We start from the raw sequence: 144,179 nt of genomic DNA, 5'->3' as shown, positions 1-144,179 counted from the left end.
ATAAACATACATATTCGCCCTTTTTTGTAAACACTACATGCCTGAATTGGTGGGTGGGGCTAGGCAGTGATGACAAAGCAGGGGTTAATCTTCTTTATGAAAAGCAGGCGTATACTATATGAAATCATACTGGTTGAGAGTGAACTGAAATAGAGTTGCAGTGTCACATCTCTCTGATACAGACTGTCTTTTGGATTATTTTAAAAATATGTACTACCAAAAGGTTACTCCACCCAAAAATGGAAATGTTATCATTAAAGGAACACTTTTTTTAAGAAATAACCTCATTCTCTAACTCCCTCAGAGTTAATAAGTTATGTTTTACCTTTTTTTAATCCATTCAACCTATCTCTAGGTCTGGCAATAGCAGTTTTACCGTAACTTAGCAGTTTGAATATGTGTTCAATATGTTTCCTATGTAAACATGACCCTTCTGTAGTTATATTGTGTACTATGACCAGCAGAAAATTAAAATATTAGGAAATATACTCCCATTCCAGCATAATAAACAAGATCTTTGCTGCCGTACCATGGCCTCAGCAGGTGCAGTGATATCACACAGCGTCCGAAAACAGCCAGACCCTCTTGCTTACACAGGCAGCTTGTCTTGCAAGCTGGGGACTTTTTTTTGCAGTGATATCACTGCGCTGTGGCCATGTTTTGGCAGCAAACGTCTTTGATTATTACACTGGAATGGGATTATAGTTATGAACGGGATATAATAACAATACAGTCAAGTTTTAAATAGGAAAAATATCAAAACTCTGGTAATTTTTGAGATGTATTGTACTGGTCTAATTAGATACAATGATCTATGCTAAGCCGTGCTAAAAGTGCTATCGCTAGACCTGGAGTTTGGTTGAATAGATTCCAAATGGTAAAACTTAACTTATGAACTCTGGGGGAGTTAGAGAATGAACCTATTTCCAAGACAAGTTAAAACCTGTAAAAGCTTTGTTTATCTTCGCAACACAATTTAAGATGATTTGGATTAAACCCAGGAGGCTGGTGATTGCCCCATTGACTTCCACGTAATGAACACTGTCAAGGTTCAGAAAATTATGAAAGACATTCTCGTTGCTTCATTACAGTTGAACCACTTACAGCAGATGGATTATTCTTGACTGTGGTCTCCCAGTTTTCATCTAAAATACTTTAAATTGTGTTGAATGACAAGGGGGTAATGGATTATTGAAGCTTCTTCCTGAAAGTTTGAGTTAAAATAGTTTGCAAATGTGTGATTATAGGCTGAGAGATTCACATTTGAGATATTGTGTGCATTTTCTGCAGTATAATAATTTTATATGAAAGGAAAAGAAGTTTGGAGTGAAATACAGTAACTCACTTTTATTATCTTTGTCAGGTACCTCTTGACCAGACATTCACAGTGGAGGCTTCTGGGAAGGGCAAGGGTATTTTGGAGGTGCTAAGTGTACACATCTACAACTAATTATTGAATTAGAGTATAAAATCTATGTAATTTAGTTAAAAAAAAAATTATTTATTTTATGAATCCCAGGTAGTGACGGTGTACCACCAGCTTCCTGATGTGTATGAGAACAGCACATGTAACGGCTTTCATCTGGACGTCTCCATCGCTGAGACTAGTGGTGCATTCTTAGATCTTTTTTTGTGATGGTTTACTGTGTACAGTAAAGTCTACTGTCTGGGATATACTTTAATAGATCAGCTGGGACAGTCTTATGTCATATTTTAAAACATTACAATAAATAATCACTCTTTTTTTTAGAAAAACCACCATCAGATGTAGAAAAGTCATACAGACTTAATATCAGCGTGAGGTAAGCAGTTATAGGTAGGCTTTTTTTATACAGTAAGTAAATTGGTTCAGTACCCATAATTCACTGCTTTGCATCCCAAAGGGCTCTGGAGGGACGGCAGGTGAGGATGGTGATTCTGGACATCAGTCTGCCCACCGGCTTTGAGCCTGAAAACTCAGATTTAGAATTGGTAAGATCTCATCACATAATGTGGCACTACATTAGAAGAAGCTTATTCTGTAGCTAACTGTGTTGTAGTAGTCTACTTAGAATCTACTTAGAAGTTTCTGAAAGTATTCCTAAGCCCATTTAGTAATGTCAATGACAGAATGAGTGATGCGGTGTCGCCTGAGGCCCAAAGACCACTGGCATTCAACAAAGGCCTTGTCTCTTACACAGAGATTTCTGATGACGTTATGCTCTGTAGATGATGACATTTGCAAAGCCTTTGCACTTTGACATTGAGGAATGTTGTTTTAAAGTATTCCACAGTCTTTCACAGTTTGGAGAACCTCTGCCTATCTTTACTTTTGCAATATGCAGCACAGCGTCTTGTTAGGTTAAGTGATAATATCTGTTGTGCTTTTCCAGCTCTCAAATTCAGTGGATCGCTACATCAACAACTTTCAAGTGGTGGACAACCTGAGTGACAGAGGATCCCTCATAATTCACCTGTTTAGGGTAAGCTAATAGCTGCCCTTATAGTTCATGCTTGTTTAACATGATGTAAATGAAGGCAACATTACATGTTTGTCTTTGTCTGTACATCCCGGAAAGGTATCCAGTACTCAGACAGACACAATCACATTCAGACTGCATCAGAAATTTAAAGTGGGTCTCCTTCAGCCCTCCACTGTCACAGTGTACCAGTACTACAACAAAGGTTAGTATATATGTTATGTTAAGCATAATACTTTGGCATTTTAACTCATATCACATTGTTTCTGATATCAAATTGAAGTGTGTTGTTACTTTTCTGGGCCACTGAACATGCTATTAAAGAGATAGTTGACCCAAAAATTAAATGGCATTCTAGGTGTACGTTAGCAGTTAAATACTACTTTCTTGTAATCTTTCTTTTATTTACTAGTTCATTAGTTTGTATTGCTAATTATTGTGATATTGTGTTCCGGGACTCTGTTGTTTCAGATAAACGCTGTAGCAGGTTCTACTCTCCTCCAGAAGACAAAGAGCAGCTTGATCAAATCTGCAAAGACAACGTGTGTCGCTGCTCTCACGGTCAGTTTAACAGGACTTTGGACAAAATCATACCTTTAAACAGTCTTAAAGCAGTTATGAACCCTCTTTCATAGGTGACTGTTGTGTAATGAAGGAGGACTCCTCATCTTTCAGTACAAAACAGAGGAAGGCCACTGTGTGCAATGGATTGCATCATGGTGAGTGTTTCTTCTGTTACATGAATGTGTTTTTTGGCGAAGGCCATCATAATGTCTCATCATCTCATCTATAAATGTGTCTTCAGTCTACAGGGTCAAGCTGATCAGCGTCAGCCAGAGTCACTACGACCAGTTTGAGATGGAGATTGTGCAGGTTATCAAAGAGGGTACGTCTACTAGAGTCTGGTTTTCTTCTTGTACCCAGCAGTCTGACTCATGGATCTCCATTTGTGTTTGTGTAGGGTCAGAGGAAGGCCTGAACGAGAATGAAAGGAGGACGTTCCTCTCTCATGCGAGCTGTAGGACAGGACTTGGTTTGAGAGAGGGTCAGGACTATCTGATCATTGGGCCCATCAGAGATGTTTGGCACGCAGGGAGCACGTCCAACAAGTGAGTAGCGTTAGGCACAGAAAATATACGTTATGGTTCATTTTTCATAATTCTGTGTTTTCTCTCTTAGATTTGTGTATATGCTGGGTAAGGACACGTGGGTCGAGCGCTGGCCGTCTGAATCTGAATGTGGAGCTGGATCTGCACTGGAAAGGAAATGTGCCGAGTTGGAGAGCTTTGCAAAGGACCTGTCAGAAAGCGGCTGTCAAACTTAATGTGTTTAGTTTATAGTTTATAATGTGTTTAGTTTATAGTTTCAAGTATAGAAGGCAACATTGTCAAAACAATAAAGTCTAAAAGCAATGTATTATTCATGGAAAGTTGTTGAGTTGTGTAAATTAACAGCCAAAATGCATAAAAAATGTTGAAAATGGTATAGTGTAAATACCCTGTAGACCCTAAATAACACACTCAGATTGTCTTCACAGTGACAGTAGTTGACCTAAAAAATGAAACTATAAAAAAATGCCCTAGTGTTGTGCCGATATTGTAACAGAAATGAAACTAAAGCTGTGATGGATAGAATTACAGTGCAGTTCACAGTACAATGTAAACTTCAGAAAAAAATCAGAAAGCAAAAAACAAAACAACAACAAAAAACTAAGTAGTCATGTTAATCTGCATATGGTCCCAACTGTGACAGTTGTGGTGTACTGGTGAATAAACCGTGCTTTCTTCCACCTTCAATACCAAGACTGAGGTGCGACCCCTGAGCCAGACACCGAACCTCAAACTGCTCTCCTCAGCAGGAACGACTGCCCACTGCTCCAGGTGTGTTTTCATGGTGTGTGCACTTGGATGAGTAAAAACGCAGAGCACAAATTCTGAAGACATTAGCTAAGGTTTATAGCGCCCCTTGTGGCAATGCTGAGAATGCAACGACTATTGCTTATAACATAAAAACACCTTGGTATTGGGACACTACGTTTTTTTTTTCACTCAAATTTTCTTGGGAAAATATAAAAATGTAATTTTAATAGCAGTTTGCTGACAGTTTGAATTTGTTTGAATGTCAGATATCTGGCCATTTGTTTTTACTCAAAGTAAACATTACACAAGGGTTTCTCAAAGTTGGGAGATAACTGTGCTGTGGGTTTGTGGGAGGGATATTACGGTTATATCAGTTGTCCTGCTGTTGTCTCTGACATATTGTGAGAGTTTAGTTCAGCAGGACGATGTTCTTTCCACTGCTGTTATGGACGGCTTTATTCTGTCACGTCTCAGATGCCCAGACTTCCACTCAAAGACAGTGCGTTTAATATTTTAATGTTTAATAATTCATAAAAATTAAAATGTTGTTCTCAATATTTATTTATGCGTTTATCTTGTCAAATCAACAGCAAGAGGACAGTTTGGAGTCCTAATATGCCAAAAGTGTACGTATATAAGGTCGGATATAAATAGTTTTTATAATACAGATAGTGCTTGATTTTGGATTCATCTGTATTGAGTTTGTTATCTTTGTTTACAGTGAGCCGGTCATCGATCATTCTCCGTCGTAAGTACACAACTCCTCTGTTCTATACTTAAGTTACTTAACACAACCCTAATCAATATACAGAGAACTGGATTTTCCTCCAGAAGTCCATATTCATTCATTAAATGAGTCAGAAAATGTTAAATGATATACCAGTGAGGTCTGAGTGTGTAAGGCTACATCTTAATCATGCCATATATGTGTGTGTGTGTGTGTGTGTGTGTGTGTTATTATAACAGATTATAACATCATTATTATACAAATTATTTACCTTATTATTTTGAAACTGCACCACAAAAATATTCTTTTTAATAAAAACCCATTGAGTGTTACTGAATATTTATGTTTTTGTGTAGGTTTTCTATTTTAGCTCCAGCAAAGATAATACCAGGAACTAAACAGAACATCCTGCTGGAGGCTCACAAACTCTCTCGGCTATTAAAAGTTAGCATTGTGATCTACGATTATCCAGTCTCCCAAACTGCCTTAATGACGGCCTCTGTTACGCTCAAATCAAACAACAACTACAGCGCCCTCAAAACCATCGAGGTGAACTTATTTGTTCTAGTTCAGTGTGAGGAGTTACAATTGTTGAAAACTCTGCATGCTAAATGCAAATATAATGAAATGTTTTATTTAGATTGATCCGAAAATGCTACAACCAGATGGAAAGAAGAAATATGTGAAGCTGGTTGCTCAGTTTAGCAGATTTCATCGTGCAGAAAGAGTTTTACCAGTGTCTTTCCGCTCTGGATACATCTTCATTCAGACTGATAAACCGGTTTATAACCCTGGAGACACAGGTCTGCTCTTGTCATACTGTTCATTTATTATAAACTATCTTCTGGTTTTGCCTGATCATTGTAATTTTTTAGTGCGTTGCAGGGCTTTTGTGTCTGACACTGAATTCCGTGCTGCTGAGAGGACCATTTCTCTGGAACTTCAGGTGACTGTCACTGGCATTGACATAAACACCACTACAGTATTTGCAAGGGAATATTGGTGACGCTACAGTACTGGAACCAATTCCGACTTTTATGGTTGCTAGCATTCCTATTACTAACACATTTGCTGTTTATTGGTACTTATAACCTACTTTAGACATTCTACTAACTATAAGCAACTTTGCAACTACATGTCAACTACATGTCTACTGACTCTTGGTTTAGGATTAGTAGAATAAGTTGGCATATACTTTTAAAGTTTCTGATGTCAGTATGTTGTGGAGCCAATAAAATAAAGATTAATAAGTATCAAATTTTATTGAGGCAAAAGACAATAGTTTAATAAATCAATAAAGAGTGATTGACATATTTGATTTTATTGGAGCAATGCATTATGGTATTGGTACATGTTTCAGAATCCAGATGGGATTGCAGTACATGGTATTTCTCGAGCCAAATCATTCGATGGGATACTCTCTAACATCTACCCCCTCTCATCAGTGGTCAAGTATGGACACAGAACAGATATATTATATTGTAAAATATTAATAAATTGACAAAAAATTGATTGATTTACCTGATACTTTAATATATATGTCTGCTGAGTAAGTATCTTTTCGATTTTCTAGGGAGGGCAGATGGAAAGTTGTTGCAAAGTTTGATCAGGGAAAAGAGAAAATTTTTAGCAGAAAGTTTGAAGTCAAGAAATATGGTACGTCTTTCACATTACCTTCAGATTCTGCTAGATGTTTCACTGTTGGTCGGTTAACAGCATTTCTCCTTTCACTGAAGTCCTCCCAGCATTCAACGTCACTTTGACTCCAAAGACATCCCACCTCAGACTAGACGCAGAAAAGTTGGAGGTAGAAATAACAGCCAGGTGTGTGATTAATTTGTATCAAACCGGATGACCTCAAAGTGACTGGACATTCAAGTAACCCTTTAAGGGGAGACACTGTAGACAAAAACAGCCAAAAATGTTTTTTTCATACATCTGTTAAATTTGAAATTTGGGTTTTTCATAGTATCAAGTATTTTTTCAGACTAGTAGAAAGAAAACATCCAAAATACATCCAAAAGTGTTTTTTATATCGTTTTATCCATTTGTGATAGATCTCAGTTACATATATATATCCTTAAAATGATTTCCCGTTTAGTCAGTCACTACGACATTACATCCCAATCACCTCTCAGCTTAAGAAGAAAAGGCCATTGAAAATTACTTGTGTAACCCTTCACACACCAAACTTCACATTTTTATTCCTGTCTATTTCCTGAAGGTTTATGCAAAGAGTTTTGTTCGTATATAATTTGCTTATACATTTTTAATGTTTTTAGATTGTTCTAAGTATTTTTTTAACTATGGGGTGACAAAATTCCATCTGTAAAATTGTTTAATTGCAATATATTTAAAAAAATAATAATTAAATGACTTTAGTCATCGTGTTTACATTTTTGTTAGAAATGTATGCAAATTAGAGCAAATTGCTTTGTCAAATTTTGTACTTTCTATTTAATACAGAAATTAGCATATTAGCATGCTTTCTGAAGAATCATGTGACACTGAAAACTGGGGTAATGAAACTGAAGATTCAGCTTTGCATCAAAGGAATAAATTATATTTTAAAATGTGTTATGTAATAAATAGTCATTTTAAATAGCAAAACTACTATTTTGCTGGGGGTTTTTTTTAATACAATATTTTGTTTGTGCTATGTTTGATCAGTTAAATGCAGGTTTTTGAATGCTAGTGTACTGAATTCTACACTTATTACATTATTTTGAGTTCACTGTATGCATATCTTCCAGGTATCTTTATGGTGAACCAGTGAAAGGTGTTGCATACGTGCTGTTTGGTATTGAAATTGATGGTGAAAAGAAGAGACTCACATCTGTAAAGCAATTAAATGATGTAAGTGGTTAAACAAGAACTGGCTTAAGTATCTTTCATCATCTTTATAGTACTTATTCCTCCTTCTCTTATTTTACAGTTAAATGGAGGAAAAGTTAGTTTGACTATGGAAGAGATAAAGAAGGTCTATCCTGACACAAACAGTCTGCTGAAGTCTTCTGTGTACGTCAAAGCATCAGTAATGACCAGCTCAGGTGGGAAAATCATGGAAAACTTCAACCGCTCACAATCCAACACAACTGCATAGCAACACCTTGGCAACCACTTCAAACTCTTTAGCTTTATCATTATTGTGAGGTCTCCTTTCTTCTCCTCAGGTAGCGACCTTGTGGAAGCAGAGAAATCTGGTATTAAAATCGTCATGACACCCTACATGCTTTCCATCAGAGACACACCAAAGTATTTCATACCTGGCCTGCCATTAGCCATGACGGTACTTTTTCTTGTCCTGTCCTTGTTCTTATCCTGTTAGCATCATTTATATGGTTTATAGTATTTATTAATGTTTTAATTTTAGTTCATGTTTTTTAATTTAAGTTTTAGCAATTTCTCTTACGTGCATTTCTCATTTTTACTACTTTAATTACTTTCATTTATTTTAATTTCAGTTAAAAGTGTATTAATTTTACAACTACAGTACTTCTTTTTCATTTCATTTCAAATTTAGTTGAAATTGAAGTAATTCACAAAAAAGTCATCACCAGTTACTTTTATTTTTTAGATATTTTATATATACACAGACACACATGGACGCACACGCACACACACACACACACACACACACACATTTTGTATTGATATTATACTTTTCTTAAAAAAAATTCCATGTCATAATTTTTCAGCTTTTTCAGCAAAAGTATTACTTACTATTATTGCACAATTGTTGTTAGAATTCATTGGTGATTTCAAATATGGAATTTAATTGTAACATTAGCGAACAATTTAGGAGATTTAGTTCCTAATACAAAGAAATAGGCGGTGCACTTGGATGCCCCAGAGAGGCATTTCAAAGATGGCCGCCAAGTGACACGATTTGTCTTAAAGAGACTTTGGTATGTAATGTCAGGATTATTCTTTTAGCGAATGTGTTTTGTTTTTCAGGTTACCGTGAGTGACCACGATGGATCTCCAGCCCATAATACTCCTGTTAAAATCAGCTTTCTTGAAAACCCAATCACTGTACACAGAGGCACCATCAAAGTCTCCGTCAACATGCCTAAGATGTACAGCAGAAACATACTTAAAGTAAGTCATTCACAGAAACAATACAAAATTGTGTTATACCTGTCACCCGAATGTACTGTATTCTTATATAGGTGGAAACAGCAGATCCTTCACTGAAAGGAGAACAGCAGGCTGTTCAAGAGATGAGTGTGAGCCCATATGCCAATTTTAATTATTACGGGAACTACCTGCACATCTCGGTGGGCAGCAGTCGAGTGGTGGTGGGCGGCACACTTAACATCCAAGCTCACATCAAATGTAGGTCTCCAGAGCATAGAAAACTTGTGGAGCAACTGACATATGCAGTGAGTTTGTCACCGGCGATGTTTTTGGCAACCCTGGCTTTTAAAAATATTACATTTCTGCAACGTCATAATTACATACCTTGCTGCGCATATTGCATTCAAATTAAAATGAGAAATATGTTAATATGCGATTCATTTCTTTATAACTTCCTTATGTGGATTCGAGCTGCTTTGTTGAACTGTAGTTTCATAAGTTTGTGCACTTCCACGCTCAAGTGCAACGGCGTATGGCATGAGCTAATGAGCAAACCTACTGAAGCAGAAGACTTCATATAAAGCTGTATATGGGACGAAAACATTCTAAAGTATCCGTTTCCAAATCATGCAGGATGTTAAAATTGTTTTGAAGTCATAACATTTGGCTTCATTAATCAAAAGTCTGTACCTTTTAATCATACTTTGTGTGAAAAGAAATAAAAGTTGTCAGGTTTTTATTGCCTCTAGTGTTCATTTTAACTTTAAACTGCAGTGATTCGTAAATATAGGTGTTGCAGAAATGTTTATAGAGGCATGAAATTTCATTCTGGGTTGCAGTTTGGGATAAAAATGACTGAAATCTCTGTATTAAATACACTGATGATTGTTTCTGTAGGTGATAAGTAAAGGAAATATAATCCACGCTGCTAGGATGAATGTTAAAGACCTGGTCATCATAAACATTCCTCTGCTGGTTACCTCAGAAATGCTACCTGCGTTTCGCTTTGTGGCCTACTATATTTTGCCATGGCAACCCAGGTTGGAAGTGGTGGCGGACTCTGTATTTGTGGATGTGGAGGACCGGTGCGTTGGTTCGGTGAGTTCATGGGATGTCCTTGACCAATTATTTACAGGACAGATGCACATTCTAGCTCTTCATGGTACAAAATTATTATTCAAATTATTCAGATTCTCCCACCATGCATTGAGGTGAAATCTATATTTCTGATTTGTATTAGCTCAGCGTAGGACCATTGGAAGGAGAAAAAGTTAATTCATACTCACCAGGCAGCAGCATTACATTTGAAGTGAAAGGAGACCCGGGGGCAAAGGTCAGCCTGGTTGCTGTGGATAATGCCATCTTCCTGTTAAGTAAAAGCCGTCTGACGCAGAAGAAGGTGAGTGATGATATAGTCTTCTCTCCAGAACCTTCTCCAGATCCTCATGGATCCTCTTCTCTCTTTGATTCAGGTGTGGGAGGTGGTGGGTCAAGGTGATATGGGCTGCACCGCAGGAGGAGGAAGGAATAATATGGGTGTTTTCAGTGATGCAGGACTGATGTTTCATTCCAGCACAGGAGGATACACAGATTACAGAAAAGGTCCTTCACATGCATACACAGCATTAACTTTTTTATTTCATTAGTTTCATTATTATTTCATTCATTGTCTCATAATTTTGTTTTTACCCCTCGGAATTTTCATCTCACAATTCAGACTTTTACTCTCAGCATTTATTTCATAGAATTCATTAATGTGAGTACAGTCAGAATTATGAGGAAACAATTGCAGGTTCCATGTCACATTTTTATTTATTTATCCTGAGACAGAAACAAGCTTCCATACATTAAACTACTGCTGAAAAAATTGGGGTCTGTAAAGTTCGGAAAAAGTTTTTGATTTCATTGATCAAACATTAATATTGTGATTGCAATTTAAAATAAATGTGTTGTAGTTGATACATAGACTGGTTAAGGTTATGTTAATGAATAGCTTTAGGATACAGTTGCTATTTAGCAGATATTTAACAAAATTAGTCATTCTATTTTGAAATGCTCCATTTTACCAATCTAATCAACTCCCTAATGAACAAATGTTGATTTTTAAACTTAGTTTTATTGTAATTATCTTAAAAATCTAAAAAACATTTTATATAGGCTGTGCAGTGGAAAGACTATGGATGCTAAATGTTCTACATGCAACCATCAATGTTAATATCCTCAGGAATGTATTTTCTTTGGGTTGTTTGGAATAGATTGTTCCAGTATATCTAGAAGACGACGTTCTGCTGCCAAACTGCAACTTAGAGATCAACTTGGTAAGTCTCTCATTTCATCAAAAATTGCGAAAGGTAAGCTAATGTGCTAAGTCATTCTAAGTATGTTCTTTTCTCTCAGAGAAGGTATATTCTGATGAGCTCCTGCAGAGATGTTGTGTGGACGGCATGAGGGAGATTCCCATGCCATATTCCTGCTACCGCCGCTCGCTCTACATCACTGAGGACTGGAGCTGTGTGTTGGCTTTCCTTCGCTGTTGTGCAGAGTACAGAGGAGAGGAGCTTGGTGTCGTGACCAGACCTCCGACAACAACCGCTCCACCAACCACCACCCCTGTACCCCCTACGGCAAAGCTAACTTCTAACGAACGTTACATTTACCGCTATCCTTCAAAAACTCTTGACAATGAACCTTCAACTCATTTTGAGCACGTCCACACACCTGAGATTGTAGCACGTGAAAATGGTCACGCTGACAAGATGGAAGAAGAAGAAGAGGTGGAGGAGTTTGATGAAGATGATTTAGCTGACTTAGAGGACATTTACGTGCGCAGCAAGTTCTTTGAGTCATGGCTGTGGACTGACATTACATTACCCAGTGTCACCAAGACTGATGGGTAGGAGTTTGACCTTTGACTCAGTATAGACGTCTCACTTTTATCACGTTCGTTCATGGAAGCATCTCTCCATGCTTTTATTCCAGATTGGCTGTATTACCAGTAAACACTGTTCTTCCTGACAGCATCACTCAGTGGGGGTTTCTAGCCATCAGTGCTTCACCTCAGACAGGTAAACAAAAAGTTATTTGTAACAGAATCATAACCCTTTTATAGTTCAGCCAAACAATAAAGCACAATTGTTTCCATACAACAGTTAAGAATAGAATACTATACAAAAAAACTAAACAATAACAATTGTTTTTACCAACGATTCAGATAAAAAGTGCACAGTAACTGATAGGCATAATAAATTTTAAATGATTTTACTTCTGACACAATGAGAAATAATTAATAACAATACAAATTATGAATTGTAAATATTTTATTAAGTTTGCTTTTACTGCCACATATCAAACATTCATCTGCATATGAATTAATATAATTCAATGTATTTATCTTTTAAAGCTGTTTAATGAATTCAATATTTGTAATAATAGTTACTTTAAAAAGTGCTTATTACAAGTATTAGAAACAGTGTAGTCAAAAATAATTATATAAATATACAGATAATTTAAGTAAATTTAATTAGCTGTCTAAAACCTGAGAATTATATATATAAATATATATATATATATATATATATATATATATATATATATATATATATATATATATATATATATATATATATATAAATCAAGTATCTATAAACTTTTCTTTTCAGGTTTCTGTGTAGCCGAACCATATACTGTCCGGGCATGGAAGCCTTTCTTCATAGATCTGCGGCTGCCTCACTCGGTGTCCAGAAATGAACATGTGGAAATCAAAGCTGTGCTAAACAACTATAGCAACTCAAAACTGGAGGTCAGTTTCACACCATTTCAAAACACTCAAAAAATGAAAATGAGCGTTGTGTCGCTTTGATGCTTATGAGGAAATGACTGTTTACTCAGTTACTGAAGCCCTATTTGTTTATGTTTGTGTTCCCTATAATTCCCTATCAAACGATCTACCTGTTACATTGCTTTTAATGGTTCATATGTAAGGGGTTTTCAAGTACTTTTTCTCTTCGAAGTGTTACAAGCTGTTAGCGCATAGATAAGATCCTTAAAGTTGCAAAGACTAAAGTCTGAAAACCAAGTTGTGACTCATCCACACACCCCTAAAACGGCTTGTTTAAACACTCCTCCACATCTCTCCATCACTGTATGGGTTTATTTTCATAACACCCAAATGTGTATGCAAAGAAAGAAGGCGCTATTATTCTCTCTGAAGTGTTGTTGTCGGCGCCATGTTCTGGAGACACTGTGTTTCGTTGTGAAAGTAAAACTTTGAGCTTCACTTACAAATATAAATTAGGTACAATTCATGGTGACTGCATAAATGTAACAACATTATCAGGATACAAAAATCTAGTAACTATAACTAGTTTATAGCATAACTATACTATAACTATAAACTATAACTTGCATCAAAAATAAAGTTAGTACGATATACAAATTCCAATTACATTTTGTAAAAAGTGGGAATACTATCTGGATTACAGTTGTTTCGTTTAAAATTAAATAAAATGAACCTTTCTACAATTACTCTTCTCAAACCTGATGAGCCTGCTGCTGCGGAAAATTAATTATGATGCATCATGCTAGGAAAAACTGGAAATTTCAGTTATTTTGTTTTCAAAGAGAGTAAAGTAAGTGGCATACCTGTAAGCTGCTTGTTTAAGGTAGTTTACTAAAGCAACTTGAACATTTGCAGGTATGAGTAGCATTCGTACCACAACTGTTTTTTTTTTAAATTTTTTTATGTATATATAGAATAGAATCATAAAATAGAGCTCTGAGAAGACTTATATAGTGATGATTTATATGGTGTGTTAGAGTGCAATTGGTTTGTGCAGCTACACAAACATGAACAAATCAGTAAACAGGAGTTTCCCCATTAGGTTCAAAGCAACACACATTGCTTCAGTTATTCATGTCTTGACTTAAACACTGTGTGTGCAGGTCATGGTGATTCTGGAGAAGACAGAGGACATGTGTAGCGTGGCATTTACTGGACAACACAGACAGCAGGTTTCGGTTCCGGCCAGCTCATCCAAGCTGATTTCATACACCATCATCCCTCTTAAAACAGGAGAGCTTCCTCTACAGGTCACAGCCGCCGCGGACTCCTTCATGGGGCGGGACGCAGTGAGGAAGAATCTACGTGTGGTGGTAAGTGAGCTCCTAAAACCTGCTCTGTTTTAAAGTAAGTAAAAAATATTACATTACACATGTTGGTGAAGTTGGTGCAATAACTATGTGGTAATGATATATGATGATGAAACTTGTGGTTTAGGTTGAAGGCATCCAGACAATTAAAGTAAGGAGCTTTGTGCTGAACCCCTCAGAGAAAGGAGACAGCGGTAAGACTGGGTGGAAATTTAACATTTAACAAACATTTATTGTGATTAATGTAATGGCAATTTAGGATACAGTTAATTTAACAAACTTGCCATTTTTAATATAATTAACTTTATGATTTTTTAAAATGTAAATGGGTCTTTGGGCACTAAAATTATATATAACATATACAACCCAAATTCCAGAAATGTTGGGTCAATATTTAAATTTCATCCCAAATGACCAGTGGATGGGTGCATGTTACTGAAAAGCGAATAAACATTTTCTTTCATCTCAGCTGGTAAACAGCAGATAGAAGTGGAGAAAATGCAGTTGGAAGCTGTTGTGCCAAAATCTCTGCCGGAGACATTTGTCAATGTCAGAGGTTTGACATTTTTTTAAGCCTTATTCATAACATCATAGTATTTGAGTATTATCCCTGAATCTCACAGTTTGCTTTTTAAATTTCATGTCTCAGGTGATTTGCTGGCAGACAGCATTGATAACTCTATTAAGGAGGACTCTCTGGCAGCGTTGATCCGGATGCCCGGTGGATGTGTGGAGCAGAACCTGGCCAGAATCACGCTGCCCCTCATTGCCACCCATTACCTGGACAGCAGTGGAAACTGGGACGCTGTGGGAGTAGATCGCAGACAAGAGGCCATCAAATACATCCAGACAGGTGCACTGAAACTCAGAGAGGGATAAGAATAACCATTACTTCACTTTACGTTACACAGTAAATTATCAATTAACATTGTTCATGTTCAGGGTATGAAAATCAACTTAATTACCGGAAAAAGGATGACTCGTATCCTCCCTACGCCAAAGAGGGGACCAGCACATGGTATTAATGTCGTCACATCATTGATTACAGCTTCACATTGAACATGTCCCTGTAGAGTTTTTATGATCTGTTCGTCTCAGGATCACTGCATACGTGGTGAAGGTTTTCTCCATGGCAAAATCCTTCATTAGCATCAATGACAAGCATCTGTGTGGCCCTCTGGTGTACCTCCTCAAGAATAAACAGCGTCCTGATGGATCCTTTCAGGAGGACAATCCTGTCTACGACACCAGTATGACGGTAAGAGATCATAGCCATGATCGCATTAATTGGTGTAGTTTCATAACAATCAGTGAAAGGATACAGTACGTTGTATGTATGCTGTGTTATGATACAGGGAGGCCTGCGTGGCTCTGAATCAAGAGTGTCTCTGACCGCATTTGTGCTCATTGCTTTGGCGGAGGCACAAAATTCTGTTTCCTGCCAAGAGCCAGGCCTCAACGTACAGGTAACTTCATTATTGAACTGCTAAAAACCTGTGAATTAAACACTAGCTAGATTAAATAATCTGGACAACAGCAAAATTAAATAGTATAAAATAGCTCAATTGAATAATTTGGACAAATCCTAAATGTAATAATTAGGGAAAAAGCTAAATAAAATAAGCAGAATTCCTCATTTAAATAATTAGTACAATAGCTAAATTGACTCCTTAGGATAATATCATCTAAATTAAATAGAGGGAAGCAGGAAAATAGTTAAATTAAGTGAATGCAAATGTATTTTCAAAGTATAAAATAAACAATATATTAGCATAAAGATAAAATAAAATGGTACAAAAATGAAAATACGATGATGTTTTTTTTTTTTTAAACTTATGTAAATATAAGCAAAAGTCAGATGTACAACATGGATTCATGTCGTACTTCTGGGCCCCCCGGAAAAGTAAAAATGAATAACATACATATTTTTACATGTTCAGTGGTGCTAATTGTAAATTGTTACTTTTATTGAAGGACAAGTCCCGAAAAGCAGCGGTGTATCTAAGAAAGCACTTCCCTCGACTCATGAGACCATACACAGCAGCTCTAGCATGCTACGCTTTAGCAGTATCAAACTATGGCTGCAGGAAGAGCACGTTACTAAATTTAGCATCACCTGGTACTTAGCCTTCGGAAGCAAAAAATACCTTGCTTTGTACTGTCCTGTCTTTCTCATGTTTCTATATTTACAATCAACAGATCGTACCCACTGGCCTAACTCTAGTAATTATTTCTTCACGCTGGAAGCTACTGGCTATGCGTTGTTAGCTCTGATCAAAGGTGGCCACATGGAAGAGGCAGCCGTCCCCTTTCGATGGCTGAACGAGAAGCGTGGCATTGGAGGAGGATACGGCTCTACTCAGGTAAAAACCACAAGAAACCTTCACTAATTGACTCATATCTGTATTTGAGGTAGATTAATGACAGTTTTTCTCCCATCAGTCCACTATGGTGGTGCTACAGGCTCTGTCTGAATACCTGGTGAAGAGGCCTCCCCCTGAAGATCTCAATCTGTTGGTGGAGCTCAGTGTTCCTGGTCGCAGTGACATACGCTGGACATTCAATCCAAAAATGGCACATGTGGCCCGAACTTCACGGGTGCAATCTCCAGTCTTTCAAAACTCTCTTTTGTAGACAAATGTAGTTATTATACTGTCATTATTATAACAATATAGTACAAAAATGTAATGCATGAATTTGAATTACTTTAACTCTTGCATAATACTGGAAATTCATTCTTACAGTAAATATACAGAGCTCTGGAATTATTTTGTTCAGTTATTGCATGTCTCAACCAATCAGAATAGGCCTCCATGACTGACCAGTGCTACATGAAAACATACTGGTTGAGAATGAACTGCAGTAGACTCGATATCTTTCTGGTTCTCTTTGACTTTTGGATTATTGCAGAAAATAAGCTCTGTGACCAAAGAAAAAGTTTCAAATGAACACCGCTTTTATGATTTGTCAAGTCTAACTCTAAGCCTGACTCCGCAGTCATGACTTCAACATCATTAAGCTTAAACTACTTTTCAGGCTTTACCAAAAGGGGACATTGGATGCCCAGATTGTTAGCTTATAGATGCTATTGATTAAAAGAAAAGAAGTTTCAAGTGAAATAACTCACTTTCATTATCTCTTCCAGGTACCTCTTGACCAGAAATTCACAGTGGAGGCTTCTGGGAAGGGCAAGGGAGTTTTAGAGGTGTTACATTCCAAAATCTACACCAAAGTATTGAATTAGAGCATACAATTTACAGTTACATTTAAAGTTACAAAACTTTCTCTATCATATTTTATGAATCCCAGGTAGTGACCGTGTACCACCAGCTTCCTGACGTGTATGAGAACAGCACATGTAACGGCTTTCATCTGGACGTCTCCATCACTGAGACTAGTGGTGCGTTCTCGACTATGTTTTATAATTCCTTACTGTGTGTAAAAACAATTTGACTATGGTAAAAATCTTACTCTATACAGTAAATTACAGTAAATATATTGAGCCATTTACATGTAATTTATCAGCATCACTCTTTGATCCATTTTAGAAAAAACACCATCGGATGTAGAAAAGTCATACAGACTCAATATCAATGTGAGGTAAGCAGTTTTAGGTTGTTTTATTTTTTAATTTTTGAAAGCTTAATAAACTGTTCCTGTACCCATAATTCACTGCTTTGCACCACAAAGGGCTCTGGAGGGACGGCAGGTGAGGATGGTGATCCTGGACATCAGTCTGCCCACCGGCTTTGAGCCTGAAAACTCAGATTTAGAATTGGTAAGACCAAACTCACGACAAACTTAGATATTATATTAGCGGTAGAATAATTCTATACAGTAGATAACTGTGTTGTAGCTTACCTTCACAGCATTTTAAGGCATACAGGTGCTCTCCAAACATCTAATTTTAGGTTTAGTTTTGGTCAGATTAAGCATCTTTGCATGTATCTGCCATGAAGAATTCCCATAAGGCATCACAACAAGCAACTTCCAAAGGCTGATTATAATGTTGATCATAAATTTTGGAACGCGTGTTTCATGTTTCATTACCTGTGGACTTTTCTACCCAAATTTTTTTAAGGCATTCTATTTTTATGTTGAGTATTGCGCTTTTATCTTAGCAACATGAAAACTTCTAGTTCTGTTGAAATCATCTGACTCAAGTCTGTTTGTGTAGTACACAGAATTGCTGACTATTCAAATTCAAGTTCTTCAAATCTGTCACCTTAACAGTTAGGATGCTGACTGTGTAGGCATCTACCTAAAGTACATAACTAATATGCATCTTGTTAGGTTATACAAGGGATAATGTCTGTTGTGACTTTCCAGCTCACAAATTCAGTGGATCGCTACATCAACAACTTTCAAGTGGTGGACAATCTGAGCGACAGAGGATCCCTCATAATTCACCTTTTTAGGGTAACCTAAAAACCTCCATTTTAGTTTTTTTTAAGGATGTAAAAGAAGGAAGCATTGAATATTTGTTTTTGTCTTTATGTCCCGGACAGGTTTCCAGTACTCAGAATGACGTGATATCATTCAGACTGCATCAGAAATTTAAAGTGGGTCTGCTTCAGCCCTCCACTGTCACAGTGTACCAGTACTACAACAAAGGTTAGTACATTTTTAATTAGCTACGTTTGCTAAAGTGCAGCTAACCTTTGGCATTCAACTCATCTCACAGTGTTTCTGCTATAGACATAAATAGTGCAAATAATGTAAGAATGCAGTTACTTTTTAACTAAACATGCTATTAAGTGAATAGAAATGAACAAGCAAACATTCAGTACAGCATTAAAAATCATTAATGTTATTTACTCTACTTAAAGGAAGGGTCAACAGGGTGCATGGAGGTATGCAAATGCATACATTGACAAGCAAGTAGGATAACATGGGGCCGAGGACATGATTGGACAAACATTTTTTTTATTCTAGCTCAGACACGAGAGAAGTTGTGCGAGCGCAGGGACCTGATGCTACGGCACCTCAGCCAGTTGGGTCTTCAGGTCACGCTTGATGATCACGCCAGCTTGTCATTGCACTTTCAGCCCATGGTCAGACTTTGCATTTGTATGGGCCAGGGTGCCCTTAGAACAAATGTGGCATGTGGTAGTAACCACAACAGGTTGGTGGGCAGGCAGCCTCGGGGCTTTGGACAGGGCCCTGTCTGCTTTGGCAAATCAACTACCTGAAGCAACACAGGTTGCATCAAAGCACTGTACAGTATAAGGTAGAAGAATACAATGACAGGGATGTATAATGATGAGAGTGACCAATTTGTTATTAAATGCAGAGATGGTCTCTGTAATCAATTCAACGATAATCACTAGAAGTGAAGTGTCCCCAACAAAGCAAACCAGATGCGACAGCGGCAAGGAAACAAAACCCCATCCATACAGAATGTAGAAAGAAAAACCTTGGGAGAAACCAGACTCAGTTGGGGTCAGTTCTCCTTTGACCGTACACCCAGCACTTAACTTCCAGTTCAATTTTAAACGCAGCTGTGTCAGATAGTGTAAATAACTTAGTGTGTGTGTGTAAGTGTGTGTGCATCAGGATCTGGTGATCTGTCCACGGGACTCATCTAGGTGTTCTGGTCTCTGATGAACATAAATCACTGTTTGCTGTTCATATTCTGTGCATTGTGCAAGGCATATTCCAGGGGAGCTCAATTGTGCAGCCGACGCGCTCACACAACAACTTACAGCTGATTTGGAGTTGATACGGTGAGGCTCAGGTCAACCTGTTTGCTTCTTGCGAATCGTCCCATTGCCAGCTGTTTTACTCCCTAACCGAGGCTTCCCTTGTCATGGACGTGCTGCACACAGCTGACCTTGGGCCCTACACAAACTCAATCTCTTCGCGACATCCCCTCCCTGGCGCATTCCTCTTAGGGAAGATCTTCTTTCTCAGGGACTTGGCACCATGTGGCATCCGCATCTGGACCTGTGGAACCTCCATGTTTGTCTCGGGACATGGCACTGTGGTGAACACTATTATTCAGCCTAGAGCTCCCTCTACAAGGCAAGCCTATGAAGTGGGAAGAACTGGTTGGTGTCAGGCTTGCTGCGCCATTCCCCTTCACCCAGGGATGCGAGCACTGGTTTTTCCCCTTCAGTAAGCTGTTCGGATGGCGAACCCTGGTGGTGCTTCCTCCAACTCCAGCAGTCAGACTAGACAGAGCAGTCTGAAAGCAGGTCCAGTATCAGCACCGCTTGCTCGAATCCCATCATCCCTTGTACTGGGCTAGGTGCTCCATATAGCTGATTGTCCACAGAGATCCTATTCTACACAGCAAAGTTCCCTCTTGTGAACCTGTGTCTTCCCTTGACAGAGTACTCTGTCTGTCTCTGCTGCCATACACATACAGACGTTTCATTGCCACCTCCCACTGATCACACCACATCAATTTAGTAACAGTGCCACCTTTTAGTCAAAAGTGATAAAACAATTTTGACAAAAACAATCCAAAAATGCTAATAGTGTATAAACAACTTTAATTTTAATTATATACAAATTTACATTTTTCAGTCATTTTAATTAGTGACTTCGTTTTTCATTCATTTTAACTAAAATAATAAATATGTTCATAATTTTTCATTAATGAAGTGGATCTGATGTTGCCAGCCATGCTATTATGGCTTATCTTGCCTTCCTATTGCTTGCTTCCTTTATTGTTGCTTGTGGTTCTATTTGTTTAATTTGCTAGTTGGTTAGTTCCAAGTGCTAATATTAGTTTGTTATTGTGTTTCCTGACTCTGTTGTTTCAGATAAACGCTGTAGCAGGTTCTACTCTCCTCCAGAAGACAAAGAGCAACTTGACCAAATCTGCAAAGACAACGTGTGTCGCTGCTCTCATGGTCAGTTTAACAGGACTAATTTTGTGTTTTCAATCAACATCTTACATTTAACCAGTTTAAACCACCTTCTTTCATAGGTGACTGTTGTGTAATGAAAGAAGACTCATCGTCTTTCAGTAAAGACCAGAGGAAGGAAACTGTGTGCAATAGATTACATCATGGTGATTGTTTCTTTGGTCAAATGAATGAATGTTTTTGGCAGAATGTCACATCATGATGTCATCTATAAATGAATGAAAGATAATTACTTTCTTTAGTCTACAGGGTCAAGCTGATCAGCGTCAGCCAGAGTCACTACGACCAGTTTGAGATGGAGATTGTGCAGGTTATCAAAGAGGGTACGTCTACTAGAGTCTGGTTTTCTTTTTGTACCCAGCAGTCTGACTCATGGATCTCCATTTGAGTAGGGTCAGAGGAAGGCCTGAACGAGAATGAAAGGAGGTTGTTCCTCTCTCATGCGAGCTGTAGGACAGGACTTGGTTTAAGAGAGGGTCAGGACTATCTGATCATTGGGCACATCACTGATGTTTGGCACGCAGGGAGCACGTCCAACAAGTGAGTAGCGTTAAATGTACATATAATGGTTTAGTTTTCATAATTTAGTGTTGTTTTCTCTCTTAGATTTGTGTATATGCTGGGTAAGGACACGTGGGTCGAGCGCTGGCCGTCTGAGTCTGAATGTGGAGCTGGATCTGCACTGGAAAGGAAATGTGCCGAGTTGGAGAGTTTTGCAAAGGACTTGACAGAAAGCGGCTGTCAAACTTGAGACAGATGTTGTTTACATACAGTACTAATGGCAAAACTGTGGATTTAAGTCTTCACATACATTACTAATAAAAACACAACTACCTAAAGTATATTAATTGACAGTAATTTAATTCTACTTTTTACAGTATGTTTGTAAAAACAAACTAATTTCTTGAGGGCATATTATACTGTATATCAAAAAGTGTTACAAAACTAAAAGAAATTTGGTTGCAAAAGTAAACCAATGGAATGACTATGAATTATTGGATACTATATAAATACAGCAATACAACATCATCATAAATTAATGGAAATAAGCCAGGAGCAAGAAAAATTATGTGGGACCCAGACCACAGTCAGGAAGGTGGCCCACAATGGAGAAAAAGCTAGTGGTAAGGGAGCCCAAAAGCCAGCTGTAAAGCCAGGACAATGCAGATGGCTCAGGTGAGCGAGGCAGAGGGATCTGGAGACTGACAGACATGAAATAAATTCACTTGACAGATGTAAAGCTGATGATGAGCTAAGGGATGGTAGAGGACTCAAGAAGACAAGTGGGAGAGGGAGGCTGGGTAGGATTTTCATGACAGAATGGGTTTTATGGGAAGGTGTATGGGAAGGTTTATGATGCCGTGTATGATGCCAATGTATGTTACAGTAGGTGCGCTGTTGAGAGGGGAATTACCTCTGTGATAGTAACTGCATAAGCAAACAGTTCAGGGTGAACAAACAGATCAGGCATGACCTCCATGGCTGTGACGGGAAGAGAAAGTCAAACAGTTCGATATAGGTTGTGACGGGACAGGCAGATAATTCAAAGCAGAGGTTCTGGTGGGAGGAGTGCAGGTACGTCTGCATATAATTCCACTCAGCTCACCCTCAGCGGTGGTACAGTGGCTTTCCTCCATGCCCTCGCTCTCCACTGTAATCCTTCATGGTGGGCTTTGTTGCAGGTTCATGCACCTGGTCAGACTTTGCTAGAAGCTCTGGCTTCAGGGTGATCCTCAGCTCTGTCACTCCAATTGGTCATGGCTGGTCTATCGCAGTGGGCTTTGTTGTGTTTGGCTGGACTCTGGGTCTGGAGAGTGGTTGGTGGTGTCGTCCACTGGTCCGACATTGGTGGATAAACATGAAACCACCACCCACTCTACATAATCCGAAAAGCTCCCCTGAGGGCCCTCCACTCTCACAGTCAGCTGTGGTAAAACACCCAAGCTTTCAACTAATAAGGTAGAAGGCAATCTTTAATAAATCTTCAGGGCAAACGAGGGCACAAGATGCATCAGCAAACGAGGACACTAACGACACACACATGAACAGAATGATGAAATCAAATCAATAACTATGACAACGAACAGAGGTAAAGATGCAAACTGTCCAAACTAAGAGAACCAAAAAAAAAGACTAAATGAGGGAACTGTGGTTTAAGATATTAAAATGAGGAAGTGAATCTGAAAATGTGTTCCTGATTAAAATAATAAAATTAACAATAAAAATTAGGGATAAAATTAATAAAATTAGTGCAAGTGCCAACCAGAGGATACTATTTAACAAGGACAAGCTGACACATTCAAGTGAGATTATCCATTCCAGTACATTAAATCAGACCTCACATTTCAAATACAGTTCTAAGTATAGTTTAAAGTATAGTTGAAATTGATACATTTTTGAATATGTGCTTATGGGTTCCTTCTATATTCACATGTGCAACCCATATGATATTTTGTTTGTAAAACAAGGGTGTGTAAAAGCTTGGCAGCTTTTTTCAACGTTTGTTGAGAATAGTTTAAGTTGGAGATCTTTCTAATGCTGAAAGCCTGAATTTGTTAACATTTTGTTAGATTTGTGGCCATTTGTTTTTGCTCAGAATAAAGCAAACATTACACAAGAAGTTTGGAGATATCTGTGCTGTGGGTTTGTGGGAGGGATATTACGGTTATATCAGTTGTCCTGCTGTTGTCTCTGACTTATTGTGAGAGTTTAGTTCAGCAGGACGATGTTCTTTCCACTGCTGTTATGGACGGCTTTACTCTGTCACGTCTCAGATGCCCAGACTTCCTCTCAAAGACTGTACGTTGTGAAATATTTTATTAATTTTATTTTCATAATGTACACACATTTTTACTTTTCATCTTGTTTTATATCTGTATGTATGAAAATGTTTACAGAAATAGTGGGATATAAAATTGTCATTAAATATTTCTGTTGTGTTTAAAATCAAGTTGTGGTTTAAATAGGGTTATCTGTATCTGAGTGTGTTATCTGTGTTTACAGGGATCCGGTCATAGACCAATCTCCAGCGTAAGTAACTGTCTTCTGTCCTATGACCTTAAAGCTAACAAACAGATTCTTGATCAATTTACAGCAAACATGTTCATTTGTAATGAATTATTACTATAACTGTTGTTATTATTATTGTGTATGTGTATTCTGGTGCAGGTTTTATGTTTTAGCTCCTGCAAAGATGAGGCCTGGAACTAAACAGAACATCCTGCTGGAGGCTCACAAACTGTCCGAGGCGTTAGAAGTCACCATCACGGTCTATGATTATCCACTGTCTGACACTGTCTTAATGAGGGACTCGGTTACCCTCAATTCAGAAAATAACTACAGTGCCCTCAAAACCATTGAGGTAAAGTTTGCTATGAATGTATTTGTTCTAATTCATAGTATATTTTGTTGGCTAAATTTTATTGAACATTGCATGCTGAACATAAAATGTTGCCTTTTAATTTAGATTGATCCAACTCTGCTACAACCAGATGGAAAGAAGAAATATGTGAAGCTGGTTGCTCAGTTTAGCAGATTTCATCATGCAGAAAGAGTATTACCAGTGTCTTTCCGCTCTGGATACATCTTCATTCAGACTGATAAACCGGTTTATAAACCTGGAGACACAGGTCTGCTCTTGTTGTACTGTGTTGAACATTTATTGTGAACTATCTTCTGGTTTTGCCTGATCATTGTAATTTTTTAGTGCGTTGCAGGGCTTTTGTGTCTGACACTGAATTCCGTGCTGCTGAGAGGAATATTTCTCTGGAAATTCAGGTAACTGTCACTGGCATTACAATAATTGCAAGGAAATATAATTTTTTTTCTGGAACAATACATTACGATACAATTTACATATGTTTCAGAATCCAGATGGGATTGCAGTACATGGTATTTCTAGAGCCAAATCAATCGATGGGATACTCTCTAACATTTACCCCCTCTCATCTGTGGTCAAGTATGCACACAGAACAGATATTATATATTATAAAGTAATGATTGATCTGACCAAAAAAGTTTTGGATTTACATGATACTTTAGATATGGCTGCTGACTAATTATCTTCTTTCTAGGGAGGGCAGATGGAAAGTAGTTGCAAAGTTTAATCAGGGAAAAGAGAACATTTTCAGCAGAGAGTTTGAAGTCAAGAAATATGGTACGTCTTTCACATTACCTTCAGATTCTGCTAGATGTTTCACTGTTGGTCGGTTAACAGCATTTCTCTTTTTTCTCAAGTCCTCCCAGCATTCAACGTCACTTTGACTCCAAAGACATCCCACCTCAGACTAGACGCAGAAAAGTTGGAGGTAGAAATAACAGCCAGGTGTGTGATTAATTTGTATCAAACTGTTATTAAGGGCCTCAGTGTATTTGGATGAAATATTTATCATATTTATTTTAGATTTTTGCTTATATTCAATCATTTGTAATTGTTACATTTGTAATTTGTAATTGTTTATTCATGTGTATCATTTTGAAAATATGTACTATGTTAAAATTGTGCACTGGCACTTTAAGGATCGTGATTGTGAAGTCACGTGAGTATGCTTTCTTTGGAATACACACATTTTTCTTTACCGCATCTATGATATTAAATATGTAGGTTTATTTGTTTCTTTCTTTAATCTTATTTGTTTGATTTATTTCATAGTCAAGATTAAAGACATATATTTGACCAGACAAATCAATATTTTGCATGTTCTTTCTTTCTTTTCAATTACATAATACTTTTATTCTGCAAAGATAAGGTAAAATAATCCAGTTAAAACATGTCACAAGATTTCTATTTAAAAAATGCTGTTCTATTGTAGCATTTTTCAGCTTTGCAAGACATGAATAACATGAATTTAAAATGTGTTAAAATATTAGTTATTTTAAATTACAAAAAAAAAAACTTTTCACAATAAAGTATTGCTGTTTTTACTGTATATGTGATCAATTAAATGCAGTTTTATGAAAGCTAGTGTAGAATTTTTGCACCTATTTTACAATATTTTGGGGTTACTGTATGCATATCTTCCAGGTATCTTTATGGTGAACCAGTGAAAGGTGTTGCATATGTGCTGTTTGGTATTGAAATTGATGGTGAAAAGAAGAGACTCACGTCTATGAAGCAAATAAATGATGTAAGATTTTTTTTTTTTACTTTAAGTACTTCAAAATAGCTTAATAGTACAAGACTCTTGTTGCTCCATGTATTATTCTGCAGCTGAACGGAGGAAAAGTTAGTTTGACAATGGAAGAGATAAAGAAGGTCTATCCTGACACAAACAGTCTGCTGAAGTCTTCTGTGTACGTCAAAGCATCAGTAATGACCAGCTCAGGTGGGAAAAGCATGGAAAAACTTAAATCCACTCACAATCATAACCACTCCACAACCAGTATCAGTATTCTATTTTTATTCTATGTCTCCTTTCTTCTCCTCAGGTAGCGACCTTGTGGAAGCAGAGAAATCTGGTATTAAAATCGTCATGTCACCCTACATGCTTTCCATCAGAGACACACCAAAGTATTTCATACCTGGCCTGCCATTAGCCATGACGGTAATTTTAATTTCTGTTGACAGTTACTGTTTGAAGATCCTTCACCTTTCAGGAAGTTAACCTTTCATGTTGTTTTAAACCTTTTTGTCGTAATTTTCACAATAAAAATTCCATAGCTGCTTTTTCATAAAATGAAAGTGAGTGGTGATCACAGGCTGTCAATCACTGAAACAGGACTCTCCAATCTCGGTCCTGGAGGTTCAGTGCTTTGCAGGTTGCCTCAACACACCTTCCATGGAAGTTTCCAGTATTCTAGTAAGATCTTGATTGGCTGGTTCAGGTTTATTTAATTAGAGTCTGAGCTAAATTCTGCAGGACACAGGTCCTCCAGAACAGAGTTTGGAAACCCATTCCCTAAAAGTACGGTGTCCTTTTAATTCATATTAAAATTTATTTAATTCATTTATTGTAATACTATTTATTAATTTAATTTAGGGCCAGAAAAACTGCCATCATCTCAAAGTGGTTGATGTGCAAGCACTGGTTTGACCTCATATAGTGCTGAGTTGAAGGCACCTGTCATGACCACCTTAATTCTGGAGGTCATTTCCAATTGGATGCCTGATTGAAACAGGTGAGAGGTTTTCCAAGGGGTCATTGGGTAACTTTGAAATGAAAACATAACAGTCACCAAACAAAGGTATAGAACATGGCCTTTGAGCCAGTATTGGAAAAGCTACGTGTGAAGCAGGCCCAGAGGAATTACAGAGGATGTGGAAAGTCCCAAGATTGAATGATGTTTCCAGACACAGAATTGTCAGGGAGTTTTGTGGTGTAATCTGTGTCCACATCTGGGCTGAATCGCTAATTGTCTCTAAGGCAGATTACTTACTGGATTTTTAATAGATTAATTTTGGCTGAGCGGCAGCAAACTTTGTGGAATGATTCCTTCTGATCTGACTAACATAAGCCGATTGTCAAGGCATTTTATAATGCAGATTCCGATCTGTCTTAGAAGAGAAAGAGTCAATGCACTTTATAAAGGTGTGCAAGGTCAAAGACAGTCTAAACAGTAAAACTGTATATTGATAACCCCTTCGTATGTGAATCTCAAGATGGTTGGTGATAAGCATCTTCCAGATCCACAAATACAAACCAGTCCCCTGAGCAAATTTGCACAAGGATCTGCTTTAAAGGCAGCATCTTGAAAGGCAATTTCATAAGTATATGGTCCAGTTGCCTGAAATCAAGAATGTGCCTGAGCCGCCCTTCCTTCTTGGGAAGAGGAAGTAGCGACTAGAAAAGCTTGGCTTGCTGGTCATTAGAAAAAACATTTCTATTTTGCAAACAGATTTCGCACTTCGGACCTGAGAATGTGAGCATTGCTTTCAAAAAGTATGCATAATAGCTATGAAGCGAGGTGGCCTGCGAGGGAATTGAAATGAGCAACCGCATGGACCTTCAGAGCTGAGATGTGCAGTAACCACCTCTTCGAGAGTGGAAGTCTTGCAATAACCTCTTTCTACAGAGTCATCAATAGTAGTGAGGGCAGCGGAAGTAGAGGGATGAACATCTGCGTTTTTGTGTGTGACGTCATACTACATAATATCCAAATGTGGTAACTGCGTACTAGGCGTTATTTTTTCCCCCCCAAATTGTGAGAAAGTTACAAATATGCTTGATGCTTCCTTGAGTCAGTAAGAAAATTGGTATTTGATGCAACTTCTGGTCTTTTAATGGTAGTTATGTCCAGACGGATGCACTTTGTTATATTTTGACACTTTAATATCTGTATCTATCTGTCTATCTATCTTTGTGTTTTCTTCCTTTTTTTGTAAATGCAATGTAAATGTCTGGGTAAACTGTGCAACTACTAATCTAACCTAATGCCATGATTGCATTGTTGATATTAGTGAATTTGCTTTGCTTTGTAGGTTACCTTGAGTGACCACGATGGATCTCCAGTCCATGATATTCCTGTTAAAATCAGTTTTTTTCAAAACCCAATCACTGTACACAAAGGCACCATCAAAGTCTCCATCAACATGCCTGAGATAAACAGCTCAGATGCTGATTCACAGATATTGAAGGTAAGTCACACACATACAAAAACAATAGAAAATTGTCTTATACCTGTCTGCTGAATATTGTATTTTTATATTTGAATATACTGTAATCTTATATAGGTTGAGACAGTAGATTCTTTACTGAAACCAGAACAGCAGGCAGTTCAAGAGATACGTGTGGAGCCATATGCCTCATTTAATGACGACAGGAACTACCTGCACATCTCAATGGGCAGCAGTTCAGTGGTGGTGGGCAGCACACTCAACATCAAAGCTCACATCAAATCTATTCAAGGAGAACGAAGAAAACTTGTGGAGCAACTAATGTATGCTGTGAGTTTGTGACTGGGAAGATTTTGTGAGATTATGAGAATCACTGAAATCTCTGTATTAAATACACTGATGATTGTTTCTGTAGGTGATAAGTAAAGGAAATATAATCCACGCTGCTAGGATGAATGTTAAAGACCTGGTCATCATAAACATTCCTCTGCTGGTTACCACAGAAATGCTACCTGCGTTTCGCTTTGTGGCCTACTATATTTTGCCATGGCAACCCAGGGCAGAAGTGGTGGCGGACTCTGTATTTGTGGATGTGGAGGACCGGTGTGTTGGTTCGGTGAGTTCATGTGATGTCCTTGACCAATTATTTACAGGACAGTGTGACGAGTCAGCTGTCCTTTATTTACCGCCCTTCACCAGGCTCCTGACGGGAGTGGGTGTGTGTGAGAGGAGGGAACAGTTTTGGTGGCGTGTGACAAGGCACACCTGAAGTGGATCGAACCTCATCACCGATGCCGTTAAATGCCGAGTGCGTCTCTCCTCGAGAGACCGGTCTCTTCCCCCGTGCATGCACACTGGTGTCCTTGTGGGTCCAGGAAGGGTGCGTGAGGGACTCGCCACACCTCCAGAGATTCAAGCTGTCGGACTCTGTAGTATTGGCGATGACTGCACACGTATACCGCTGACAGGCCAGGATGCCGGGCTGTTTATCCCTTCTGACTGCTGTTCGGAAGAAGCGAAGGAGAAGCCGCGGGAAGAAGCCACCACCCCTCGCACCCCGGACCAGAGAGTGGAGCGCGTGCGGCCGCCGGACTCCGCCCCTTACCCTGCAGCACGACGAGGACACCAGTTCCCCCGTTTATTTTGGACACTCTTTTCCCTGGACACTTTATTATTTTGTATTTTTGTTAATAAAAAGCCACTCCGAGGCCTGATGCCACACCCACTGTGTCTGTCGTTAGCTCTTCCTGCCACAACAGATGCACATTAAGCTCTTCATGGTACATTTGGAGTCAAAACTGAATTGTTTTTTAAATGATCTCTTCTCCTAGCATGAGTCTAATCCTGTCTTTATTATATCAGCCAATTTGAATTTTGTTAAAAACACATGAACATTTATTGTCAGCACTGATAGCCTTGTGGGCAGCACACCGATGTACATTGCGCTATGGGCTCGAGGAACTTTCTCTAACCCAACCCCACACTCTCCCTCTTGGCTTCCTGTCAATTTTCATCTTCCCTATAGCAATGAAGGCAAAAAAGGCAAATTAATAAATAATAAAAATAATCATGGTACACTAAAGACTAAGGCAATGCATTTGATCCAGTTTTGCATTTACATGAATAAGTAAATGAAATATTTCACAGTGTTACTTTTACTGTATTTTTTTTTATCAGATCAATACAGCCTTGGTAAATGTATAAAACCTATTTTAAAAAGCTTAAAAACTGCACTCACCGTGAAATAATTTCGAATCAAGGATAGTGTTCCTTTGTTGATCACGCTCCCTTTTCTTTACCCAGTTTTCCTCTATGCTTTGCACTGTCCTGTCCAAAAAAGGCAATACCAGTGCTAATCTTTGCAAATAAACATTCCACTGTTATGTCCAAACAACATGTGAAAGTGAATTGTGCATAACAGGTCCCATTTAAGTAAAATAAGTATAATACAATTTTTGTGCATTTCTGATTTGTATTAGCTCAGCATAGGATCAGCGGAAGGAGAAAATGTTAATTCATACTCACCAGGCAGCAGCATTAAACTTAAAGTGAAAGGAGACCCGGGGGCAAAGGTCAGCCTGGTTGCTGTGGATAATGCCATCTTCCTGTTAAGTAAAAGCCGTCTGACGCAGAAGAAGGTGAGTGATGATATAGTCTTCTCTCCAGAACCTTCTCCAGATCCTCATGGATCCTCTTCTCTCTTTGATTCAGGTGTGGGAGGTGGTGGGTCAAGGTGATATGGGCTGCACCGCAGGAGGAGGAAGGAATAATATGGGTGTTTTCAGTGACGCAGGACTGATGTTTCATTCCAGCACAGGAGGATACACAGATTACAGAAAAGGTCATTCATACGAGTACACAGCATTAACATTTATTTAATGTATTTTTTCTATTTTTCATTACTATGAAAGCTTCATCAAGGTATCTCTGGCTAAAACTAGAGACGTTAATGTTTATTAGTCCATATTAATGTACCAACCTAAAGAGCTAACCTAAAGACTTTCTGTCTAGTGTAGTACCATGTGATACATGAACTGATTCGTTTACGTTTTCATCCTCGATCGGGATGACCGACCATATGAGACTTCTACGCTTCTTGGATTTCTACTACCATTTATTTGAAGTATACCTAGACAGTACACCTGCAATTTTAATGGCACTTTGATAAATTAATGTCTTTATAATACAATCATACTGATTCCAAACTATTGAACAGTAGTTTGTATAACACACTAATCACTAATCCAAAGTTTCAGAATTAGGTGAAGCTAGTGAAGATAGCAGCACAAAATGGCATGACATTTTAGATTTCTTTAAAATTTCCTTGTGTGAAACCTTTTCAACTATAAGAATACAAGAACAATTCAATGGATGTTGAAGGTTCTAAATGAAACCATCAATACCATTAGAGAACCTTTAGTTTTAAGAGTGTGTTTTCTTTGGTTTGATTGGAATAGATTGCTCCAGTAGATCTAGAAGAAGACGTTCTGCTGCCAAACTGCAGCTTAGAGCGCAACTGGGTGAGTCAGGGTTCTTATTACATCATAAATCATAAAAATAATGTGCTAAGTCATTCCAAACATGTTTTCCTTCTAGAGAAGGTATATTCTGATGAGCTCCTGCAGAGATGTTGTGTGGACGGCATGAGGGAGATTCCCATGCCATATTCCTGCTACCGCCGCTCGCTCTACATCACTGAGGACTGGAGCTGTGTGTTGGCTTTCCTTCGCTGTTGTGCAGAGTACAGAGGAGAGGAGCTCGGTGTCGTGACCAGACCTCCAACAACAACCGCTCCACCAACCACCACCCCTCCGCTCACCATCAGCACAGATGTGTATTATTATGATTTTTATGAAGTGCCAATGTTTACCAGTTTTTCATATGCATATTCTGTGGATTCACAACATGAAGCCAGTCAAATTGAAGAAGAAGAAGAGGTGGAGGAGTTTGACGAAGATGATTTAGCTGACTTAGAGGACATTTACGTGCGCAGCAAGTTCTTTGAGTCATGGCTGTGGACTGACATTACATTACCCAGTGTCACCAAGACTGATGGGTAGGAGTTTGACCTTTGACTCAGTATAGACGTCTCACTTTTATCACGTTCGTTCATGGAAGCATCTCTCCATGCTTTTATTCCAGATTGGCTATATTACCAGTAAACACTGTTCTTCCTGACAGCATCACTCAGTGGAGGTTTCTAGCCATCAGTGCTTCACCTCAGACAGGTAAACAGCTCCGTCCACTTGTACATTATAAGACTTCAACATCCATAGCGACTAAAAGTATGGGTGTTGAGGACAATACTACAGCATGAATAATCTCAATGAAATCTCAGAGAAATTCAATGTATCTCTAATGAAAGAACGCACTAAAATAATCTATAACTGCAGAAATAGAAGTACCAGGAGGAACATCTTTATAGGCCTTATGAATTTTGGGCAGAGTATATAAGAAAAGTGTTATTGGATTTTCAACCCACAAAAAATTAATCTTGCGGTGTGCCTACTTTGATCTTTTTGTCATATTTAACAATATTAACAAAACATTGACAAGAAGGAAACGAAAGCATTCAACTGTATAATTTTAGTAGCTTTTAAAAACTTATAAAAACAAGGAATTGTCAAAATTACTGTCCCTAAGAAAGCGATAATTCCTGGTTTGTGACCGTCTTCCAGGTTTCTGTGTAGCCGAACCTTATGACATCCGTGCGTCAAAGAAATTCTTCATAGATCTGCGGCTGCCTCACTCGGTGTCCAGAAATGAACATGTGGAAATCAAAGCTGTGGTCCATAACTATATGAAGTCAGAACTAGAGGTCAGTTTCACAGCATCACAAAACAATCACGTGCAGTCTTTAGTTTATTTGTGTCCCGATTCGGACACTGTGTCTTTTTGCAGGTCATGGTGATTCTGGAGAAGACAGAGGACATGTGTAGCGTGGCATTTACTGGACAACACAGACAGCAGGTTTTGGTTCCGGCCAGCTCATCCAAGCTGATTTCATACACCATCATCCCTCTTAAAACAGGAGAGCTTCCTCTACAGGTCACAGCCGCCGCGGACTCCTTCATGGGGCGGGACGCAGTGAGGAAGAATCTACGTGTGGTGGTAAGTGAGCTCTTAAAACCTGCTCTGTATCACACATAATATTAGTAATATATAATATTTTTTGGTACATGTTGTGTGTTTTTTGAAATCTTGGTTCAATAACAGTCTAGTATATATTGATATATTTTGTGGTTTAGGTCGAAGGCATCCAGACAATTAAAGTTAGGAGCTTTGTGCTGAACCCCTCAGAGAAAGGAAACAGCGGTAAGACTGCTTTAAACTCATTATTTCCGGCAATTTAAAAAGGAAAAAAAAAGAGATTTAAGATATCAGGATTTACACAATGTCATAAGATGATGATATTTGGTTAAGCCTGGGCCAGTTCAACGTCAAACGTCAATGTTAATTTGATATCCAATAATCCAATGTAGATATTTGTTGTTTAAGTTTAAAATCCAACATTAAGTCAATTAGTGTCAAAAATGTACGTCAACTCGATTTTCATTCTCAACCAAAATGCAAAGTCTGTCTGACATCATGTCTAACGTCAACCTAACATTATATGGACAACCGGTGCCTGCTGGGTATTATTCATTACTCATGGGTAAGGCTAGGTTAAAGTGTGGAGATATGGTCAAACTTAAATTTTTGGATTAAAATGTTGTTCCAATGTTGTTATATATATACTGTGTATATATATATATATATATATATATATATATATATATATATATATATATATGTGTGTGTGTGTGTGTGTGTTTATATATTTGTTGTTGTCTTCATCTCAGCTGGTAAACAGCTGATAGAAGTGGAGAAGATGCAATTGGACGGTGTTGTGCCCAATTCTCTGCCGGAGACATCTGTCAATGTCAGAGGTTTGACATTTTTTTAAGCCTTATTCATAACGTCATAGTAACTGAGTATTATCCTCAATTACATTATGGATATTCAATTTTTGTGATCAAATGTCAAGAATTTCACAGTTTGTTTTTTAAATTTCATGTCTCAGGTGATTTGCTGGCAGACAGCATTGATAACTCTATTAAGGAGGACTCTCTGGCAGCGTTGATCCGGATGCCCGGTGGATGTGTGGAGCAGAACCTGGCCAGAATCACGCTGCCCCTCATTGCCACCCATTACCTGGACAGCAGTGGAAACTGGGACGCTGTGGGAGTAGATCGCAGACAAGAGGCCATCAAATACATCCAGACAGGTGCACTGAAACTCAGAGAGGGATAAGAATAACCATTACTTCACTTTACGTTACACAGTAAATGATCATTGTTCACATTGTTCATGTTCAGGGTATGAAAATCAGCTTAATTACCGGAAAAAGGATGACTCGTATCCTCCCTACGCTAAAGAGGGGACCAGCACATGGTATTACATCATTGATTACAGCTTCATGTTGAACATGTCCCTGTAGAGCTCATCTGTTTTTATGTTCTGTTCGTCTCAGGATCACTGCATACGTGGTGAAGGTTTTCTCCATGGCAAAATCATTTATAAGCATCAATGACAAGCATCTGTGTGGCCCTCTGGTGTACCTCCTCAAGAATAAACAGCGTCCTGATGGATCCTTTCAGGAGGACAATCCTGTCTACGACACCAGTATGACGGTAAGAGATCATAGCTGTCATTGCAGTAACTGGAGTTCTATAATTACAACTCTTGGAAGATTTTAGCATGCTTATAATTGACAATCAGCTTGTGCCAAGACGTTTATACCTCTGAGTATCACCAGTTACGTTAACAACTTGTCAGCCTACACCATCTAGAGTTTCATGACTGAATTATATATTAACTTCACAACAAACAATAAAATAGTACAATACTAACACATGTTGTATGTATACTGTGTTATGATACAGGGAGGCCTTCAAGGCTCTGAATCCAGAGTGTCTCTGACCTCATTCGTGCTCATTGCTTTGGCAGAGGCACAAAATGCTCTTACTTGCCAAGAGCCAAGCCTCGACATAAAGGTAACTTCAGTCTTTACTCTTTGAAATTGCTAAAAACATCTGGGAATTCAGTTATGAAAAGATAGATTTGTCTCATTTGCATTACCTCTTGGCAACTGCTAGTTGGCAAAACTAGTTCTTAAGTTTATGCAATTGGCCACTGAATAAACAAGCTAAATTAAATAATGAGAAAAAAATACATTAAATAATAAGCTAAAAAGATAAATTGAATAATTAGAATTAATTCAAATAATACAGTTTGAATTTGAGGTATTGTTTTCTTCTGGCCAAGAACTCCCTTGCACTTCCATGTAGCCTAGCATGGATGAGAGCAAGGAGAGCAGCAATAACTCCTCTAGGGTAACAGAACAGAATCAAACATAAATGTATAGCTAAGATCATTAATGAAATGAGCCTAATTCAGATCATGCAAGCTTGACTAACATGACTTGCTAGAACTAATGCTATGCTTAATAATTAGGACAATAAAAAAAAATAATACTGAGAAATTGAATGATTAAAATAGTAACTAAATTAAATAATTGTAAGTTTTATTGTAGTAAATTTATTATATTTAGTATAAGTAAATTTATTATTAGATATTTATATTATTAATATTATTATTATATAAAATGTAAATTAAGTTACAATTTTACTTTCTCAGTAAAGAAAATACCACAAGGTTAAAGACAATTAAACCTTTTTTAAGGTAAACATGTAGCAGCTTTTACAAAAAAGCACATTATTCAATGTACCAACAAAGGCATATACACAAATTATTATTATTATTATTAATAATAATCAATAAGGCTCGCACTTCCCCACTGAAGTATGTTTCCCAGTATCCTCAAAAAAATCTAATATTAAGTTGTATATTAACAAATTCATTTTGTACTACCAGGCTCAGTGGACTATTGTTCTTACATGTTCAGTGGGACTGATTTGATCTTCTCCCTTTAATTGTTGCAGGACCAAGTCAGAAAAGCAGCCTTGTACATAAGAGAGCATTACCCCCGGGTGAAGAGACCATACACAGCAGCTATAGCATGCTACGCTTTAGCGGTATCCAACTATGGCTGCATGAAGAGCATGTTACTAAATTTAGCATCACCTGGTACTTAGCCTTCGGAAGCAAAAAATACCTTGCTTTGTACTGTCCTGTCTTTCTCATGTTTCTATATTTACAATCAACAGATCGAACCCACTGGCCTGACTCTATTAATTATTTCTTCACGCTGGAAGCTACTGGCTATGCGTTGTTAGCTCTGATCAAAGGTGGCCACATGGAAGAGGCAGCCGTCCCCTTTCGATGGCTGAACGAGAAGCGTGGCATTGGAGGAGGATACGGCTCTACTCAGGTAAAAACCATAAGAAACTTTCACTAATTGTCTCATATCTGTATTTGAGGTAGATTAATGACAGTTTTTCTCCCATCAGTCCACTATGGTGGTGCTACAGGCTCTGTCTGAATACCTGGTGAAGAGGCCTCCCCCTGAAGATCTCAATCTGTTGGTGGAGCTCAGTGTTCCTGGTCGCAGTGACATACGCTGGACATTCAATCCAAAAATGGCACATGTGGCCCGATCTTCACGGGTGCGATCTCCAGTCTTTCAGTTTCCTTTTGTAGACAAATATGGAGTTATTATCAGTGTTGGGGGTAGCGCGATATAAGTAATGTGAGTTATATAATCAGATTACTTTTCCAAGTCAATAGTACAACACAAATTCCAGATGAGATGTTTTTTACATTTGAATAAAATGAGCCATTATCTTCACAAAAGGACATAAAGAATATAATAACATAATAAATGTTTAAACAGAAAAATTCAGATTCAGCTGGAAGAGCATCTAGCAACTAATTAAATTAATCAACATCAGGTCTATAACATGACTAGCTAATAAAGGGATGTCTTAGAGAGGCAGAGCAAAGATGGGCAGAAAAAAACGTGGAATACTTTAAAGACAATGTGGAAAAGTTTTGTGTGGTCAGACGGTTCCAAATTTGACATTCTTGTTAGAAATCATGGACACAGTGTCCTCCAGGCTAAAGAGGAGGGAGACTTTCCTGCATGTTATCAGTGTTCAGTTCAAAAGCCAGCATCTCTGATGGTATGGGGGCGCATGAGTGCATACGGTATGGGCAGCTTGCATGTTTTGAAAGGCTTTATGAATACTAAAAGGTATGTAAAGGTTTTAGGGCAACATATGCTTCCCTCCAGGTGATATTTTAGGGAAGGCCTTGTGTATTTCAGGAGGACAATGCAAAACCACATACTGCAGCTATTACAACTACATGGCTTCATAGTAGAAGAGTCTGGGTGTTGAATTGGCCTGACTGCAGGCCAGATCTTTCACCAATAGAGAACATTTGGTGCATTATTAAACAAAAAATACAAGATTAACTATTTAGCAGATGGAAACCTACATCAGGCAAGAATGGGACCAAATTCCTGCACCAAAATGCATAACCTGAATGCCCAGACATTTTCAAACTGTTTTGAAAAAAAGAGATGCTACACCATGGTAAACTATACCATGTCAATTTCCTTCAGTGAGAGTCTAATTTATTTCACTTTTAACTTTGTTCTTAATATAAAAAAGTTACATTTTTGGCAAACAAGAAAGCCCAGTCCAGATTTGCAAAGTGACATAAAAGTAACGTATTTTGGGGAGCAGTAGTGGATATTGAAATGCATTACTTTTAAAAGAACTTTCCCTAATACTGGTTATTATACTGTCACATTTTGGAAGAACATTACTGTATCTTGAAAGACAATCATGTGATGCATGAGTATGAATTTCTTTCACTCCTGCTTAAAACTGGAGACATTCAAAATCAATGTTTGAGAAAATACATAACCAGCCAGTGTTCAAAACTGTCGCCTTTAGCCCGATTCTCAACAGTTAACTTATAATAATTTGTTCTAATTTTTGTGATATGGGTAGGTTTTTATGAGAAATTCGAGTAATTACGTCATGCCTGTAAACATAAAGAAGTTGTCCCGATGTGATATGAGCTAATCGATTGTTAGATTTAATCACCATTATAGCGTGATTTATTGTAATGCTTTTTTCCTTAGTAGGTCAGAACAAAGTGTGGCAGACTTGTTACTTACTTGTTCAGATGATAATATCTGGTAAAAAAATTCTTATTTAGGTCATATATTTCAAGACATGGGGTATAATCTGTGATTCCTAAGTACAGGATTCACGTCGGTGCGGTGACTGACAGCTACACATTCACTTCTTTCTTTTTTCCAACATAGATGGCGAAAAATAGGTCGAGAGTGAACCGAAAAAGAGAGCGCCAGTGATTCTTTGTAGACCAGAAGTCCCAATTTCTGGTTACCACTGATGTATCACAGTGATGCATCACAGAAATACACTTTTTGCAGTATGATAATTCACTAGATAAAGAAACGGAGGTTTGGATCGAAATACAGTAACTCAGTTTCATTTCTTCCAGGTGCCTCTTGATCAGAAATTCACAGTGGAGGCTTCTGGGAAGGGCAAGGGCATTTTGGAGGTGCTAAATGGCTATCTACATTAAATTACTGAATCATAACATAAAATCAAAACGTAATTTAGTTTGAACTTTTTTTTATGAATCCCAGGTAGTGACGGTGTACCACCAGCTTCCTGATGTGTATGAGAACAGCACATGTAACGGCTTTCAGCTGGACGTCTCCATCGCCGAGACTAGTGGTGCGTTGTCAACTTTTTGATTCCTTAATATGTGTAAACATTTTCTACATTTTAATGGTTAAAGACTGTAAAAATGCTATGGTCTGAGACACTTTACAGGCACATTCACATGTCATTTTACAATACAATACTTTTCAATGTACAGTACTTGGAAAGTAAAACAAAACAAATTAAGCTTTTAATAAAAGATCACTCTTTGAACCATTTTAGAAAAAAAAACATCGGATGTAGAAAAGTCATACAGACTTAATATCAACGTGAGGTAAGCAGTTATAGGTAGACAGCATTTTTTATACAGTAAGTAAATTGGTTCAGTACCCATAATTCACTGCTTTGCACCCCAAAGGGCTCTGGAGGGACGGCAGGTGAGGATGGTGATTCTGGACATCAGTCTGCCCACCGGCTTTGAGCCTGAAAACTCAGATTTAGAATTGGTAAGATCTCATCACATAATGTGGCACTACATTAGAAGAAGCTTATTCTGTATTCTGCTTAGACAGCACCACAGCTGTGCTAAAGTGTGTCGAGGAACATGAATAGTCTAATGTTTTTCAAATTCAATATCATGGAGAATTCTCATAATGCACTGCAAGAAGCTACATCCAAGATGGTTAAAAAAAAGTTGATTATAAATATAAACACATGTAATACCATTTCATTTAATACCAGTTGACTTTTTCTACCCAACAATTTAGTTTGCTTTGTATTTTATGACAATGATGTGCTTTTTGCTTTATAACATATTGACATTAAGCTCTGTTGGAATGAATTATACTGCAGTGCACATATCACTAATTAAAAACAGCACTTGAAATATGTCACCTTGACAGTTAGGATGCTAACTGTGTAGGCAACTACCTATGTAGACAGCATGTAGCAGGACATTTTGTTTGGTTGTAGACGTGATAATGTCTGTTGTGACTTTCCAGCTCTCAAATTCGGTGGATCGCTACATCAACAACTTTCAAGTGGTGGACAACCTGAGCGACAGAGGATCCCTCATAATTCACCTTTTTAGGGTAAGCTAACATATAGTTTATCATGACGTAAATGAAGGCATCATGGAATATTTGTCTTTGTCTGTACGTCCCGGAAAGGTATCCAGTACTCAGACAGACACGATATCATTCAGACTGCATCAGAAATTTAAAGTGGGTCTCCTTCAGCCCTCCACTGTCACAGTGTACCAGTACTACAACAAAGGTTAGTATATATTTAATTAGCTATGTTTGATAAAGTGCACAGCTAATCTAAACCTTTAAGCATAATACTTTGGTGTTTAACTCACATTGTTTCTGCTATCAAAATGAAGTGCGCTTTTACTTTTCTGAGAAACTGAACATGCTATTAAGGGTTAGATCATTCAAAAATTTATTTTAATGGTTTTAATCTCCAATCTGTTTTCAATACAGTGTGATCCAATAACTGCACTCAGAGACCTGACTCTTTAGGTTATATGATCAGTTATTTTTGAATAATCGGAATTTCTTTTTTTGACTGAAACAAATCGAAATGAGTATTTCGACCATTTGAGCAGTGTGCAGATCCTCGTTTATATCAGACTGTGGTGACAGCAGAGCGTACAATCGCTCACATAATGTATCATAGGACCTACATCTATTTTCACAGGAAACATCTTGTTGTAACTGAAAAAGAAAATGTTGTTTTAATGACATAACATCTCGTTTTTACGAGAAAAGATCTTACATGTGTCACCGTATTAACATGCTTTATGTCATGGGTTTTCAGTCTCCTTTGTAAAATACGAAAGAATGAAATTAACAAAATAAATTCAAAATAAATTCTGGTTGTCTTTGTTTGTTTACTAATTTGTATTGCTAATTATTGTGATATTGTGTTCTGGGACTCTGTTGTTTCAGATAAACGCTGTAGCAGGTTCTACTCTCCTCCAGAAGACAAAGAGCAGCTTGATCAAATCTGCAAAGACAACGTGTGTCGCTGCTCTCACGGTCAGTTTAACAGGACTTTGGACAAAATCATACCTTTAAACAGTCTTAAAGCAGTTATGAACCCTCTTTCATAGGTGACTGTTGTGTAATGAAGGAGGACTCCTCATCTTTCAGTACAAAACAGAGGAAGGCCACTGTGTGCAATGGATTACATCATGGTGAGCGTTTCTTCTGTTAAATGAATGTGTTTTTTGGCGAAGGCCATCATAATGTCACATCATCTCATCTATAAATGTGTCTTTTCTTCAGTCTACAGGGTCAAGCTGATCAGCGTCAGCCAGAGTCACTACGACCAGTTTGAGATGGAGATTGTGCAGGTTATCAAAGAGGGTACGTCTACTAGAGTCTTGTTTTCTTCTTGTACCCAGCAGTCTGGCTCATGGATCTCCATTTGTGTTTGTGTAGGGTCAGAGGAAGGCCTGAACGAGAATGAAAGGAGGACGTTCCTCTCTCATGCGAGCTGTAGGACAGGACTTGGTTTGAGAGAGGGTCAGGACTATCTGATCATTGGGCCCATCAGAGATGTTTGGCACGCAGGGAGCACGTCCAACAAGTGAGTAGCGTTAGGCACAAAAATACACGTTATGGTTCATTTTTCATAATTTAGTGTTGTTTTCTCTCTTAGATTTGTGTATATGCTGGGTAAAGACACATGGGTCGAGCGCTGGCCGTCTGAGTCTGAATGTGGAGCTGGATCTGCACTGGAAAGGAAATGTGCCGAGTTGGAGAGCTTTGCAAAGGACCTGACAGAAAGCGGCTGTAAGACAGATGTTGGTTTTTGAACATACACTACTAATGGAAAAATGGATATTAACACTTAATAACTGACAGTGATTTAATGCTTTGTAGTAGCAGAATTTTTGTAAAAACTAACTGTTATCAAAAATAAGTGATAAAAGTAAGTCTTACGAAACTGTGCTGTTATGTTGTACATTTAAAAAAAAAATCATTTAAAATTGTTTATTAATATAGTGTGAAGTAATATGTCATTTAAAATGCAGAAGTGAGGACAGAAAATATTTCAATATAGATTGGTTTACAAAAATAAACTGGGGTAATGAATTAATACGACATGATCATTAATTGATAAAAGCAAAACATGTACAAATTGACCACAATTTAGCTAGGTTTAAACGATTCAAATAAAAACGGTACAACCGTGACAACGATTTAATGCAGCCAGAGGGCGCAATCTGACAAGAGAGAGACCCTCCTTTCCAGTATCTTGTGCAGCGAGTCAGATTTCAATCTACAATCAAAAATATAGTTTAAAGTAAATTACATTTTAAAACTCATTTTTTATGTATTAAAATTGTTGCTGAAATGTCAGGTGTGTACTAATCACGATCTATCATCTATTTGTCTATTCTCTCTCTCTCTCTCTCTCTCTCTCTCTCTCTCTCTCTCTCTCTATATATATATATATATATATATATATATATATATATATATATATTCATAAATGCAAGAGATTGTGTTTGTTAAACAAGTGTGTGAAAGACCCTGACAGTTTAATGTCTAGTCATAACACAGAGGAAGCATAAAAACAACACCGTCCCTGCCAGCTTGTACCGAAGGGCACTGCCACAGAGGCCTCCTGTTTAGATTGTCTGCTCTGTTTTATGATATTTACAGTAACAGTATGTCCTCATTCACTGGCTCGAACTGCTGTAGTGCCATTAAAAAGCAGCAGCCATTACAAACCAGGCACGAGGCCAAAGACACGATCACTGCCAACATTACACACACATTCTCTTTCCTCCTCGCGCTCCTTCATCTCCACTCACCTGCCAGACTTTAAAGTGTCAACAGGTGTGCAGTTCAAAGATAACCTGTGCGGTTAAGCCAAAACTGGTTTATCTTCGATAGACCAGAGTTATGCATGACTTGTTCCGATAATGAAAAGCAATGATTTATGCAAAAATATCAGTGATGTCGAGGAGAGAGTGTTTCCCAGTGCATATATGACTGGCTTTTGTCGGGGCCTAAAAAAATAAAGCCTTGTTCCCACACACACACATATATGTATATATATATTAAATATATATATATAAGTGTTCAAAACTGCCCATTAGAATAGCTCAATTCTTCTTCAGAGTGATTGAGACAGACTTTATTTTCATTCTGTTATAACAGGCTGTTACTGTAAGTCATTCCATCTCTCACTCACAAGCACAGACTTGTGCTCTCAACATAAATACACTCACACTCTCATTACTGCACTTTGGCTCTTCTGGATTCTCTGATTCTAAAATATCTTAAACGTTCATGCTTGATATACACCAAAATATTATATATTTATACATTTTACTATACATATAGATATATATAATCTTTTATATTGTATGTATTCTAAAATTAAGCCTTCATTCTTCATATTTCTTTATACCACGCTGCGTATTATGAACTAATATTTAACATTTTACACTTTTTTTGCATATTGTATGTTTTATAAATTGCTATATGCAAAATGCTTAAAGCAAAACATAAAATATATTGCACCTGTGTCTCGAAACAATTCTAATACTCGAACGTATTTCTTCTACTGTGATTTCAAAGCGTAGAGGGATGTCCACAAACATTTCTTAGTGACGGCGCAAGTGTATTGAATCTCGAGATGAACGAATTCTGAACATTCATCGCAATGGACTGCTAAGACATGCTATTAATGCATTTAACGTTACATATTCTAAGTCGGGGGAAAAACGGTGTTAATGGCCAAATCAGGAAAAGGTGTTTTAACATCACAAACGTATGGAATCTTTCATAAATGATCAATACATCGCCCACACGTACCGTGATAAAGATCATTTTGACGTATACAGCGCACCTGTCTTTAGAAAGCAGTGTTTGTACCGCCGTCACAACTTTTCTCTTTTCTTTTTCACACATACGCACTTTATTTTCAAACGCTCTCATAAAAGCCTGGGCTAGGCCGCGAGACCTTTTTGATCTATTATTGTGGGTAGATCTGACCAGGCTTCAAATGAAGCGGCTCAAAAAGCCCACCTGCGCAGGTGGTGCGGTCATGTGCGTGTGTTTGTCTGTGTATTTTAGCTCGCCGTCATCAGCTGACCTCCGGTACCCTTTCTTTGGGCCCCACGTGCTGCATTTTTGAAATGCTACTTATAAGATGAATCACTCCCTAATGAGGGGTTTTCTCCGCGCTGATGATGTCACCTACACACACACACACCGCTAACGCTAAAGTGAGAACAATACTTCGCTTCCCGCCAACAGAGCTTCATCTTAACGTTGGGGGAAGACTGGAAGCATTGTGTGATCAGACAAAAATGACCTCATTATTCCAGCGAGTAACACTGCGCTTTCACGCCTTTCTCTTTCCTCTCTGCAAGACAGGCTACTGCGGATGAGCGAAACAACTCAGACAATAGTCTCCGCGAAGCCCCCTGCGCTCGTGACCGCGTTGCTAATTGCACTAATCTCGCATGCAAAAAAAAAAAAAACACACACCCAAAACAACCCAAAAACAAATCGTGAATTGCTTCGTGTGATCTAAAAACACCTTTTAGTGGCACAATGCATTGCACCGGTGCATGTAGCCTATAGTATACGCCAGAGAATAATGGCATTCATCCTAATGAGAGCAGAACACAGGTGTGGCTTCGAAACAGATGCTGATTATGCGAGACGGAGGAGGAAAATTATTTTCTGTCAGTATTTAGAGATTATTATTATTATGTTTAATGCGTGTAACGTATGTGCAAAGCAAAAGTAGATTTAAGGCAAATTCTTATCATGCACATGCACATAAAATTAGGCTCTATTATTAAAATATTCGTAATTTTTTTTTTATTACTGCAAAACTGAGCATGTAGGAAACACTGACGCTGCGCAATAAGCATCAAACATAAGCATATTACAATTATTATTATTATTATTATGCGGCACTGAAGACTAAAGTAATGATGCTGAAAATTCAGCTTTGACTACAGAAATGCATTATCTTTTTAAAACATATCCCAGTAGAAAAGTAATGTACATTATTCAATTGAATTGTAATATTTTACGTCGGCACCAATGTGGGTGAGTCTCAAGTTCGAGAACATTTGAGAACATTTTCCGATCTGTCTTTAATAATAATCCAATGGAAGACTGGAGATCTAACACAAAATGACATTTACAACAGCAGACGGTGGAGACAAAGAAACACGGGGCTTATAAACAGCGGGAAGAAGACAATTAATATAACACAGCTGGAAACGTATAAACAAATCAGGGACCTAAAGGAAACAGGAAAAATCAAATAATGGAGGGATCAGCAGAAACGAGATGAGGATGACTTGATCAACCTCCTGGAATATATATATATATATATATATATATATATATATGAGGATAAACTTGATCAATACCATATATATATATATATATATATATATATATATATATATATATATATATATATATATATATATATATATACATACTTAGTATGCATACTTGCATGCAAAGTACATGATGTAGGTTTAAAACTACTTAACAACTCCGTTTTTGGATGAACAAACCTCTAAATATAGATTAGAAGAATGAACAAGTGTGTGTTTCCTCCGAGTGTTTTGCAGGTGCTTGTCACATGACTGCCGCTGATCTCACACACCAGCTGCTTACTGACCCATCCATCAACACAGAGTCCTGTTTACCCAAATACCTTCATCACTGTCACTCAGAGGAAGAGGGAAGAGGAAGGAGAGAGGAAGATGTGGGCCACTCAGCAGTGCTCGGCACATCTGCTCAATGATAAACAGAACAATGCCACAACGACCACTAATCTTACACACGAGATCAAGGACACGGGAAAAAATACAACGGCAGACAGAGAGCTAGGGGAAGCAATGAAAGAAAGAGCCTTTGTTTTAGCATATGAAGAAGAAAAGCACAGGAGATAAGGAATCAAAAATGGAAAACAGGAAGGCACTTATCTATTTCCACGTGCTTCAGCTTTATCTATAAAACTTCTCATAGATTAGCCTGATGTGTAATCTCTGCCTGTCCTCTTCCCAAAATGACCATACATTGAACTTATAACGCCTAGTTTTAATATGCACCGTTGCACAAAAAAATTCAGTAAAATTTACAGTGAAAAACTGGCAGCTGTGGTTGCCGGGAATTCCACCGTAAAAAATGCGGTAGCAACTTTTTTGCTTTTACAGTTTTAAGTTCAATTTACAGTTAAAACCCATAATTTAATTCACTTGTTTAATGTTAATATACCAAGCAATTAAGGTACAAAATACACTGATAGACACCAAATGCAGGTGGTAATGAGAAAGGCATTAGAAACCCTCCGCCTTCCCCAGCTCCACCTGTACAGATCTGCTATGTGGTGATTTCAAGCATGTTAAATATGGGGGTTATACTTCATATATTGTGTGGCGGCAGTGTTTCCTACATGCTCAGAGCAGCATGTTTGTGGTTGTATCGACAGTCTTGGTACTTGCTTTGCCACAGCAGCTGCAGCAAGAATTAAAGAATAGAATTAAAGAATAGTGCATACGTTGTAAGCTCAGCTCATCCGAACACCTTGAAGCCTGTGCTCAAATGGAGTACGCTATTAAAGTCTTTAAGCATACTTTGGGTTTTAGGGAGTTTGTTCAAATCCCTAGCTCTAAATATGCACTGTTACCAAGTACCACTAATGATTTAACATACTTAGGTCAATAACCGTGCATGTGCATAAATAGAGACTTGGCCTTGCACAATGCAGATAAAGTTGTACCGTGCTGTTTTCAAGAGTAAGAGCATTCCACACTGCAATACACACATGTAAGCATGTTCCTGCTTGAGTGTGTCAGATCATAGATACCAAAACAAAGCTTTCGCTTTTTTTTATTTTCTGATTGCAGTAGGTCTTGCTTGCATCGTCGTTCTTGACCTTTAGTCTGCTGCACTCGCACGTAAACTGCGTTCTCATCCTGCAGATGTTGTTTGACGTATGACAGTAGTGTCTATGAGTAAACTTGTCATATTTAAGCATATTCGTGCATTATCTAGGATAAGCCTTTGGTTGGCTACCACCCAAATGCTCCTGCAACAACGCACAATAGGTTTTGGTTAGCAGCCAAACAAGGCTTACTCTGAGTTTAGGCTTTGATGTCCTCTCTGACCTACCTACTAATGCAGACCAGGGTTGGGGAAGCTCCTTTTGAAACTTGAGCTTGTTTAGCTGCAAGCTAGTTCAAGATTGCGTTGCACAAGAACTCAAAATTAATTGGTCATTTTTATTTTACTGTATTTTTCTGGGGAATTTATTTACTTCTGAAATTTTAGTTACCCATGACTTTAAGTCAGGTTTCTTAAAGCTACTTGGGTGCAATTTCAGTTTGTTTTATTGTAATATTATAGCTTGCATTAGCCTTGTCAGTTTTCATTGTAATTTTTGTGTTTTTAGCAATTTCATGTGCTTTTTGTAATTTAATCTTCTAGCTCTATTTTTAAACTAAAGGTTTACTTTAAACTTTTTTTTTTCTCTTGAGAAAGGTTTTAAGACGTCTCAAGGTCTTTATGTAACCAATTTTTTCCATTTCCATAATTTGATATTCAACAGAATATTCAAGGAGAATAGATGTCAGACTAAATTTTATCCACTGAGAACATATTAAATTAAAAGGTCAGAGTTACATGCAAGAATAGTAACTGAATGTGAGTTTTTCAAAAGGAGTAGCCTTGTTGGAATTAAACCAGGACCATCTATTTTATTTCATCTTGATTTCAGTGCGTCTTTCTTAGCTGTAAGGCTGTTAGCGTAATGCACTGTGACATAAAGCATAACAGCGATGGAGAGTTCTGTCATGCTACACCGCTACATCTCGGAAAAAAGTAGCTTGTTACAGGAAAATGGACGCTATTTTGAGAAGAGCTGAGCTAATGTCATACTACTGAAAAGTTGAGCTAGCAGCACTGCTACATACAGCTAGTTACTCCCTGAGGGAGAAGCAAGGATGCTAGTTAATATTTCGTAAAGACATTTTTGATACGACGAAGAACACACCTTCCAGGTACAGCAAACACGCTCAACCGCACCTTACTTTCCTTCTTTTCTTCTTCCATCTTAGGGTCTCCTTATTAAATGGCTTACAGGGATGAGATGAGACATGCACAAACACAAACACACACAGTCTACGTACGATAAGAAAATACGCAAAGCCAGTAATTGGAGGATGGTGAGAGAAGTGTAGTCTGTGTCTCTTTGTGTAAACTGTCTGGACTGCTCCTGGGAATTTCCCTTATTTTTTTTTTCTCCTCGCTGAAGCATTGCAACACAGTTATTCTTGTGAGGGCTCGAGGGTTTGTCTCTGGTGGCAGAGGTCTTGGTCTGTTAATTCCTCCGGACACACTGAAGCTCTGCAGGAGCCAGAGACACTGGGAATGATGAACAGTGCAGGAATTGAGAGAGACGGCAGAAGAAAGACAGAGCAGAGTGGGGTTTTTTTATGCCCCATCAATAATACTTTTATATATATATATTTGTCCACTCATAAGTGCTGCAGAGCAAACCAAAAGAACTGATGCTGTCATTCCACTGCCAAGCTCCATTACAAATGAACATATTTTGGTCCCACTGTTTTGGCACCAATGCCGCATGACATTTCAAGACACGTTATTTTTCACTTGCTCAACTTTCACTCACTTTCATAAGAGCCAATACTTTGGAACACCAAATTCTTCATTGTTAGTCATGCCTCCGCATTTTCAAAGTTGGCACAACATGCTCAGATATAAGATGCTTTCATGCTTAAAGGGTTAGTTCACACCAAAATGAAAATTCAGTTATTCAGTGGCTCAATACGGTTAAATGATGTTATGTTATAATAATGTTTTCTTTGCACAACAACAAAAAAAATAAATCTAATCTAATTTAAGTTAATCTCGTCATTATACATCCCTATCATTGTATTCTTCTACTTTATACTGTTCAGTGCTTTGATACAACCTGTGTTGTTAAAAGCGCTATATAAATAAAAACGTTTGATTGATTGACCTTGTGAAATAGTTAAATGTTCCAATGAAATCATTTTGATAAATTATCGTGGCCACTAATTAAAAATGTATTTCTATGGTTTATTCATTTGTACCCTTGTTTTAAATATGAAAATTAATTAGTAGAACATTTCTAAAATGAGGGAACAATTTATTCCCCAAAATTGTGGGAATAAATTCAAATTTTGCAACAGTTTAACTAAAATATGGCCATAATAATAATAATAATAATAATAATAATAATAAGTGGGGCTCTAGAAACCTGTATATTTTTCAATATATTTTTCAATCAATCAATCAATCATTTTTATTTATATAGCGCTTTTAACAACACAGGTTGCAATATTTTTATAACATTTATTTTCATAACAATTTTCTACCTATTTTTAAGTAAAAATGTCAAGTGGTGTAACTATGAAATTCCAAAATATAAACCTTTTAATTCAAAATATAATGCATGCAATATCATGTTCTCTATAAAGTATGGGTAGTATGAATTAAATTCATATGTACTACATTTGCCTTTTGCCATATTGTTCATATCACATGACCTACCAGCGCCAGTCACGTCAATTCATTGCCATTGGTAAATCTTCTCCTGTGGCTTCATGGGATAGCAAAGTGTCCATTGAATGCACCTGTACTTTCCAGGTACTTTCTGCCTACTGTTTTTTTGATGCTATGAATTCAGACAAACTATTATTTGAGCATACTATTTTTCAGCATACTATATAGTAGGGAGGTACATAATGAAATTTCTTCAATTAAATTCTCTCTTTGGATTCAACGGAAGAAACAAATTCAGGTTTCAGATGACATCGGATTAAATAAACGACAGAATTTCCGAGCTATTCCTTAAAAGTCCCTCAAGTCAAGAGCTTGACCGGCTAGCGAGCGTGCAGTGTTTGTACACTACAGAAGTTCAACTTATTATTCTCATGCTCGGATGGATGGGAAGGAGAGCAAAGGTTTTTGATTTTGGCAGGAATCCCAGCTTGGCATGGACCGCCGGTGCTCGAGGTATGTGTGGGTATCCGTGTGTCCAAGTGTGTCCGTCTTACAGAAGAGGTACGAGTATGCATCTCTGCGCTCCACAGAGGTTTCCCACACACACATTACTGGTAGATGTGGTTGAGCCGTGACTCATTCTCTTTGGCAAGGCGGCTTCTCGGGGGACTTCAACTCCCATAGTCCCTTCATTCTCTGCCTATTTTTACCACAGCCATAACAAATGTCCCCTAATTTGCTTTTCCACTTTCCTCCATATCAAACTGTCACTTGATAGCCATACACATCAAAATGTCTTCTGCATCAGCCCTTTCAGCTCGGCTCATCTGACCTCATACCCCTTCCCCCCTCCGTCTTCATTGAGATGTCAGTCATGAACTATATAGACGCTGGATTTCCAGATTCTTCACCTGCTGAAGCTTTGGTGTGTGTGCGTGGGTCCTCGCACATTCCTCTCCATCTTACGGCTAAAGCCAGGGTCAGGAATGCAACTCATGCTTGTCACACACACACACAAGCTCATATGAAATAAAACAAGAACATGCACAAAAGCAGAAAGCATCGGTATAAAACTAAATTCTAGTCTTTGGTGTGAGCGGAACGGACGGAAAGCTTCCAGAGAATTCTGTTACGTATTTTTACCTCACCAAATCGCTCCAAACCCAATTTGGAAAGTTGCGTATGTGTGCCGTGTCTATTTTATCAGCTATTGTTTCAACTCTAGGACATAGTGCTCACCTCCCGCAGGCTGCCGTCTTTGCCTTCTTCTTTTTTCTTGTAGCCTATTCAGCGTTGCTTTCTTTCCAATCGCTTCTCCTCAACAGTTGTCAGTCTGTGACGCTTCCTGTCTCAGTGGGGGTAATTAAGGATTCACCCATCTAAAACTGAGGGGAACACTGGCTTCAGCAGACCCTGAAAACCACTCACCCCTATTTCTCCTGTTAGACATTAGTCTGACGGAACATGGCTAATGTAAACACTGTCTGAATCTGAACGAAATGTGTTAACTATTAACTTTATAATCGCTGTGAGGAAAACACCTTGCTAGCCTTACAAAAATTAACCACGGTTTTACTGTAGTAAAAGTGCAGCAGCTAACTGTTTTTGTTTTGTTTTGTATTGATTTTCACAACCACATTTTTCCCGCGAATACAACTTCAACCGCTAGTTTAGCAAAAAAAAACACGGTTCATTTGTGGCTTGTGGTACATTTTTGTTTTTTGCTTTCAAAATGCATTCGTTGTTTAAATGCACGCGGACGTTTATCTTTTCAAGCGCGAGCATTTTGTCAGAACCGTCACGTCCTCGCTCGTCAAAGCTTGAGCAAACGTAGAGCGAAGTGGAAATAATTCACCGTCTCTTTAGCGAGGCGAATCATATCCAGTTCCTAGCGGTAGCTCGTTCCCGAACAAATTCATAAACAAACGCGGTGTCTTTATCAAGTCGCTCGAGTGACCGGCGTCGCTTGTCATCGCCTACTCGCGCAAACCGCAGAAAGAGTCACTGAATGAATCTTTAAAAAAAAAAAGATTCGAGTCACTGAGGTGAATCAAAATCCACACAAACACACACACACACGCACGCACACAGTTTTCACGTTCACTGACGCGGTGACTTGAAAGGCTCGCGGTTAGCTGAGATTAGCTCGTCCTGAGGGGGCGCGCGCCTCGTTGAGTTTAAGATGAGGAGATGAGAGAAGCTGCGGTTCATTCACTGTCAGGTCCTTTCCACGCCGCGAGACCTGCATAGGTTCGAACCAAGCCACTTTTTATGCGAAGACAGATCGGACGGTGCATATAAAAACGGACTATTTCGGATGAACGTGGACTCTTTGCCCCACGACTTTGAGCCTTGCAGGAGAGCATTTGGATTTTAGGTATTTTTATATAAAATTCTGAAAGGATGAAGGATCGCTTCATTCATGTTTTCTTTTTCCGTGAAAAGATCTCGCGCGCTGATTCGCGCGTTTGCCTTAAATTAGCGGATTAAAAAGCGACAAGAACTTATTAAAAGGATTTGCTTTCATAGAGTCGATTTTAGGGCTCGGTTTGTGAACTTGTCGGACTTGTGAAGAGTTTACCCCTTGAGAGATTTGTCTGTGGAAAGGCATGTTCCCTGGCTCCACGCCGGTTGGAGCATCTTTGCGGCTCCGGTCGGGAAGGTTTCGCCTGTGCTGGGACACATTTGGACCACAAGGGAGATGAGAGCCGCGCTGATCCACTTTCTCTTCTGCTGCTTCTCTCTGCTTTCAGCAGCCGCTGAGGTAAGATCAACATTCATAAACATGCACTGGGGATAGAAGAAGAACACGATGGGTTTTTCCTTAAGAGAGAGCTTCCTTTATAAAAAGACTACGCAGTTCTTATCATTTAAATGGCTATAAAAAACAGTAGTAGACTATTGCATGTGAGAAACAAGAATGTTCGAGATCAAATATAAACCCATAGCTTTTTAAAAATACATTTTATGAAAAAATACATTTTATGAAACATTTTCAAAGATCTTAGAAATGTATTTGCACTCATGTTGGTTACATACTGTACGTTTGAATTTGTTTTGCACATAAATGTGTCAAGTGGTGCAACTATCAAGTTCGCTGAACTTTCAACACACCTGTGCTAATCATTCACAATGCTTTTATTGAATCGTTAGTGCATGCAGTTATAAATATTCATATAAATATTTTTTGAGTTATAAATATGACGAACTAAAAGGGACTAACATCCATAAAGCATGTTATTTTTTAACAAAAATGTTTTAAACCTAATGCTTGACTCAGTCCTGAGGATCTAAATGGGACTTTTCTGGTGTTTTTTCCTTTGCGTGTTGGTGATTTTTATACAAAGTGGGGAAGTTTCGTTGATTTTTAAAAGATTTAATATTATGACAAGCTAAAACAAACTTATTTTTGCGTAGCATATTTCTGAATAATGTTTTGTTTTTACAGGAAGCGCCAATTCCGCAAGAGCTAATTGAGAGACTTTCTAACAGTGAGATCCGCAGCATAAGCGACCTCCAGAGGATCCTGGAGATTGACTTCTTAGGTAAAATCTTATCTCATTGAAACATTCACTCAACTGTTTTTATTTTTTAAGCTAACGTGCTAACAAGCTGCTGAATAAACACTACAGCTACCACAAGGCACTGATTTGTTCACAAGTGAAACGTGTCAAGTCACCAGAGCGTTGAGGCACACTGTTAGGAGGACAAGACTCTGGGAAATCTCCTTTCAGAGGAGACTCGCTCAATCTTTCACTGCATTCAAAGTTCGTGGACCTAGGCATTTAATCGAGTTTAAAGTGAACGCCTCAGCACCTGTTGCCTAGAGACCGCAGTGCCATTCCTGCACTCGTGGCGCCGCATGCATCGCTGGGGTATTTGAACTTGGTAAATGATGTCATGTTTTGGCGGCACCAAATCAATTTCTTTGAAGCCCAGTTCACCCCAAGAACAATACCAATAAAGATATTAGTGTCCACAACAGCGGACGGGATTGTCTGTTTATTCTAAGCCATGCTTATCTGCCACTTTAAATTCTTGATCTCGTTACAGCAGGATGGATTCTGATTGGGTGTCAATGTTTGTATCATTCTGCAGCATCAAAGTGATTCTGAAGTGATTCCAATGATATTGTTTCTTTGTGCATTTACCGTTATAGTCGTGGTGTGGACTCTTTACCGTTATCCTTATAGTTATCTTTCCTGGTTTGACTGGGCCTTTTGACCCTGAAAATGGTAATATGCTAATTATATTACAACATTTTTTTAATTTCAGCACAGGTTTTTGATGATGTGTGTTTGTTTTGTGCGTAAAGGAAAAAATCTTTTCAGAAGTTTTATAGAATGTTTGTCACGGAAGCGATGACATCATTGCAATATATGCATACCGCATTGCTATTGGTCCGTTTCTTGATATCAATTGCATTCTCGATTGTAATTCGTCGTCCCCAGCTGCCTTTACGCTGGAAAGATGCGCAACTACGTATTTTCAAAATCGACTAGTCGTTTGCGCAATAAAATATGTTGTTCTGCGCACCCCCTATGAATCAATATTTAGGCAGCCCAATCTGATTTGTCTGGTTTCGGTTTCAGTTCTTCAAACTTTTGACGGTAAAAAAAAAAACGGCCAGAATTTACAGAGCCGAGAGAAAGGGTTAAAGTCTCCTGGACGCTTCAAATATAATCTTCCAGCGCATCTAATGAGGAAATGCTGCAGCCATAATGATATGAGTCTTAAATTCGATTTGGCCCATAAGCGCTGTAATTGAAATGCAAACAGCTGCGTCTGTGTGGCTGGTGCCTGAGGGAGGTCAAGAGACTCTCTCCATTATACTGTTGTCATGCCGCCTTTATGAGTTGAGTGCGGCTGAATGCCAGCGCTGCTGTAATGTATTATTCATGTCGAATTCCTCAGTTTGTGTGCGTCTCTGCGTGCGAGTGTGTGTTCGGGAGAGAAAAGAGGCTGAAGCTCAAGTGGTGTTTGCGTTTGTGAGGTCTGTTGCTCCGCTAACGACTGTGTGAAAAGCCGAGCCGGTCGGTCGGCCACGGTGCTCAATCCTGAATTAAAACCACCCTCCTCCTCCATTGGGCTGGTTTCCGGGGGCAACAACAGGGGCATCTCTGTCCCCCGTCGTCCCGCTGCATGGCTGAATGGCTCTGCGGAACAGCATGATTAAATGCTGCACGCTTTGCTCAGACTAACAGTCTTGCGGAGAGTTCTTCGACGCAGTCCTTTCCGAACATCTCATTGTTGAGTACGGGTTTTCTCTGTGTCCTCCGGCGGCGCTTATATTTGCTTTGTGATCTGCTCGTAAAGGAGGAAGTTTTTCATATGAAGCACGCTGGCAGACACCTTTAATCTTTATTTATAGTGGTAATCAGACCGGGTTTTCTAGATTTTTTCAATTAGGCTAGCAGAGGCAGCATTCACAGAGAAGTTCAAGGGCGCTCTTTCTCGACAATAGCGAGGGAAGGATTTTAGCTTGCTCTACAAGCCAAAATTTGTCGCACTGTTGACTTCTGTGCTTAATTTTTGCAGAGAATGAGGTGCTGGAGGACGTTAAACGAGGCTACCATAAGGAGCATCTGTATGATAGCAGACACCTCAAGAACTCTCACTCCAGACGCAAGAGAAGCATTGGTAAAAAGCACATACAAGTATTTACGTACATGTTGCAAAGCTCCCGTGATCGTTCTGTGTGTTTAAGGGTTCGTTGTGTGTTTTAGAGGAGGCAGTGCCCGCCGTCTGTAAGACGCGCACGGTGATCTACGAGATCCCACGCAGTCAGGTCGATCCCACGGCCGCTAACTTCCTGATCTGGCCTCCGTGCGTGGAGGTGAGGCGATGCTCGGGCTGCTGCAACACCAGCAACATGCGCTGCCACCCGTCCAAAAAACACCACAGGACCGTGAAGGTGAGAACACGCACATCTTCAGCTGTAAAGTAGTAATTGTTTATGTAAAAGCTTTTTTCTGGATATGCAGTATTTGTAAATAATATTTGTAATACTGACACCATGAAATTATAATTATTGTAAATAATCGTACTTTTTACAATACAAATATATTACCGTAAAAAATAAATATTATTAAAATATTATTATTATTATTTTGTAAGTTATTTACTAACATTTTAATGTTTAAAAAATATTTACATATAGATCATTATAAAATATTACATAACATATATAATATAATAAGCATGTGTGTGTTTGTGTATAACATTTTGAATACAACTATTTATGTAATTGTTCAATTAATTCACACTTTATTTTTCTTTTACGATTTTATAAATACATATAACATATTTGTTTACTTTTTCTATATATTTTTTATCTTTTATATTTTAATGATAAAATATATAGATTTATTTAAATCAATATAATGCATAAAATATTTTAAATAGTAGAACACACACATATAACTCACATGAGTTACTCGTGAGTCAACTTCTCCTGTTTCTCCTAGACAGCAGTGAGGTTGAATATGGAGGATGCAGCTTAGCTCTCATGCTTCTTAGATGTTTCTCCTGCAAAACCACCCCAGTAATGTGTCTCTTCGAGAGTCTAAGAAGAAATCGCAAGTTTCTGTACACAGTTTTCCAAGATACTAAACTCTGCAGCTGTACATACAATATCTCAATATGAACTCAGATGTTTCTTATCTAATTCTTCCCAAACCAAGTTATCAGTCAAACCATTGCCATTCATTTTAAAGTTCCTTTCCTGCACGTCAAAAACGGTCTCATTTGTGCCTTTTGGTAGGCGAAACATCTGAAAGTCGATACTTGAATGAAACGTAACTATGACTTACTACCTTCTTTCTCCTTCGCCGAGCACATTTACTGTATAAATCCTCATTCGCACCAGGCCGTGACCGTGTTTGCCACTTGTCAAGCTCATTTTCAGCATGTTAAGCTTTTCACATTTCTCAAATTCAAATGTAACAAGAGCGAGGCGTAGGACGTGCCAAAGGGAGGACAATGTCAATGAGAATTTCAGGGCCGCTGAGCACACAGAAAGCGTTTCAGGCCAGACTTCTGCGGCTAGTTAACGAATAGCCCTAACCTTGAGTTAACCGCTGCAAATATCTGTCTGTAACACCGCGGCTGCGGGGTGTGTTCTGTTGCGTTTATCTCGCCAGCTATGTGTGTGAGTGTTCAGACCTGAATAAAGTATTGTATAAATGGGCCTGCAGGGCAGCTGAGTTGGCAGGGAGGGAAGGAGTCTGTCAGTATGATGTGAGGGGTGTGTGTGTGTGTGTGTGTGTGTGTGTTTAGAAAGAGGTTTGAGACGGCTCATCTGCATTACAGGAAACCGACGAGTCACATTTAGCTCTCGCCTTATCTCACCTCTGGAACAGCAGAGGAAAAATACACTGTTGATAGGGTTATGAGTGTGTGTGTGTGCAGCTCAGGATGTTCCCACACTCACTCACTCTCTCTCTCTCTCTCTCCGTCAGGTGGCCAAGGTGGAGTACGTACGCAGGAGGCCGAAGCTCCGGGAGGTGCAGGTGCAGCTGGAGGATCATCTCGAGTGCGTCTGCACGTCCAAACATCACTCAGAGTCCCGCATACACACGGGTACACTTTGAATCATTTGCTTTCCCACACCTTGTTTTATTTTTCCCCTCTCCACCCTTTTTTTCCTGCCCCGTTGTTTCCCTCCGCTCTCCTCCTCTCAAAGGCCAACCCGGTTCGAGGGCTAAAAAAAGAAAAGGAAATGGAAAATGAGATAAACTGTCCAAAAGCGGCAAGCGAGATTTACAGGCTCTATATTTAGACTTATGGTCGCTGAGATGAAAGCCAAGTGGACTTAATAGGTCAAAGGTCAGGAGAAGGGACGTAATGGTATGATAATATCTGACGAATCTTGATACAAAAGAAAAAAATTTGCCTAATGCTGAATGCATTCTTACACTTATATATTTATGTAAATTATTCAAGATAATTGCAAGTAAACACTATGAAAGTGTGAAGTACAAAGAAACTAATTACATATATAAATACATACAGCTGAGGTCAAAAGTTTACACCCCCCTTTTAGAATGTGCAAAATGTTAGTTTAACAAAAAAAAAAACATGCATGTTATTATTTATTTTGTACTGAACTGTATAACTGTATTTTACATGAAAGATGTCTTCATGTAGTCTTGATTTTATAAAAAAGAAGTTACATCCCCATGATTCTTAATACTGTGTTCATACCTGAATGATTGCCTGCTGGAAAAATAACAGAACCATACGCAAAACACAATAGAAAATGTAACGGTTGTTATGAGAATTGTATTGGTTTTAATGGAAAGTATAATGTGTCTAACTGCTGTGTGATGGATTCTGTTGGTGGGATATTATATCATATTGGAAAAATGCCCAAAACACGCTACAAAAAGGAATTTTGTAATAGGTTTACTGGAAAAAGTTCATAATGGTATTTTAATGGACACCATTGGAATTTCTGTGATGGTTTCTCTTGGGCTTCTATTGTTTTTTTTAGCTGGGCCACATCTGTGGGGTTTTTTTGGTTATTGATAGATGTTCATTCAGTCCCTTGTTTTTCCCTGTCTTTCCTTGTATTTTCAAATGCTTACCGATGATCGAGAAGAAAAAACATTTTGCCTAAATATCACATCTTTTGTTTAACGCTGCCCTTTAGAAGCTAAAGAAGAGACTACATGTTTACCAAAAGACAAAATTAAAAAGTTAAATTGACCCTGATTTTCAAATTCAAAACATCTTAATGCATGTATTTTCCTTCTCTAGCGTTAGTGAGCATTTGTACTTTCTGTAATAGTTGCATATGAGAACATGGATCGGATACACAGACTTGAAAAGGGTTCAAATACACAAAAATGCTTCTAATAATTTGTGGGACCTGAAGGATTTTTTCTGAAGAACAGAAGGAAGTTTGACTGTTTAGGACAAACAAGGGCCTCATGAACAACTGTCACTAAAAAAAAAAAAAAAAACAGCTGTGGATCATTCAATTAACAACACAGTATTAAGAATCATGGGGGTGTAAACTTTTGAACGAGGTAAGTTTTATAAATTGAACTATTATATTTTCTTGTGGATTATATGTAAACATCTAAACACTATTATTCAGGTCAGTACTCAGTAAACAATTAACCTGCATTGTTTATGATTCCTCTTATTTTGGTAAAATAATTAACATTTCACAGATTCTGAAAGGGGGGTGTAAACTTTTGTGTAAACTTATATATATATAATATATGTATATATATATATATATATATATGATATTTTAACAATTTTCCAATTTTCCAGTTGCACACATTAAATCTCAAATACAAAGAACCAATATACAAGCAAAAGTATAGTATCTATTTTTTTGCCCATTTCCGTCCACTGCCCATTTTCCCCATAGACTTTCATTGTATGCCGCTTTTTTTTTTGGTCAGTTCAGCAGGTGTGCTGTCAAAGCCTAACAAGGTCTTTTCTTCACAGCAGATATAAGGTGAGCGTGGCACTGGATAAAAGAAAGCAGAGGAGGGCCATCACGTCCAATCAGATAACTCAGACTGCACGACAGCCATTGAGTGATATCATCTGAAAAGACGAGGCGGATGTGAACTGTTCAACCCTGAGCGAATCAGGACTGCCTTTTTTGGATCGCTTTGGACTTTTGATGCACCTTTAGGAGAGTGAGACTCTGGTTTTGGATTAAAACCCAGGGGGAACTAAGCACAATAGAGACTTCAATGAAAGAGACTCGCGGAAAATGAACTTCTGATTCTACCTTTTAAAGGAGCATTTATCACGACTTCATTTGTGTATCAAAATTTATTTTCTGCAGCAAATATCTGTATCATCTTATTTTTGTAACTGCCAGTTTTCTATCAACACTGATCCTCTCTTGTGTATGCCGTAGAATGAACGAGTACAACAAAACAAAATCTGCAGTAACTGATACTAATAAATCAAAAACATTTTGTTGTGTTTGTTTGACAAACAGCTGTGCCAAAGATCAGTATGATTATGTACACTGTGTTCTAACCAGGAACGTTGTGATATATCTTCTCTCTTCCTATCTGAATTTTCCGTCAACCGACTGCAAACACAAGCGATGAGAGACAAAACATTTTTTTTGTATTTTTTCAGGTGAACCTATTAAGGAGACCTATGCAACCACAATAGCTATTAGCTAATTTTGGAGCAAACTGTAGATTTTGATGATAATTAAACCAAATGATAGCGATCGCACATGGATGTAATTGTAAGTGTTGTATAAGCCTGTTCACCAAGAATACTATAATAATATATAAGTATATAAGAATACTTTAACTATAAAAATTAATATAAAGGTAATGATATTGGCATCAACACCAGCAGTTGATATCGTCTGTTTATTCTCAATGACAACACTTACGAAAATTAACAATGGGTCATTTCGTTACAGTAAATAGTAAGCATGTTTTGTGGTGGACTGATTACCATCAGGGGGGCCGTGGTCACAATTTTTACTGCGGGGTAACCACCGGAACGCGATTTTTATGGCCATGGTCCGCAATCGCTTACAACCCATTCCCAGCATTATTAAAATTCGAGGTACATGGAGCTGCGAAAAAGCTGACAGGAAGAAAGAACTATGACGATTGGCTGTTGTAATTGCGTCACGCTCCATTTTTGCATTTGCTTTGTTGGACAGTTTGCTTGTTCTGATTACCTCAGGTCACTTTTGTTTAGGACACGGTAAGTATGAACTTCTCTGGAAGATTTTAAGGCATCGAATAATTATTTCATACTCATGCGGCACTCTAATATTATGATAACCGCAATAGAGGCAGCATTGTCAGGTTTTGGCACATCTAAAACAAACCTTACTCACAAACACGCAACTTCAAACCGCGGCGATCTCTCTAGACTAAACTGTGCCCTATACGGTCCATGTCTGGCTGCTTCGGGAACTTTGAAGGGGTTCCTTAAATTGGCTTGCCCAGCATGGTTTCAAAATGAGAGCTAATTATAGTTGCCAGTTACTAGCATTCACACAAAAAAACGCAGTGGTTAGCTGGTGGACAAGGTTAGATGAACATCATGATGGTTTGTGGTCTCATTACGTAAGATGTCTTTCCCTCAAATGCAGTTAGATGTTGGTTTTAGGACTTAAACATGCTTTCTTTACTTTAAACCACCAGTCTGGGTGTGTTTGAAGGCACGATGATGTGAGTCATTCATGTAACTTTATTGTGATCTTGACATCTAAATAAGTGTGTGATGAGCATGTTATTTGGAGTACAGCATGTGAGAAGTGTACTTTATTACAATGCTAAACTGTTGCTTAAAATGCATATTTTATTACTGAACATTTAAAAACTGCCAAATAGCAAGCGCTGTGCAATTGAATTGTTGCATATTAGTGTATTATGCTATAAGGAACTCCATTTGTAGTGTTGTATAATTTTATGACGATTTTTTGCATCATTAGCAACATGCTAACATTAGTCTCTATTGGAATTTATTTTGAGTCCAGTTCTCCATGCATTTCTTTTAGGGAGCACAAGTCAAAAAATTGAGGCAGTTTTGAAACCAAAGCTATAGTCTCAGCTCATTTGGCCTCCAAAATACAGAAAGTGAGATAGAAAAGGAAAACAGAGATTGTGTTGAAGTACAGAAGCTTAATTCAGCGGTTAAAACTCTGTCATGTGTGATCAGGTTTATTGCAGTTAATAGTGTAAATTACAGAATGGCCTTTTCCAGACTGTCTGATGGATTCAAGTTTCTGACCTCAGACGGAAGCAAACAAAGAAAAGGATACAGGGAATTTGTTTCTCAGACTCCCATTTCAACCTATTTTTCTTTCTTTCATTCTCATTTTCCCCTCTCTCTTCTGAAATCCTTCTTGTGAGTACAATAAACAACCACTTCACTTGTTTTATCCTTACCTCAGCAACTGACATCTTTTGATATCTTAGGGAAAGTTTCTCCTCAGGGTAGAACTGAATATAGTCGCTATAACACAACATGATTGTTCTTAAAGAAAATGGCTTTTGTTTCACAAAGTGTTGATCTGATATGAAAGATGCAACGCTGTGAATCTGAGCCTCCAGGCAGGTATGTCCATTTCCTGCTTTAAGCTATCCCACCTGGCGGCTTCCTGACTGAAGGGCTACAAGTAATCTCCCATCTTTTGTCACAACATACCTGAAATTGGTTCAACAGTGTACTCTAGGGTTACTGCAGTCATACTAAAGCAAGAAGGAATGCCATGCTTTAGTATGATTTTTATTATGTTTAATGTGGAAAAGGGTGTCTAAAATCCCTTTAGCTATGGTAAAATCACTGAGAAATGTTTTGCCATGATGCGAGGTGTTTGTGAGGGTGACCTACATGGTTCAAATAGTCTATATGGTGATCTAAAAGTAGTCAAATGGTGCTTGATAGTGATTGGTATATAATGTACTCTTTAAATTGGGTTTTGATGCATCCGCCAAGTCTTTTTTCCACCCATTCTGTCGTCCACCATGCAATAATTTTAAGATCACTTAGAAACATAGCAGCACACATTTCTATTACGTGCCAAAGTTGTGTTTTTTCAGGGGTTTTTTTCAAATAGTCACAGGTGTGTATCCTTTTTAACTATACAACATATTTGTATGACTCTTAAATGTCAATGTCAATGTATAAGGAATAGTGTATATATTTATACAGAATTGTTGACCCATGAAGGAATTGCAAGTTTAAGCTCAGGTTGGAGGACATAGTCAGTAGTGGATGGTCTTGAGATCATGTTGGAAGATTCAATCAAAAGAGCACGCATATGAATGTAAAAGAAACTGTACTTATGTGTTAGAGATCAGCTAGTCAGTAGTAGATGTGTACAAATGTATACAAAATCGACAAGTAAAATCCTCATGAATCTGAGATCAGGTTGGAAGTTATTGAAGTTATTGTCAATAGTGGATGTGCACAAAATGTATATGAACTCAACAAATTGTAAAGTCTTTATGAATTTGAGATCAGGTTGGAAGATGCTGTTTATAAAGCATGCGTCCCAAACCAACATTGTTTATTTTGAGATCGGGTCGAAAGATGCGTCCAATAGTGGTTGTGTATGAAGCTGACAAACTGTGAAGTCCTTACGGATTTGATATCAGTTTGGAAGATGCGGTCAATAGTGTATGTAAACTGACAGCACTCCTGCGTCTAGTTTTCGACGTCTCAGGTCTGCATTTGAAGGATTAGTCCAGCTGTGACATTCTACTTTGAGGAACAGGGTAGGTTAATACTCTCGAGGGGGAGGGATGAGGATTTGATCCGAGATGAGAGAGAATGTGTGTGTGGTGATAGGGGAGCTACTGAGGCTCAATCAGAGCAACAATGAGGAGGAGAAGTAGAGACATGCCGGTCCGGAACAAAAGGATGGATGGAGTGCAGAGCTAGAGGGAAAGGAGGGAGGTCTTGGGGAGGGTGGGGGATCTGAGTTAAACTGGCTGATCACTATCAGCTAAATGGTCTCTCTTCAACGGCATTCATCCATCCGTCAGTCTGTCCTTCACACACACACACAATATGTCTCATCTATGAGCCCCCCATGGTACTCCCACTTTGTCTCTTTTAGACTCTGAAACAAAAGAAGGGAGGGAGAAAGAACCGAAGAGAAGGAGAGAGCGATAAAAGGAACTGATAAGAGGATGTGCTGTGGACACTAAGTGCTTTTTGATGAACTCTCTACTTGTGCTCGTCAGTCACTCAAACAGCAGGGAGTCTGTGTTTGTGAGCGTCAGTGTGAAAGAGAGAGAAATTTAAGTACCAAATTCTTTTGAACCGTTCTTAAAAATCTATGAGCTGTACAAACGTATATAAAGTCTGTCTGTGCCTTCCTCACATATCTGTATGTCTGGATGAATTTGTCCGTCTATCCGTACAATATCTCTATAATACTTCAATGAAAAATGATCTGTCTATCTATGTATCTATCATCTATCTATGTGTCTCTCTGGGAAAGTTACTTTTAATAGTAATCCATAACATTACTTAGTTACTTCTTTATAGACAGTAATGCATCATGTTACTTTGTGTTGCTTTCTTTTTCCTTTTTGGGTGTGCGTTTTTAATGTAAAATGAAGAGGACACAGGAGAAGAAAGTCCAACACTATTCTGTAAATTAAAAAAGAAACAAAAATGCAAAGTTTGTCATTATTGTTTATAAGAAAGATTGCATTGACTCATCGAAGGTCAACAGCACTGGTTGATAAAATCAGATTAAATACGTTGAGGATTATTTTGTATTTAATGTATAATCATTGCATGTTTGCATTATATTCTGACTATGATTTTCACAGTTTTTTAATTTTGAGTAATACTGAACACGTCTTTGTGCAAGAAAAGTAAATGCATGTAGTTAATCTAGAACTACAGTAACATGATGTTTAAAAGCGCACACAATGCTTGTGCACTAACTTTTCTCAAACAACATGGCAACTCTCTTGTATGTTTTACTGTCTTGTAAATTAAAAAAGCAATGCATTACTGTATTTGTTACTTGAAAAAGTAATGACTTACCCCCAACACTAATCTGTCTGTCTACGTGACTGTCTATCTATCTTTAGTATAGTTTTCAGAAACTTACTTGAAAAGTTTTCTTTATCAGTAAACAAAACGGTCAAACAGTAAAAACCACTTTGGCGTTAAAAGTTAATCTTCAGTTTTCAGATGTGGGTGGAAATGTTTAATAGTGAGTAAAAACAGATCTGAAGGGGAGGAGGGATTCCGGAAGGACTGTTGGAAGGAGTTGGAGTGAACAACTATTTATATGCCGTTATCGTTGTTATGGGTGGAATTATATGGGCATCTGCCTCACAAACATTAATTAGGAGACTGTCTGTGCAAACTTTCCAGAAGATACCACTGCCAGAGTCACTGTGCATGCAGTGATCCAGTCTCTTTTTTTTTCACAGATTGTCCTCTAACCTATTTATTCTCCTCTCACCCACACACCAGCCATTTGCAGGATTACGGTCTAGTTCCGTTCATCCCGTGGCAGAGATGACGATTCTGTTTCTCCTCACGTTCTGGTTTAATCCATCGGCAGTTTTTCATTATACGCAAATCCATTAAAAGCCTGGCGAGGGTTCTCGAGCGAGTCACATTTAACACACCGGGCATCACAGTCAAGGGATTGGATATCCCAGAATTACAGGATATACTGCAACAGTGAGTTGTATATGTAGACAAAAGGATTACCACGGAAAACTCCACAGAGGGATTTGATGCTAAAACCATTTTTTTTTATTATTGTCTAAGCACATGAGCGAGAGAGATGTGAAGCGCAATAGTGGACAGAGATATCCTGACCTGGGATATCTAATCCAGATTAACAGATATGGCTATTTATAGCTCAGTTACATCAGTAAAGTCTTAAATAAATGAATAAATAAATCAACCCGTTCTCACTTCAAACTCATTACAGTTTTGATGTTTGGTCACTTTTTTTGACACACAGGGTACCCTTTAGCGTAATTTTTTTTCGATGTGCAGATCCCCCATTATATTATACACTAAAATAAGTTTAACTCATTCTTGTTGCCCAGAAGTGTCTAAATGGATAATGGAAAAGTGTTGGATGGGGTGGAAGGTGGAGGGAGTTTAGTGGATGGGGTTGAGTTTTTTGGAGAAAGGGCAGCAGGGGTACTCAAGGCCACTGGAGCAAAAGTAAGTCTTTTTATTGGAGCAGTGAATTATAGGGATGGAACAGGTTTAGTCTCACCAAAAGGACAAAAGGAAGCTTATGAGCTGACAAGTTGAATCACTAAATCACCAATATGGTCACACACGCACACCCTTTAAAATGGCTTTGGTAACACTTCTGCAAACATAAATTTAGCGATTTGGTCTGTTTTCGAAATCAGCATCTCTTTAAGATCGTCCGGTTAAGTATGTGGAGGAAATGTAGAGCTGTTTGCAGACACACGCTTTGTTCCGTCGTCTTTTATCCTCCTTGCTGTGACCTGCACTCCGGCTAAATCTCCTGCTTTCTCTTCACGCTCGACTCTCCGGCTGGTTTAAGTGCTGGCTCAAGATGAAGGGGAGGGGAGGTGAAGTAGAGGAATAAAGGCAAGAGTGAAGAATGAAGAGAAGCAGTTGCTGCATGCCATTCAGAGGATGTCTGGCTCTTCAGAATAACAACACCTCAAAGCGAAAAGAGAGAGAGGAAAGACACGGAGGAGGAACGAAAGAACAAGGGAGACACTTCACAGAACAAGGAGGAGATGTTTAGAAAACAAGGAGGAGGAATTTAGCAGAAAGGGAGAGAATGAAGAACAGGGGAGGTGTAAAAACAACACTACAGAGAAGGGGAAACCCGAGGCGTTTGGTGATTTATAGACCAATGGACCATGACAAGACGAAGAGAAAGAGAGAGCTGGAGACGAGAAGGGGAAACCCAGTCAATCCATCCTCACATTTAGCCCCTAACTCTCTAGATATTGCATTTTTGTTTGCATTTTAAATAAAAGTTTCACTGTCAAATGTATTTTGTCTGACGTAGTGATAGATGTACAAGTAGACATGCAGAACACTGATAATAAATCTAATAAATTAACATTGTTTCATTCTATATTAGTTTGTCCCTTAGCAAACCACTGACGCTTCATTCATAAATGTATATTAGCCAAATTTTAAGGCAACACTGCATGCGTTCTTTTGTGGAGAAGGCAGTCTCATAATGCATTGGTGCCAAAACAGTGGCAGCCCGGTCTCATGAAAATGTGTGCAAAAAAAGTACAGCAAATAAAAACAATAAATTTTGGTTTTGATACAGAAGAGTTTTTGGCTGCATGTGATGCAAAAATTGTCGGCGTGTATATATGAGGTCAGGAAAGTTAGTGGAAAAGTTTTTAGGTTAGGAAAATGTAAAAAACTTGAATTTCATTTAATACTAAAATGTAAAAAATTGTTTTTTTTACCCAACATTTGTGTGCTCTGTATGTTTTAATTAGTGCTGTCAAATGATATATATATATACAGCCTGGACAGAATTTATATTATACACGCTGTATGCATACCCTAGTGTACACGTAAAAAAACTAAGTATGCTTTGGGCTTAAGTAGGCATGCAGTGAGTTTTGGAACAGAGCCATAGCACACAATAAAATAAATCAAAGTAAATAACTGGCGGGCCTGTATAGCAATCAGGGATTCGTAGCATGTCAAAATTCGTTATATTTATTTGTTTAATCTGTTAATGTACCATTTTTCATGGAGGAGGTTCGAAATGTTTGAAAAACCGTTTCAACTTGGAACCTCAATGTTACTTATTTTGTCCTTTCGAAATACCCCGAGGACTACAGTACACGAAGATTAACTAAATTTAAAGCAAACGCTACAGCAGCATCAGGGCTGCCAGTGTATTGTCATTCTGTCTGCACCTTCGGTATCACCTTATAAACAATGGAGTTTGAGAAGGGATTGGGGCTTTAAACTGTTTCCCTCCAGCAGATGATTGAGGAGCCCTTGGGTTTACATTCACCCTTGTCTTACATACATCACACGGAGAGAATAGAGCTCAAGACGCCCGGCCCAGACTGATAAAGAGAGAGCCGAGGAGCGAAGGGAGGACAACGAACCAGAGGATGAGTTAAAGGAACATAAAGAAAGATTTAGCTGCTGTTTATTCAGCACCCTCCATGTAGGGGCTCTCTCTCTGTGACATCCGACCTTTGACCTCTGACCGGGGCTTTGTTAAGCAGTCAGGTGCCAACTTGCCCCAAGGCAAGCTGGGATTCCATCACCCCCCTTCTCTAGTCTCCCTGCTTTTCACTCACACTTCACACAAATGCTCCGTGCTCTTAGAAGGAAAACAAATAAGATTTAGCATTATTGCGCAGTTGATGAAAGAGCAGATCCTCTCTAGAGCCCATCTACTGTGTGACTCAGCAGCTCAGACAGCTAATTCAGCCCTAAATGCCTTCAGGGATTCCCACAGGAAAACCAACTCACTTTTGTGCCACAAGTGCAGCTTTGAAGAGCTTTGAGCACGTGTCTGCCCTCTGTATTGACTTAGGAGATACTTTTTTGGCGTTTTAAGAATATTGCGCATTAACTTAATGCTTCAATGTTGAGTGTTTACTTTGAACTTTAAAACAAACACTGCAATGTTGTATTTATAGACTATCTATCTATCTATGGGGAAGTTACTTTTAATACCTATCCATTACGGTATTGTATTAAGTAACTAATTACATTACTTAGTTGCTTTTTTTATGGCCAGTAATGCATGTATGTTACTTTTGTGTAGCTTTATGTCATTTGGTTTGCTTTACCTCTCTATTTATGTATCTACCTATCTAGCCAAATTGAAGTAAAATTAAATTGTGACACAATGACAATACCATCACAATACAATTTGTTTTGTGAATGTAGACATATATTGGAATTCTGAACTAAAATAGATATAGAACATATTATTTTTTCCCCCAAAGTATCTGAAAAAAGTTCTGGATGCTTTCGTTTGGACTTATTTCTTTTTAATGTTTTGTTGGTATAACTAGAGCCACGTTAAACCAAATGTTCTCCCAAGCATTATTTTTTTTTGTAGACTTGAAATACCTGGCAACCAGAAAAACGCTGCTGCTCATTGGAGGCAATTGAATGTACTGTAGCCTTCGGTGGACTTCGGTGGACACGTGGTCATGAAGTCCTCATCTTTATGTAAAACCAATGTTCGAGTCATTGAATTTTCCATAAACCCAATCATCGATGTGCAGTAAAAAACGAGCACTGAGCATTAAGTGCGAAAGTTTTTTATGTGAGCAAAGCTGCAATGTTCAGGCCATTGTTCAATGCAACCCCTCACCTCGGGGTCTCTCGGCTCAGAGTAGGCTCCTCAAGCTTAACGTGCAAGATCAAACGGCGTGGAAACAGAGAAAAGTGTCTTTCAACTTGCAGAACAGCCAAGATTACGGCAAGAACATCAGAGAAGCAGAGCAATAAAGAGAGGGAAAGCCTGCGGGTCAGAGAAAGAGACAGCAGAAGAGAGACTAAACCAAGTAGTTCGTCGGCAGAATAGTGGGCAATGCAAGCGTATCTAACCCTTATCCCCAGATAAAACAGACATTATACACTATATTATATATGTATAAAAACGTAGCATGATTTATAACTGCGCTGTCTCTAGTTCAAAGCTGCTTGGAGAAAGCCCTGCTTGTCCGTGCGTGCTGAGGCAGGATCCTAACAGGGATTTTGAGTTTGACAAGCCCACCTCTGTCACTTTTTTCTTCTCGTTTTTTCCCCTTTCATCAAAGAGCGAATGCCTCACTGGCAAGCGGGTGACTGTTTTAATGCGATCATGATGTCCTCAGATTTGAGATGCATTTCACATCAAAGAGGGTGAGGGAAGAAGTTAGGAAAACGATATGGAGGGGAAAAACAGAGGATAAGGATAAGAGATGGGAAAGGAAGAGACAGGTGAATTTATTATGTTTTTCGGGTTTTGCAAGGTTGTATTAAACTCGTGAGCTCTTATCGGTAGTTGCTGCTCACATGCATAGAGTTGCAATTACAAAACATTTCCGTAGCTTATGTCGCTTAAAATCGGCAATGAAAACGAATGACTTCTAGGCCGGGCCAGTGTCACGACAATAAGTAGTGGCTAATTCGTATGGCTAAACCTCTCGTACAAATGCATACGATTTTGAGTTGCCAATTGGTATGAATTTGTACGAATGACTTACACCTAACCCCGGTTTTAGACAAATCGTACAAAATGGTACAAATTCTTACAATTTAGCCACAAATTTGCCAACTCGTACTATATGCATGAATTGGTCGTGAGGCTGTGACTGAGTTAGTAAAACAGTAGCGCTCAACATGATGCCGTGCCAGCTGTAATCTCTTGCCAGATGTGTGCCTGCGAGCCAAAGCTACCCTGTCAACATCCCACCTCTTCGTCCTCTCATCTTCCTCTCACTGCAGCTGTCTTCTTCTTCTTCACCCTCCGTCTGCACCCTCTTCACCCGCCACCTTGCCGGCCTTCATTCACGTTCTGTCTTTTTTTCCTTTGATATAATGCATCTGTTCTGTCCAGCCAAGTATCGGCTGATGTTTGGAGTTTTTAAGGACAAATCAGCTTTTTAGGACTTTTTCGCATTACCTGAATAGCGGTGCAAGTACACGTTTTCGCCAATTAAACTTCTGAAAATATTATGATGACGTCATTGGAAATTATCCAAATGTGTTCATTAGTTTGGAAGTATAGTTTACAAAAATCTGAAAATAGCAATGTCATTGCACACCAATTCTGAAATTGTTGTCTGAAAATTTTGCATTTTGCATGTTAAATAAAGACAACTTCATGTTGTATCAATTATGTTTATACATTGTCTTCGTCCATCATAAAGAAAAAGTCAGATCAGGTTACAGTTTCTACGCATTTTGATAAAAAAGATGACATGACGAATACGAAAAAGCAAACACTCAAACTAAAAATGCATACAGAAATTTTTGCGTACAAGGACCTTTCGAGTATATATAATTCAAAATATTCAGAATTAAATAAAATTTGTTTTGTGTTATGATATTATATTTAGAACCATTTTGGCTAAAGAAATTTAAAATTAAAGACTAAAAATAAAAAAACAAATGTTACAATTGAAAGTAAGCTTGCGATGTGGTTTGCGATAGATTTAGTTTTGTCAGTGGTATTAAATAAATCTTTAAATAAAACATTTTTAGATTAACTGAGGGCCCATATACGTCAATGATGTACTAAAAATTGTTTTTAGAAGTAGCTGCAGAAATTAATATCCAGTCTGCAGATTTTATGCAGTAAGTTTTATCGTTGTTGACCGATTAACAGAAAATTGTGTTGTGTGTTGATACCCATAAAAATATTAACATAAATATTGTGATTCCATTCGAAATAACTGAAAACAATGACAAAGACAGAGAAAAAGAAGAATAATTAACTGTAAATGGAAGAAGCTGCACTCAATACCCTTTGTGACGTCTGCTGTGGTCTGATTGGTTCATCCTTCAGGAGCCTTTGAGGTATTAGGAGACAAATTTCTAATTCATTGCCTTTGGGCAAAGAGGAGCTTCACGAGGATGAACAAGCTTAAGATATGCCTTAGGTGCCTAAATCCTTTTTTTGGAAGGGCACATAGCCAAAATTTCTGTAGGCTACAAGGATTGTGCAACAGTGGAATGTTTTGAGATGGTGACGGCGGGATTGGACTTGGCCTTTGAGCTCAGGGACTGATTTCTTTCCTGGGGCTACAAGTGAAGCGAGGGATCTGGTGGTTCGGGATAAAGGTTACCAAGTTAAAACACATCTGTATCAGCACAGTGAGACGTGCTGACCTATAGCTGGGGGCTTTAGTGTAAGGAAGTCACTGACCTCAACATCTGAGGCACTAAAAACATTGGGGAGGACGTAGAAGAGGTGCTGGAGGCTCGATCTCACAGGCCCCTGGCTTAACCTGAGACTATGAAGAATGTGGTAGGAATATGGTTGATAAATGCGAAGATGCCTCCAGGACGAGGAGGCTTAACCAGTGATCTAAACAGGGTGGGCCATGCATGCTTTGTTGGCCCGGGTGTTGAAAATAGCTTTTCCCAAACTAATGTATCATTAGATAACAGCACTTAGCCTAAACCGGCTTGCTGTCATCAGACAATCGACCTAAGAGCTCAAAGAGCAGATGGACGCAGAATGTTACCACACACACTAATGCGGGGTTTCCGAAAGCATTCTGTTTTCAAAGCAGGATCTTAATTGGTCTATGACTACATGTTAAGCCAAAAAAAAAACGTAAATTAAAATGTAAATTAAATGTTAAATGTTATGCATATATATCATTAGCCTGGATCCAGTAATAAAATTGGTACTAAGTTTTTCCTTATTTTAGTTTTTCATCTTTTAGCTTACTTAAACATAAAATGGGGGCATTACGAAGATGGCCTCTGATTGAATTGCTTCGAATGGACTTTGTTTAAACCGTCAGCTTCTGTTTATGAATCATTTTTGTGAGACCACAATGGCCACCCTATTTGTTTTCATCTGCAGCCAGCAAACTAATAAAAAGATGTTGTTTTACCCAGTAGTTTTAACTCCTTGCATTCGGTCCATTCCTTTGTGGCGCTGTAGATACAAAGCAGCTCCAACGCATGAGCTCCTAATACAGACTCTCTCATTCAAACCGCTCCTCTCTCACACACATACGCTCTCATTCACATAAAATCCCATGCTGCTTTCATAAACACACCCAGCCGCACTCCTTGATCTCCATCTTCTGATATGTTTCAGTCATCAGTGCGTGATTGTGCCCAGGAGATCACAGCCATCTATTTTCTGTCTCCTACAGTTGAAGAATGATGTCATGGCTTCAGGTATTCTTCGAGAACAGAAGAGCGGCTGTGGAAAACGGGGCCAGCTCAGGTTTTCCGTGCGAGGCCTCTGTCAAGCGGGAGTCCCCCTGCTTTCTCTCTGCGCGTGGGTGGTCCGGTCTGGGTCTCCTCAGGATATCGTCTGGTTTCAGACTATCCCGCTCCTCCGACGTTAAGTGGCGAGGAGGGGAGCGTGATTAAGTCCAGTTTGGGTTTTATCGTGTAACGCTAAAACAGTCCTCTCTGGAAAAACGCTTGGTCGAAACCGCAGAAAGCCGCATTGAAAAAACATACACGTCCCGTTTTAAAGCTTTGAACAATCAGCAGCGGGAGAGAAGCCTGCTTCTCAGCGGGGAATGGCAAGAATTCTCATGACTCAGAAAGAGAAAGGAAGCGAAAAACAGAGCGAAAACAAGAGGAACTGAACAAAAGGCCACGATGGGATGAGAGATAGCGGAAAGGTCGGGGTGAAGCGCTTCGCATGGCCGAGATCACATGCTATCATCTGTCATATTTCAAAGGGAACCGTCGCCCCCGTCCCCGTCCAGCTGCTCTGGGATCAGTTACAGTTGGAGCTTCAACCGTCTACATCCATTACTCCAAATGCAGATTAGCCGGGCCGTACAGGTGCATGCAGACACATGCCTGGACGTCCACAGGGTGCGACGGATTCAAACGGTGTTGGGTGTGTTGGTTCGTCCGCGAGTTGATGAGATGGTCTGTGTTATATCATGGCTCCAGGGCAGGGCTGGTACTGGTGTCTCCTCCATCTCCCGCTCTGTGTTTAGGCTGATGTTTATGGCAGCCCACTGACTGACCCCGCGGCTCCAAGCACAGCCCCTCGCATACTGACCTAGCCTCACCCCCTGGTAATCCAGCACACCTGAGCTATGCAGGCTCTCCAAAGGCCTGCAGGCCGCTAAAGCAATCACCAAATGGTCCTTATTAAAACTCTGTGGTTTGTACTAAGAGTAAACAGTAAAAGCAAAGCCTTTTATTATATTATATATGAAAATGGATATTCATTCACTCAGGTTAAATTGTTGATAAGTTATTAGATCTAATTTAATCGAGCGTTTGATGACAGAAAAGGTCAAAATGAGCATGAACAATTAATATTTGTAAAATTTATAGGTGGTATTTAATCTAATATTTATTAGCCAATACCTATGGAATCATGACTTGCTGGGGGAATAAATAAATATGCATTGATTAAAATAAAAAAAAAAATAATAAAAAAAATAAAAAAAATATATATATATATATATATATATATATATATACAAATTCAGAATTTGTTCCGCAATATACTGCATACACTCAAATAAAAAAATAAAAAAAGATACATCTTATAAAAAGCAAACAAAAAAACACGTGATGGATTGTGAAAATTATTGTGTAAATATATCCCTAAATTCAATACGGCATCTAAGTATATTCAAGTGTCCAAATACTTTTTAGGGCCAGTGTACACTACTTTAATCCGCATTAACAAGCCTTACGTGTACTTCTCATGGTGTATGATGGATTGATGGCAGAACAAACCAAATTTTGTCTAGATTCTGGAATTTTTTTTAATACCCCACACCCCCGTAGTCAGTCGGTGGGAATGGTGGAAATCCAGTCATTTGTTGCCTTGATCAGAGGTTAGCAGTTCCTGTGGTAAGCCTGCCATTAAGCAGGAGAGAGATATATATCAGTCTAGGGAAGTGTGTGTATTGAGAGCAGCGCTACACAGGGCTCTGGCCCAGGAGGAACCACTCTATTGCCCTCCACCCACTTCACGTTGCACACACACACACACGCACGCACACACACACATTCAAAGTAATCAGAGCTCACGACTGTACTTTATGTTCCTCAGTCAGCCACACAAAGGAACCCTTCTCCCCTTTGCTGCCCCGCCAGAAGAGAGCCGCCAACCACAGTCTGAACGTCCACTTCAATACCTGTTTCCATCTCAGTGAAAGTGAACTATCAAATACTCAAGCAGAAACTGCATTGAAGTGAAAAGCTTCGACCATTAAGTTGGAACACTTCATTGGAAACCTGCATTAAGCATTTGATAAACAACATTTTGACTGTTGATGAGCTGCCATGTGACCTATGTATCAGCCATTATAATAATAAAACATTTCATATATATTTATATATATATATATATATATATATATATATATATATATATATATATATATATATATATATATACCATTTCATATATGTAAAAAGCTATTTATATATATATATACAGTACAGACCAAAAGTTTGGACACACCTTCTCATTCAAAGAGTTTTCTTTATTTTCATGACTATGAAAATTGTAGATTCACGCTGAAGGCATCAAAACTATAAATTAACAAATGTGGAATTGTATACATAACAAAAAAGTGTAAAACAACTGAAAATATATCTCATATTCACCTTTTGCTTTGATTACTGCTTTGCACACTCTTGGCATTCTCTTGATGAGCTTCAAGAGGTAGTCACCTGAAATGGTTTTTACTTCACAGTTGTGTCCTGTCAGGTTTAATAAGTGGGATTTCTTGCCTTATAAATGGGGTTGGGACCATCAATTTGTTGTGCAGAAGTGGATACACAGCTGATAGTCCCACTGAATACACTGTTAGCTGTTTTTTTCTTGCCATAATACAAATTCTAAGTAAAGAAAAACAAGTGGCCATCATTACTTTAAGAAATGAAGGTCAGTCAGTCCGAAAAATTGGGAAAACTTTGAAAGTGTCCCCAAGTGCAGTCACAAAAACCATCAAGCGCTACAAAGAAACTGGCTCACATGCGGACCGTCCCAGAAAAGGAAGACCAAGAGTCAGCTCTGCTGTGGAGGATAAGTTCATCCAAGTCACCAGCCTCAGAAATCGCAGGTTAACAGCAGCTCAGATTAGAGACCAGGTCAATGCCACACAGAGTTCTAGCAGTAGACACATCTCTAGAACAACTGTTAAGAGGAGACTGTGAATCAGGCCTTCATGGTAGAATATCTGCTAGGAAACCACTGCTAAGGACAGGCAACTAGCAGAAGAGACTTGTTTGGGCTAAAGAACACAAGGAATGGACGTTAGACCAGTGGAAATCTAATGTCCAAATTTGAGATCTTTGGTTCCAACCTCTGTGTCTTTGTGCGACGCAGAAAAGGTGAACGGATGGACTCTACATGCCTGGTTCCCACCGTGAAGCATGGAGGAGGAGGTGTGATGGTGTGGGGGTGCTTTGCTGGTGACACTGTTGGGGATTTATTCAAAATTGAAGGCATACTGAACCAGCATGGCTACCACAGCATCTTGCAGCAGCATGCTGTTCCATCCGGTTTGCGTTTAGTTGGACCATCATTTAATTTTTAACAGGACAATGACCCCAAAAACACCTCCAGGTTGTGTAAGGGCTATTTGACCAAGAAGGAGAGTGATGGCCTCCACAGTCACCGGACCTGAACCCAATCGAGATGGTTTGGGGTGAGCTGGACCGCAGAGTGAAGGCAAAAGGGCCAACAAGTGCTAAGCACCTCTGGGAACTCCTTCAAGACTGTTGGAAGACCATTTCAGGCGACTACCTCTTGAAGCTCATCAAGAGAATGCCAAGAGTGTGCAAAGCAGTAATCAAAGCAAAAGGTGGCTACTTTGAAGAACCTAGAATTTAGACATATTTTCAGTTGTTTCACTCTTTTTTGTTATGTATACAATTCCACATGTGTTAATTCATAGTTTTGATGCCTTCAGTGTGAATCTACAATTTTCATAGTCATGAAAATAAAGAAAACTCTTTGAATGAGAAGGTGTGTCCAAACTTTTGGTCTGTACTGTATATATACACCAATTTATTTCTTGATGAGTATATTTTAATTTAGGAAAAAAATACTTTTTATCAAACAATTCTAACAAATTCTATCTACTATCTGAAATTACTTTTCCTACAATCCTGAGAAAAATGTCTGTATCGCAAGATATAAAATCTTGCAATATGGAATTATGCAATTTTGTGAAAGTAAAGTAAGCATTTGTCAGGTGAAAATTTATTTTTCGAAGCAAAAAAAAATGAATAAAAAGATATAAACTCACAACAAATAACTGTGTGACAAAGCGTCTACTATTTATTTTTATTATTTTTTTTTACATTTAATTAATTGATTTATTTGTTTAAATTAAACCACACAAATAGGCTTCCTGATATCACAATGAAAAACACTATTGTAATAATGACATTATTAATAAGAAAAACGCATTTAGTTAGGCGAATTCTTTTATTTCTAGACAGAAAATAAACAGTGAAATAGTTTTATTGAAATTTATGGTTTTCATAATACATGAAAACCATTTTATTAAATTATTTTTCTTTTTAAATACTTATCTTAATACTTAAACTCTCTCTCTCTCTCTCTCTCTCTCTCTCTATAATGGTGTTCACTGTATATTATTGTATACACACACACACACACACACACACACACACACATATATATATATATATATATATATATATATATATATATATATATATATATATATATACTGTCAATCAACTGATCAAGACCTAATTTAAGAGATCATGAATGAAATATAATGTTTTATAAAGCATATGGATTCTTAAAGGTTTATAACTTGTAGTTCTCTGTACATGGACTTGGAGTTCACCCTTGTTTGACCTGTCTATGTAATCTTACAGCTCCTGCCTAAGGCACACACATATATACAAGCAGCGGCAGTGTGTAAGTGTCTTCAGACCATTTTAACTGCACTAGAATGTCTATGTGTAGATTGACCTACATACTACAACCTACAGGTTTATACATTACCCATTCAATTTAGCAGGGTTGCCTATTGACTTAGGAGTTTAAGGGTTCTTGCTTTAAGGCAGGTCAGTTTGTGTGTGCCATACATTATTTACTTTTGTGCTTCACTTCTCTTTGACTTTGTAAAGACCCTGCGACGAGTGATAGACTCTGAGTATCCAAGGAGCAGCGAAGAACAAACACAGCCCCGGACTGACATTCCTCCATTCACAGCCTCTTTCTGGGCTTCCTCTGGGCAAAGCTACTGTGTATCGGAGTGTCAGTTGAGTATGCAGGAGCCAGTGTCTGTTCTTAGGAGTCTCTGTACGTTGGCGTTGCTGTGATGGTGCTGCTGTTTTGGAGACCGGATTGACGTGCATTTATACAAATCCAGATTCCACTTACTCCTCATCCTCAAAGTCCAGAGACTGTCTTCCCAGTCAAAACAACAAATCGTGGGTTTGACGCCGCTCTGGTTCAAGGTCACTTGGAAGGTGACTTTGTATTAACTAATAGTTTTGATCGCCAGTCGTGGGTTTAAGTAAAAGCTGCTAGGGGGTTGAGGAAAAAACGTGGTGGACATCAACCAGGCTGTTTTGGTATTTACTCACAGTCCTGTTCTCTCCTCACGGAAGTCCAGTCTTTAATTATGAAAGAAAGGCCTCCACCTAGTGGAGTGAATGGTTGGTGACAATAGAGTGCTTGTTGCGTCACTGAAACTAGTATTTTATATTTATGTATTCGTTTTTTTTTTTTTTAACAAAACCGATGTGTTGTTGTTCATAAAGATATAATAGTGCAGCATATATTGGCTGTACGTTTTTACTAAAAGTCGTCATATTCATTCTGTCAGAAAGTGTTTGCTCGCGTCTTTTGGCGCCAATTTTCATTTTATTTTGTGCAGTAGATAGCGTTCTCAGCGTTAATTTAAAAAAATAGCATCACTATGTATAGCAGACAGATTGAAACAGAGAATATATATACACACATTATATATATTTTAAATCGCTTCAATTAATATATCAGACAGTTAAAAAGACAGTAAAATAAATGCATTCAAGCCCTACACATTTTATTTATCATGTAGTCACAGCTGAAGCGTTGCTAGCAGTGCTTATTAGCCTTGAATATGATAACAATAAAACATAGCCTTTTGTGTTGATATTAACAAACAGAAATGTAATACATTACAAAACAGATTTCTTTTTACAATTTATTCACTTTCCCCATCGAAACATTTATAGTCTACCAAACAGCACAGGTTAGACATGTCATCCTCAGACTGAGAATTGGCAAAGAATTTAACTTTGCTTTTAATCCATGATTTTAAAGGATCAACATTAGTTTAATGCCGAGATGTCTCAGCAGTTAATCTGTAGAAGCAGACTGGAGATGGTGTGGAGCGCACTTCTTTCTTCTACTCCTTTCACTCTTCTCCTCCTCTTTGACCTTTAAAGTAGAATAAAGATACAAAATTGTTTACCTGGATTAAAAAAAAAGAAATATTCAAGCCTAAATATTCTTAATTTGACATCAAAAGCTGCTTGTGATTGTCAAAAAGACGCTGAGGTAAAATTACAATGTTCACCTATTCTCCAAACTAAGCGCAGTGTTTAATTTCTGCACTATAAATATTGAATGTGCAAAACTAGGTCTTGAAATTCCTGTTTATACACACCAACTCTACACTAAAACATCACAAGACCGCTGTCTTCTGTGATCTTCAGGTGAACATCTTCTTCAGTTTGGAGAAAAATCCTCCTTCCTCTTTCTCTGGCTCTTCCTCTCTGCTCTGCTCTGATTCTGAGGTCCGTCCGGCCTGAGAACTACCTGAATGAAAACACATTAACAGAACAGCTGAATGAAATGAAGTCCGGGGGTAAGTGATACCTTCTTTTTAATGTTGTCTTTCTTCGTAGATTTACGTTTGGCTGGTCTGGTTACTCCAGTGACAGTTCCTTCCACATCCACCTCGTCCTCTGCATAACTTAAGAGCAGCATTCTCTGCCTGTTTGTCAGTTTCCTGTAGATGATCCATGAGATTTGTTGGTCAAACACAACTGGATGAGCATATATGAGTGTGTGTGAGAGAGAGAAATGACTCTTACTTAGGAATTTTGATTTTGATATATACATAATGATCTCCATAACCGAAGCTATTCACGCGTGGGATGCCTTTACTTGACAGTATGATCTTGTGGTCTGTCTGAATGCCTGGAGGAATCTGCAAGAAACATATTTTCATTTAGTCACATTGTACTTTGCCAAGGATTAACGATTAAATGAACGATTAAAGTCCTTTTATTTTCTAACCGCAATGTCGATGGTGCTGTAAAGGCCCTGTGCTCTGGCTGTTCCTCCTAGTATCGCCTGTGCTACCGAAATCATCACATCAGAGTGGATATCAGCGCCGTCACGACGAAACACAGGACTCCTCTGGACCTGCAACATGGGAAGTGACACACACACACGCAGTTTAATAGGAATCATTTATGAAGAAAACACTGAATAAATGTGGAAAAAAGTATTAAAATGAATAGTGTGTTAATTCAAATCAAATCAAAATGAAATGCTAATAAAAAAAAAGTTAGTAATAAAAAAAGGCAGTGTGAAATTAGAAATGGACAATTTAATAAATAGAAATCAATTAAAATAATAACATGCCAGAGTTCTTAAAAGCTGTAGTAAAGCAATTAGAGAGAAAAAAATATATATATAAAATTAAAAAAAAAAAAAAAAAAAGTTGGTTATTAAAATTCTAATATAAAAAGGCAGTTAAAAATGACAAAATAATTAGCAAAAAAATTTTTATTTGTAAACTATTTTTATTTGATACAAAAAAACAGTAGAATAAGAAAAACTGGTGCATTAAAATAGTGTAAAATCAAAGATAAAAAGCAGTGTATAATTAGAAAATAATTATTTAAAAATTTAATAATAGGAATAAGTTATTAGAAATAAATATAAATGTTACTGTAAGGCACTGTAAAATTAAAAATGACTAATAAATTAATATTATGATAGCACTGATTAAAACAACTAAAAGGGATAGTAAAGATTCATTAGAAAATTAATTAGACCAAATATGCCAATATTTGTGATAAATGACCATACTATGGCCTCAAAACTGTGTACTTAAAAAAATATATATAAATAATAAATAAATAGTGTACTTGTTAATATTGTTTTGTAATATAGTAATAGATTTTGGGCTCTGCTGTAAAAAGTAATAAATCAAAAATGTTTAATATATAAAGAATCAAAGGAAAAAAGGAAACAAAGAGAACACTGAATAAATATGGAGAAAATAAACTCTTATTATTAAAACGAGTAGTGTGTTATTAACATCAAACCAAAACATGAAATCTAAATTAAATCATACTAATAATAAAAAGGATAGTAAAGAAGAAAAAATCCACAACAAATGTTTAAAATCCACACATTTATAGGTATGCTTGCTCAAAATGGAAAAACATAGTATTTGGACACTTTTTTTCCTAAGTGGTTCTCAGGGCTTCTATCTGCAAAGCAACACTCACCCTGAATGTGATGTAAATGTATTTCTTCCCGACTGGCACCTTAATTGTCTGTCTGTCGTCTATTCCTGTAACACAATGACGGCAGACAGTCAGTACCTCACACGTTCACCTCAGCTCAGCCACGAATACAGCCACACACCTGCAGGAACGGGGACCATGACGCTCTGTTTCTGTTTGGTCTGTCCAGACCCTCTGCACATGACGCAAGGAGTGATGATGATAGAGCCCCGCCCACCGCACCGCCTACACGCGGAGCGCATCACAAACGGGCCGGTGTTTATAGACTCCTGCATAAAAGAGGAAATCATGCAAAAAGTGCAAAGACAATAAACGCAGATTCCAATACCATTGTTACGCTGTCCTCACCATCCCAGTTCCATTACAGTAGTGACAGTGTGAGACTTTGGTTCCCGGCTCGTGACCTTTTCCGTCGCAGCGCGGACAGGTATCGTCTATGTTGACCGTTATCTCTTTATTCACGCCTTTAGCAGCCTGCATGAACGTCAGCTCCATCACAAACTACACGGAGAGAGAAAGAGAGAGAGCTTGGATTGCGGGAGTTAAAAGGAACGCTCCACTTTTTTTTGGAAAGGCTCATCCCACAACTCCCTCCGCATCTGGCGATAGCACTTTTAGCATAGCTTAGCATAGATCATTGAATCCAATTAGACCAGTAGCATCGCGTTCAAAAATAACCAGAGGTTCTATATATTTTTCCTATTTAAAACCTGACTCTTCTGTTGTTATACTGTGAACGAAGATCAGCGGTTTTCTAGGAAAAATATCGAAACCTGACGGCAATTTTTAAATGTAATGATACTGGTCTAATTTGATTCAATGATCTATGCTAATGATCCACAGCTTAGCATAAAGTCAAGTTTTAAATAGGATAAATATATAAAAACTCTGGTCATTTTTGAACGCGATGCTACTGGTCTAATTGGATTCAATGATCTATGCTAAGCTATGCTAAAAGTGCTATCGGTAGACGCGGAGACTGGCTGAATAGACTTATTAACTTATTAACTCTGGGGGAGTTGGAGAATGAGCCTTTCCAAAAAAAAGTGGAGCGTTCCTTTAATGAACAACACACGCAAATGTGGGATGGCTGTCGATTTGCGTCTCACTTCAGGTGCCTGTTCGAACATGGAGTTGAGGTCGCCGAAGCCACGCCCCCCAGCGAACTCTCCAAAGATCTTCCTGAACAGCTCTTCTGGGTCCACGTTGGCCCCGCCCCTCCAGTACTGCTCCGCCCCGCTCGCACCCGGCCCGGCAGAACCGTACGTGTCGTACTGCTTCCTCTTCAGCTCGTCACTGAGGGTCTGGTACAGAACAACATGCCAAAAACACACCTTATTGCAAACATGTTTTTTAAAATACATTTTTTCCTTCAAATAAACAAATAACTAAAATACATTACCATTAAAATGATTGGGTGCTGTGCATAGTTTAAGAAATTAATACTTTGGTAAAACACTTTCTATGAAGCCTGTTTTTATAATACGTTATAAGGGCATTATAATAAATGCATAATGCATTACATATACATAATAAGAATACATAATAACTTCATAATGTTATATCATCTCATGAATATACAGTTTTAATGTGTTTAATGTGATTATTCATAAGATGTTCTAACACATTATAAGATTTTTTTTTATAATAATGTATTATGCATTCATTATAATGCCTTTAAGAATACCCTTGTAATGTTTTATAAATACAGGCTTCATAAAAAAACTTTCACCAATTTTTTTTACATAATACATGTGTGTGTATTGTGTATATTTATTCTGTATATATAAATACATATATCTTGCCTATATACATTTAAAAAAAAAATACATTTATACATTAAATATGAATTTATATATGATATAATTTCTATGAACACAAATATATACACTTATTTTTAAAATGTCTTTATCTACACAATAAATAAACATTACACACACATTATGTAAACAAAAATGTGCCTTTTTTTTGTAATTGACAAAATTAATTTAAAGTATTTTTAAAGACATATAATGCTGCAAAAGCTTTGTTGTAAATTAATTCTGTTCTTTTAAACTTTGGTACACGGTTCCCAAAATTAGTTTTTAATAATAATAATAATATCATAAATGCAGCAAATCAGCATATTTGAATGATTTCTGAAATGTCATGTGACAATGATGCTGAAAATTCAGCTGAAAATAGTAGAAAAGAATTTAAAATAATTTACAAAGTTATGAATTTTACTGTATTTTAAACAAATAAATGCAACACTGATTTTATATTTAAACATTTTTAGATAGATATATTTATAGATAATTAATGCATTATGTTTTGAATAAAGCCAGTTTCTCAAATTTGTAATTTTTTTTAAAAAACTAACAGTATTTAAATACATTTTACAATTTAATAATTACAATTTAATATCTTATTTTCTATGTTTTTACGTTATAATGATAATATTCCACAGGAATGTACTTAATAATTCACATAACATTTTTACCACAATAGAGAAAAAAAAAGGTCTTGAAAATAAGCTTAATAAAAAAGGTTTAAATTTAACCGAAGAGAAATGTAATTTAAGACATTCAGAGGTAAAATGAATGTTAATGTTCCGTACCTCGTAGGCTTCTGCCAGCTTGGCAAACTTTTCTTTTGCTTCAGGGTCATCTGGGTTGGTGTCTGGATGATATTTCTTTGCCAACTGTAAGAGAAAATATTTCCAGCGTTATACTCCTAGTGCATCATCTTTTAAAAAATATGAAATTTATGTCAAAAAATGTTACCAAACCTGGTAGTAGGCTTTCTTAATGTCTTTCTGAGAGGCAGTCCGGGGAACCCCCAAAACATCATAGAAGTCCTTCTGAAGGCACCCAGAAGTAGTGTGGAACAAACGAGAGCCAAAAACACCCTGGCTTCCCAACACTATATTTGAAAAATACAAAACACGACAAACATTTATTTCTTAAAATAACGGTATTGGTTGTTGCACAATAGTAGCCAAGTTTTTTGGGGGGGTTTACAGTTGGTGACAGGTGTATTAGTAATTCATTTTTCACTTTCATCTAACTTTTTTGTTTGTTTAAATTGCAAATTATTACTTAAAAGTGTTAATTATTACTAATTATTACTTATTAAAAGTGAGCATTGCCATAAAGTTTGCCAAAGGAACATTGACATAACCCACATAACCTTTTAACATAAAAAAAATTGATGTTTCAAGCGTTCAGATAATGTTCAGAAATTATTTTTTTTATAACCTAAACAACATCAGCAAAACACTTTGAACATTTTTTTTTGTTAGCTGGAACGCTAGTATGCAGTTCGGGATTCGTTCAGGAATGGAACGAGTCTTCGAATCGAATCATTCACTCATTCAAACACCGATTCATCTAATGACGGTTGTACTTTTCAAATCCTGCAATGACTTTTTTTGAAAATATTTTTTTTGGCGATGAAAAACAGACATATCACACTGCTGTAGACCTCGACATAAACCTTTTATTTAGCTAATATCACGTTTAGTCTTAGTAAATTCATGTGTGCCTGCCTACACACCAAGTTACTCACATTTACGGTGGTGATAACATCTATATTTTTTTACCATGGTAAAAAATGTACTACTAAGTTATTGGCAATAATGTAAGTTAGTTGCATCATCCCTTTCAACCTTTCTGATACCACTGACATACATCGCCAAAACATGTCTACAGCAGTGTGATATGTTAGACCTTATGTACTAACGCAAAACAATAAGCTTGCTCTATTTGCAGAGTTCACAGTAACTGCTTTGATCACATAACCAGCTCACCCGGCACCCTGTTCAATGTCACAGCTCCTATGTGCCTCCAGCAGCTTAAACGACCCTCCTTCACGTAACCGCGAACCCAGCATATCCTCAGAGCTGTGGCACCTCCGTGTCTGGAGGTCTTTATGAGGGCACAGGTGCTGCGGAGTCCAGGTAAACCGCTTGACAGCCAGCGTGCAGTGCAGCGAGCACTGGAGGCTGCCATGTTTTACGTCGCTCTGTGGAGACCGGGTCACTGCGCACGCGCAGGTTTTTGTTTACATCTGCTTTGCGGCTTTTCACCGCTAGATAGCGCGAGATGAACGCGGCTTGGGACGACGAAAGTCGACATTTTTTGTGCGCTTCAACATTAAATGCAAACTGTGTCACGTTTTAATAGGCTACACGCAATTATAAAGCCTCTAAAATATTAACGTGATTAAAAATTCGACGTTTGATTAATAGGTGTCAAATCTGTAACAAGTTAAAGGCAGTTTAGTAGCTATAATTATAAAAACCTAACTGATATGTTACTTATGTTTTAAGTAATATTTCAAGAAGACCATTGAATGAACTGCAAACAACCTAGGTTTACTTGATTAGCAAACCTTTTATTTTCAAATCACACAAATTAAGCATTGAAATATTAGTATACTAATTCTAAAAAATATTATTGAAAGATAGAATGATAATTGACATTTATATGCATTTTATGTAAGTAGTCTGCTATACTAAGAGTTGACTGATTTAATAAGCATCTTGACAAAAAAAAACACATATTTTTGCTTAGTTCGGGCCTCTGAATAAAACTGAGTATGGGGTTCATATGCTATAAATATACTGTACATATACATATGAATATACATAAATATATAAGCTTGATGTCTAGTCTAAATATGATACTCACAAAATCTATTATTACAAACTAATAAACTATTCCATTGAAATATGACTATTGTTTCGTATCAGGCTTTACAGGGTTAAAATAAATAAACACAAATACTACAGCGCATGCAAAATCCTTTTTATAGCCACAAGTAGGATCTATATAAAGATTTACAGTGTATGTCATCGTGTGCAGTTTAAGCTCATCATGTAATATAACCTGGGAATCATTTAGACTGATTTTCCCCGAGCAGAGATAGTCACAACCAGAACCAAGACCAGACCCCTTGAGGGCCTAACCAAGACCTCTCAAGATGGGTATGATCCTCACAGTAATGACTTTATTGGTCTTTAAGTGTTTCCACATTTCGTTCCCACCGGACTGCTGCCTTGAAGGGTACAGTCAGGAGTTAAACTAGCGTTTTAACAGCCCTGAGGTTTCTTGAGGAGGGAAAATGATATTTTGAACAACATATACTGTACTCATAAAACTGCACAGTTTCCACAAGTCGTATAAGTGTGGCCTAACCCGGTGATGCGGGCCCGTGGCGACTGGGGTTTGGTTGGCGGCACTGAGACCCCCCGGTGATGATGTCATAATGACTGCGGCTGATGTCATGATGAGGCTGGTTGCTGGTTGGACGCAGAGGCTTGTGTGTGTGGTGAGAGTTTAACCGCTGTCTCTCATGCCACCTCCGCCGGCAGGAATACGCCTGTTTCTGTGTGAGAAAACCCATGTTTTATTTGAAACAGGGAATAAAGCATCTCTCTTTGCCTTTGGGAACCCCGAAAGAGATGGTTTTTTTGAAGTATGGAAACTCCACCGAGATAACTGTGTATGTTAAATGCATGTGCACCACGTCTTCGAGTGGGCGGTGGATCAGATCCAGCCATATCCGTCTCATCCTCCTCTTTTGACGTACAGTAAAAGTTAACAATCCCCACTCACCCTCGCTATTACAAACACGGCTAACATCTGTGTTGAATTAAGAAAATCCCAGTGCTGCACGGCTCTCAACCGCTTTCAGTTGTTCCCCTTTGCTCTTTCACACACGTACACACTCGTTCCTTCACTTACTGTCGCACACATGCGTGAGATGGACATGGCAATGAATTGCTAACGTTGCTAAAGTAATAGCGCGCTCTTGTGAAAAGGAAGCGCTTACTTTCATGACTGTGTTTCTTAAACTTAAGCATACTAAGTGTACTTAAAAGTTTAAAGCAAATCATTATTTTAAGAATGTTTTGCTGTACTTTAATGAAACACACTTGTTTTGATGTGTCACATGTAAAGCCCTTCATTATAATTTTAACTGTAGGGTGTTACTCAATGTGACATTTTAAGTTAATTAACCTTAAATTAGTGCTGTCGAACGATTAGTTGCGATTAATCACATCCAAAATAAAGGTTTTTGTTTAAAATAATATATATGTGTATTCTGTGTGTATTTATCATGTATAAAAAAGACACACACATACAGTATATATTTTACATATATTTATATCAATTTAAATTATGCTATATATAATTATTTTAAATGTATATTTAACTGTTATTTTAACATACCATATTTTTCGTGAATACATACATGTATGTGTGGGCATTTATATATACATAATATACACAGTGCACATATATATATATGTAAAACCTTTGCTTTGGATGCAATTAATCATGATTAATCGTTTGAAAGCACTACTTTAAATGTACTAAAACTTCATGAATATAAATGTGAAAATACAAACAAATGCAACTATATCGCTTACAAGCTTACAAAAAAAATTACATTAAAATATATTAGATTAATGCTTGTCAGCACATTCAACAGTACACATAAACCATATTTTCAGGACAATAGTAATTATGAAATTGGGGTGAAATGGGTCAAAAGGCAATGTAAAGTAAAACAATTAGTATTTACATAGTAAGTAACAATTCCTTCTCCTTAAAAAGAGTTTACACGTTTAATTTACAAAATAATTAATGTATGTAACACAAATAGTGTGAAATATGTCAAATAATATTTGTACAAATATCTGACTCGTGCTAGGGGACGACCGTGAATAACAGTGAATGTCGTGAATGTGCCCAGCCTCATCTAAACCTGCCCTTCAGCTAAAACATGTGATTTATTAGTGGAGGGGGACAGATTGACAGTTGGCTGTGATCAGAAGCTGGTGTGGTAAAGCTGTCACAGAGGAACTTTACTGCGGTAATTGCATTTCTCTAACTAGCGTGCCAGGCAAAAGCGGGTATGTGGGAACCGAGAGGAGCTCATGACCTTTCATTAAAATGAGCCCTAAAACTCATTAAAGACCGAGGCATGGTGTTCTTTCACAAGATTATATGCTTGTTCCTTAAACATTGGGCTTTATTACATGTGCTTAAAGCTGAATCACTGTTTGCCGTGTGTGTGTATGTGTGAATGAATGCATTTCTGATATTCACTTGTATCCACTGTGTATATATAGTGTGGGGGAGGTTGTTTACGCTTGACCCATGGTAGTTAGGTAGCATCTGGTGTTGCCATAGCCCCATTATTCTGGCTAAGAACCGCCCATTTCGACTGAAAGAGACCTTTGAACTGACATTCAAGCGACCAACCACAGTTTGTTTGCTTCTTGTGTGCCATAGGCTAAAGGATTGTGGATTTAAAAAGTGCACTAAAACCAAGCAGGCAGATCAAAAGCCCCGCTTTTAGACCGCTCTTGACGTTTTCGATTGCAAAATACAGTAAATTGTGAGTGAACAGTGCCTTGAGTGTCCTGAGAAGGAAAGAGTCAGAAAAAAAAATGGGAGGCGGTGTGGTCATGAAGAAATGCAGGGAGATGCGATCCCAGGGAAGTCACAAATGATAGACAACACAGCAGGCAAACCTTAATCATAGAGTAGAACACCAACCTCTCAGCATCCATAAAATGGGAATTTCGCAGGGCCAAATAAGATACAGTCTTGCGGCATGAGTGTGCGCGTGTGAATCTGTTTCCCATTACTCCCATTTCCCCTCATTCCCAGTTCCAATACTCTTATTGACTCTGATCACTGCCACATGCAGGTCGAGGGGCAGTAAGAGTAAGGATCAAGGTTCGGAGGTCAGAGGGATGTTGCTCGTTTTTGAGAATTAACCGTAATTCAGCATTAGATTACAGAGCTATTACGTAGATTATGTCCTTTCCAACCCGGCCCACACATCGCCTCTGCTTTAAAAACAGGGATTGAGTTACTGAGCATGTGTTTATGTTCTACAGGAACACATAAACCTGTGCACCAACTTGATTAAGGTTTACTTTATAATAACTTGATTTGTGTTGGTGACTATCCTGAAGCCTGTGGGTTCAGTATGGCAGGGTTAAGACAATTGAGTCTGAAATTTTCGTATGCACTTATTCATCAACCTAAAAATTGGTCACGCACAAAAACCTTGCACACTGAGTATGATGCGTATTAATTAATCATTTACAAAATATTCTTAAAAACAGTACCAAATGAAGACTTCAAGCATTGAGGTGGATTTTGTAAAATAACATAAAAAAGTATTGCGAGATTGAAGAGAGATTCCTAATCTCTCAAGTGTCCCTTATTTGTCACATCAAATTTCATTCATGAGTCAGGTGTGTTAGGATAAGGTAGGCATCCAAAATGTGCAGAGTTAGGGTTTCTTCTGGTCTGATAGGACAACATCTCCAAACAAAAGGATGAAGGGGTCACATTATGACTCAGGCATCAATAGTTGAGCTTCTTTGCATTCCTTGTCTCAGTTATCTACCTTACCATCTTAACTTTGGCAAGCATTCCTGGGTCAACTTCCTTGGAATATTCCACATATATATATAAAACTCCATATATATATATAAAACTCAGCATTCATTTGAAATAGACATATTTGTGCTTAAAAACTACTTCTGCTTAAAAACCAAGTTTATTCCTACTACTTTGGAGATGCGCCTTGATACAGAGTTTATGTTTTGAAATAAATCCCAAATCCTTGGTCATCTGAAAAGACCCAACTATGAAACAATGAAATTATAAGGATTTTAAAATGGCTAATGTTATGGTCATGGGCAAGAAAGGTCTGTTGTCAATAATGTATGGAAATATGAAGCTCAGACACAGCTCACACAAAAGTCACTTTCAAACCAAGCAGCTTTCTGCTGGTAAATGTAATTAATCCAGCTTGGACCTTTTGCGAAATCTGCCTGGGGAAATTTTGGCCATGAAAGTTTGCCAAACAATGGTAAATGTAACTGTGCAATTTAGTTCCTCTGATTCCAGGGGAACTTTAAATCTATGACTGGGTTAAGGATTGTGTTACAGGAATGTTGTGTCTGGACCAATAGATGTTGATCCAGGAAGTAGGCAAGATTGTCCTGGCCTGCCCTTTCTGTGGCATGTAATGCTAGGATTGTTCTGCCCTTCCTACTGAGAAATGAATAATGCTGATCTGATGCTGGTTTACTGTAACTTATAGATTAGCTTATCCCTGCCATGCACAGGTTATTGAAGCTGGTTAACCAACTAAATTAATTAATTGTGTTAATTCATTTTCCTTTCATCCACAATTTACAAGTTACTGTTGCTATTGCCATTGCACTCTCACACTACACATCGCATTCTCAGGAGTGAAAAGTACTTCGCAAAGCAAAGAGGAAACCGACAATGTGTCGACAGATAAGACAGTGCAGGTTACTTTTGGTCTCATCTTTCGTGTAGTGAGCAACCAGTGCTGTTGTCCTGTGGATGCTGCACACTGGTGGTGGTTGAGGAGAGTCACTCACATGATTGAAAAAGTCAGAATGAGTTTTTTTCTCACGTGTTTGGTTGTGAAACATAGTTTGTGGACAAGCCAAGTTGTCTGCGATTCTTCCTATGGAGAAGTTATGTAATGTATGAACCCCTGTTGTCGATCCATCATGTATTGTGCACAAGACCAACTAGATGGTACGCCAGACAGTCATGAAGTGTGAGAAGAGCAGTGTTCCAACGACTTTGGAAATCATACAGTGTGAACCCAGCATAAACCAAAAGCCAATGCATACTAAAAACCAGCCATACTAATGTTTAGGGGAAACAGTTTGACTGTATTTATTATTGGTGTTTTATTTAGGCGATGAGTTCTGATTTACATCCATCATTTAATGGGTCTCAAGGTGGATCTTTGGTTTTGTTTTGATGTACTGTAACCTAGTGAATTGTAATTCCTCTGAAAAGGAACAAGAAGGGATGATAGATTCTGCAGGGTGGAGTGTCTTGGACCTAGTTCATTATCAATATTCAGCCCAGATTTTTTCCCCATGTGTTTGGAAGCAAAGCTACAACAGATGGATAGACTGTTCAAACAGTCTGTATTGGGAATAGATTCATTAGATCTTTATCAAGTGAGGGTTTTGGTGCAGGCCCAGTGGTTTCTTGATTATAGCAGTTTTAATCAGAGGTACATTCTTTAAGCTATGTGCACAGCAATTACAGGGGTTGAACAAAAGCCAGAAAAGGAAACTGTTGGTTCTATAAAGATTCGACTTTAATAAGACACGTTTAGGAGTTAAACATATAAAATTGTCGGATGATCGGACTCATAGAGTAGATTTTGGAAAGCGTTTCATTACACGTTTTGACTCATTACTCAATTTGTGTCTTGCTTGTCTACAATAACTGTCATCTACAATTCCGGAACTAAAAGATTATAAACTTGTTCTAGAGGGACTATAAATAAAACACAATAAAACTGGTCAGAGATTTCCAGTTCTTTCCTTTGTGACTCCATTTAGGTTCAGTTACCCGCAGTGTGTTCTTCTTATAGGTCAGGCAAGGGCCTTTTATACTACAATGGGCATTTGACAAACAGTTCCTTCCTTCTCTTTAAACATATAATTAGACGAAAATGCCACAAGACAGAATCAAAGCCAGGGCCATAATTAGTCCAAGTGTAAAAGTAGTTTTGCCTCGTCTTGACTGGTTAGTTTCTGGTTCGATGTGACAGGTTTCTAAATCACGGAAAGCTCGTGTGAACCCTGTCTCTTTCTCATCTCTCACTGCTGCCCTCTCGTCTAGAGCCTCTGAAACATAAACAGTATATTTGGTGACGTTGTGTGGGGTTTGTCAGATTTATGGGCATTACACTTTGAGGAGAGGAGGGAAAACTTGCAGCGGTACACCCTGGAACATCTTAAGGAAATTTAGGAGGAACTTCAGTTGCTACTTCAATGAAACACAAGTGAGAAGTTCAAAAAATATTTTACAAACAAGAACGTTATCCCCTCTGATTTTCTTTATCACTGAGTGAGAATATCATTGATGATGGCACATTCAAAGCAAGATTTTATAGTAATTCTTTGTTTTGTGAGCAAGCAACAGAAGGCAAGAAAACACTTTTCGGAGATGTTCTTCTCAGCCAAGCTGGCCTTGACCTTCGACTCCATAATGCAGGGGAACCCGTGCAGTGTTGCGTTCCCAATGCAGCTTCTTGGTGGCTGGGTAATCTCAGAGGTCAGGCTCCCTGTGGGAACAAGGCTGCTGGGTTTCTCTTTAGACCAGAGATGACTTGTAAAACATGGCCACAGGAGAGAGATAGGCCACTTTGACCTGACATGAAACTGTAGATTCTCAGACCAAGACTGATTTATAATTTAGTGCTTCCTAAGAACTCTCTTCTTTAAACCTACCCAGTTTTTACGCATGATTTCAGGAGCATTGTATAGTTAAATTATCCATCCATTTGTCCACAATGCTTTCCCAAGACAATGTTTTAATTAAAAACAAACCATAAAAGTGAAGATTTAAGAGATTATGAACACTTGAGGTCCACAGAGTGTGATGTTAACGTGTTGCTAAGATAACATTGATAAAAGACAATTTCAGGTAATTTTCTATTCCTATTTTTTATTTATACATTATACTATGTATCATTTATTAACAAGACGCCTTTTGACGCCACCATCTTGATTATTTTGTTTTGACTCATTAGGCTTGTTACAGTCAACTATGGAAATGTAACATTAGGTTAAAGATTAGTTACTCTATTAAAAATTTTGACAATTTCAAAAGTAACTATTACTTAATTACACATTTTCTCTGTAATTGTAATGGATCACAGTTAAATTAAATGAAAAAAGCTGTTATATGTAACTAGTTACTCCCCAAAACCGGTTGCAGTGACTTTTGGATTGCATTTTCTGCAGAAATATAGATCTAGCAATGTCTTAGATATTGGCCAGAAGAAAGCATCTTTAATTTATCCTTCTTAACTTCTATAACAGACTCCTTGTCAGGAGATTGAATGCTAGAACGCTGCCCGCTGAGTTATGGAAGTTATTATATGTTCTCTAAAGAACGTTGTTGCTATTAAAATCATATTAATATATCTTTGCGCATGTGCGTTCTTCATCTAAGCCCTGTAAACAACCAGCCGAGAGGCCTAACAGACCTTCAATGCAGCTGTCAAAATTCACAACTCCCACAATGCAAACATCACGGTCCAAACCTCTCACCATTACTGACCATTATTCCCCTGAGCTGATCTTTTGAAATCCATCACAGAAAAAAAACGGAAATCCAAAGGTCTGTTGGTAATTGCTACGATTGATGATGATTCGTTTTTTACGACAACATAATTTAAACAGCATTCCTTTTTTTAAGTTACTGTTAATTACCAGGGCTCTACAGCCAAGCCGTATAAACCTGTCCTGCGCAGTTCAGTCAAATAACTCTCATAAATCTTTTATTTAAAAGCCTTGGAAAGTAAATTTGGACCTTTGTCCCAATAAAACATCTTGAATCTGCACTTCTACTTATGGCCCATTACTCCACCTTGGCTCTGATCATCTATGCTGGAGTAAATGGCCTCGTCCACACAGATGGAAATAATGAGCTCAGAGCACCACAATTTAGCTATGAGAAAAATGAGGCTAGACTCTGTGTGTGTGTGTGTGTGTGTGTGCGTGTCTATTTATGTGTGTCCTTATGAAAAATAAGCGATCAAGTTGCTTTAGTGTGTGTGTTCAAGAATGATCCTATGCAGATCTTGGTGAGCCTTTCAAAAGTTCAGTTTCATGTTGGCATTTGAGGTAGACTGGGAAACTAAACATGGTTTTCTGTTCAAAAACCTCCCATTTGCTAAGCACCGGCTATGCAGTTTCGAATGTCACCAAATGGTGGTAAAAGGCTATTTCTGTTTATTTTAAGAGATGGGAATTTCGGCAATTCTTTTGTTATTAGCACTAATTGTGTGGTAGCTGTTTTTAGCATTACACATTTTTCACTTGAATGAATTTCAGTAACAAAGATGCACATTTATGCACAATTTCATGAATTTGCCATGAACTTCACATCTTTGCCTTACATTGTTAAAGAGCTGGGACTCTACATTACATTTACAGTTGGTCATTTTTATGACAGCGAAAGGTGTGAGATCATAGAAGAAATTGTTGAAGGAAAGAAGGACAAAGGGAGCAAATAAATGCCTGGAGTCACAGGGGTTCATTGTTCAGTTCTGTTGAAACAGCTGTGCTGAAGAGTTTCAATTGAAGAGTCCAGTTGTACGGTGACTTAAGAGTTTTAGCCACCTTATTGGAAAGGATTATACGTACACACGCTCATATAATCGCATACACGAGCATGTACATACTCAAGGCAAGATCCAGAAATACGCAGTTCGCCTGGAATGCTGAGGTGAACGTGTTCTGTTGTTTTGGGAGACTATCCAGGTACTGGCTTATTTTGGACTTTGAAATGAAGTGTGCAAGGATGTGCCGCCAACATGGCGATTATAGTTTCGAAAAAGAAAAAAGAGAAACAAGCACATAGAAAAACATGCTTTTGAGGAGAGGTGAGGGAGTGCGACCTCTTTGAGTTGACGAACATTTTAATACGAGACCTAAGCGGCGCCATTGAGTATCTGGGTTTTGGATCTAGCTCAGATTTATCTACATTAAATAAAATCTTTCACCATAATTCAGAAACACAGTATACAGTGGTACAACACACTTCGCATGAAATAAATCACGTTTTAATGTTACTATAAATGAAGACAAATTACATTTATGAAAGACCTTAGATGTAAGGAAGGCTGAGGTTACATTTTATTCCACTGAATATTTCTCAGAGTAGGTGTTTTTAAAAGTTAGCCACATTGGCTGCAAATAAGCTGTTACAAACTATTTTGTGTACAGTTTTGACAATAACAAATTTTACCTACCTGGTCTCAAGGCGCAAACGTACCATGGTGCACTTTTTTTAGCGAGAAATGCGCACCAAAGAGTACATATCACTGCAGTTTCCAGAGTTTTGAGTAATAAATCGCTATCGGGTAGGTTTAGGGTTGGATTTGGTGTGGAACATATTTTCAGCATGATAGAGCATTGACTTTTATTGTCAGTCCACGGATATTTCAATTCTCGAACCACTGCAATACATACCTATAAAAACATTATAAAAATGAACCTGTGTTTTAGCGTCACTCAGCGGACATATCTCTTTGAAACGTGCAGTAAGGTACGTAAAACAGAGGTACATGCTTTTGAGTTTCAATGTTTGAGTTTCTTTCTTTCAAAGCCATAATGTGCATAATTCTGTCATTGATGTTTTGAACCTGGGCAAACCCAGGTTAGCTTTTCTCAGAGCGAAATTAGGACTCAAGACTGAAGCATCACAGACAATGTCAGCAAATTTACAGAAGACTTTGTTTGTGAACACACAGTTGTTCTTCCTCTTCCCAAAGCTGTAAAAAGACAGTATGGGTCTGGCCTTAGATATTCACATATGTCATCAATGCTTTTATGGTGTTTGGTTTAAACATTTCTTTATTTGCTATTACTTTATACCTTTGTGCATTCTGAGTTTTATTGGCTGAGTTTTGGCCAGTGTAATTTATAATGTGTTTACTGACTGTAATGTTTTGAGAGTCAAACATCGTTATCTCATTGGTGTGTCTCTGTGTGTGTATGTTAACAGATTTACTGTATGTTTGTTTTAAAGAAAAAGAACAGCACTTCCTTTTAAAATACTCTTCAATAAAAGAGTATCATAAAGTCTTTTACTATTTGGAAGCTATTATTACTATATTTAACTATTTCAAAGCGCTATTTCCAAAGCAGCTATCAGTAATTTGTATCATATGTATCCATATGATTATGCCATCCAGGTCTTGAGTTAAGAACTCACCGGAGCCAATAATCATACAAAGTCATGGCGTGTTTCTTGCAAACAGTAGAATATAACTTCAGAATACTTGCAATTTAGTGTACGGAGTACTTTTAAAATACTTTTTTATCATTTTTGACCTGATGAAAATTTTAATACGAGATGCCATGAGTATCTGGCTTTTGGATCCAGTTCAGATTTATCTACATTAAATCACATCTCTCACATACAACACACTTTGCATGAACTAAACCATGTTTTAATGTTACATTAAATTAAGATAAATTACATTAATGAAAGGTCTTAGATGTAAGGAAGGCTGAGGTTACATTATATTCCACTGAATACTTTTCAGAGAAGGTTAGTATTTAAAAGTTAGCCACATTGGCTGCAAATAAGCTGTTACAAACTATATTTGCTTGTTTTTTTATCACCTTCCAAATTAAGATAATACATCTGACATATACACAATATATAAGCGTTTTCCCATTAAATACTTATTGTTAAAGGACTATTTTACACATACATGTGTATTTTGTTGAGTTAGGTGCGCAGTTTTGCCAGTAACTACTTTTACCTACCTGGTCTCATGGCATAAGCATACCTTGGTGCACTTTTTAGCGAGACACGGAAAAATTACCATCAAGTGCATATCGCTGCAGTTTCCAAAAGAAATGAACACTAGAGGCAATAAAACTCAGACTCTTTTTATTCCTTTTCTCACAGGTTTACAGAGTTTTGATTAATAAAGTGTAATTTTAGCACAAAAATATGGTGGGATATTTGAAAACTGATGCATTTGAATGTTAGGGTCACACATATCCAGCTTCATATCTAATGGTTTTCATAGACAGTAGGTTTGTCTGGTAGCTCATGGAGTACAGAGATGTACTTGAGAGTCAAGGAGCTCCGGTTAAAATCAAAAGAGTTAAAATCTGCATAAAAGGAAGTTGAAATGACACGGTTGTGTCAATAAATGCAAAACAGTTTTGCATTTGCTAACGCTTTTGTGTAGGTTTAGGGTTGGATTTGGTGTAGTGCATATTTCCAACATGATAGAGCATTGACTTTTAGTGACAGTCCACAGATACATTAATTCTGAACCACTGCAATACATACCTATAACAACATGATAAAAGTGTTCCAGTGTTCACGTATTAAACCTGTGTTTAAGCGTCACTCAGTGGACATTTCTCTTTGAAACTGCCGTGAAACATTCAGTAAGGTATGTAAAAACAGAGACAGGAGTGAGTTGACTTTTATACAAGTAATTGCACCCTTGAAGAAAGTAGGGGTATGACACTTTCTTTATGTTTGAGTTTCTTTCTTTGAGAGTCATAATGTACATAATTCTGTCATTGGTGTCAGAGGTTTTGAACCTGGGCAAACCCAAGTTAGCTTTTCCCAGATTGAAATTAAGACTTGTAAAGACAAGTAAAATGCAGCATCAGACAATGTCAGTAAATTTACAGAAGACTTTGTTTGTGAACACAAAGTTGTTCCTCCTTTTCCCAAAGCTGTAAAAAGGCAGTATAGCGCAGGCCTTAGATATTCACATATGTCATCAATGCTTTTATGATGTTTGGTTTAAACATTTCTTTATTTGCTATCACTTTATACCTTTGTGCGTTCTGAGTTTTATTGGCTGAGTTTTTGCCAGTGTAATTTATAATGTGTTTACTGACTGTAATGTGTTGAGAGTCAAACATCGTTATCTCATTGGTGTGTCTCTGTGTGCGTGTATGTTAACAGATTTACTGTATGTTTGTTTTAAAGAAATTTGATAGCTATTATTACTATATTTAACTATTTCAAAGCGCTTCTTTTATTTTATTTTTTTTAAATGTTTAACTGATTAGTATTATTAATATCACTATTATTATTACTAGCATTATCAGAGTGTTAATTAACTGAATACCTTTTAACACTAAACTTTGACAACAAAATTCTCTTTTTGTGGGTTTGTATAGTCTATAGTGAGCATATTATGTATTCTTGTAAATAAAATATAATCAGTGCTTTAAGTGATAAAATGCATTGCGAAATGTATTTGTTGCATTCTCAGAGCTGCCACTAGGGGCATTGTTGCATGCGTTAGCGTTTTTCTATTTCAGTTTCAACTGAACAATTTCAGGTATTTTCAGATATCTTAAAGGTTGATATGTTATGATATGATATGTACTGACAGCTGTCAGTAATTTTTATCTTATTTATCCATTTGATTATGCAATCCAGGTCTTGAGTTAAGGACTCACTGGAGACAATAATCATATAAAGTTGTGGTGTGTTTCTCACAAACAGTAAAATACAACTTTACAATACTTGGAATTTAGCATATGGAGTACTTTTAAGATACTTTTCGATCATTTTTGAAGCTTGAAAGCTCTTTTACTGCTGTTTTAGTCTAAAGAGAAAAGAAAGTTTCATAGGTTTGAGATGCTGGTAACAGAATTAACTACCTCTTTAAGAACATAAAAACAGCACTTATTTCCTGTTGGCATTTTAGGAAAACCAAAATGAATGATTTCACAACACGCTTTCACTCATACCATAAAAGTGGACAAGAAGAGCTGACAGCAAGTGAGGCTGCTTCATTACAGTACAGCATGATTTCAGTCTGACATTAACTGCTTGGATATGTTTACAAGGACAGTTTGCTGACAGTCATCTTGTCAACACTGCAATATAGTGGCATAATGAGAGCAAACAAGATTCCTGCCATTATAATCAATCTACACCACAAGCGCATGATCTAGTTTTGTCATGGTGTGTTGCGCCACTCGCTCGCAGTGTTAGGTGACCAGAAGAAAAAGAGCTTGCAGCTATTCTAGGAGAGCGTCACCCAATCATATCAGAATCTAAGCCATCGTGACCTTAACCTTTCTAAAAACGGTAGTGTTTCCAGTATAATCTGCTCTGTTTCTTCTCAGCCTTATCATATTTTTCATCAACAGTGTGTTTATGGAATTTACACAAGTGATAGGGACAGGAAATAAAAGGTTCATGCGAGAGCGCAGTGCCAGCTGCTGAAAATCTACACTGGTGAGAACGCTTTACTGATGGTTCTCTGGGTAGCAAGAACACTCCCGTGTCTCCTCTTCTTGCCAGTTACATTTGTATTGCAAGACTCCCGTCTCCCACAGATCTCCTCCAATATGCCATTGAAGACTCCAACAGTAACAAACAATGACCTGCTTCTCAACTCCTCTCGGTGTAGCATCAGTCATCTTTCATTCGGACAGCATGATTTTCCAGTCTTTGTTTATTGAGATTTGGAAGTGGGACCCTGAAGCGATAGCAGGAGTCCAAAAGTTCATTCCAATCCAGAAATCTCATGGACCTTCTCTTTAAGGTGCCGTAATGTTGAGTAAAGGCTGTAATGCACTACGCGACTGAACAGATTTTAAAACAATACCCAGCAAAACTGAATGGTTACATGAAAAACTGGGCATTATACCATAAAAAGCTGACGATCACACACTAGCAGACACTGAAGTCACTCTGAACATAACAAACGTGCTCAAATACTCCGAAGATTAATAATGCAACATTATGTAAATATCAACTCCAGCTGCTTAAAAGATCAGCAGACTAGCTGGAATCCCGATTTTGCCAAATTTTGGCAAAGGTTGTGTAGTGTATTCAAGCGTTAAAGTTATAGTATACCCCAAAATTACAATTACACTGTGATTTACTTACCCTCGAGGCAAAAGGTGTTTATGACTTTCTACTTTTAGACAAATACAATCAGAGTTATGTATAAAAAATATATATAGATCATAGGGTAATTTTCATTTGTAGGTGAACTGTCCCTTTAAGTCAAGTTTCCTCATAGTCGACATAGGATAGGTGCTATAATTTGATTTTAAACAAGTAGATCCATTTTTTTGGCCATCTTAATAACATCCCAGTTTCACTATCCCAAAAGTACAAGCTTGTTGACATGAATTTTTAGGCTTGTTAGTACTGGTTTTGCCTAGTGGACCCCAGAAATGCTGGTGAAGAAGAAAATCTTGTTGGTAAAGTAAGTTAGGGCCACCAGCTTAGTTAGTGCACTACATGTGCACTGCGTATGCTAGTCTGCGTAACAACTCTGTAGTCTGGACTGCGTTCATAAACAAGAACAAAATAGTTGGATAGGTAGGGCCGTTTGGAACTTATCCAATTGTATATAATTTCTCTCCATCCTCATTTTCTTCTTCGTTTGACAAACTTACTCGTCCTACTCGGTTGGGCCGTGGGAAGGTTCCCCCAACCCCCAATTCCTCCCCCACCCCAAAACAGAACAAACTCAAAACAAACAGAGAAAGTCTTTGGATGAAAGTTTCTCGATGGAGCTATATTTAACTGCATATGGTCAAGGGAGACATCACCCCAACTTCCTCTCTCTCTTTCCCTCCCTTCATCTCTCACTTCTCTCTTCTCCCTCCATCTCTCACTTTCTTTTTCCCCCACCAGAGAATCCAGCACACTGTTACTACATTTAAAAAATTTAATTCTTTCATCTGCTCAAGTGAGTTTGTTCAGCTCCAAAAAGGACAGAATGGGTAAAAAGTTAATGCGCAATATTTAGAAAAGTCTTCTAATGCCAGATATTTGTTTGAGGAAAAGACCAGAGTAATCAAAATCTTATCAATGTTAGACTATTGATCTCAAATACTACAAAAGATAAAAAAACTTTATTAGTTTCATACTAATAAAGTTTCTTTCATCTTTTGTAGTATTTGTGATCAATAGTCTAGAATAGCGGAGAAAGTACAGTAACAAAATTTGGAAGTGTATGGCTGTTAAAATGGGTTCCAAACAGGAAGTGAGGTTGTTTCTTTGCAACACTTTGAGCTGTTGAAATGAATCTTGGTACTTATCATTACCACTATGAACCGAGAGTACCTGAGTGATTTGAGACATTGCCACCCATTGGTAATGAAATCTTTTAGAAAACTTTTAGTTTATGGTAAAATAATAAATACACAGGCTAGGCTGGATTTTGAATTTGGATGAAAAATGCTGTTTTTGTGACAAAACTTGGTATGTTTCATCAAAACCATGTCCTGAGGGTGTCTGAGAAAATTCAAGACAGCACCGCCTTGTGGTCAAGTGACTTTTTTGCTTGTATAGTAAAAGAACCAGTAGAGTTTGAGCAGAGAGCAATAGTTTTTTGATTGATTAACATAAGTTAGGGAAAATATACAGTCTTAATCACAATTAACAAATCAGAACGACATATTCCAAACAATGAAAATAATTACGAGGTGAATTTAGTATTAGTGTACTGAGGACAAGAATAAATGAAATAGCTACAGAAAGGTGGCCGGGTGAAACTAAGATCTGTTTCCAATTATGAGAAGTAGAGAGAGACAGGAAACAGAAGAATTAAACGAATGAATCAACTACAGATTCTTCTGTATGTTCTCTATATCTTCAATTTCATCCCTCTGTGGCCTTTGTGAAAGAAGTTGGAGGGATGCAGAGGAGGAAAGGACGATATGTGCTGAAGACAAAAAGGGGGGAAAAGACAATGTGGGTGGGTGGAATGTAGGCAGGCAGATATTCAAAAGTTCCTCATGCTTTATGGAAGAGGAATGAATCCCTTATGGAGGAAAGGAGGGAGAAGAGAAGGAACGGGTGGAGTGGACAAAGGAAAGTACCTGGCAGGACCGTGTGGAGGTTGTCAACTCAGATCCATGTGGATTTAAATCATACTGTCGAGGTTTATGTTTTGCAGTGTGTCGATTTGGTAGACTGCCAGAAGAAAGCGGGAGTGAGTGGGTGAGTAAGGGCCCAGATTGAGGGAAAATGTGTGTGTGGTTGGGATGGAAGAAAGGGAAATTCAGAAGTGCTTACAGTGCCCAAACTGCATATATTACTCCACAGAAAACCACACGCCTCTCTGCAACCTTCCATACACATGTATCACATGCATACCATTTGAAATTTAAGATAAATTCTTTCTCAGCCATGATTCTTCATCTTCACTGGTATCCCATCAGTGCCCGTTGCTCATCTGCGATAATATTGACTGTGAGTTTTGGCTTTCTGAGCCCAGCTTGTGTCGTGTTTTCTGGGATATGGATTTTTTCCACACACTTGCATACACAAACGCGGTGACTCATATGTATTCAAACCACAAAAAACGGCAGTGTCACCCAAAAATCCATCAACTTTAAACATGGGGGATTTCTCCTCATGCACGAATAGAAATTGAATGGTGGAACTCTCAATACTTAACTCAATTCTCTTACAAGTGGCCTTTTTCAAATCAAAAATTTTAATGCTATCATGTCAAAAGTATGTAGTATGTTTTTTAATGAACTCTCTGTTATGCTGAATAAATCTGCATTTATTTGATCAAATATACATTAAAAATCGTGAAATATCATTAAAATTTAAATAAGGTTTTTTATTTGATTATATTTTTTAAATGTTATTTATTCTTTTGAGGCAACGCTGAATTTTTAGCCTCATTGCTCTAGTCTTTAGTATTACATGATCCTTCCACTTTAGCTTCTTTACTTTGACATTAGGGTCATCCTGTAATACCAGCTGAATCCAGTTGTGAGAAAAAAAGTAAAAAAAAAAAAGCTTCAGCAGGCATGCGTAATGTTCTCATGGTTCTTCTATCACATCTTCACTCAGCAGCCCAGACTTTCCCAGATCTGTGTATGTACATGGGGAGCTGTAAAGTCAGAATTATTCATATACTGTGAGAGAAGACCACAGCTTTTCTCATTTTGAGGTGTACACATATGTCAAAAGAAGTGCATTTCTCATCTCCTTTTTGCGAATTGGCCCAGTTTGCAGTTTTGAAACCCCATCCACCCCACATAGATACTCAAAGGAGCAGCGATACAGCAGGGCTTGAAGCAATCTCTCTTGGCTGGGTGGAAAAATCGAAAACAAATGAATGAAAGAAAGATAGAGTCAGTTTTAGCCTGATTTTCTCATTTGTGGTGGAGTTATTTCTTAGGCTTAATGAGGCACAGTGGATTGCAGCTTTGAATGCGTAACAGAGTGTGTGGGCCCGAGCCAGATCTTCAACACAAAGCAGCTTACACACTTCGTATACAGCCGTCTGAGTTTCACAATCATGTCAGGGAATTGGCCCGCCGGATACTTCCCTCAGCATAAGCACCTTGGCAAATGGGATCTGAACAAAAACACCAGTAATAGTGATTGTGAAACATCTAGAAAGTCCTTGTGGGCTCAGAAACGATGAAGGACTCTGACACCAGAGATGTTAGGTTTCAAAGGGAAAGTTCATCCAAAAATGTAAGTTCGGTCATTGTTTATTCACCCACATGTCGCCGCAAAACTGTACGACTTTATTTCTGATGCTGAGATGGTTCGTAAAATGTCCAAGCTGACCACAAGAGATGTGATTATGGAGGTCGCAAGGGAAAAAAGTTAGTTTGCAGTGCTACGATTTAGCTGGACTCCAACTTCTTGTTGTTCTCTGAATCTCTGGAAGTTTTTGTTTACCCACCCCGTTTTTCTTACCGCACATGCCTAAAACGATTTTCCTCAAATGCTGGTGGTGCAGTTTCTCCGAGATTGTGGCTTTGTAGACGTAAAAGTGAAGCAGATGGTTGTCAGATATTCCGCTGATGAGCTTGTTTGCCATTGTGGTCGTGTGGTGGGTCACCGCCATATATACTCAAAACTAAGCTTGACCTTAGTTAAACTAAATTGTACTCTAGGAGGTGAAGACTTAGGGACTGTCCACTTGAAAATGAACATGCAGTCTTTCGCCCCAATGTTGATTCAAATCTGTGGGACTTTATTTTTGTTCTGTGGAACGCAAAAGAACATATTTTGAAGAATGCAAGTGCGGTTATGTTTTTAGGGAAATTTTGTGATAAAAATGGTCCATTGTCTATTGTCAGTAATATATGAAGCACAGCTCATTCAGAAGTCACTTTCTAACCAAAACAGCTTTCTGTTGGTCAATGGTGCAAATTTGCATGACCTATTGCGAAATCTGCGTGGGGAAATCTTTCGCCCTCGCACAAAACTACCCTTGCTATTGAAATTAGTGGATTTTGCCTGCAAAATATTCCACAAGCAACAGTAAATGTGACCATACTACTTGTAAAACATGTAGACCATTCACGTATAACCCAATATTTTCTAAATACACTTTTAAACTTTTTCTCAGTTCATGAGAGTCGGCCCGGATTGGCGCACATGTGTCGGCTTCTCTGATGCCAGTCGTGGTTCTGTGGCGCCTCTCGCAATTGATCACCACCATTACAGATGCTTGCAGATGGATATCACACTGACTGAGAAGATTCTCTTGCTTGATTTATTCGGAGCCATGAATTCACAGATGGCAGTGTGTTTTCGGTTTCTGCACGGCAATGCATGTCTGAAAGCTTCTTCTTATGTCATCTGCTTTCTTTAAGTTATAAAATGTGTGGACTGTTTGACATGATTCCATGTGCAGTATTTCAGGTGCACACACACTAGCACGGTGGGGACTTTCCACTGAACAAATTGTTTGATTTGATTTAGGCTTTGTACATTTATTAAGCCATTTTCCTTGTGGGGACTTCCAGGGATAATTTTCTTGTACTAATTGTTGGCTAACAAACTCATTAAAAAACAATTTACATAAAAGTACTTCTGAAACAAAAGCCTAGTTTCACAGACATGGCTTAGACAGAAGAATTGGACATTTAAGTGTTCTTTATAAACATCACTTTGAAAAAGAAAAAAAAAAATGTGAGTGTACACTGAGCACTGACATATTTTAAGATCAAGTTTATTTCAGTTGGAACAACTCAGACTTACATTTAGTCTGGGACTATGTTTAAGGCTTGTCTGTAAAATCACTAAAACTAAATGAGAAATAAAAATAAATTAAAAAGTAAATTGAAATTTAAAAAAGAGGAGCTAATTAAAATGACAAAATCATTATTATAATAATAATTAATAATAGTTATTATAATAATTATACAAACTGTCTTCTTTTATCCAACACGTTTCCTTTTTTCATTTTATATTGGATAGTTTAAATTAATTAAAGGTTGCTTTTGCAGAATGAAGCACAACAATCTTGGTTGTTTATAATGGAAGTTTAAAATTATACCTATGTACTATATATGGAATTATGTGAGCGAGGATAACTCAGAAGTGCATTAAAACTAAAAAGACGGTTTTTAAATCTATTCCATTTAGTTTTATCATGCTTTTTTATTTTATCTATTGATAATTAAATAATTCATTCATTTGCTTTAAAAATTTGACGTAGAAACAAAGCTAAAAAGCGAAAATAATTAAATCTGCCAAATTGAAAAATTGAAAAACGAAAATAATCAATCAGTCATAATTGTATCATTGTATTTATATAATTATATAATTTATATAATTATACATTATATAAGCATTGCATTGTAGTACTAGATATGAAATAGCACTTTACCTATGTACCAGTTGGTTAATCAAACTAAAATGAATATATTTTGATCAATTGATTCATGAGATTCATTTTAATTTCTCATTATTCATGCCGTTCTGATTAAGGTGTTCAGTTTTATGCACATTCCTAGTCATCACCACATAAAATTTCAAAACAACAGCTAAGAAGTGATGCAACAAAGCGAGATAGATCTCATTATAATCGACCAGGTCTCTGTTGGCCATGAACTGGGCGCCATAACAGTTTTCATTTTTTTACAATCTTTGTGGCGTGATGTGGATATCATTCAGCTGGAGTGTTTAGGCTGACTTACCATCTACAAGGACGCTTTTTGGAAGCCAAACAAACCCACGCGAGATGTTCGGTTCAGTTCCATCTGTCTGTTTGAATGGCAAACTGGTGCTGCATGTCATCTGGATGATGAATGAGTTTTCATTCTTTCTCCGTCTGTCCCGTTCTCGCTTTTTTCTACTAATGAAGTGTTAATCTTACAAGCCAGTCTTTAAAGATCTGAGGGTGTTGCATTACGTTCTCATAAATCCTGTCATTCTTTCACTTCATCCCTCGCTTCAGTCCTCTGGTGGAGGGGGCTGAGGGACGAGTTGTCCTTTTCCCTCAAGGCTCTGAAGATTGTCTTTACTCTAAAGCTTTACTCATTCGGCAGATGCGTTCTGGAGCTACCAAAGACGTTGATGTCAAAGACCGCAATCATCATCTGCTCGTTAGGCTAAAACAACAACACATTTGATAATTCTTCTGGAGTAAAAAAACAAATGTGTGTTTAAGTACACTGTTCCAGTCTTAAAATTGATCTGTACATGTGCGGACATGAACAATGTTTTCAGATTTTTGGAAAAGCCAATGATAGTTGCTGAATTTGAATTGACCGACACGGTCTCATGACCAATTTGAGCATATTTTACGAGTTGGCTAATTCGTACAACCTCACTTTCGGATAGGTTTAGGGGCGGGTTATGTGTAGGTCACTCGCACAAATTCATACGAATTGGCAACTTGTGAATATATGTATGATGTGGCAAAAATCGTGTGAATTCATGTGAATTCGTGCGAATTTGCCACCTTGTAAAATGTGTACGAATAGGCATGGTATCGGGCTGAAATGACAGATTTCGTGGAAAATCACGTAGCGTATGACGTTCACAGACTATGTTTTTAGCTTTAAACTTTGATTCCATCCAGACGTTTTGAGCCATTTTTATTCTTCATACATTCCCTAGCAGCAAGGTACATGTTTTGGTGATCAGAATGAGTTTAAAGTCCTGTAATGCGTTATCCAAGACGTTTAGTGTACAATGGCTAATTTTTGCTATGTGGCCATTTACAAAGTCAGTCAACATTTTAAAAGTAATGTTGTGTATTCAAGCCTTAAGCTTTTGCTTCAGAAAATTAATAAAGGAATACTGCTGTTTCTGCAAAAAGCATATGCGCATACAAAGTATATAAACTTTGTAAAAAAGACGTAGACTAAAAGAGTGCTTGTTATGGAAATACTATACTTTTGTTTTGTGCAGACTTTCTATGTACCGCATGTTTATTGCAATGCAGTGTTTAAGATGTTGCAGTTTAAAAGTGATAAATGCAATTAGTTAAACCCATGCAAGTAGTACATCTTTATATTTAATTTCATAATCACCTCAAAATGAAACGCACTTTAATGTAATTTCCATCAAAAAGGGTTATGACTCACGTATTTAAATATATATGTAATTACGCAGCTTTAATGAAGTTGCAGTTTAGAGCGTTTAAAACGTAATGATATTTAACAAGGTGAAATTATTATCAAGTAAGTTTAGTCTGTTAGTCAACACGTGAAAGTGTACTTATTTAAAGCATGATGAAAGAAAATAGTACAAAGTGAGAGATTTTAAAACATAATGAAAGTGTAGTCTATGGAAGTTATGTAAGTATTAATTTACAGATACTCTAAAAAAATTGTTTATATGAACTAAACTTTTGTTATATTCGAATATATGAAAAGCTAAAATATAAAAGATAAAATGCTGACTTAATCTGGTTATGACTTAATCAGAATATGACCAAATTCTGATTGATATCGGAATATTGTTGTGTATGTAAACACAGTGATCGTGAAATAATGGGAAAAACATTATGTTTCATATCTGGCCTTGATTTAGCTCTTCATATCATAAACGTTTATCATTAATGGCCGGAACTTTTTTTTATCTCAGCTATCTAAATCTTTCCAGCTTTCTGCACATTTAGCAAGTTTGTTTTTTGAGATAAAATTAAACCCTCATTGTTGATTCGACCCTATTAGCATACAGGTTTGGCTAAATATGTAGCCCCGCTGTGCTCTGCTTTCTTTCTCTTAACACTGACCAACAGGTGCAAATATTTAAGCCATTTTTTTATAACTTCTTGACTTTAGTTCGCTTATTTTCAACAAAGATTCCCAGTGGAGACATCGAGGTGTTTATGCAAAGAATTATAAGATGAGTGAAACACGAAGAAGAACATACTGTATTTCTCAGCAGAGACGTTTTATTAAAATCTGTTCTCGCAAAAAAATTCACGAGAGCCGAAACCAGCCCCTGTCAGAGAAAAAATAGACACTTCCTGATTAATCTGTCCTAATAGAAAGACCAATTCATACGTAGTTTAAACAAATAACGTTCCTCTCCAAGTGCTGATCACATCGCGTGATGGAGCGTGACATTTTCCATGAGCCACGGCTCTCAAATTCAGAACAGATTGCAGAAGTATCATTTAATCAGAAAAGGGAAGGAAAATGCGATTATTTTTTTCAGCATGTGGAAAGGTACAGATCATAGTACAGATCAGTGTGCTAACAAATGCCTTTTTTTTCGACGGATGGTTTGAAAGATGAATTGTGCTTTCTGCTCATTTGTTAAATAATTTGTATAAAAATTTGTCAATTTTAAATTTGTATAAAAACATCTGCAGATGTAAAATGTAAATGAAGATGAAAATGTTCTCATCGTTTATTCTCCCTCGTGCTGTTCTGAACTTGTCCTTACACTGAATGTCTGTGGGTGACAATGGATAAAGCGTATCATAATATATTATAATTTTGATTACAATAATACAATGCAAGGCATAATTGATGTATGTATATTAAAACATTGCACATATCGAAATCATACAATGGAACTGAATGTGGTCCAGTATTGTTGACTCTTATTTAATGGACAAAAAAGCAGTTTATAAATATCTTCATCTATCTTCAACAGATTATAATAGTCCGACAGGTTTGGAATGAGATGAAGGCGAACAAATAACGACATGATTTTCACTTTTGGGTGACCTATATTTTTAAAACTTTTTTTCTAAGGTTCCATGAAGAGACTTCAACATCCATGGAATCTTTCCGTTCTTCGTAGAGAAAAAAAAGGTTCTTCATTTGATTAAATAGTTCACTAAAGGTTCCTTGAGCGACCAAAAATTGTTTATTTTGTTTGATCACTACAAAACCTTTGCAACCTTAGCTTTTGGAGCGTACCTCTTTAACACAGGCATGAGTCTGTGTTTTGCAGCGGCGCTGTTACACACTTCACCAGAACATTCTCCACCGTAGATGAAGCATGTCTCCAGTCCCAGCAGCCGTTTTGAATTTCATCGTTCTAATTATTCACCCTCCGCCATAGCGAGCAGTCACTGCGATGTGTAGCGCGGCTCTGGCGTGTGTGAAGTGTAGGTGGGCCGCAGGCATCAACGCCTGTCATTCACAACGCTTGTTTGGTTTAGGGTCAAAGGTTATGAGGCGTCTGTTCATCTGACCTCCAAGTGTGTGTGTGTGTGTGTATGTCTCATTCAGGTGTAATCGATCCTTATTTCATACAGAGTGCAATCAAACGCTGATGTCTGGAGTTCCTCACTAACAGTCTCTGGCACTGTGTTGGACAACATACGTACTGCCGGCCTTCCCATTCTCTTTCCTTTTCTCTCCTTTGCCCATCCGTCTCGCTCATTTGAGGGCCGCGGTGAGATTTGGTTATGAAAGACAGATGGGAAGGTCTGCAGGAGAGAAAGTTTGCGTTTGGCACGCGGGGGTTTTATGTTATCGGAGCAGAAGTAATGACATTAAATGTTGCATACACCGCAAAATAAAAAAAATCATTAATACTTTCCTTTTTGTTTTTTCATTTTCGTTTTTATTTGAATTTTTTTTTGTTTTCTAGTAACAACTATCTGAGATGCAAATTCAGCTTGCAAAGTCTTGTTTTCTGAAAAGTTCAATAAAATCACGTTTACATTTAAACAACTGCGTGCCAATTAAATATGAAAACTTTAGCTTCCATTAGAATTGATTGCGCGTTAGCATTATTGTTTTGGAGTTAAAATTTTATACTTTGCATAAGTAGTAAAACAATAAAACCACAAATGGGGCGAAAATGCTTTAGTTTCCCAATGAGATGATGAACTAATTGTAGAACTAATTTCAACTTCATTTTTAAGTGCGAGATTAAACTTTATTCGCATTAAGGCAATTTGAGTTGAAATGACTTGCACAACCAATTTTAGGCAGCAACGGAATTTTTACAGTGAAATAAAAATCGATACAAAATGTAGACTTTAAAACGAAAAAGACAAATATTGATATAATACAAAAAAAATCAAATCTAAAAACTATAGTAGCCTGTTAATGACACTACACTGACAGGCACATCTTTTGCTTTCGAGTCCCGTGACTGATTTGATCCCTGGATTTAGTTAGCCTCTAATAAAACACTCCATCTGCAGCACAACCGTGACATGATTTATAGATCTCACAGGACGAGTGCGTGAGCGGGAGAAAGAGGGCAAGAGGACGGCTGAGTCAGGCTACATCCAGGCAAAACACCCTGTTGCTCAGAGCCACCCACTCTGGAAAAAAGACTGTGGCTGCTGCCCTCATCCTTCACTGTCAGAGTGTCCGATGAAACATCACCGAATCTGCCAGCATCGAATGACTCGAGTTGCGATATTGTAACTGGGTTTTATAAGTCGTACCGCTTTGGAGTTTGCGTTGCAGCTTATCCCGGCCAAGAACTGCCCCCTTATACAGGGCAAAAATGGTTTCAACTGCATTTGGTTTTAAAGCGATCTGTTACCGTTTGGCCATTACATATATATTTTACATAAAATCAATTGCGTGACGTTTGGAGATATATAATCCTAATGCAATTCAGAGAAAGTATGCAGTGACTACATGGTGCCTGGAAACTTAATATGTTAATTTTGTTACACCTAAAGAGCCTCAGGTTACTTTATTCAGTTCACTGACAGAGGCTGTGGAAACATGAACATGGACACCGATCCAGGATCTCGATCACATTTATGTTTGCTCAAGTTATTTGATCCCGAAGCTTGGCTAGTCTTAGTCTACTTCCTTCTTCACAAGCATCGCCCGTCCAGCTTTACCTATCTGTGAGGTTCAGCAAACATCTGTTTTAGGCTCAGTGATTGATTCCCATCTGTCTCTTGGGTGGATGTTGCGATACGAGGACGCGCTGCACTGATTGTATCTGGAGTCTGGGTTCACGGAGGAGAAACTCAACTTTGATAGATAAAGAGCTTTTGTGTAAAGTCATTCAGTTCTTGAGTTCTGCAGCGGCTGCTGAAGACGTACGGATGGTTTTCATTACGAGCCGTGTAGCGCGAGGCGCTCGTGAAGAGGTTGCAAGTTTGGCAGCTTCCTCCTCGCGTACTTGAGCTTTTCTCCAGAGGGAAAACTAATTTTTTAGGAAAGGTTGAGGCCTGCGCGATATGCCAAGCATCTTTCCCTCTCTGCTTATTTCTCACGGACATTTCAATAACAGTTCGAGCCTATGGCATGTATTTTTTCCTTGTAAATTTTACAGGAACTTACAGTTAACCATTTAACAGATTTTTACTGTAGCATTTTCACAGTTTTTTTTTTTTTTTTTTTTCAATTAAAATCACTGTAGATACGTGCTTCTACAATTCTTAAACACCAAAAATTAATCTAAAATGCAAATCATTGCAGTTTCCAGTTAAATGTACACTAGAGGCAATAAAAGATCAACAACACTTGATCACATAAATTAGGATCACAGGGGCATATTGCCAATTATGAAATAATTTCTTGCACAATGCTATGTTATGACCTCAAAATGTTTTTACCATAGTGCATCACTTGTGAACTAATTTGGAAAATTTTGATGTTCATGTCCCATAATTATCTCCATATGTACGTCTTTTACAATTTAGGCTGATTCTGGTAATGTTCTGATAATAACTTTCATGGTTTTCATTTATCGTTTGCCTTTGTCATAATAGGGTATAGTTCATTTAATGTTGGGGGTATATAATTGTTTAATGTGATGAAGCATTAACTTCATTCTTAAAATAATTTTTTTTTTTTGCTAAAAATGATTTTCGTGATGAAAAACCTACCTTGGGTTATTTTAAATTTTACTATAAGGTTAACAACAGAGCCCAAACTTAAACATGGGATATCTAGACGCGATAACTGTACCGTTTTCTAAAAACCTGAAAATTCATATGCCATCTTAAGTTTATATTTTAGCTTATTCTACTTATTTATTCATTTTTGCAAACTGATATTGTAATATAGTAGCATAGTAATTAACTGTATATAGATATGGATTTTTAGATGTAAATTTTATTTTCTCTATAATACGTCTTGCTTCACCAAGACACTTCTCTTCAGTGAATATCCAGTTAAGCACACTCATTTTTCTCAGCGTCTGAGGGAAAGTGTCTTTGTGTTTGTCAGAAAGCGCTGTGGACAGATGGGTAACTGGGAGGATATCTGGCCTGTCCTGTGATAAAAAGAGATACGGGCACTTCCGAGAACGAGTGTTTACATTGTTTTTGTGTTATGCACCTTGAAGTTGTGCTTCCTAGCACCTGCAAGGGACAAGAGGACGGGGCATGTGGGAATTTGACTGACCTTGAGTTCAAATTTGGCTCATTTCAGATTTTAAATTGCTCTGCTAACTCTTTTTCTGGTCTTATCATAATGAACAATCAAATTTCTGCAATATGTTTTTAAACTTGCACGCTTTACATTAATATATCGCAGTATATACAGTGGTCAACATATGAAGTCAAGAACGCATTCTGGTTTTAGGTTTTATAACAACTTTGAAGAACTTCGCATGTATTTAGGTTATATTTATTATTATATTATTTTTATTTATTAAAATGCATGTATTTATTTTTTGAAATGTATTACACGGCATAATTAAAAAAATAAAAGTATAAATTATAAATAACTTAATGCTAATAAATAAAAATGTAAAAACAAAAATAATTTCAAAAGAATGTACGAAAAAAACAACAACATAGAATTGCACTACTATAAAATACCATACTAAAATACCCCAAAACTCCCTACTGTATATTGTGTATTTTAAATATTTTAACATTTTAATAGATTTTAAAATGTTTATTTATTATTGAGCTACTCCTACATCATCTCGTGAATGTGCATACTACAATTAGCAGAAGTTAGACATTTTATAAAAGTTTATAATATGGATATTTTTCACACAAAAACAGTGAGCAGAGCTGTGGAGCAATTTTAATATGGATTGACTTCTCTTATTAGGATCATGTTGGACTATTAAATATCAGTAGCCATTCACTGCCACTATTAAGCTTGGATATGTTTTAATATTACTCCAATTGCATTCGTCTTAAAAAAGAAATTCATATACACCTAGGGTCAGTAAATCGTGGGGAAACTTACATTTTCGGGTTGCCTGTTCTTACTATTACATATACTAATGAAAAGAAAATTCACAAAAAACTGACACAAAACATCACTAAGAGCTTCGGAATCTATTATTTTTGCAAATCTGAGAAACTCACGTGGCATGCATCTGCCTGTCAGAGAGTATCTGTCATTGGCATACCGACCGCGACAGTAACACCCCTTCCACCCCTTCTCACACGGCCCCAGGCACGTCTTAACCTGCTTTATATTGCTCTTGACTAGCGCCCATAAAAGGGGGTTTATTTTGTGGGTGGCCATTTTGTAGCTAAATTGAACCTCGTATAAAGAAGCCCAGAGGCCTGGAGCAGCTTCCATAGAGATGGAAAGTCTTGCGGTAGAAGCAACAAGTTTTCTTGTGCCTAGAAACCACGGCATTCCCCGGCATGTGTGCATGAGAATGTCCGGGACGAGCCTCAGCAGCGCACCTTATTCCGAGAGGTTAAAGGTCAGACGTGGGCAGCAAAGGCAGGGGTATGAAGCCCGAGGTCGTCTTCGGCCATCCTGGTCAGGGAAAAATGAGGTATAGTGCATTATAATAAATGCCATTTATAATGAATACCGTTGCATTTTTAAATAAAGATTGCCAACATTCTTCAAAATATCGTTTTTGTGTTCAGCACATGTAAGAAACTTATACATGTTTGGAACAACATTGAGGTGAGTAAATGATGAGAGATTTGTCATTTTTAGGCAAATCATACTTTGAATCATACGATATATATATATATATATATATATATATATATATATATATATATATATATATATATATATATATATATATATATATATATATATATATATATATATATATATATATATATATATATATACATATATATATATATATTAACTAAAAACAAGAGTAAAAACTCCAAGCCATTTTGCTTCTCAAACTTAATTATTTAAGCATTTGTACATATTTATGTTCCATCACAGGTATTTCCGGCAAAAGATTGAAACCTTTTTGAAACCAAAAAAAGCTTTTTTTTGCACTGCATAGCTCTGTCTTTACTGTAATCATCTTTTTTTGTGTTGCAATCTTGGCCTTTTTGTAGCCGTCATCAATTATAGGAGTGCCGCTGGACTAAGCGCTCTTAGTCTTTCTTATCTAAATCCATAATCATAAAAGCTGCACATAGCCCTGCTAGTTAAAACAACTCTAAATCAACCTTTAGAAGTCTGACAGCTTTTTTTTGGTGAAGGAATCAAACTCCTGAATGGACTTTTCAGAGGTCAGATCCATGTAAACAGACGATTACGTCACGTCTCTTCCTGGTACCCTTGGACGCATGCAACCAGGCTTACTTCGTCATACAGACATGGGTGGTAAGCGATTCCTTGAAATCTGATCATTTCTGACCATTTCTACCATAGCAGCTGTTGCAATCTGCCAATCAACCCAAAAAACATGCCTGAGGCATAATTTCAGCAAAAACAATGTAGAGGAACTATGTATATATATCACTTTCAGAACAAATTTTCCAGCTGATGAACGTTAACCCTTTCAGGCATTAGTTTAAAATATTCCAGCTGAGCCCCCAGCGTGAGTTTTTTTAGGCGACCATTTTTTTAGAATATATAGCCTTATTTTTTCCATGGCGACATGCACCGCACCTTTTTATTTATTTATTTTTATTTTTTTATTACTAATATTCACAGACATACTCTCTGTATTATGAATACTTTAGATTCCTTAATGTATTATTTTGCCTTCCCGAGCATCAGTAAAGGTTACATACAGTCCCCGCTGGAAAGGGTTTAGAAATGCAGAAGATACTGGAGAACCAAAGAATTAGAATTTAGGAGCTGGGGGAAAGTTGGATTGCTCAGGACCAACGAAGGCCTTGCATCATCCAGGAAACAACAGAGATTTTAAGATTCAAGGGTGTGTAAACTTTTGAACTGGGCCATTTTATGACTTCTGTTATTATTTTGTCTTGTGAATTGTATATATATATATATATATATATATATATATATATATATATATATATATATATATATATAACTGTTATGTGAAAGAGCTCATGGAGATCAGTAAATGACACAAATCTTTTAACTGTAGTTAACAGTAATAACCCCGATTCCTGAATGCATTTTACTGAAAATCACACTATTCACAGAAATTTACAGTTCATTGTTATAGGATTGGTTATTTTTTTGTCTTTAGCCATTTATCAAGGTAGGACACTGTAGGCGAGACAAAAAACAACAAGAACAAGAAGAAGCTGAGACTCAAGCTCAGGTCACCTAAAGCCCATGAGGGTATTGCTCCATCAGCCTTTAGCTCAGTCAAGCTTTGCTAAATCTGTTCCTCATATACTGTTGTTGTGTCTTTGATAGCCAACAGCAATTTAGCATTTAAGTTCATTTTATCTTATCTTTCTTTAAAGTTAATGGTCCACGCAAACTGATTCATTGTCTTTTTATTCACCGTTTTCGACAGCCTCGCTCTCTCTCCCACCTCCAACCTTAAATATACTCTGAGTTGATGCTGTATATCTGCCAGCGCTGACCTGTATATGAGTGCAGGAGGGGGCCGCCGAACGAGGGGCCCGTTTGAGCCATTATCAGACCCAACCATCAGTCTCAACTCAAATTTCATCCATCCCCCACCTCCCAATACACTCCACGGACCTCCTCGTTTCTACCTTCCTCCACGTTGTGACCCCCTGCAACCCTGACCCTGTATTATCAGCGCCAGCTTTTTCAAATAAATAAAATTCCTCCGTCTTTTCCCCGTTTACCCTACCGAGCGCTGTATAATAGGAACCACATTAGATGTGCTCTTTAGTGATTTAAGGCTCATTTTAAATAGCGTCCACTGGGACAGTTTCACAGTGTGCTGCGACATACATCCACACAAGTGGGCCGCGAATGAACTGCACGTTCTGCTCCAGAAACATTATTGTCTTTGTCTTCATTTCATACTTTTGGTCTTGGATTCGACTTCGACTCTGGTGTTTAAACTCTTGCTAAAGTTCTCAATCTTCCTGAAATACTGTCATTCTGCCATAACATACAATACTGTGTTTCTGGAAGGAGAGTTTTGGTGCCTGCGTGTTCAATTTCCTCATTTTTAGGTTTGAGCGAAACAAGACGTTGGAGGCCATTAGCCATGTTTTGCTTTTCTTTCCCGGTCATTATGACAAAACAAACCCTGACAGGATGATTAGGACCTCATTGTGAAGGAGTGTAGTGAAGCGGTGAAGAGGCGAAGAGGTTTTTTGCCATCAAAAACCTGTATATAATCACACTTTCTACATCCATCTGCCAAATAAACAAAAAGAAAAGAGTAGTGATGTCAAACGATTGATCACAAACAAAATACACGTTTTTGTTTACATATGTATGTACATTGTGTTTATTTATTAAGTATATATAAATACACACACATACTTGTATGTATTTGGAAAATATTTACATTAAATATTTTATATAAAATATATTTAATATATAAACTTTTTCTTATGTACAAGCATATTTATATATACATAATATACAGTAATAATATTTAAATAACATATATTGCAACAACTTTTATTTTGGATGCGATTAACTGTGATTAATTAAATTGATGTTTGACCGCACTAGAAAATATATATTAAATATCATCGTCTTAATAAATTTTTACGGTATTTATAAGTTTTGTTTATGTTTGTTTTTAAATACTTTAATTGTATTTAAATGTAATTATGTTGTTGATGATTCATTTATTTAAATATATTGTTGGTTGTTATTCATGCTTGTTTGCTTTATACTTCACGTTTGCTCAATTTAACTTTCAAATGTATTAGCATATGTGGAAGTTTAACAACGTAAATGCTGTAAAATATTGTTCATTGTTACCTGATAGCTAATTCCAATTTACATGTTAACAAATGGAATCTTACTGTAAATATTGCAAGTTCATTTAATACAATTCTAATATACACACAAACAAAAATATTTGTAATATGTGTAAATAGAGACTAGTGAAGGGACATATATTAGTAAATAACGAATGTTGTATCTGAATTTTTATGAATTCCTGAAAAGTTCTACATCCTAAATCTAAATCTAGGACTTAACCTCAAAATCCAGAAAAGTTCAACTAAATGCAAACTTTGTTGGCATGCAGTTTGAGTTGCAGAGCACAGGCATAACACTTTGGTAGGGAATAACGGTCACAAAAGAGTGGTTTTTCCATTTTATTTTCTCAACAGATGTCACATTTTTTCTTCCAAGGAGTACACATTTTTACATCCAAAAAAAGAGAGAAGACTTGGCTTTGTGCACGACAAAAGAGAGAAACAACAAGCATCCCAAAGTAAGCATGGGACTTGAAAGCGGTTTTGAAAGTGTTTCAAATATTTGAAGCCCCTCATGCTGTGTAAAGCTGTTCCTCTTTCCAGTTCAAACGTTTAGATGTGCGAGAGACGCTGACATCTTCAGCGAACGTACTGCATGCGGTCACAGATATGTGGTGCAGGGCTAAAAAAGAGGCTGCTGAGAGTGGGGAGAATTTGACAATTGACCTTTCCTCACTTTAGATTAGATTACTGGCTCCATTTCTCTTAACACAACTTTGCTGCGCTGATAATGCTCATAAACATGCGATTCCACATTGACACTTTTGGCTTAAACGCATTCGCACTTTCACAGAGAAAATGTTTCAGTCTCGTTGTGCATGGGTCTTGTTATATTCTTTTCTGAAGTAAACTCTTACTTTTTAGGGAAGCCTAAAGAAAACAAATTAGATTATATTATTTTTGCATCATTCATTACCTTAAATATGCTATTAGCGCCCGATACCATCACTGTACCATAGTATTTTGTTAGTGTTCATAGTCTGGTTGAAACAAATGAGCACAGCCATCTGCATTCAGCTTGGCAACGAATACAAAAAGAAAACTGGCTTTAAAGACTTCCCCTGGTTTGTCTGTGTTTGGGGCCCGTGAAGCATGAGTACAAGACATTTTTAGAAAGCTGACACGTAAAAAAACAGCTTTGTTAAAAGCGTTTGTTATCCATATCCTTATATAGTACTAATGTGTTTGTTAATGTGTGGAATTTGAGGTCAAAAATGGCCGCGGGTGTTTATAGTCTAGCAAAGTGTTTCTTTGTCAGACGCAGGATGAAGACTTCGCTCTTTTAAAGTGAGTTTGTTTGTTATTTAGAAGTAAAAGCATTTTAACTTGTTGCACTCAAGTGAGAGGAGAAAGAATGTTTGCTACAGTCTCATGTTTACAAGTCAAAACAAATACGACAGCTAAAAAACCAAAAAGGAAAAGTTCACGCAAATATTAAAATTTTGATTTAATTTACACGCCCTAAAATCTTCCCAAACTCATGTGGCATTCTTTCTAAAGTAGTTGTTTTTTGATCTGTTGATCACTTATTTGGGTTTGGAATGACATGAGGGTAGGTCAATACCAGAATTTATTTTTGGTGAACTGTTCCTTTAAAAATACAAAAACATATTAACACAGCTTTAACATAACAGCGTAAACTAGACAATGTAAGAAAATGTCTCTTCATGTTTTTTTTTTTCACAGCAAATAATCTCCTGTGCAGGACAGATGGGGTAGAGGAACAGAGGGATGTTTAAAACCTGTTTGAAGCATCTTTTAAGAGGCTGATTGGTTTCAGCTTCTCTAGGCACCTCTTAGGCACAGTCCCAGTGTCTCTGATCAGTGCAATTTGTTTCTGGACAAAAAAAAGTCCAGGCGTCCAGACATGACTTTTTGACTCCTGTCTACCACTTCCAGAGCCAGCTACACAATTAATGAGCTACCTTTAAAGAAACCGGCTTTCCAGCCTATCAACATTGTATTTAGTAATGTCTGGCCACTTCTCAGAGAGAAATTCTTGATATAGTCTGATATTTATGGTTATAAAAAGCAATTTAAGGAATCTGTAAAAAATGTTGATAGCAAATGCACCTGGTTTAAATACTGGCAGTCAGATTAAGCAATTGGCTGGGATGCATTAAAATGTTCACCAACCCACCAGAGTCTATCTAGTGTCTGCATTGCACCCGCCTGCAGGAGTCATGGAGCACATTGCCCTCTGTGGACTGGAGGTATGAATAGCTCAATATGGCTTTTACACATACATAGGTTTTGTACAAGCTACATTATTGTTGGCTGGACACTGTCCTTGTATTAAAGGTGCCTCGTATTCCACGGTATTTTGTACTAAAGATGGACAAGGGGTGATGTCGGGTTGTTTCGGATGTATCAGACCGTTCTCTGGATTTGTTTTCACTCCCTCTACCTCCAAAGGAGATGTCTCATGTAAGTCCACATCCACTGGAGCCTTGGGTCTCCTCCTGCGACAGATAACCACGACAGTAGCTACGATGGCCACAACCATCACCACCGCCACAGCTGCCACGATGGGTATGAGAGAGGAAGAAGGTTCGGTCCTGTCAACACTTGGCTCATGGAAGGAGGGTGGGATTCCTGCTGTGCGAGCCTCCATGCAGGCACTAACCGAAACATGGACAGGCTCTCCTAGAGGACTAGCACATACAGAATAGGTGCTATTTGGCTGTAACCCTCTAAGCGTGTATTCAGGGTAAGTTGGAGGCACATTCAGTTGTAATGGCCGTCGGTCGGGGCCTGACAAGTTTCGGTAGGTCAGACGGATTCCTCGGATGTGTGGTCGTGTGTGGATGTAACGATGAAGGTCTAATGAAATGGAAGTGCTGGTTATGTGAAGGGAGCTGATTGTGCTGGGCTGGACTGTAGCAATGGTCTCGATAGAAACTCTAGGTGAAGGTGGAGGAAGGAAGCTTGGATTTTGAATCTCACAGTAGAGTCCTGACATTGAAGGCGGACACAGGCAAACAACCTCCCCATTTGAGTCAAATACACATGTTCCCCCATTTAGACAGATATTGGAGGGGCATATAATGTCTTCTTCTTCAGAATCTTCTATGATGTCTCTGGGGAAGGCAGTGGTATGTGAAAGAGGAAAGCTATCTGTGTCTTTTGAGGGCTTCTCACTTGGTGGCGCCGGAGGAATGGCATGCGTTGTAACTGATGGTGTGGTGGAGTTTGTTGGCTTGCTTGTTGTACTGCTTGTCCCTGCGCTTGTTAACTCAATGGTGGTAGTGGGACAGCCAAAATCTTTATGTTCCAACTTTGCCAAAACCTTTCCTGAGGTTATTGGTGGAAAGTGGCAACGAGTCTCCTCCATTCTCAGCAGTTCTATTTGGGCATCTTTTACCCATGCTGGAAACCAGGCAAGTGGGCAAAGGCAGTTAAAGGGGTTTTCTGCTGCAGTGAGTTTCTCAAGTTTGGGAAAAAGGCCGAAGAAGCCCTCGGGGAAGCCTTGCAAATTAAGGTTGCTCAAGTCAAGCTCTAGTAAATTAGCCAAATTTTGGAAGTCTTCGTGTTTTAGGGAACCCAAGGGATTCCCAGTTAAATTGAGGTTTCGTAGACCTCCCATTACCTTTACTGTAGGTTGAAATTCTACAAGCAGGTTCTGGGAAACATCCAGAACATGTAGGTTCACCAGGCTGCTTAGCAGATCCTCATCCAGACTGGTCAACCGCAGTCCAGCTATTTTAAGAGACTCAAGGTGTGGTGTCTGTAAATCTTTAGGTCCAATAGGTGGGATACTATTATAACTAAGGTCCAAGTGGAGCAGCTTGGGCAGTTTCAAAGCTGGCAACACACTAATCTGATTCCCCTGTAGCTTCAGCTCCAGTAGATTCTCTAGTCCCTCAAATGCAGCTGGGTGAATGCTCTGAATGCGGTTGCTGTAGAGATACAGCCTTTCCAGGTTAACCAGTCCAGCAAAGCTGTCTTTGGAAATGTGGGTGATATGGTTGGAAGAGAGATCCAGGTTGTGTAGAGAGGAGAGTGGGCTGAACACCCCATCAGGGATTTCATTGACGGCATTCTGACTTAAGTCTAGCATTACAATCTCGCCAAGCTCTACAAAGTCCTGCTTTTGCAAGGTGATGATATTGTTCTGAAAGACGAAGATGTCCTTTGCGGATGATGGCAGGCCACGAGGCATGTTGCTCAAGTTCTGCTGGACACAGAAGATGGCAGTAACAGCAATGCATGAGCACTCTTGAGGACATCTGCTACTCAGAGATCCACACAGTAAGTGAAACAAGATGAGATGACACAGGGGAGATAATGGTCGCATCGCTGATTACTGTCTAGCCTTTGTGATTGAATCCTGAAATAGAGAAAAAAACAGAAACACAATGTCAAAATTTATATAGATGATCTTGTATTGTGTATATATATATATATATATATATATATATATATATATATATATATATATATATATATATATATATATATATATATATATATATGAGTTTATACGTTTTTGGGCTTTTGAAATGGGTGTCCAGTCCAAAGCCTGAATGATTACTGTCCTGTCCAGTTCTGTGGAGCCCTAATTAAACACACCTGAAACAGCACACAAAGGTTTTCAGGGCCTCTACCCTAAGCTTTCAGTGATGGAGCAGATTGGGGCCCCCGCGAACAAGGCTGGACATCCCTGCCCTATGTGGATCATGGTAATATTAATAATAAACATTTTAGTGTTTTATGTTCATATGATTCTCCATGCTAAACCATTTTGGTACTTTTTTGGGACCATGCAAAATGTAAAAAAAAATTTGTCCTGAAGCAAAAGTTTTTATATTTTTTTACATGGCTTACAAACAGAAAATGGCACACTTGAAGCATTTGTCAATGCTTTGAAACTACGTCCTTACACAGAGAAAAAAACAACCATCCTATAGGGCAATCTTTTAGTTGTGATGACCAGAATTGTCATCTGCAATGCAACTTTAATATTTAAATTACTCTGCAGCTAAAAAAAACAAAGCTTCGACTGAAATGATGTGGCGGAATGTTTGTTTTTGAGTTATCAGTGTATTAGTCACTGATGCCTCCTTAGTAAGGATCAATACATAGGTGCATGACTCTCTGCATTATAATTAAGGGTTGCTTCATTGTGTGGCTAAAAAAACTTTTATTTTCCTTCAGCATTTTTAAGAACATCCAACAATGGCTGTGGTATATGGCCCCGCTGACCGAATGTCTGTTGACCTGCCTTGCACTAAGTTTCACTCTTTCCACTGTTTGCTTAATGAGTTCATCTCAGACCTCATCCCAAAATATCAGAGCAGCCCACCCAGCGTTTCAACGCCCAGAACACACACAAACCTGGAGATTATTCACTGACACAACTGAGAATGTCTACACATAAGTAGCTTTCTAAACTCTAAAAAATGCTAGCTTAAGTGGTACAAGTGGTGCCCCTTAATTTTCAATGAAAGTCCTTGTGTTATTTTGTGTGTGTCCCTTTTTGTTGATTGTTCAACAATCTCTTTGATTTTCTATTGAACAAAGGCCTAGGCCAAGCCTCTGCCATCTTCTTCACTGCTGAGATAACAATGTGTATGTTTGTGAGTACAAAGAATAGTTTACTGTTCCAACAAGAGTCCTGGCTGCTAAAGGGCCAGTCTATTGAGGGAGATGAACAACCATTCGTTTGCCAGGTACACTCACTCTTTTCATCCTTTTTTTCTGTCCGAGTTTCCTTTTGTGAGCCTCTTTTTCTCACATCAACCATTTATCTTTATTCTCTGCCCCTTCGTTCCCTCCTCCTGTTGAAGGGCAATGGTTTGGTTATTAGGAACGCTTGTGATTATATTTGCTCACTCTGTTTTGCTTTAATCTGATCTGATAGAAGAAGCCTGTTTGACTCTCTTGTGTTTTGGAACATGATATCTACTTATTAGCTGGTCCAAGCTAGCCATTGGCTGGTCGACCATGCATCACTTTCCAAAAATAAGCTTGACCAGCTAGTTTGTTACCAGTATAAATTGGTCTACCCACTGGGATTATATAGAATTCTGTGACCATGCAACAAATGTGAACAGCTTAAGCTCGACTTTCCTGCAGGGATGGGAAGGAGAGTGAGTATGCATGAGTTTGCCTTATAATTAGATGAGCTGCCATTCAATTTGGTCCAATTATTAAAATTGTAATTATTCTACTGATTCATTTTAGTCAGATAATTCATCTTTTGATTTCCCCCTCCAGCTTATTTGATATACATTAGCCAGCATTTGAAGTGGATCAAAACCTTTCATCAAAGTTGTACTAAAACCTAATCTCAAAATGCGGTCTTGTCTTAGGACAACTTTATTGAACTTTTTTGAACCACTTCAGATGTTAACTACTGTATATTTCGTTTCAGATGTTTTAGTCACTGTACTTTCAGCTGCAATTTTAAACACCTCTTGTGTGTTTTGGCTTTCCATTCCATCTTCCTTCTTGCACTATGATGTGTTTGGACTCTCTGCAGGTTGCTTGACTTTTGAACAGAAACTAAAGCTTTCATTAAAGAGGGTTGCTACCTTCCCGTCTTGTCTCTCCTGTCTTCTCTCGCCCTCCTTCCATTCTCCCTTTCTTCTCTGGCGTATGCACAATCCCACCGGCACGGCAGGAATTTTGCAATAACCCTAAAAATCCATCTTCATCACAGGAAGGCATGGGGCCCCCTAAGGGTTTGACATTTCTCTCTCTCACTCTTTCTTTATTTGTTTCAGGGTTCATGTACTCGTTTGCCAATCTTCTGTCAGAACTGATTGCATGAAAACAGGTTTGACAAGGATGGCATGAGGAGCAGAATGAGGTCACAGGTGAAACAGACCTGAATGTCATCAAGACTTTTGTTTTCTTTATAGGTCACACATCAGTGTGATCTTAATGTTAGTCATTGATTTATGCTATTTATAAAGGGACTGTTGGAGACAGTTTCAAGCAAACAAAGTAAAAAGGTGTTTTGGACGCCACTGAATTTCTATGTATGGACAAAATTAAAATTACTTATGGAATTATGGTTTAAATATGGATGTTTTTCTTAAAAAATTGAATTGATTTACTCCAAAAGGCCTTTTTATGATTGATTTATGCACTTTCATTCAACATTTTTAAATATATCTCAGACTGTATTCATCAGAAAGAAGGAAGTCATATACTTATGATTTCTTAAGGGTGAGTAAATCAGGGGGCAATTTAAATTTTTGGGTAAACTAGCCCTTTGAAATTAACTCAGTTTGATGATTTATTACACTAGCGTCTATTAGAGTCAACGTGAACACGGTGAACAGCGGCATGCTTACACACACCCAAAAATCAACACACAGGTATCACTCCAGCACACACATACACACTCCCTCTGGGTTTGGCTCAGCATTGTTTTATTTATAAGCCATGAATGATGAATGAATGCCCAGCTGAATGAGAAATCAAATAAACATCCGTTTGTATTCCTATTAGGCTTCTCATTACTTCTGACAAGAATGATTTTTAATTAGTGAGTGATGAGAGAGAGGGCTTTACAAACTGGAAAGACACAATTAGAGATACCTCAAATGGCCCCCTTTCTTTTCTTTTTCATCCTCTATCCTTCCTTTAAAACCTGCTGTTGAATGGCAAAGTTCTAAATAAATAACAGAAACCGAAAGCTAATGAGTCCAGAGACAGCCTTTTTGGGGAATTAAAGTGTTATGGTGCTGCTGTTAATGAACATTTGTAAACAAAATAATTGGTAGTTAGCTGTTAGCCTAGTTCAGTTACAGTTTCATACTCTATATCTATACATGATATTTTAATTCAGAGATACTAAATAAAACATACCCTTGAGTACTCAATGTTGGTAGATTGTGGTAGATAAGTTTTCTATACATTCATGACAACCAACTAATATTTAAGTATTTAGCTACAGCGTTTGAAGTTAGCTTTTGATAGCCTATAGCTAGTCGTATAAGCTAACTGCGAATTAGCAGTTGTGTTGTTAACTATATTTAGCTACAAATTTATTAGTAGCTTGTAGTATAGCTAAATATTTTGGTAGTAGTATAGCTAACTGTGTAATGCTAATAATTTAACCGACAACTTATTCTTAGCTCAGCAGTTGACCTGTTGTATAAATGTGGGGCACACACACAAACACTCATACTTTCAAGCTCTCACATTTACTAGTACGGAAAGAGGTGTGAATTTGTGTTTCTTTAAATAACGTACTTGTAAATGCTACTTTCCTGAGATTACTCAGCCACACGCACACACATATTGACACAGAGATAAATACACATTTCCGTCAGCAGCTCTTAAGCACAGCTGGATTGTGTTACCCAGAATGCATCGCAACGTTCTCTCCGGGTGACAGCGCACTCCCATTAAGTAACTGTTTTGCGATTAGGGTAGGGGGAGGATTTCAGGGAGGGAAACTAAAAGAGAAACAGGCATGTGCAGTTAAATGTGGATTCTGTACGAGTGCGCACATGCCTGTAAGCAGCTGTTTGTGTTTACGCATGCTTGAATCGAGCTCGTGAACATGTGGCTGATTTCAAATACGAAACAGATTCATCAGAGCAACTGTGATTTTTCCTTATGCTTCCCTTCAGCCACAACAGAAGCTTCTAAAGCAGAGCAAGTGCCAAGTCTTAGCACTAAAATCACAAATAAGATCTATTCAGTATTTTAACTCTTTCTCCCTTAGATTTCAGTGAGACTAAACGCAAAGAAAACAGAAACTACAAATCCGAAACCAAACGATCTGAGCTCTGTTATCTACATTAAATTTGTTGTGCTAGCTTACTGTACGTCAAAGTTTGCAACCCATCTTTTTTGGGAGGATTTTAAACACTGGGAATTGAAAAGTAACCTTTAGGATTTAAGAAAGCTTTAGTATAAGATTCAAAGTCCTAGTAATATAATTGTTGTAATAGATAATTTTATATTACAAATATATAATTGTTTAAATGAATTCATACAATAAAATATTATATACAAATATTTTAAATAATAATAATTTTCATGAAATATAGCAATAATGGCATTTTGTGAATCTTATGCTTTATTAAAAAAGATAAAAATCATATGTGCCGAAATGTTATCTTCAAAAGCCCAACTCAAGAATGAGCTAAAACGTTTCTTTTTTTTTAAAAAAAAAAAGATTAATTAACTTAATTTAAGAAAACCCAAGGTTGTGCAGGATTTTTCTTTTTTTTTCCTTATTAAAGGGTAGGTTCACTGATTTTAACTAGCTTTGCATTCCCAGAAACAGAAAAAAATATTGCTCATTTCAGTAACAACGGTGTATCAGATGTTTCTCCTGAAATTTTTAAGAAAAAAGGTTGCATGACTAACACACTAGAAGTCCAAAATAAGAATTGTCTGTTATGGATAACATGGTCTATATTATCTTGCTTTTTTTGGTACATTGGGTTTATTTTAATAGGCAGAACATCAAGAGGAGAGACAGGAAACAGTAGGAGAGGTGAGAAGAGAACAGAGGTAGGAAAGTACCTTTAGCTGGGACTTATGTACAGTTGTGCCATCGTTTGATCTGCTGACTACAAAGCTTACTTTACGCTCAGGACACTCAGGGCTGCTTCTCTTAAATGTCTCATTTAGATATCAGCGTTGTCTTCAGATGTCTTACTAAAACCATGCGATACAAATGTGAGAGATCCAGAGCATCTAGCTAAGGGGGAAAATATGATCATATGAAAAAATGAGTGTGTGATGTTATTGAGATCTCTTCTAAACTTTGGAGTAGATGAATGTGAGAGTCTCCAGTGGAGGAGAAAATCTAAGCACAGGGTAAGATGATGACGATGAGATTTCTTCCAAAACTTTAAAGGAGACCATTGTGAGAGTGTTAGAGATTTTGCCTCAGGAGACAAGCGTGAGAAGCAAGAAAATCCACGGATGTTAAAGTAAAGTAGGTTAGGAAATATTTGTGGCGTTAAAGAGAATGACTCTAGATTTTTTGTTATAATGCTAGTAGAATAAGTATGAGTCTTTAAAATGTTTCATGCAGTGGACTTTTGACAAACTCCAGGGCTCCAGAGACAAAGTGCATCATTGACTGATTACTTTTTATTACCGTTTCATCGCTCTGTTTTCTCTATATTATTGCAGCATCAATTTAAAGACGCTAATGTAATTTATTACGTTACAATGTCAAGGACTCAAATTTCTTTGGACCATTATTAAATACCCATAATTAGCTCGGCTTCACAAGCAGTTTCGCCCCAAAACAATAACACAAACTCACACATACTTCCAGGCCTCCAGACAAACACATTCTCAAATACGCACGAAAGACATTAAAAAGGCGGAGAGTGGCTTAAACCAGACTAAGTGCAATCAAGGTAGGCCGTCCTCCCCCAACTTCGCCCAGGGCCTTCAGGCGGTTCATGTTACAATCTACTCTGGGTGCATGTGCACACCTGCTAGCCATGCACATCGACGGAGACACTGCGTTTCTGTGTGAAACGTGAGAAACTTAACAAGACAAAAGACCAAAGTAGACCAACTTACACATGCCGCTGACACACGCCAGCCTGTCATATACTGTTACAAAAGCTCCTATCTATCTATCTATCTATCTATCTATCTATCTATCTATCTATCTATCTATCTATCTATCTATCACGTAGTAAACTATGCCCGGACACTGTAGTATGTCTAGTACGCAAAGCATTTTAAGACGGGTGTGTTTATGAAAGAAGTCATGAGCTGTTCTTAGCATCCCTTTGTGTTGCACATTTCTTTCTGAAGGGCTGCATTTGAAAGGTCAGTGCGTTCGCGACTTTAATATGTTGCTGCTATGACTAGCATGCTGTTAGGTGGCATAATCTAAAGCCGCGGCGTTGCGAGTGAATGATTCATATTTGATCCCTGTCTCTCTTTTTATGAGCGTGCAATACAAAAAGTTTTTTTTTCGTTTTTTTTACGATTCCATAAAACGTGATGAATGTTGTTCAGAAACCCATAGACAGTGAGACTTTAGTTTCGTAATCCATTGAGCCAAGAGGTCATTTGCTAGTTAATTACTTTTTTATTTTATTATAAGAATAAAGTTGTATTTTTCAAAAGCACATGTTATTTTTATAATGTTATTGTTATAAAATGCTCTAAATCTACTGTAATTAGTTAATCGGTTACTTGAAATACATATTAAAATTCTTTATATATATTATTAACTATTATATATATATATAAAATTCCATTTATCAGAATAAAATTTGCAATCAATCATTGATCTGTTTACAAATGGTAGACTGCTTTTGAATTGTGTTTTGACAAATGAAGAGTGAGGGAGGACTTTTTGCACTTGTCTATACATGTCTCTCTCTCTCTCTCTCTCTTTCTCTCTCTCTCTCTCTCTCTCTCTCCCTCTCTCTTTCTCTCTCTCTCTCTCTCTCTCTCTCTCTCTCTCTCTGTGCAGATTTAGGTTCAGGACAGGTTCCTTGTAGTTTTAAAGCTGTCTGGTTACCTTCAGATTAAATCTGTGTGTAATAGAGTGAATCATAACAGCTTTCACCTTGACATTTATCAAAGAAAAACAAACACACACACACACACACACACACACACCATACAAGCAAAGCTATCTCATCACTTGTACACCTGCTAAACACATTCAGCAGCAAGTTAAGCAAGTTAACAAATTCTTTTTTGTTACTCGGTGTACTACATAACACATAATAGGTGTCGAAACGTTGCTGGTCTGACTCCATAGACCTTAATGCCATGACTCATACAAAAGTACACAGATTTCAGGCGCTGGTGTCAGTCACCAGTCATAGACTCGACAGTTAAATGATCTGTTTAATATCGATCTGCAGTCAAAGAGTCAGGCAGACGTTTACTGCACACTGCATAGGTGCGAAAAACATCAGTGCGAGAGGAAGAGAGCGAGAGGGAAATTTAAGTAAACCAAAACCAACTATTTCCTGGAAAAGAGCAGTTTTACATCACATTCGTTTTGATCTGAATGTGAATCGAACCTAAAGTTGAACATGAAGTTAAATAAACAATAAAATCAGAGCTAAACATAAAAATGACTGCAGGGAAAACATTCATTTGAATCTGAATATGAAGCTGATGGATGCGAACGAGAAGTGAATTTAGCGGATGCTCTGCAGCGAATGGGTGCCGTCAGAATGAAAGTCCATCACGATAATCAATTCATGTCTTTTTGTTTTATGTTTTATGTTTTATGTAAAGTTGCATGTTTGTAAAAAACAAATTAGTTTTTTTAACTTCAACTGTTGCTTCCAGCAAAAATAGACAGTGCTTTATCCATATTTCCATATCCAGTGAAAACATCAGTCTGTCTGACTCAGGAGAGAAATATGCACAGATCAAGCACAGTTTACACAGAAAACTGCATTTTCATGAGAGGGCAACGGGGGTTTATGAATCACAGACTTTTAACCGGTAGAGACAGTTAAAATCATCTTGATGGATTTGTTTCTTTAAAAAACACAGCTTCCCTTATTGTTATCAGCTGTTTGTTATATATTTATTTAGTCATCGAATAACAATGTTACATTTACATCAAATAAAAATAACTTTATATAACTTTATTATATTCACAAGTATGCACATAATAAACAAACCTATAAATCAATAATAAATTAATTTAATTTAACTTCTCCTTCCCATTCAAAAGACACTTTTAAGTTACAATCCATTGCATAAGGTAACAGAATTCCTTAGTTTTTATCAGCAGTTTGGATTCCGACGGCACCCATTCACTGCAGAGGATACACTGGTGAACATGTGATGCAATGCTAAATTTCTCCAAAACTCTTCTACATCTAGGATATTTAGTTTTTACCATTTCGCAGGTGAACTAACCTTCAATGTGAATTTGAATACGAATTTAGTGCGCCAGTAAGTTGAAAGAAATTTATTTGAGTGCAAAAAAGAGAAAACTCCTGGCTGGGACGTGCTGGAACAAATCGCCCCACCGCCCCCTTCTTGCCCCACAGGGGGTGTCCTGTCTTCTGACCAGCTGTGTCAGCTTGAGTGTTTTCTGTGTGAGGGGCTCTAAAAGACTTCAGTCTCTCTTCAGACCAAATCTGAAATACTGTACGTTTCTGCACGATTAATCAAATAATCACATTTGTGAGCATATGATCCCCTTTTGTTGAAAAGGTCAGATGCTCTTTACGCAAAAGTCAGCTCATGCGATTTAAATGCCTTTAAAACAAAAGGGCAGCAAACCAAATACTACAAAATGAACACAAAAGCGCTGTTTGGAGCTCGACGCCTCAGTCCTGAATCACACAGTGGATCTATTTACAACCGACAGCCCGTTAAAACAAATAAACGAATGTGATACCAGACTCGGTTCAACTCCAGTGATGATGAGGTATGCTGGAACGAGACCGAATCAATTTCCCTGCCTGTCCCGACCTGTCTGTACCACGCTCTGTGACACTGGGGCTCCCCGGGAGAACATTTACCTCCTTTGAATGATGTAGCTGTTGCTTGTAATGTGTAGACATGGTTTAAGCGTGGCTAAAGTAACTAAATACTATAGGCAAGTTCTCTGTCGCTCTCCAGCACACTGATCTGTTTGTGTGCCGCTGCAGCTCACTGAAAAGCAATGAAAGACAGTCCAATGCAATGTGTGTGTATGTGTGTGTGTGTGTGTGTGTGTTTAAAGGCTTATCTGATCCTGGCCTGGCAGTCTGCTGATGAATCTGTTCTGAGAGCATTCAGTTTTGGCACTGATCAATTAAAGTGTACAAGTGACCTCGGTGTGACTCTGTCAGTGTTCGTGACTTTGTCGTGTGAATATGCAGAGGGATTAGCCAACCATAATAGATGTCACTTAGATCTCAAAGGGATATTTCTGTCATCGTTTACTCATAATTTCACTTCTGTGGAAGGAGCTTTTTCTTAATACTGTGAAAGTCAGTGGGGTCAACTTATTTTGTGTTCTACAGAAATGATACATCGTTGAAAGATGTCTATTATGCTGAGCAATGCTTCAATTACTATTAGAAAAACAGTAATATTGTGAAATATGTATATATTAGTGCGGTTAAACAATTAATCACGATAAATTCTATCAAATAAATGCAGCATTTGTCGTATACAGATATGCTGTGTATATTTATTATGTATATATAAATACAAACACATGCATGTATACATTTACAAAATAAAAATGTTTACAAATTAAATATGTTTATATATATTATAAAATTTAAGGAATTATATATATATATATATATATATATATATATATATATATATATATACATACATAAATTGTATTTGCATATATAGTTTTTAAAATTATATACTGTATGTTTATTTTATATATAAATATAAATATACATATGTATATACTGTAAACAGAAACCTTTATTTTGGATGTAATCGATAACAATTAATCATTTAAAAATACTTACATTTAAAATATTTTTTTTTTGTAATTTATTTAAAGCTAAATCACTTTAGTCTTCATTGTGACTGAGCCTTGATTTATTCAGGATTATTTGATGAGTAGAAAAAAAGAAAATCATTTATTTGAAATAAAAGTTATTCACTTTTGATCATTTTAATTGATAAAAAATGTTAATGACTTTTTGAATGCATTAAGTATTTTTGAGTATCGTCTTTACCAGTCATGTGCATATATTTAGTATGTTTGTATTATAACTCACTGTTGCAGCTTTAATGTAACACATGGTGCAGCCAAAGTAATCAAAGAAGCAGATCCCTTTGATCAAACAGCATTCTCCTGAGTAACTGCGTTTGAAGGACGGCAGACGGATGTTTGCTGTTCTTGACTTGTGAAAACCTGAACACCACCCAACAGATGCAGCCAAAGGCCATAACTCTGTCCTCAAGCGAATAACAAGATGTTACAGTTTACATTCAGAAAGACAGAAAAAAGATTTTAAAAGAGTGGAAGATGTTCCCAGTGCACCTGAGAGACATTATACTTGCAGAGTAAGTATCCTTAAAGGCAAATTGCGTAATTTCCTCCTCAGAAACTGCGCGACAATGCCTGTTTTCAAACAGGTTTCCTCAGTTTATCTTCTATTGGTTGGATAAACAGATAGCGCCACCCCAAACTCAAGCTATTGGCTGTTGAGTAGATGTTTTGAATCCTCACTTCTTGGGGCTTTTGTATATCTGTCTCCGCATATTAAGGATGTGTTTTTGTGTAGCATCCCGTCATATTCAAGCTTATTTCTAAACAAAGTTCTGACCTCTGTTATGTGTGTGTTTATTTTTCTTTGTTTCTCTTGGCATTGGCTCTTGCCTTCACTCTGCTCGTGATCGCACACAGAGCGGGGCTACAATCTAAACTCTGTTTTTACAAGTGGACACCATGGCAGAACATACATAAAATAAATCCTAAAAGCCACATCATGAGATAAAACAGTACTTGAGCTTTTCTTCACCAGTCTTCCTTATCTATCGTCAGCAGTGGTGGGGAAGCTTACATTTAAGATGGATTGTTATTAGATATAACTACATTTTCTTACATTTGAGGTTTATATTAGATGTGATTGCAATAAAAAAAAAACATTTAGTTCAATATAATGCCTGTTAAGCTACTGAAAATGATACTTTCAGTTATTTCAAACAAACCCTATGTATAGATAGATAGATAGATTTTTGAGGTAAAATATGAATCAAATGTGTTAAACAGTAGCTAAAAGCATAAATAAAGAACTAAAAGAATAATAATAGTAATAATAAAGGGCATACAAGGGCCAGGAAATACACTGAACGGGTTCTGAACTGACTCTAGTAAAGTTGAATGATGTCCCATTGTTTTACGCTTAATGCTCCTGTATTGCAACTCGCTGTTTACCCAACACTTCAAGGAGGAAGAAACCAAAAGGAAAATCAAATCCCAGTCTTAGTAGGAGGGCTCACGTTTTGGCAGTCAGTACTGCAACAGATTTTTGCGATTTTGAGTGATCGGTATAATACAAACAAGAAGTGACGTGTTTCTAGAGTTTCCATCTGACCTTTAACAACAGCCAGAGTCGCACTCAAGACACAAAAGCACCAATCTTCGCAATCAAAGTGTTTCTATCTAAATAACCCTCAGATGTCAGACGCTTGACTCTACCCTGGACTAATTAAGGCCACTCTTAACTTAGCATCTGCATACACTTATGTCTTAACGTCCATCATGCAGTTATTAACTGTGACTGGGAAGCTCCTTTTTGAGATACTCCCCTATTTAGTTGTCATGGTGGCATGACCCAAGCACTTATTAGCTGACCCTTGGGATTAGTCCAAGCCTGGCCAGGGGGGGGGTTAAGCCTTCACCTCCGAATGCCCACTATATAACATCCCACAAGTCCCTTTAATTAAATTGCTGAGACACCGCGTCAGGAATGTTTGCCTTTGCTTTTTGCTTGCTCTCCTTCTATATATCTGTCTTTGCTTTTCTCATACGCTCATCCCTCCTTCGTAGTCTAAGTGCCCCCTTCGTGTTTGCCTCTCCCTAACGATGACTGGCAGCCTGCCAGCCGATCTCTAAGTCGGACTAAAACGAGAAGAACGTGTTAACACGTTTACTCCAGTTATTATCACACATTACATAAGGAATGCAGCCCAGATTACTAATGACGGATCAGATTTTACTCGCAGCTGGGTTCTTGGTCTGCTTTGACGTCATTCATAAACAATATCTCACTAAACAAGCAAATAATATCTTGGGTTTTCTGCTCAAAGGGTCAGCTGAGTGCAGCACGAATGCGTGCTTATGCAATCTGTTAAACTGTTGAAACTTCATCTGCACACAGCCAAAAAAATAAAGGTTCTTCAAAGCAATCTCAAGTCTTTCTAGAAGAGTATATTAAGTTCTTGAGAAGCTTATGTGGTTCTGATGGTTGACGATTAAAATAGTTTATAGGATCTTTAGACCAGCATATTGGTTTCTGAGCTCCTGCCAGCAAAATATGGTTTTCTAAAGGACTTGCTGATGATTAAAAAGCTCTTTAGAGAGTGTGCACTCTTAAAAACAGGTTCTTTGTTGGTTCTTTATTCTATCAAGAATCTTTAACCACCTTTGGATCTCTCCACTGCGCAAGAAAGTGAAAAATGTTCTTCACAACAAGAAAAGTGGTTATTTTAAGAACTGTTCACTGTGAGGTTCTTCGGAAAAGCAAAAGAGAGATTTTCTTCTTAGGTATTGTTGTGAAAAACCCCTGTTGGAGACTTAATTTTTAAGACTGTGTGCTAAAACCTGTATAAAATGCAGCAATTCATGAAAAATACACCTCACACGTTGTCATAATCTGCTGGGTATTTAAAGGTTATGACCATTTCAGCATCCCCTTCAGACTTCTAACCAACCACTGAGCAAAGAGACTGGCATTCAGCTGAGGAGGATTACCAGAACTATTCAGAATCACTAAAATGAATGACCAAAATCTCAGCATGTCACTCAACCCTTGCTGTAAAGCACTTCTTATTGGAGTCCTCCACAAAACTTTCTTCTCAGTTGTTAAGGTGTCTTTGAAGCAACAAAGATAATGGAATTATATGATAATGGAATGGAATTATATGATAATGGGATGGAATTATATGATAATGGAATGGAGCATGATTACTTTACACCTCGTGTACCGTTTAATCCCTTTACATGACTTAAATTAATAACAAAACAAAATGTTATGATACTTTGTTGATGGTCTTGCGCAATGCTGTCTTGTGGCGTCCCGGCGCTGTTTATGTGACGTGATGTCTATTTGTGCTGTCTAAAAGTGATGCTGATTGATAGCACTTTGTTTTATAGATCTACCGACCGTTAATGAACAACTTTTGTGGGTTTCTCCTCAGAAGAACACGACAAACGTTGAATCAGACTTTGTGGTTAAAAGCACAAAGCGGTGCTTCTGCAATCTGTTCACACATGCACAAAAGTAAAACCATGCAAACCATAATTGAGGATGTCAGCCTCAAAACAAACCACCATATGTGTATGTAGGCTACGTGATACATAATACAGCCTAATTCTTAAAAGTGTTGTTGTAGGTTACTTTCTAATGACTTCCTGACTCGCTATTAAGATTTGTCGCATCAAACTAGCATGCATTCCTTTTGTTTCATTGTGTGTGTGTGTGTGTGTGTGTGTGTGTGTGTGTGTGTGTGTGTGTGTGTGTGTGTGTGTGTGTGTGTTTATTACGAAGAAGATAGGGGAAGTTGCTTTAGTAATTCACCACCATTCATCACCGACCGAGCAGTTCATGCACAACATGATATATTGACACGGGCTACCTGGTACGAAGCGCATAACTTTAACGCAGACGTGCTTTAGTGAAGCCACTTTGATAGCTCATGAGACTAGGTAAAAAAATAATAAAAAAAATAATAATAATAATAATATATATATATATATATATATATATATATATATATATATATATATATATATATATATATATATAAAATTAGGCTTAAGCAAATGTTTCAGAATTAAAAGCGAATTCAATATTATTATTATTTCCAGAGTAACACGCTGAAATGTTCTGTGCAACCCGTTTACATCTATTTAAGTACCCATGAAAACAGCCTGCATTAAATTATTTTGAATGTTTACATTCTGTCATTCAGCGAGTATGATTAGCTGCAGCGCTTACCCGTAAAACGCGCGTTGTTTTATCCACAAAAGTAGCGCGATCAAAGAACGACGTTCAGGACTCTTGCGCGGTCACTCATCGGGCAGGAACAGTGTCTCCTGAAGGGAAGTTGCGGCATACATCACCATACGGCGCGCACACGGAGCCTCCCCGTTCCGTACAGGTTGCGTCCAGGCAGACGTCTGAGCTTCAGGAACGCGACGGTGTTTTTACTGAATGGCAGGAGCGCAACACCTCCGGAGTTTTAGGAAGGAGGAGCGAAGCTGTCCAGGCTTGACACAACTCTCCGTCGCCAGGCTGTGGTGACAAGGGGTATGTTCCCAACAACACACCATACTAGAAACCATAACCTAACGCCACCATGCGTATATGCGGTAGTTTGTAATGTAACGTTTCTTTAATCCGCGTCACATTATTTCGCGGGCAAAACACGTCATTGCTTATTCTCAGTATAGAGGACGAAGCACACGTTTCCCTTATACTCTTTTTTCTTATAGTAAAAGTGTAGTAACCGTCTCTCTCTCTCTCTCTCTCTCTCTCTCTCTCTCTCTCTCTCTCTCTCTCTCTCTCTCTGTGTGTGTATTAAATAGCTATCATTACATTAACACGGTTTCTTAACCCTTAATTTCCGTAATCACCATTGCAGAATTCGCGCCAAAATCTGAGGAAACCCCTGCGAAAAATTATCTGTATACCTAATTCGAACTGTTCCTTAGTTGCAGTTTTTACAGTAAAAACAGTAATTTTCGATATCGATACTAGCAGTAGCCTATTTTAGGAAATTGTTTACATTCAACTTTGTTGTTGCAGCTCATTTTTGATATTTTAGTTATTTTTCTGCTTTTCTCGCTTTTTACTTGTCGCGTTAAGCTCAAAGATCCGTCGCTTAACTTGCATTAGTGCGAAAACGGTTATTTATAGCTTGCGTCTTGGGAAAACATCAATGGTGTCACAGTACACTTCCCGACATTCACCCCAAGTAGCTCCCACACCAGCGCCAAGTGCCCTACCAGGACTCGAACTTGTCAAATATTTTATTTTAATGCAACATCACAATGCTGTATTTAGCGAACGGTGATGTGAAAAACATCTCTTTGAGTTAGACTGGCTGATGGCCAGCAAAGCGAGACGCATATGACTGTTGCAACGCATAGCAGTTTTTAATTAGTTTTCGAGAGATGAATTTCACTCCTCCCTTTGATTTTTTTTAAACGCTATATTTATGTATACGCTTGGGGTTTTAGACTTTGTCCAAGAAGCTTTAAATCTCAAAGGAGATTGTTAGCTTTAGCCCCGTGAGCCAACAGTTTTGCTCTTTGTTTGTGCCACTGGGATATTTATGAGATGGCTTTGACAATGTCTTAAACCTAAGTATGAGCCTTACGTATTAAAGCGGCTCTGCTTCGCGTAGCCCAATGAATAAGTGTGCTGAACTTTAACTGGCCTTTGGCGAAAGAGTACAGTGATTATACATTTCCCTCACAGTTTATCCAAGCGGCACATACTCCATCCAAGAGATCCAAATCCTATATAGGCAGTTATTTTGAGTTTAGTTAGTTGTGACGGAGGGGGAATGGATTGCATTTCCAAGAGGTACAGTACTGCGACAAAGATAGGCCATCAAACCCTTAATGTGAAAAAAATACACAATGATTAAAGTCTTATGTTTCCTTCATTTGAAACCCCCTATATAGCCACTAACTAAGTGTCAGTACATTTTAACGATAATGTTTGGTACTAAATTGAACACTCGTTGCATACATTTTGGGATTTCTCAACCATTCTAATGGTAAGTTACATTTAGCTGGAAATCCAGAGTTGCGTTTATATTATTAGTATAATATATGTCTAATATACACTGTGGTTGTTTGTTTTTAACGAAGATTCGTATGTTCACCAAGGCATTTATTTGAAACTTTAAAGTGATATATATTTAATGATTTATTCCCGTGATGCAAAGCTGAAGCATCTTCGGTCTTCAGCATCGCGTGATCCATCACAAATCACTCGTGCTGATTGGCTGCTTTAAATCAACGTTGATAACAATTGTGCCGCATAGCATTATGTTCATGAAACATTTATTTTAAAAACCTTTACTCTCCTTATAAAAGCCTATACTGCGTATTTTGACCAAATTGATGTCCTTTCTGATTAAAAATCTTATTGACCACGTTAGAGCGTAATATATGGATTATTATAATATCTGTATATGGAAACACAAGACGCGGTCCTCCTAAAAACTGTGTTTCTAGCGCCATCGCCTGATCAGATATGACATCTACTGTTCAAACTCCAAAAGTAGCTCTTGCTTTTTTAGACACAGTCTTTCTCCGTGTGGTGTAGCTCTTAACATTAAAAGTCCAGGAGCACAGTCGAAGTCTTTGACCCTCAGCACAGCGGAAATGACTTGACTCCGCGTAATCCCTCGCTCTCTCCTCCTTCTCTCCTTTCCTCAAATTCTCTGTCAACCTATGACAACCTATGTCAACTCTGTCATTTGAAATCTGAAACGTTTTAACAGTTTGCTTCCTAATACACAAGCAACCGCTGATTTTTTCGGAGCCGCTTGGTTCTTGCGTTCTTATGGTTCTTGGTTTTTATTCTAGGCACTGAAGTAAACCGCTAACGCTAGTTTGAAATGTTGTCAGTTTTCCGTACTCGCTGTATTCACAGTGCAAGTCGTTTCTGCATAGTTTTTTTCTCTCTCTCTCATGGAAAAAGTGAAATTGCTGAATGGAATCTGGCCCGCAGCGCGCAGCTCTGTTTGTGTGTATGGGTTCATGTTCCTCAGGGGAGCCTGTTAAACAGCGTCTGGTCCTCTGCCAGATACCGCCTGTTGGAAACCAACAAATCAGCTCACACGCTTCCTCTCTCTCCGTTTTTATACCTTTCTCATTCAACCAGATTTTTTTTTTTTAACTTCTCTCCTTCTCTAAGCCTTCTTCTCCTTTATGTTTGCTTTTCTCACTTATCAGATAAAGAAGCTCAGGCAGCCGGGACGCTGCAGTACACAAACACACACACTTTCTCTAAGAATGATAATGTTTTCTTTATCAAACATCCATGTTGCAACAAGGTTTTGCTAACATATATTAGATAACATTTTAATACATGCTATTTTATGAAAAAAAAAAAAAGGTTTTTAATAATCAGCATATTATATATATATACAGTATATATATATATATATATATATATATATATATATATATACACACACACACACACATATATATATATATATATATATATATATATATATATATATATATATACCTATACATACAGATAGATATCAATGATTTCTGAAGGTTCGTGTGAGACTGAAGACTGGAATAATTCAGGTTTGCAATCACAGAAATAAATTACATTTTACAATATTAAAATAGAAAATGGTTATTTTTCAGTTGTAATAATGTTACATACTAGACTAAAAACTTAAAAAGTAATATTTTTTTAATATAGCCAAAATAGAGGACCAAACTAATACTGGCATGACAAGGCACTAATTATTTATACACCGGTGCATGCTGGGAAGAGGGCAAATGAGGCTAAACCACCAAACCAACCAAACAAATAAATTAATAAATGGTGTACAGCAATTAAAAAAAGATCAAAGAAAAGGGCATTAATCCAACCCGTGCTTGATGCTTAGACTCCCATTCCTGTTTCCAGTTTTTCTTTCTGTTTGTGAAGCCGTCTCCCTCTCTCTGTTTGCCCATCTGTCTGGGTTCAGATTAGTCCAGAGTGTAAGTATGTTAACAGTAAAGGTCCCCTCTCTGCTGTATTAATAGAAGAGCATGTGTAATGATAGAACCACCTGGCTATAACACAGCAAACGGATCTAACACATTCACATACTCTCTCTCTCTCGCACAGACGCACACGCTTGCACACACACTACTCAGTGCCTTATCTGCGCAAACACACGCACACACTTTCCCACGCATCTAAACACAGCCCGTTACATCTCTGGAGAGGTTCTTGGCTACTGTACTCCGTTGGTAGCATCAGAGCATCTCACATATAAATGATCATAAATAATAATTATTAAAATATTTAAAAAATTGCTTGTGTTTTGGTCATTTTGTAGCTGTATTGTAGTTTGCTATTTTACGTACCTTACTGCATTTTCCACCACAGTTTTTAAAGAGAAATGTCCACTGGGCGACGCTAAAACACAGGCTCAATATGTGAACCCTGGCACATTTTTAGCACGTTGCTATAGGTATGTATCACGGTGGTTCAGAATTGAAGTATGTCGCTAAAAGATAATGTTGGAAACATGACCTGCAACAAATCCAACCCTAAACCTACATGATAGTGGTAACAAGAGCAAAACGGATATAAAAACGCATTTGTTGATGCAACCGTGTCATTTCATTTTCACTTCCTTTTACGCAGATGTGAAGTGTTTTGTCGAACCGTAGCTACACAGGGAAGAGATGAAGCTGGATTCGTGCGATGCTAATGTTCAAATTAATCAGTTTTCAAACATCAATATTGCTTTGAAGTCGTAACGTGATATTTCTTTCAGAAACTGCAGCGATGTGTACTTTTTGCATCTCGCTAAAAAGCGCACCAAGGTACGTTTATGCCATGAGACCAGGTAGGTTGTATAATACGAACGCTCTTTCTTACGCCGCTGATTTGAGTTTCCCAATAAAAGATTTTCAGCGTGTGTGCGCGGCAGCAGCAGGACTTTACCGAGGCGTCAGAGAACAGCTGTGTTTGTTCACACTCCCTCGGAGCATGTGAGAGCGGCGAGGCTGATTATCAATACGGCATTCTGTAACTGTGTGTGATCCTGCTAAACGATCGTACGCACTGTCCGTGAGCACACAGCTGATGGTAATGATGACACGGCCAGAAGTACAGCCCCCTCCCATCCCAGCCTGTGACCTCAGGGTTACCTTCGTTCCCACAGATCCAATGTACACGTCCTCGTCGCTTGCCATGGGAACCCACAGGCTTTATGGAAATCTCTAGCCCCTCTGCTGCCTGTCTGTGGTAAAGAGCGAAAAGGCCTCTTGTGTCAATATTTTCTCTTCAGGTCTGAGATCAGTTCAGTTCTCTACTGGGTCTCCTTTAATCAATGGGCGATGTTTAAGCACATGTATGTTTGCCATTTATGTTTGTATGCGCGTGCAGGGGAGTGGAACGTTCTGTTGATGCCCGTTGCTTGCGTTAGAAACGAATAAACGCACAAGTACACACAATGCACTCTTAGATCTGGCATAAAAATCCTAAATAGCTAAAACACATATCTCAGCAGGCTAAACACGCATGATTTCCGTGAAACAGGTTTTAAACGTTTTAGCACTTGAACTTTAGCGCATTTCACACCTTCTTTGAAGTCTGTGTGTTGGCATACTGGTTTAATTAAAGAAATTAATGAAGACCTTTGGGGGTTTTTTTCAAGTTTAAGCTTTTGAAGGCTCGGGTGTGGTTCAAAAACAACATGGAGTTTTTACTTCTGGTACTTGTTTGTGATACACATGTTGAGTCACAACAGAGGCATAGGTTGTTTTCTTCCTCGCTGGTTTCTTGAAAACAGTGTTTTCCTCGCTGGTTTCTTTTTTAAGCTGATGATCTAAAGGGAGGAGATGGACCACTCGCATACAAAGCAATGATGTTGTTGTAATAATCTAGTCTCAGCCTCAGACATCACGCCCCTGATGCACATTGCACAAAAAAGTGGAAATACGTCAGGAGTTTCAACGTTGTTGTCAGATTGGTTGAATTCCGAATATTTCTGGGAGACTCGTGTGTTGCGTTCTTTAATGTTCTCCCTGGAAACAAAGACGCTGTGACTCTAAACTCCCTCATGAAAGAAGAAAGGATCGACTAAACACTGGATTTTCAAAAGCACGTGAAATATCTAAAGCTTGCGGCATAGCGTCTTTAAAATACGAGAGTTTTACACAATGTTATTGTGCAGACATCTCCGCGCTCCGAAATGTGACACTGAATTAAACAAATTGATTGGCTGCCTGACATGTCGGTCAAATGGCCAAAGAAAGCTGCCGTGGATTCCTGACACGCATGCGCATTACCTAGCTGGTTTTTGATACAAATATGGGACACCATTGTTGTCAGATTTCATTTGGTCTTTAAAATACTTAATCTTGACAAACAGCTTCAGAGTGTTTGGTCTTTTCTATTCAAGTACTGTATACAACATGCACCAACTTGCCATTAAAAGATGCAAGATATTAGTTAAATCTATTAAAAGTAATCAGTACTCTATTGTTGGTCGTTAAATAAATTTATTATCAATATGTAGCTACAGTACGTGAACAGCTCTTGATTCATCGATTCACAAAGTCATTCTTAACAGTCACCAGCAGGGTGCAGCATTAAGTGGGTGCATATATGTTTCTGTATATATATCACTAGAACCACCAGGGGTCGATAAATTTTACCCACGCACATTAAACCTGTTTTCATATGACTAAAGACATATTATTTCACTGTATTATGCCACCGTCTTCACGAAGAAGTGTCTAGGGTCATGAATTGATTATATATAGTCATCAGCTATATTTTTGTCATGTATGTTTCATGTTCAAATCTTTTTTATGCAGGCTACACTATCGCCTCATAGCATTAATATAAGATAAACAAGCCCCTTAGACTATACATCTCCTGTGCCTACTGATGATATTTAAGTTTGCTAACTTAATAGCGGCAATTTTTTGTGTATAATGACCATATAATGCACGATGGGATGACAATTTAATATATACAGATATACATTATTTTATTTTATTTTGTAATACTCAGTTGCCTGCTGTATAACATGGTTAGTGTTAAGACATTGCCCACTGTTACTTTTGTCCCTCAAGGTATTTTTCTTTTAAAACAGAATATACAAATTTGTCTTGAGAAAATACGATTTAATCACTTTTGTGAAAACTATGCCTTTTTACATTTTCACATTACAATGCAATGTGCAGTGTAGCATGTAAATTCTAGGTATTTTTCCAAGCTATGAATACTTTTGTCAGTAACATAATTATAACATAGCCAGAATATATCTGCTTTTAGAATAAAAAAAAAACCAAAACCAACTAACCCTGAGCTTGACTAACGGTATTAGTGTTTGCTTTTTTGAGAAAAAAAGGAAATCTTTCTCTCTTTTCACATTTTCAAATTCCATATATACAGTACACCTAATTATAAAATGATCCTTAAACACCACTGTCTGAAAACATTACTTTTTCTGACAAAATGAAAACACTGAAGTAAAAAGAGGCCCATTAGATGTTGTGTTACTGTGCGAACAGCTGATTTATCTTCAGAAAAGGATCAGCGTTTTGTTTAAAAGCTTGCGGTCTAGTATCCAGGTGCTGCAGGATACAAATAAGATGGATGGTGATTATATTCCCTGCTGAAAAAACCACCATATGCTGGTTAGGTATGTTTTGAATAAAAGCAAAATAGACATGCAAAATTCATTAATATTCTAGATTGATGAAATGACCTTTATTGGTCACAAAGCCAATGGTGAAATACTTTAGCTTTTTGTGGAGGAAACCAGGAAGTTTTAATAATCTACCATCATCTCATATTACATTACTTAGAAACTTAGAACCGTGTGTTCATATTACCAACTGTGTACTTAGTAAAGGTAATCTAATTCATATTACTTGCAGCATAGTCAAAACTGGGTGTATCCTGATTTCCATAATTCCAGTATGAGAGGCTACAACTGAGAATAATGCATCACTAAATTTCCTTAGAAATATAAATAAGAGGGTTTTATATAAATGCAGGCTAAAATCATTGTTTAAGAACATGAACCAAAAGTAAAATGAAACCTTGATTGTAATGACACAAAGTTCACAAACAAAAATAAATTGTGTGTGTGTGTGTATATATATATATATATTTATCATCTGCACTAAATACTCTTTTTAGACTGGTGAGGCACATTTCAGTTAAAGTATTCATCGAACATTGAACATCAAGGGAAACTTAACTTTAAAGACTACAAAAAAAAAGATTACATCAGGTTTGAAACCCACGAAACAATAAAAATGCACATAAATCAAACCCTTGTTCTGACCAACATAAATGGGAAATAAATTAGCTTACAGTTTCAATTTACAAGATAAACAGACAACCTGTCCCAATAGAGAGATAAATGAAAAATAAATTTGCTCTGCAAACACCTTCAGTTAAAGGTGCCATATTGTTCCGCCACGATTACAGTTCCAAGCGAAGTGTGTATATTTCCATACAAAAGTGTGTGAGGAGTAAATTTAAATTATTTCCGGAGGCGTCACACTTCACGCTAGTTTGGTAGACGCTGTGCAGCGCAAATCCGTAAACCAGGAACACAGTTCACGCATGTAGCTCACTCCTGACGAGCCGGTTATTTGAACTGGGTGTGTTATCTAAAAGAGACATGCAAAATATATAGAGCGGGGGGCACAAGGACTGAAATTGGGAACTGCTGGGCTGCATCATGTGACATTCACCTGTTGGGAAACTAGTAGTTTAAGTACTACAATACCAGGAGGGAAGATGGGGTTGCTGATGTTCATCTGCTGTTCTCGTTGTGAAAGCGCTCAGAAGTTCACAGGCTGGTATAAAGCCAATTACAAGGCTTTTCATTGGTCCTACGAACATTTCTTGGTTCTACGCCTTCCACAGATTTAATACAAATACATTTAGACCACTTAGAACAATAACAAAAACTTTTCTGAAGACGATCACCTAGTGCACCTTTAAAATCGTTATTACGCAGAATGTATTTGTGTATACATAGGTATACTAGTATAAGCTTTTGTGTTTATTCCATAAAAATGTACATTGACGTTGAAATAGATTTGCGAAAGGTTATATTATTTTGCACACCCATTTGTTTTCCACCATGCTGCTACGTAAATGAACATCGTTGCTTTCTTTGACATTTCCGCCTGTTTTTAAAATCCCATTTCCTGGTAAAATCAGTTAACCTTTAAAAATGTGCCTCGAGATGTTTTTTCAGCAAGAATGCATTTTGCATGAGCGGCTGGCCCCGTCTATATAGAGTCAGCGTATCCACATGCGTGTGGCATTACCCCAGTCTCAGCTTTTAGAAAAAAAGCATTAGCTTTTAATGCAAACAGCTATCGATTCTGTACACTATGTTAAAATAGCAGTGAAAAAATGAAGTGTGCTGTGTTTTCCACCAACTGGCAACCCAGGGCTCACAAACACCATAGGGTAAACTGGCAATGGGCAGGTTTCACAAACCAAATCAATAGCTGAAATTCCGGTCGGAACGCATATTTTCAAATGAGAATACGTGAATGTGGCATTGTTTTTGTTAATTTAGCATGTTTCTTAAATATCTGCAAACATATTATAGTACTTTTATGCTTTAGTAGAGTCAAAATCCTACATACAGCACCTTTAAATGAAGGCCACCTTATTGGTACAATAAAGCACTTCCTACACCTACCCAATACTTTATTTTTCATTTTTTATAATCGTGACTAGCCCAATCACCCATTGTTCGGTGGAGTTATTGTAAATAGCCTCTGCCAACAAGGCAGGCTCCCAATAGACATTCTGTTTAAAAAAAAACATTCACTGATGCCTTAAATAGACTTCTCTTTGAAAACTGAAATCTGGTTTTAGTTTTTTTGTGCTCCAGTACTTTTATGTTGGCCTCTTTACATCCTT

The 144,179-nt window shown here is 37.7% G+C and overlaps 7 protein-coding genes across 10 annotated transcripts in view; 4 read left to right on the top strand and 3 right to left on the bottom strand.

Moving 5' to 3' along the window:
- LOC122327652 (complement C3-like) overlaps positions 1–3,875 on the top strand; it is a 17,680-nt gene extending 13,805 nt beyond the window's left edge. The window contains exons 32-42 of the mRNA XM_043223119.1: positions 1,364–1,423; positions 1,520–1,610; positions 1,751–1,802; positions 1,884–1,971; positions 2,373–2,462; positions 2,559–2,664; positions 2,931–3,020; positions 3,095–3,178; positions 3,265–3,345; positions 3,421–3,568; positions 3,639–3,875. Coding sequence (XP_043079054.1) covers positions 1,364–1,423; positions 1,520–1,610; positions 1,751–1,802; positions 1,884–1,971; positions 2,373–2,462; positions 2,559–2,664; positions 2,931–3,020; positions 3,095–3,178; positions 3,265–3,345; positions 3,421–3,568; positions 3,639–3,783 — 1,035 coding nt within the window. The 3' untranslated portion in view covers positions 3,784–3,875. The remainder of the gene's footprint in view (positions 1–1,363; positions 1,424–1,519; positions 1,611–1,750; positions 1,803–1,883; positions 1,972–2,372; positions 2,463–2,558; positions 2,665–2,930; positions 3,021–3,094; positions 3,179–3,264; positions 3,346–3,420; positions 3,569–3,638) is intronic.
- Positions 3,876–4,662: 787 nt separating this feature from the next.
- LOC122327651 (complement C3-like) lies at positions 4,663–22,048 on the top strand. The gene is given in 41 exon segments (XM_043223117.1): positions 4,663–4,817; positions 4,909–4,944; positions 5,040–5,066; positions 5,402–5,594; positions 5,686–5,848; positions 5,921–5,991; positions 6,406–6,497; positions 6,619–6,701; positions 6,782–6,869; positions 7,799–7,901; positions 7,981–8,095; positions 8,219–8,334; positions 9,003–9,146; positions 9,218–9,430; positions 10,023–10,223; positions 10,366–10,524; positions 10,598–10,727; positions 11,381–11,443; positions 11,523–12,018; positions 12,105–12,190; positions 12,785–12,924; positions 14,067–14,276; positions 14,401–14,467; positions 14,743–14,829; positions 14,923–15,126; positions 15,216–15,291; positions 15,372–15,531; positions 15,629–15,739; positions 16,248–16,392; positions 16,473–16,636; positions 16,716–16,871; positions 17,419–17,478; positions 17,583–17,673; positions 17,822–17,873; positions 17,964–18,051; positions 18,603–18,692; positions 18,782–18,887; positions 21,044–21,133; positions 21,211–21,471; positions 21,541–21,688; positions 21,755–22,048. Coding segments are annotated over 41 exon segments (5,304 nt in total). The 5' UTR covers positions 4,663–4,743; the 3' UTR covers positions 21,900–22,048.
- Positions 22,049–23,725: 1,677 nt separating this feature from the next.
- Positions 23,726–41,680, top strand: LOC122327653 (complement C3-like). 2 transcript variants are annotated; one of them, XM_043223120.1, is made up of 41 exons: positions 23,726–23,947; positions 24,152–24,178; positions 24,317–24,509; positions 24,615–24,777; positions 24,855–24,925; positions 25,015–25,106; positions 25,222–25,304; positions 25,385–25,472; positions 26,172–26,274; positions 26,358–26,472; positions 26,576–26,691; positions 28,566–28,721; positions 28,818–29,030; positions 29,116–29,316; positions 30,680–30,838; positions 30,912–31,041; positions 31,658–31,720; positions 31,797–32,256; positions 32,343–32,428; positions 32,879–33,018; positions 33,102–33,311; positions 33,449–33,515; positions 34,043–34,129; positions 34,264–34,467; positions 34,559–34,634; positions 34,714–34,873; positions 35,126–35,236; positions 36,185–36,329; positions 36,410–36,573; positions 36,653–36,808; positions 38,682–38,741; positions 38,830–38,920; positions 39,131–39,182; positions 39,267–39,354; positions 39,850–39,939; positions 40,018–40,123; positions 40,801–40,890; positions 40,965–41,048; positions 41,140–41,220; positions 41,296–41,443; positions 41,516–41,680. In XM_043223120.1, exons 1-41 carry the CDS (start codon positions 23,874–23,876, stop codon positions 41,670–41,672), a joined length of 5,160 nt encoding a protein of 1,719 aa, XP_043079055.1. In that variant the 5' UTR covers positions 23,726–23,873; the 3' UTR covers positions 41,673–41,680. The 2 variants fall into 2 exon arrangements, with proteins under 2 accessions (XP_043079055.1, XP_043079056.1); XM_043223121.1 differs by lacking the exons at positions 23,726–23,947; positions 24,152–24,178; positions 24,317–24,509; ... (3 more) ...; positions 25,222–25,304; positions 25,385–25,472 and adding an exon at positions 25,616–25,686.
- Positions 41,681–51,463: 9,783 nt separating this feature from the next.
- LOC122328185 (platelet-derived growth factor subunit A-like) lies at positions 51,464–59,348 on the top strand. Of its 2 annotated transcripts, none has more exons than XM_043223894.1 (6): positions 51,464–52,162; positions 52,847–52,943; positions 54,937–55,038; positions 55,125–55,312; positions 56,859–56,979; positions 58,867–59,348. In XM_043223894.1, the coding sequence occupies exons 1-6, from the start codon at positions 52,100–52,102 to the stop codon at positions 58,875–58,877; spliced, it is 582 nt and encodes a 193-aa protein (XP_043079829.1). In that variant the 5' UTR covers positions 51,464–52,099; the 3' UTR covers positions 58,878–59,348. The 2 variants fall into 2 exon arrangements, with proteins under 2 accessions (XP_043079829.1, XP_043079827.1); XM_043223892.1 differs by having other exon boundaries at positions 51,477–52,162; positions 58,864–59,348.
- Positions 59,349–77,506: 18,158 nt separating this feature from the next.
- On the bottom strand, positions 77,507–84,094 carry dnaja3b (DnaJ heat shock protein family (Hsp40) member A3b). 2 transcript variants are annotated; one of them, XM_043222266.1, is made up of 12 exons: positions 83,873–84,094; positions 82,853–82,986; positions 82,682–82,765; positions 81,192–81,386; positions 80,431–80,583; positions 80,204–80,351; positions 80,065–80,129; positions 78,839–78,967; positions 78,634–78,749; positions 78,451–78,548; positions 78,204–78,355; positions 77,507–77,974 (listed from the first exon to the last, which is right to left on the bottom strand). In XM_043222266.1, exons 1-11 carry the CDS (start codon positions 84,072–84,074, stop codon positions 78,249–78,251), a joined length of 1,431 nt encoding a protein of 476 aa, XP_043078201.1. In that variant the 5' UTR covers positions 84,075–84,094; the 3' UTR covers positions 77,507–77,974; positions 78,204–78,248. The 2 variants fall into 2 exon arrangements, with proteins under 2 accessions (XP_043078201.1, XP_043078200.1); XM_043222265.1 differs by lacking the exon at positions 78,204–78,355 and having other exon boundaries at positions 78,416–78,548.
- A 32,119-nt stretch (positions 84,095–116,213) lies between these two features.
- vasna (vasorin a) lies at positions 116,214–134,986 on the bottom strand. The gene is made up of 2 exons (XM_043223457.1): positions 134,502–134,986; positions 116,214–120,217 (listed from the first exon to the last, which is right to left on the bottom strand). Exon 2 carries the CDS (start codon positions 120,182–120,184, stop codon positions 118,124–118,126), a length of 2,061 nt encoding a protein of 686 aa, XP_043079392.1. The 5' UTR covers positions 120,185–120,217; positions 134,502–134,986; the 3' UTR covers positions 116,214–118,123.
- A 6,269-nt stretch (positions 134,987–141,255) lies between these two features.
- The window catches only part of LOC122328225 (beta-1,3-galactosyltransferase 1-like), a 5,683-nt gene continuing 2,759 nt past the window's right edge, over positions 141,256–144,179 (bottom strand). The window contains exon 2 of the mRNA XM_043223942.1: positions 141,256–144,179. This exon is cut by the window's right edge and continues 1,081 nt beyond it. Coding sequence (XP_043079877.1) covers positions 144,156–144,179 — 24 coding nt within the window. The 3' untranslated portion in view covers positions 141,256–144,155.

Source organism: Puntigrus tetrazona, chromosome 22 (assembly GCF_018831695.1).
Source record: "Puntigrus tetrazona isolate hp1 chromosome 22, ASM1883169v1, whole genome shotgun sequence".
NCBI classification, from domain to species: Eukaryota; Metazoa; Chordata; class Actinopteri; order Cypriniformes; family Cyprinidae; genus Puntigrus; species Puntigrus tetrazona.
This window is presented reverse-complemented; position numbering and strand designations above follow the sequence as displayed.

Bases quoted from the DNA above. Each gene is read 5' to 3' on its own strand.
- vasna (XM_043223457.1), bottom strand. From the start codon at position 120,184: ATGCGACCATTATCTCCCCTGTGTCATCTCATCTTGTTTCACTTACTG.
- LOC122327653 (XM_043223120.1), top strand. From the start codon at position 23,874: ATGTTCTTTCCACTGCTGTTATGGACGGCTTTACTCTGTCACGTCTCA. The intron at 25,305-25,384 runs GTACGTCTTTCA...TTTTTTCTCAAG, and splicing joins GTTTGAAGTCAAGAAATATG to TCCTCCCAGCATTCAACGTC. The intron at 41,049-41,139 runs GTGAGCGTTTCT...TCTTTTCTTCAG, and splicing joins GTGCAATGGATTACATCATG to TCTACAGGGTCAAGCTGATC.
- LOC122328185 (XM_043223892.1), top strand. From the start codon at position 52,100: ATGAGAGCCGCGCTGATCCACTTTCTCTTCTGCTGCTTCTCTCTGCTT. The intron at 52,163-52,846 runs GTAAGATCAACA...TTGTTTTTACAG, and splicing joins TGCTTTCAGCAGCCGCTGAG to GAAGCGCCAATTCCGCAAGA. The intron at 55,313-56,858 runs GTGAGAACACGC...TCTCTCCGTCAG, and splicing joins AACACCACAGGACCGTGAAG to GTGGCCAAGGTGGAGTACGT.
- dnaja3b (XM_043222265.1), bottom strand. From the start codon at position 84,074: ATGGCAGCCTCCAGTGCTCGCTGCACTGCACGCTGGCTGTCAAGCGGT. The intron at 78,968-80,064 runs GTGAGTGTTGCT...CCCATGTTGCAG, and splicing joins ACATTTACATCACATTCAGG to GTCCAGAGGAGTCCTGTGTT. The intron at 77,975-78,415 runs GTATCACTTACC...TCTACTTTAAAG, and splicing joins AAGACAACATTAAAAAGAAG to GTCAAAGAGGAGGAGAAGAG.